General features: G+C 34.6%; 7 protein-coding genes and 1 long non-coding RNA gene across 12 annotated transcripts; 5 read left to right on the top strand and 3 right to left on the bottom strand.

The window, feature by feature from the left end:
• The first annotated feature begins 5589 nt into the window (after positions 1-5589).
• LOC122007351 (hydroxyproline O-galactosyltransferase GALT2-like) lies at positions 5590-10366 on the top strand. Its single transcript, XM_042563208.1, has 7 exons — positions 5590-7011; positions 8372-8604; positions 8692-8982; positions 9099-9227; positions 9318-9491; positions 9722-9829; positions 9913-10366. The coding sequence occupies exons 1-7, from the start codon at positions 6126-6128 to the stop codon at positions 10117-10119; spliced, it is 2028 nt and encodes a 675-aa protein (XP_042419142.1). The 5' UTR covers positions 5590-6125; the 3' UTR covers positions 10120-10366.
• A 501-nt stretch (positions 10367-10867) lies between these two features.
• Positions 10868-17038, top strand: LOC122007352 (nucleolin 1-like). 3 transcript variants are annotated; one of them, XM_042563210.1, is made up of 20 exons: positions 10869-10985; positions 11487-11550; positions 11627-11672; positions 11767-11954; positions 12498-12626; positions 12816-12938; positions 13125-13247; positions 13644-13748; positions 14243-14293; positions 14359-14490; positions 14658-14792; positions 14957-15049; positions 15312-15389; positions 15514-15581; positions 15665-15782; positions 15942-16030; positions 16133-16217; positions 16287-16378; positions 16461-16759; positions 16838-17038. In XM_042563210.1, the coding sequence occupies exons 2-20, from the start codon at positions 11518-11520 to the stop codon at positions 16864-16866; spliced, it is 2016 nt and encodes a 671-aa protein (XP_042419144.1). In that variant the 5' UTR covers positions 10869-10985; positions 11487-11517; the 3' UTR covers positions 16867-17038. The 3 variants fall into 3 exon arrangements, with proteins under 3 accessions (XP_042419145.1, XP_042419144.1, XP_042419143.1); XM_042563209.1 differs by having other exon boundaries at positions 10869-11047; XM_042563211.1 differs by lacking the exons at positions 13644-13748; positions 14243-14293; positions 14359-14490 and having other exon boundaries at positions 10868-11047; positions 14724-14792.
• Positions 17039-19042: 2004 nt separating this feature from the next.
• Positions 19043-21857, bottom strand: LOC122004785 (zinc finger MYM-type protein 1-like). The gene is made up of 5 exons (XM_042559619.1): positions 21838-21857; positions 20402-20777; positions 19845-20235; positions 19567-19652; positions 19043-19465 (listed from the first exon to the last, which is right to left on the bottom strand). The coding sequence occupies exons 1-5, from the start codon at positions 21855-21857 to the stop codon at positions 19043-19045; spliced, it is 1296 nt and encodes a 431-aa protein (XP_042415553.1).
• Positions 21858-31374: 9517 nt separating this feature from the next.
• Positions 31375-32346, top strand: LOC122004784 (subtilisin-like protease 3). Its single transcript, XM_042559618.1, has one exon. The coding sequence runs from the start codon at positions 31375-31377 to the stop codon at positions 32344-32346; it is 972 nt and encodes a 323-aa protein (XP_042415552.1).
• Positions 32347-50256: 17910 nt separating this feature from the next.
• On the bottom strand, positions 50257-50788 carry LOC122004783 (ATP synthase subunit alpha, chloroplastic-like). Its single transcript, XM_042559617.1, has 2 exons — positions 50406-50788; positions 50257-50260 (listed from the first exon to the last, which is right to left on the bottom strand). Exons 1-2 carry the CDS (start codon positions 50786-50788, stop codon positions 50257-50259), a joined length of 387 nt encoding a protein of 128 aa, XP_042415551.1.
• Positions 50789-66219: 15431 nt separating this feature from the next.
• On the top strand, positions 66220-67199 carry LOC122004781. The gene is made up of 2 exons (XM_042559616.1): positions 66220-66571; positions 66838-67199. The coding sequence occupies exons 1-2, from the start codon at positions 66220-66222 to the stop codon at positions 67197-67199; spliced, it is 714 nt and encodes a 237-aa protein (XP_042415550.1).
• Positions 67200-74546: 7347 nt separating this feature from the next.
• Positions 74547-79378, top strand: LOC122004780. Its single transcript, XM_042559615.1, has 8 exons — positions 74547-74617; positions 75778-75865; positions 76833-77066; positions 77534-77707; positions 77788-77894; positions 78401-78744; positions 78827-78930; positions 79112-79378. The coding sequence occupies exons 1-8, from the start codon at positions 74547-74549 to the stop codon at positions 79376-79378; spliced, it is 1389 nt and encodes a 462-aa protein (XP_042415549.1).
• A 1908-nt stretch (positions 79379-81286) lies between these two features.
• On the bottom strand, positions 81287-83848 carry LOC122007349. 3 transcript variants are annotated; one of them, XR_006118921.1, is made up of 4 exons: positions 82850-83848; positions 82538-82723; positions 82278-82456; positions 81287-81658 (listed from the first exon to the last, which is right to left on the bottom strand). It is a non-coding gene; the product is annotated as an uncharacterized LOC122007349 (long non-coding RNA). The 3 variants fall into 3 exon arrangements; XR_006118920.1 differs by having other exon boundaries at positions 83547-83848; XR_006118919.1 differs by having other exon boundaries at positions 82538-83848.
• Positions 83849-121896: the final 38048 nt, after the last annotated feature.

Below are 121896 nucleotides of genomic sequence, written 5' to 3'. Positions count from 1 at the left end.
TTAATTATATTTTAAAAATACATAAGTTTATTTTAAATTTAAAAATTATAAATTAATTATATATATTTATTATATATATATATTATCAACTTATTAATTAATATTATTAACTAAATTTATTCTTAAAAGTTAATCAAATATCAAATTAAAATAAGAGGTAATATAGTAAATGTTAAATTAGGTTATATAATTATTTAGGATTGAATCAAACAACATTTAGTTATGTTATATTCTTTATAACTTTGATTATATAATTACATATATATAATAACTTGAACCAAACATATTCTAAAGATTAAATACTCTTTCACCTAGGAGGTTGCTTAGTATCATGATTTATCTCCCTTTATCTTGCTATGGACCGACTATGAGAGACATTTGGAGTGAGCAAAATTATCTTATGCTTCATTGAGATGAGATAAGAGGACCCTTAAGATCGTCGCCATACATCATTCCCTACCACTTAGAACAATCATCATCTTTTTCGAACTATACAACATACCATACAAGGTGTAGAAGAGGACCCTTAACATCGATAAAGTTATTGTCGTATGACTATAGATCAACTTGCAGTAGGGTGGACGGGATGGGCCAATCCATTATCTTGATGGATTAATTAGTTTTCAACCTAACTCAAGGCAGATTACAGATTAGACGAAAATATATATCAACATATTAAAAATTCCCTAAAACGTCAAAGAGCACGATGATGATAGAACCCAATTTTATCCTGTGTAGAATGCTTTTATTTTCGAGTTATAGAAACTCATACTAGTTCTTGAATTTTGAAATCTACTCTCTGGATTTTGAGTTTCTAAAGTGTTTGCTAAAAATTTGAATAATATTACTGTTTTTATAAAATAAATATTGCTATTAACTTCCACCTTCACCAATCTTTCGCTTGGTCATTAGTAGACAAATATATTATTGTATCAACGAGACGAGAAAATGAGTCATTTAAATATTCCATATGTTCCTTGGTTTACTAGAACTGATGGGACAATTAGTAGATCAAAATGGTGTTTGATTTATTAGTTTTTATTGTAAAAAATAACCTTACCTCAAATTTATAATGTGCTCATGTATCTCCTTGTGAAAATCAACCTTGATATAGTCAAAACTTACGGAAACACCATTATTTTCGAAAGTTAAGATTTGAATGAGATTGAGTTGTCTGAGAAAAGAGGGTCGAGCAACTGCTAGTTAACAAAAAAGAGGGACAATGATACATAGACAACTCCGGCGTGCTAAGAATGGATGATGATTGCATAGCAAAGCACATGCAAGTGATGATGACCACATAATAAACCCCCAAACACCTAAATCCCAATAAAGATGATATAATACAACAAAATAGGATGATAATGCATGTACAAGAGTTAAATCCTAGTGACTACTCCAGTACGGTAAAAAAAAATATTTCATTTTAGTTTTAAGTTCAAGGGATTTTTTTTCCTCGCACAGGCCAATTCAAGCTCGTCGTGAGTTGATCCATGTGGGCCGTGGGTCGGCCCACATGGGTCACAAGCCCAAGCAGGTCAATTTGTTTGGACTCATTTTTAAATAAATTGATAAAATTTTAATCCAACCTATTTAACTTATTTGAAATTAAATTCTTTAAATTTTTTTACTCTTCCGCTGTTATAACTAAAGCATGTACGTAAGTAGTATAAAGAACGTAGCGCCGCCTTTGGTTGGGTAAGAAGGGCGGGCGTTACAGATGGTATCAGAGCGAGGTTTTGCCAGCTCACTACACACACATCAAGCTCCTTCCTGCCGCTCCAAGTAAGTACAGTTGCATAATTTATTTGTATGCAAAATGGTATGATACTCTAGGATGCATGAATGGTAGCCTAGGAAGGATACCTTAAGTTATACCCTAGAAAATGGTGCATGATGATAAGTAGGTGATATTCTAGGATGCATGAATGGTAGCCTAGATACAAGAACCTTAGGCTATAACATAAGAGGAATAATGAATCTTTAGAAATGGACTATATCCCATTCGAATACGATCCCGAGGATGTAGAATATTTTGGCGAATACCTCGAGTTCGCGGATGAACCCGATATGCTGGAATACTTCGACAACTATGTGAGCGACTCGGAATCTCCGGAACACGGCGAGTTCGGAGAGGAAGATCTCGAGGAAATCAAGGAAGGGAATTCGGACGATAATGAAGAGCAGAAATTGTTATTCTAAGTTCGGGGACGAACTTTCAATAAGTAGGGGAGTTTGTAGCACCCCTAGAAAGCCTAGATAAAGTAAGGGCAATGAGAGTACTAATGTAATAAAAAGAATGTGTAGATAGTCTACGTTGAATGTTACGATGGGAAGGATTTAGATGATTATGAAAGAAAATAAAGTTGAGAATATAAATCATCTATGCATGATTTATAATGTATGGAATTAATGTACTTACTTGGAGCGGCAGGAAGGAGCTTGATGTGTGTGTAGTGAGCTGGCAAAACCTCGCTCTGATACCATCTGTAACGCCCGCCCTTCTTACCCAACCAAAGGCGGCGCTACGTTCTTTATACTACTTACGTACATGCTTTAGTTATAACAGCGGAAGAGTAAAAAAATTTAAACTATTCATTTTATTTAAATAAGCATGATATCACAGATTAAATATGTATATATTGATTCTATAACTAATCATATTAATCTGTCCGAATCGTTCTTTGCCGAGCCACCACCACACACATCATTATCCGCTCCTCCTGTTGCTCCTCTAGTTCATCCAGTTCTTTTATCTGCGGTACAAGGAAAGTAAGCTGTGAGCACTCATGGCTCAGTAAGTTCCTTTCCTACTCACTAAACCGAAAATCATCGTATATTAACATCATGCGTAATATCATAAGCATACAACGTACAAAGGTATCGTATTCATATCATCATGGCATCATATCAAATCATTAGCTAATTCAAGCACATATGCAAGCAATGCATCATGAATTTGAAAACTTATACTTGTAAGTACTTGAAATTAATATCATCATCATTGGGGATCCCGGTTTGTACCACATACATCATACGTAGGTCCAAGGTAGCAAGTCTTGAACCCTACCATACATACATACTAGGCCCGAGTCTTACTCCATCGACCTAGGGCATCAGAAGCCCATTACTGACGAGGCCCGAGTCTTATTCCATCGACCCCGGGGCGTTTACGGAGCCCACCCTTGGTACAAACCATACAAAGTAATTTATCATGCATAACTATCATATCATATCCCTAACAATCTTTCATGCATTTCATTTTTCATTCTTCTCATTATGTATAGCATTTCATACGCTATCACATATCATGGCATTCACATAATTTCATTCTTCTCATTATGTATAGCATTTCATATGCTATCACATATCATGGCATTTACATATATTTCATTCTTCTCATTATGTATAGCATTTCATATGCTATCACATATCATGGCATTTACATATATTTCATTCTTCTCATTATGTATAGCATTTCATATGCTATCACATATCATGGCATTTACATAAATTTCATTCTTCTTATTATGTATAGCATTTCATATGCTATCACATATCATGGCATTTACATAAATTTCATTGCATAACATTTCCTAGGTTTCTTTCTTTCCCTTTTTTTTTCTTTTATTTCTTTCACATGGCCGAAACCTACCATTCTTTAGCTAGGTTCTTAAGTAGTCTAAAGCATGAAAACCTAAGTGAGTTTTATGGTAAAATTTACTAAGAAATAAACATATAAATTTAGTTCATGAACAACTTGGCCGAAACATACAAATCTTTTAACATCTTTGTATCCTACCTCATGAGCATGTTTATTTAAATTTAAGGGTATTCCTAACCCTAAACCCCTTCTTGGCCGAAACATATGGGTGGGTTTCCTTTTAGTTCAAACATCTTCTAAGCAAGAAAACTAATTACATGGTCCCTAACATTTCATAGGAAGAACCTTGTACTAGTTGAGTAAAACAATGAATTTCTCTAGCCTCTTAAAAATATTTTTGGCCGAAATTCTAGGGTTAAGTGCTCCTCTTATCAAGCATCATATAGGTATAAAAACATGAAGAAGAATCCTTTTCCATGGCATAGAAAATCTATCATTTAGTGAAGACTAGTTAAACATCCCTAGATTTCGAAAGCTCTTCTTAACCGAATTTTCTCATACTTGTTTCTAGGTTTTAAAATCCTCATAAAATCATAAAAACATGTAAAAAGCCTTGTACCACAGGTGAGGGGAAGCTTACCTTCTTCGCTTAAGTTTCCTAGAATTGAGAACTTGCTTGGACCTTTCTTCTTGCTTGCTAGGTTCGGCACCAATGGAGGGAAAGGAGTGGCTAGGTCTTTTGGTGGAGAGGGGAGGAAGAAGAAGCTTCTTCCTCTTGTGTTGCTCGGCAACAACAAGGAAGAAAGAAGAGGGAGGGAGTGAGGAGGAAGAGGAGCTTCCTTCCTCTTGTGTTGCTTGGCAACAAGAAGAAGAGGAGAGGAAGAGGGGGTCTCGGCACAAGAGGGAGGAGGAGAGGGAGAGGAGTGGAGGATGAATTTGAAGTCACCCCTCCATGCCTATTTATACTAAAATGAGGGGAGGAAATTTGACTTGATTCATCCTCCCCATTTATTCCTCTTCTTTATGATAGGAATATTCTAGAGATATGCCTTGTGAGTTCTCTCTTAATCTCTCTCTTTTCTCTCCTTTAATAAAATTTTCTATCTCTCCTCTTACAATATCCTCTCTTATCCCACTTGGTTAATACATGCATGCATCCACAAGAGAACCAAGGTTCAAAACTTGGTTATGTATATTTTTATTTCTTTTTACTTCCTTTTTCTTTTAAGTAAAAAGAATCCTTTCTTATTCTTAACTACTTAATCCTTTCTCTCCTTATCAATAATTCTCCTATCCCCTTTGGTATCTTATATATGTTCCTTACAAGAGGTCCAGGGTTCAATCTCTCTTCTAACATTTTTATTTTCTTTTGTACATAATAATTCGTATATTTCCCTATTATGCATTATGCATAAATATTTCATACATGTATTCATATTTCTTCCTTTTGTCTACATTAATTCCATACATTATAAATCATGCATAGATGATTTATATTCTCAACTTTATTTTCTTTCATAATCATCTAAATCCTTCCCATCGTAACATTCAACGTAGACTATCTACACATTCTTTTTATTACATTAGTACTCTCATTGCCCTTACTTTATCTAGGCTTTCCGACAGTTCCAACCTAAATTGACCATTGTATCTATAACTTCAAAGTCACGAATTCAAATCACAAGCAAATCCAACCTATTTATTGAGCTCTCTCTAATTTTCTCAAGGTGATTCAGTGACTAGTGCTTTTAAGGTGCTGTAAATTTGGTTAATCTTCATCCAGTCTCTTATTATCACCTCCTAAATTGCAAGATGTAGACATAAAATTCTTACTGCATTAATTTGTAAAAGTGAATTTATTTGAATGTTTATGTAAAAAATAAGGACCATCCACGTCCATGGCAAGGCAAATTCTCAATTGTTTTATTTTATGAGGGTCAAGACGCAAATATCCCATGATCACCTCGCCTCCTCTTGTTTTTTTCTTCAGACCACCCTTCAACGAAAATACCATCCCACATCCTTCGATTCATCCGGTCAAGTGGTCCTGGCGCCGCTCCACCGTTGGATCAAAAATCGACGGTCGAGTCACCGGATCCCCTTCCCTCACAGCTCTCTTCCTCCTCCGTAGCACCGCAGTTGCCACCGATCTCCACCGCCACCTCGTATCCACTGGAGATCGACGTGTCGGAGACAGAAATCTGAGGTTCGGTTACTCCGATCCCTGCGCCAAAGGATCATTCTTGTCGCTGCTTTGGGGTTTGTTTTCCCGACTGGATCTGCGGCACCTCGTTCACATCGTCAAAATATCGTAGCAGAAATGTTAGATTAGTTGCTTTCTTCTGTTCGTCAATCAAGTCCTTACCTTCCTGGGCGTTTACTTTACGTCAAACGGGATCATTTTTAGGAGAAATTTTCAGGTTCCTTTGCTAATAAAGTGTTGATAAATTCTAGTTTGTTAGGGTTTTGTTGATGGGAATCGGATTTTTCTTTCTCATTTTAATTTGGGAGTGAACGGACGATGAGGGGAAGAAGCGTCGATTCCTCTGGGACGAGAAAGTGGAAGCTTTCTCATGCTCTGTTGGCGATTGGATCAATCTACTTGATCTTCATCTCGTTCAAGTTCCACCATTTTCTGGAGATTGCTAATGCGTTGAGTGGGGACGATAGCTTCTCTGGGCTCGACCGGCCGGTCAATGACCTTACCTACGCCCATCTACAGCTTGTTGGACACAGAAACCCCGTTTTGCTCCACCATGATACCTTCCACCGGAAACTGGAGGACAGCAGGAATCTCCCTCCCGGCCAAGAAAAGGAGCAGTCTTCCCATCGATCTGCAATGATAACGCTGCTCCGGTCTCGGTTTGGCTACAAATACAAATCATCCGGCAACCTGACGCAGTTGGAGGAGATGGTCAATGAGGCATGGGTGCTAGGCGAGAAGGCTTGGGATGACGTGGAGAGTTATGATCCCAAAAGCAGCATGGATCGATTGCCTGTTGGGGAAGAAAAACCTGAGTCTTGCCCATCTTCACTGTCAAAGAGTTCAGCTGAGATGGACATTGATAGTGATGGGGACCTCCTGGTCTTTCTTCCCTGTGGTTTAGCTGTAGGTTCTTCGATCACAGTTGTAGGCAAGCCTAATGAAGCACATAAGGAATATGTCCCTCAATTGGCAAGGATGAGGCAGGGGGATGGTATTGTCTGGGTCTCGCAGTTTATGGTGGAACTGCAGGGACTGAGGGTGGTGGATGGTGAGGACCCGCCGAAGATCCTTCATTTGAATCCCAGAGTCATGGGCGATTGGAGCAAGAAGCCTATTCTCGAGCTCAACTCGTGTTATCGGATGCAATGGGGTACATCAATCAGGTGCGATGGTTTACCTTCACGGGATGAAGATGACACAGGTATCATATTGTTATGTATTCTAGCTGCAATTGCTTGGACCCTTACTCTGCTTTTTATTATCTGTTTGTTCCTCCTGCTGCATGCTGTGGATTGCATTACTCTACCAAATGTGATACTTCAAACTAGTTCTCCTATGAATTCCTCAGAAATTATACATTGTGTATCAGAAAACCTACGTTCTTGTGCTGCACTTCAATAAACCCTGCTACCAGCCAATAAATAATAAATTATCTAAGTTCATCAATTGTTCAACAGTCACAATTAAGGAATTAGGCATCTGAAAAGATGTTCATATCCTTTTTTATTCGCCTCAAAACATAGGCATTCAGTTTTGAGTTTTCTTGAGATTTTAGATACAAGCAGGACTTTTTGAAGGCAATGTAAGACAGTTTTTTGAGTTAATGCGGCAATTATTTCATCACTTCTTTGATGCTTTACTTGTGGATTAGGTGCTATTAGGATGTTAGAAATGCAAATAGAGGTTGTTAGAATTGCAAATAGATATGCATAATTGCATATAATAATGCATCATTTTTTATTCACTTACATTGATGCCCTTTGCTGAATAGTTTTTACAAAAAATCAACTGCTGTACTACTTGATCCACTATTGTCGAGGAGCAAAATGTAATATCGTCAAACGAGCTAATTGAGAATTTCATCAAGTTCTCAAATTGATACTATTGTTATAGAGGTCATTTCTGTGGATGCCTCCTTTTAGAAGGCATATGTATTTAACTGGTTTGTTCATGCTTGGATGTGACTTTGCTATTTGTGCTGTTTAAGATGACCAATAGATCAACGTAGGACTAATCCTCCTGAATTCTTCTTCAACAATGAACTAGAATATTTATGAAATGTAAATGCTTCTTAGATGCCCTTTTTTGAACCCTCATTTAATGCAAGGGAGAATATCTCCATCCTAAATCTTTTGCAAGGGAGAATTACTTCTTTTGACTTTATAACAGATTTTAAACTCCTTTCACCTAATTCTCATAAGTTATAACTTTTAAACTTCTCTCTTAAAATGTTTGGATTAGAATTCAGGCATTTTTTAGATTGGTGTGAGAATGTAAAGAGAAAAATATATGGATGGCACTTAGAGAACTTACCATTTTAAGGTTCTTATTGCAGTAGCTATGTTAATCGGTATCTGGTCTTCATTAATCTTGTTTTGTGAAAATAATGTCATATTTTTTTAATAAATGATAATGTTGAATAACTGTGACTTGGTCTAAGTCATAGCACCTTATTTTACCAATATGAGGACAAGGATTTACAATTGGCAATGTATTCCTTTGAAACTCATATGATCATGTATGACTAACATGTACAAAATCAACCGTTTCTTTTTGAACAGTTGATGGATTCAGAAAATGTGAAAAGTGGGCTCGGAGTGATATGATAGATTCTAAAGAATCACGAAGTACTTCTTGGCTTAGTAGGTTTATAGGCCGTGCGAAGAAGCCAGAAATGACATGGTCTTTTCCTTTTGTTGAAGGCCGGCTGTTTGTCTTAACTATACAAGCTGGTGTTGAAGGATATCATGTTTATGTCGGGGGAAGACATATAGCTTCATTCTCATATCGACCGGTAAACAAGTTGTTAAGCTTGAGTCATCCATGTTCAATATGGTTTGTAACACAATATTTGTCATATAATAGCTTGTTCGTTCTGCAGGGCTTCACTCTTGAAGATGCAACTGGCTTAGCAATAAAAGGAGATGTTAATGTACACTCTGTATATGTCACTTCGCTTCCACCATCTCATCCTAGTTTTTCACCTGATCGTGTTCTTGAAATGTCAGAGAATTGGAGATCCCCTCCTTTGCCCGATAGGTCAATAGATCTTTTTGTTGGAATTATTTCTGCTTCAAATCATTTTGCTGAACGCATGGCAGTTAGAAAAACTTGGTTCCAATCACCTCAAATAAAATCATCTAGTGTGGTGGCTCGCTTCTTTGTTGCTCTGGTAAATTTCTTGTTTGCTCTGCACAATGAACAACGATATATTCTAAGTGCACACAGAGAGTAGATTGTGGCAATGTAATTTTGAATCTGACATTTGCTGTTTGAATGCATTTTTAGAACCCGAGGAAGGAGGTTAATGCCATGCTGAAGAAAGAAGCAGAATTTTTTGGGGATATTGTAATCTTGCCATTTATGGATCATTATGAATTGGTGGTTCTCAAGACATTGGCGATATGTGATTATGGTGTACGTTAACAACTTCATCTTTTGTATTAACCATTGGTTGTGTCATCTTGCATCTCCATGTCTGGTGTTTAGTGATCTCTTATTCTCCAGGTTCATAATGTGACGACTCCATTCATTATGAAGTGCGATGATGACTCTTTTGTACGGCTAGATACTGTCTTAAATGAAATTAAGAGGCTCGATACCAAAGGACCATTGTACATGGGGAACCTAAATCTCTTGCATAGACCACTCAGGAATGGGAAGTGGGCTGTGACATTCGAGGTATGTTAACCAAAATCTTTAGCTATTCGATGGATCGTTTTCTGTTGCCTAATTCTGAGCATGCCATTTGTTTATTGCAACTCATTCCAGTGTCTTACGTGCTATCGCACTTATGAAATTGATGTAGCGGATCTCAAATAGTTTAGTTGAACAATTTGATGACTACGTTTCTGAACAAAAACTAATTTCTGAAACTCTTCGCTTTGATTTGTTTTGTGGCTTTGATATAGGAATGGCCCGAGTTTATATACCCCCCATATGCAAATGGACCTGGTTATATAATTTCGAGAGATATAGCAAGCTTCGTTAATTCTCACCACGCCAATCAAAGTCTAAGGGTGAGAAACACATGCCTCGAGCGACTGTGAAACAATAATAAAACTCGATGTCATCTAATAGAATCTTGTTTATCTTCTTGCAGCTATTCAAGATGGAAGATGTAAGCATGGGAATGTGGGTCGAACAGTTCAATGCCTCGAGCACGGTACATTACTCCCATAGTTGGAAGTTTTGTCAATATGGATGCATAGAGAACTACTATACCGCACACTATCAATCTCCGAGACAAATGCTTTGCCTTTGGGACAAGCTGGCGAGCGGGCGAGCCCAGTGTTGTAATTTTAGATGACAATTTTGGCAAGTTGTTTCTACTGTTCCCTCCAAAATTTTTCCGCACTCTTTGTGATCAACTAAGCAAAGTTGGATTACTAGTTAGAGCATCATTATCATCTAGTTCCCCCTTCTTTCGAGGGATTTGTTATGTGAATGTATATGTTTCCTTTTTAATTCTATTTTACTTTGTCCAACATCAATAACTTGGCAATTTTAAGATGCAAAAGATGTTGAATAATGGTTAGTTGTGATGATTTTGGTGAGTTGTTTGAAGGCTTTGAGGTATTTTGGTTGATATTTTTATATGTCTTGTAATTTATCTATTTGTATTTTATTCTGAGATCAATGATACTAGACCGGTCTTTTTTTACCTTGAGGTCAATAAGATACTTTAATGGTTTAAAATTATTAATTTGTTTTTTAATAAAAAATATATTTAATTTTAATGGTAGTTTAGTTTAGTTTTGTTTGAATAAAATTATAAAGGGAAAATAATCTAGAAAATATCGTCAATTTAAGGATCATTAATTAAAAAATGCAATTATTAACAAATATAATAGAAGTATAAATCCGCAACTAATTTTATTGATGAATTATTCATAAACTTGTAAATAATATTATCAATATATGCATGTATCTAATTTTTCTATACGTAAATAAAAATAAATAAATAAAACGTCCAAAATATCTAAACCCATGACCCAGCGAATCACGCGCACGTGACTCGCATGATCTGCTAATTCAAGCTTTGCCCTATATAAGACCCTCGATCACGCTTCCTCCAAGCGTTCACCAAAACCCTAGCGCTGTAGGTTAGGGTTTATATACTCCACCGCCACCGTTTGCGGCTCTGCTTCCCAATTTGTTGTCTTCTTCTTCAAGGTGGGCGATTTACTCCAATCGTTGTCTTGTGTTCTTCGTGCCCTCTGATTCGCTTCGCTTTGGTAATGAATCTTATATCAGATTATCAATCAAGTTAACTCTGTTTATTTTCTGTTCTCAAGTTGAACGCTGTTATTTTTTTCCTGTTCGCCTCGATCGTTTTCTGCGGCTTTTATTAAGGTACTTGTTTTATGCGAAAGGCGCTATTTTTTATGTCGCACTTGATTGCTCCAGCGGTGCCAGTTGTTTTGCCTGCAAATTTCAGTCATTGATTATGACCTCATATGGGTGATAGATACTGATCCCTAGCCATAAATCTTTTATGGACTACAGCTCGCTGCAATATAAATTCTAAGTAGAGTTCTAACATATATCCTCGATTTATAGAAGAAGTTGTTGTGGCTCACTTTTTGTAATAATTTTAATCGCCGGATGACGTGGAAGTTGTACTATAACAAGTTCTTGAATTGTGATGTTTGATGACCATTTCTTCTTGTTCAGCATATAGACTCGACTTTTCTGAGCACCAGAAATGGGCAAGTCAAGCAAAAAAACCAATGTTGAGGTAATGTTAAAGTTCTTTCTTAGAAATGTAATAAATTCTTTACTGGACATATTAATTTAGCACTGATATCCCGCAGGTTGCACCGGTTGTTCCTGCAGTGCCTGCGAAGCCTGTTAAAAAAGGTGAAACCTTTTTTTTATTCGCTGGGGTGCAAAATGCCTTTTCATTTTTTAGTTTTATTTTTAAGTGGTTTTGATTGATTCTTTCGCTCTCCAGGCAAGAGGGATGCTGAAGTGGCATTAGAGAAAGAAGTAAGTGCAAAGAGGCAGAAGAAAGATATTGAGAAGGTTGTCCTAAAGGAGGATACCAAGAACCTTAAGAAGGCTTTGAAGGATGTTCCACCAAAAAAGAAACCAGAAACAAGCAGTTCAGAGGATGATTCCTCATCTGACTCTGAAGAAGAGGTGTGTAACTTTTTTTTCTCTTTATTTTTGTTTGTTTTTTTTCATTGCCAATCGGAAAAGCTGCCTGTCATTGTATCAATAAGCGTTTTTTCAGCCACTGACTGGCCATTTCATTGACGACAATATTAGATCCATATAAAAAAATTTCAAGAAGCTTTATCCTTTGAATATTGGAAAATAAACTTGCTGTTACATCTTTATTGAAACGATGTATGACTACCACTGCATGATTCCATTTTCATGTACACCATTCACAGTAATAATTAAGATAATTATTACTGATTAACAATAACCAAATGTGCAATAAACTTCACAATATCTGATGCCATTTTCATTGTCATGAGTCCAAGGTTATATTTTATACAGTCATGTTAACTAGTTGTAATTTTTTCCTTTCTAATCTCTATGAATAAGTTCTCTTTCCAACACACATTGTCATTGTTGAATGTTGAATTAAACTGGCAAAGGCTTCAAAGAAAGAGTCAAGTAGTAGTGAGGAATCTTCTTCAGAATGATCTTAAATGATTATTGAAATTTGTGCAGGAACCTGCTAAAACCGTTCCTGCTTCAGATAAAAAAGTTTTAGTTGCTGCTAAGAATGGTTCTGCTGCAGCTGTTACAAAAAAAGGAAAAGAAAGCAGCAGTTCTGAAAGTGATTCTGATGAGGATGAAGTGAGTCCTCTATGATGGCATAATTATAACTCGTTTGACAGATCACCTTTAAGCAGTGCCTTGACCATTCTTTGGAAAAAATTATGAGAACTATAATTTGTAGTGAATCATTGTCCTTATTATACCTATCAAATAATCATACTATAATCTGTATTCATATTTTAATTTTTAAATGCTATGTATTTTCAGAAGCCTGCTAAAGCTGCCCCTCAGTCTAAAAAGACTGCTAGTTCTAAAAATGGTACACCTGCTGCTGCTGCTAAAAAGGAAGAATCAAGCGATAGTGATAGTGATTCTGATGACTCAGATGAAGTAAGCATGGCATTATTGCATTTTCTATTTTCATTAAGTTTCGCTTTGATGCATCTTTAGTTGATTTTGTTAAGTTTTAGTTGTAGGATTTTGTTTTTGTTAATGGTTGAATTTTATTTGCTATTTGTGTATGTTTTATATATTTAACATATCTGTTGAACTCGAGCAATGCTACCTGACTTGTAGGAAGATGCACCTAAAGCAGCCAAAGTTGTTCCTGCAGCAAAGAAGCAAGCAACAACTGTTACTAACGCGAAAAAGAAAGATGAATCAGAAAGTGATTCTGATATGGATGATGATGATGATGATGTAAGGCCAAAGTTTGTTTATATTTTGTTGATGTGTGAAATTATATTTTCTTTTCATTTTTTTATATTTTGTAAAAGTAACTTTTTTTATGCCATGGTTATTTCAATCAGTTAATGAAGTTCAGGTTGATGTTGTGATTTTTAATCTATTAGAACTGTGTAGTTTGATGCTTGTGTTTATAATCTATTTATGAGATGGCTTTGACTTTGATAGTGATTCTGATAATTAGATGAAGTAAGCACAGCATTGTTTTATTTTTCATTGTCATTTAGTTTCACTTCCACTGTCTGTTGATTTTTCTATGCTGTTATTTGAAGGAAGAACACTATTTGTATTCAAATATGAAATTTCTTTTAACATATCTATTTGTCTGGATTAATACTGCCTAATTTGCAGGAAGATGCACCTAAAGCAGCTCCTGCAGCAAAGAAGCAAGCAACAACTGTTGCTAATCTTAAAAAATCAAATGATTCATCAGAAACTGATTCTGATGAGACTGACGTAAGTCCATATTATGCTTTTTAATATTCTGTTTAAATGTGACATTGCTTATGTTTGAGTTTTGTCAAAATAACTCTGTTTGCTAGATGAAGTTCATGAATACCTTTATACTTTTTTTTTTTAAGTTGTGCTATATTTTTAATTTACTCATAGGGCCTTTTCCATCGTATGATTAATTTTGGCTTTCAAGATAGCAATGCATGAGAAAAAGGAAAAAATATTTCATAGTTCTCTGAATGTAGCCCAGGTAAAATAATTTAGTTCTCTACAACAATTTTATTGGCATACAGCTTGATTGGTGTTTATAGATGTAGCTACCAAGAGGAACTCGTAAATTCTTAGTTAAGTAACAGGAAGGTTTGTTTAGTTGGTATTTGATATTTTGTGGGATCCTTTCTCATCTAGTGGTAACATTATAAATTAATCTTCTAGTATTTGTAAGCTTTCTATTTTTAGTCCTTATGATCACACAATTGAATTTTTCAATTTTGAAGGACTCTGATGAGAGTGATGATGAGCCACAACTGAAGAAGTCAAAAGTTACTGTAAGTGAGCATTTTGCACATCAAATCTCTGCCTGTTATTTTGTAATCTTATACAGATCATGCAGGATTCTTTGCCTTCAAAGAAGAGCAATGCCAATGCCAAAACTGTTGAGGAAAGTGACAGCAGTGATGAGGATGATGATAGCTCTGAAGAAGATTCTGAGGATGAACCTTCCAATACTAAAAACCTGAAAAAGGTAGTCATTTTCTAGTTGCATGAAATTATGGTTTTATTAATACTGCCATTACCTTGCAGCATCTGTAAGATATTTATATATGACATTGTTCAGTTGAATATTGCTTTTTGTGTTATTTTGGATTATCACAAAGACGTTTCATATTTCATAAATTTATTCTCATTTAGGATTCTGTCCCGTCGTCGAAGACCAAACCTGTTGCTAAGGCTGTCAAAAAAGAGAGCAGCAGTGAGGATGATGAGGATGAAGATTCTGATGAAAGTTCAGATGATGAGCCTTCAAAACAGAACCAGGCTAAAAAGGTAACTTTGTATATCCTATTTTCCCAATCATGTATGTTGAGACCAAGCCAAGAAATAAATTTTGTTTTCCTACGTTTTTAAATCATTTATGTATCTTATTATTTACAAATTATCTAGTTGGCTTTCACATGGTTGGTAATATACTGTTTCATTCACATTGCTAGTCAACTGAAGCACCCAAAAAGAGCTCAGACTCATCTGAGGAATCTTCTGATGAGGAAAGTGAAGATGAGAAGCCACTTAAGACTCCAAAGAAGGTATTTTTTTGTCTTACTGAGTAGCATGTCTACCTATTTGATGGTTTACATTGGGGAGTTGTTCAACATGTGTAAGAAAAATGCCCAAATGATCAGTACTGTTTAACCATATTGGTCGTCTACTTACACATTGCCATAATTGCATTAGAATTGCATTGCATGCATGATTTAAAGCTACTGAACTTTTCTTATAATTGCATGCATGCATATTGCTCTTCTGATTTGGCTAGTTGTTTTCTATGTGATGTCATTGCTAATGCAGGATTTGGATGTGAAGATGAAGGATGCTAATGCTGTTAGTGCTGAGAAACTAACTGCCACGAAGTCTGAAAATAAAACGGTATCAACCACAATTTTGGTTTGTTTGATTTCTGGATAGTTTGAGGTGGTTTATTCTGTCATATAGCTAGAGCTAATTTTTGTTTCTTTGTTTTTTTTTTGTGAATGTAATTCTTACAATTCAGAATCAGACGCCTGGATCTAGGACATTATTTGTTGGAAATTTGTCCTTTAATGTTGGACAGGATGATGTGTAAGTATAATTTAATATGAAATTAATCATGATAGTTATGTGATGGAAATTGTCATTTATGTTAAGATCATTCTGTCTTTCAGGGTTGAATTCTTCAAGGAGGCAGGTGAAGTTGTTGAAGTGCGTCTGTCCGCAGCAGAGGATGGCACCTTCAAGGGATTTGGTCATGTTGAATTTGCTACTGAGGAAGTTGCCAAGAAGGTTTATCATCTTATTATTTAACTGCTTCAGTTGTCGGTTTCCTTTTTGAATCTTCTGCATATTAAAATTGACTATCAGAATGTTATTTTCGGTTTCTACATACTACTCAGTGATTTGAGTGTTCCATAGAGTTCATTTGCCTTTTCCTACCTTCTGTAGGCGCTTGAATTGAATGGCCAGGAATTATATGGCCGCGCTGTTAGACTTGACCTGGCCCGGGAAAGAGGTTCCTATACCCCTCAGAGTGGGTAAGCTTCTCAACTAAAGTTGGTTAAGGCCTTTAGGGGAAAGACTCTTAATTTGAATGATTTTATCATTGTCATTGGATTTTTATTTCAAACATTTTGCAGAAAGGATAGTTACCAAAGGGGCAACAGAGGTCAGAGTCAAACCATATTTGTTAAAGGCTTCGATAGATCACTTGCTGAGGATGAGGTATATTGTCGGATTAAAATGCAACATGCTTTCTCCTCTCAACTACTGTTAACAGTGACACTCCTACAGATTAGGAGCTCCCTTGAGGAGCATTTTGGGTCATGCGGAGAGATTACTCGAATTTCCATTCCAAAGGATTATGAAACTGGCGCTTCAAAAGGGTCAGTCTCTTGTAATCCATTCTCTCATATTGAAATGCAACTCGAGTTTTATTTTCTTGGTGTTTTTGTGTTTTGCTCACAGGATTGCATACATAGACTTCCCAAATCAGGATGCCTTTAACAAGGCATTCGAGCTCAATGGTTCTGATCTCGGAGGATACTCACTAACTGTGGACGAGGCAAGGCCAAAAGCTGACAATCGCGATGGTGGCTTTAGCGGTGGCAGGGACGGAGGTAGAAGCGGTGGGAGATTTGGAGGGAGAAGTGGTGGACGTGGTGGAAGGGGCGACCGTGGCCGAGGACGAGGACGTGACTTTGGCGGCAGAGGCCGTGGTCGTGGTGGCACGCCTTTTAGGCAAAGCGCTGGCACAGCCAGTACAGGTTTGTGAACGCGCTTTCTGGATATCCCATACAAATTGTTCTCTAGATTTTTTTTATGATGAAATGTTCATTTCACAGGGAAGAAGACCACCTTCAGCGATGATTAGCTGTGGTCAAATTTCGGAGTTTTGGCTGAAGGATGTTTGTCTGTGTTTGCACAACAGCCAATTTTTGCTATCATGGATTAATCATCAACTTTTTTTCTGCGTTTAAGTTTCATTGTAGTTCGTTATCTATCAACTTGGTTTCGTTTCAATATTATAAGACCATTCTAAATTAGTTAATCAGGATAAGCAACGTTTGTTGCCAACCCTCTTATTGCATTGGTAGTTTATACAATTCATAGTCGGTGCTTATTAAATAAGTTATTTTTAATTTAAATATGTGATATTTTAAATTCCGACACTTTGCTGCCGTGGCTAAGGCACAGCTCCGTGCCACAGACCTTTTTGCTGCCGCCGCCGCCTCCTCCCATTTGAATAGATTAGTAGAAGAAGATGAGTATTGTAATGTTGCTCTTTGTAGCCGAAGATTAGAAGGTGGGTGGCACGAAGAACACGAGCTGCATGTTTGATTTTGCCATGTGATTTAATTGTTCACATTAAAGTTATCTTCACTGTTTTTTTTTTTTTTCATTTCTTTTCCTTTTCTTTTGGGTTGATGGAACTGAATTTTGTTTGTAGACTTAAGTTTTAAGTTTAGGGTTGCTTATATATATACACACACAAATTGTCTTAAGAAAGTTTATGCACATGGTTCGTTTGTATTAGGTTCTAGATTTGTGGAGGTGGCATGCATGGCATGAAAACTCTTCACCGTAACTAAAGCCCTAGCTAGTTAGTTTCATGCAATCGCAGCTCCTGAACGTTCACGTACCAAGATCATTCGAAGAATCAAAGCTTGAGCCGCAGCAAAGCAAAGAGATTTGATGCTTGCTCATGCTACCAGTAACGTATATATATATGCTGCCAGTGCACTACAGGCCATTAAATTTGATGCTATTGTATTCATTTGTTTAAAAATTAAATTTGAGGGGGTGCTTGGTTGGAGGGAATGATAGTGGGGAATGGGAAAGGGATTGAAAGTGGATGTTTGGTTAGGAGAATTAGTGGTGGGTCCCATGGATTCATTACCCCAAACATGGGAATGAACCATTCCCTAGCAAAAGGAGGGGAATGGGAAACCCCCCATTCCCATTCCCCACTTCCATCAATCCCATTCTCATTCACATTCCCTTATGTGAACCAAGCATCCCCTGATTCTTCTTCATTTGTGGAACACATCTATTTTTTGACGGATTCATTTATCGATTTAATAAGCATAACTAAATTTTAGAGTTACTTGTATATATCTAATTATTGGTTAGTAATATATGTATAATGGATGTTAGTTAATAGAGCTCAAGTTACTTGACGACTGATTTTTCGAAAGTTGTAGACCCTGTCATTTCAAAATCATACACGGTGGTAGAAAATGGAGATTACAGAGATTTATTCACTTCAGCACCACCGTCAGTCCATCCCCAGGCCAACTTAAAAAATGTAAATCATGGATGATTATTAGCCTTGGATAGTTGAATAGCACAGGGAGAGGACAGACATCCTGTTAGTAGTCGGATTTGACCCCTAAACGTCATAGTGATAATATCATCATATACTAGTCAACTGAGGAGGGGCCTGGAGATGACCTCGGCAAGAGCCTTGGTGCACCTCCTGCAGAATGTACTCAATGCATTCTGCTCCGACACATTTGAGGAGGGGCATGGAGAAAGCTCTCTTGTAAAGCTAATCCCTTACCAAGGTGAACCATCCGACTCTCTTCTTCCGCAAGCGAGCTTCCCCCGGATCGGCAAGTGTAGCTCCGGACGGTAGGAACTCTATTAGGACCGTCCTCCAGTCGTTCGGGAAGGTTATTCCTTCCATTCGGTCGATGTGCGCCACGAGCGAGACTTGTTCGATCCGCTAGCTGTCCTATGATGATCACAGTGGTGGATCCAGGAATTTAATCATGGAGGGCCAGCCGCGATTTGAGCGCGACGAATTTTTTTTGATTAGTTAATAACTTCTATGTAATTTTAAAATATTTTTAAATAACTTGGCATACAGGAGAAAAAGGTACAATATTATGAAAAAAACTCGTACAATAATATTAAAATATTACAGCAATCTACTAACGAATATGTGACAATTGCATTCTTCGAGACTCCATGTTCTGAAACGCTGTAAAATTGGCTCATTGTCGACAGTATTAAAAACATTTTTCTCGATATAGACTACCAAACTATCATTCATCTCCATTCCTGTTTCGCAAATCTGTTTTGACAATATTCATTGCCGAAAACACTCTTTCAACGATTGCAGTAGCAACTGGAAGAAGTAAGGCTAGCTCAATCATCCGATAAACCAAAGGAAACACACGGTTCTTCATTGTTTCAATCATTTTCTTTGCAAGAGCTCCCAAATCTGAAATGGCTTCAAACCGTTCATCTGATCTGATGTCATCAATATATGTTTCAAGCTCTTGTTCAACCAACATAAGCTCACTCCAAGAAAAATCATCCTCATAAAAATGAGCCAGACGCACTAATTTCTGTACATCAAATCTAGAGAACGAGTTCCTAGGATCAAGGCATGACATATAAATCAACAAATCTGTAGTTGTTTCAGAGAAATGACTATCCATCTCCTGTAGAATAATATCGATAACCTACAATTTAAAAATCAAACAACAAAAGTAAAAATTAATAAATATGTTACTGTTTAAAAGAATTTAATTGATGGCAAACAAAAAAAGAATTATGAAGTTACCTCACAAAAGATTTCAACAGGGTAGTAGTGATAAAAATTAACATTTTTTCCATCTCTCTTCAAACGACTACGACTATTGATGTTATCTGTCATATTAATTATTTCAATGGAATGAGTGTTACAAAACTTCTTCACATCCTCAAGTAAAATATCCTATCCAGAATTTCTCAATTTTTGGAATTTGCATTTCACATTATTGATCAAATGCATCACATTCACAATATTTTGATCTTTCTCTTGTAGAACGGTTGACAAATGATTTGTGATTGCCAATATACGTTTCATCAATAGTAGAATAAACACAAATTCATAACTCTCCATTCTTTCAACCAAAGTTCTACTTAAATCCTTAGAAGAATGATCACCATCATCAATCAAATTTTGAAGAACCTCTATAACAGATGGCCACATTTGTTCAATACTACATAAAGTTGAATGATGAAACCCCCATCGTGTATCTCCAGGTCTAGCTAGACTAGTTTCTTGGTTTAGTTCTTTACCAGAACTAATCTCTCCTCTTTCAAGAAGTTTAACTTTTCTGTCATGTTCAAGTTGTCGAAGTTTGTCGGCCCTTTTGCAAGATGATGCAGATGTGTTCACAATCGAACCAACAATCCATATGAAATCACAAACATATTGATTTGCTTGAGCAACAACTACAACCACTAGCTAGAGTTGATGAGCAAAACAATGAACATACAATGCATACAAATTTTCTTTCATTATTAGTGACTTTAAGCCATTAAATTCTCCAGACATATTTGAAGCACCATCATATCCTTGACCCCTCAATCTCACAACTGACAAATCATACTTAGCAAATAAAAAGTCGTGCCTCCTTAAAACAAGCAGCTGTAGTTGTTGCAACATGAACTACAACCATAAATCGTTTAATCATCTCTCCATGTTTGTTCACATATCTAATAACAACTGCCATTTTCTCTTTCACTGAACAGTCACGAGCCTCATCAAGTAGTAAAGTGAACCACCTATCTCCAAGATCAGCTAGAATATCATTTGTGGTCTCAACTGCACAAGCATTCACCAATTGCTTTTGAATTTTTGGGGCAATCATTTGATTATTTCCAGGTGCATTCATTCCAACAACTGCCGCAACTTCTGGACACTTTGAGCTATACCATTTGAGCAATTCTAAAAAATTTCCTCTATTGGATGATGTCGAAGACTCATCATGTCCCCAAAAAGGCAATCTTTGTAACAACAAAAATCGAATTACTTTTAAAATGGAAGTCAAGCGTTTGCGATAAGCAACTTCAAGCTCATGTTTCCCCGATGAAAATGAATACTTCACACTTTGTCTTTGATTCTTGAAAGCCTCAAACTATATTCTTGCCTCATTGTGCGCACTACCAACTCCACCTACATGCTCATTGAATTTTTCAATTATTTTTTTTCCAATTTATGAAACCAGATCTCGTAAACACATCATCTCCTCCAAACCCTATATTACTAGGTCTAAAAAGATAATGCCAGAAACAAAAGTTTGCATCCTTTGAAACACTATACTCCAACCAATCATGGTCATTAAACCAAACCTCTCTGAAACATCTATTGTCTTTACCCATTTTTTTTCTTGGAAAATTATGGCCTCAAGGTTGACAAGGGCCCATAGCAACATATTCTTTTCGAATACGATCTCTAGCACCAACATCATACTCTTCATTCAATTTTCGTAAACCAGGATCAGCAACAATTTCTACTTCATTACTCAGATTTTCAATATTTTCAAATAAAATTTGCGGATGAGGAGGTGGTGGTGGTTGTGGTGCAGTGGTAGACTCTTCATCCAGAACACTAGACAATTCAATTGAACTCCTAGGTCTCTTTGCAAAATATTTCAACATTTTCTACAAATTATAATGTATGGGAAAAAATTATCAACATAAAGTAATGTGAACAATTTAACCATAACACAAATAAATTATTTAACATCATTCATCAACAATTCTTTTAAAAAAATAAAATTAATTTAGCATAAATTATCAATATTCACAAATTACAATTAACTAACAGCTAATAAAAAAAACTAATTACATATTCAGAGTTTATACAAAAACTAAATTACAAATTATCCAACCATTAAATATGCAAAATCTAAATTTTCAATTACCAACAATCGAATATAAAAAGCAACTAAACATTTAAACTATCAAAAATTTAAATTATTAATTGTATCATACATTATAATTAAGAAACAATCAAACAATTATTAAAAAAATAAAATAAAATAAAATTCAGTAATCCACTTACCTGAAGGCTGAAGGCTTCATCTTTGGGCGTTGGCGATTTGCCGCTTTGATCGGCACTCGGCAGAGAGAAAAAAAAACCTTTGGGAGCAAGACTTTGCCGCTTTGGTCGGCGCTCGACAGAGAGAAAAAACAAAGGGCAAGTTTGTGAGCGGCGGAAACCAAAAAACGGAGGAGGGCAAGGAAATTGGTTCACAATTAAAAAAACAATTGGACACGTGGTTCACAATTAAATTGAATAAAGCAATTGGAAAAATATAAAAAGTAAATCTTTATTTGGAAACGTGCCATTGTGTCAACGTGGACACGTGGTTCACAATTAAAAACATGAATGGGTCTTCGTCTCTTCGAGACTTCGACTCTTCGTTTTCTCCGCGACTCCGCCAACCGTGTTTTTTCTCCGACTGCTGGCTGCTGCGAGTGAAGAACGAAGATAGTCAACTTGTAGCAATGGAAATCAGAATTATCCACAACAAGGTTGTCTTAAGTAAAGAGGAAGGAGAATTATCCCTGATTTTTTTTTTTGGTTCCGCCGGCAAGTGGGGGCGACGGTCGATACCGCCCCCCGGTACATCCGCCCCTGGACGATTGGCAATAACGAACTGGCTATTTTTGCCAACTCGTTTGTCGCCTGGTTCTCCGATGGGGGGGGGGGGATCTCTTGTATGATGACATCCTGGAAGTTCGTCTTCAGCTTCTCGAAGGCCTGAGTCAGGGTTTGCTTATCTCGAACATCCCGGATAGCTGTTGAGCGGCCAACTGAGAGTTCGAGTAGATGAGGACTTTCACGGCTCCCACATGCCGAGCTGCCTGCAGGCCGATTATCAGTGCCTCATACTCTGCTTCGTTATTAGTGGCTCTATAATCCAGCCGAACAGAAAGCTGCATCCGGTCTTCCAGTGGTGAGATAAGTAGTATGCTAATTCGACTGCCTTGCCGAGTGGACGAGCCGTCAACGTATATCTTCCATGTTGCCTCTGGCTCGCCACTTTGGACCTCTATGACGAAATCTGCCAAGGCCTGAGCCTTAATCGCCGCTCGAGGCTGCTATTGAATGCCGAATTCGCTTAGCTCGGTCATCCATTTGATTAGCCTTCCTGATGCTTCGGGGTTGAGGAGGACTCATCCCAAGGCACTGTTAGTTAGCACGATGATTATGTGTGTTAGGAAGTACGGACAAAGTCTCTAGCGGCGAGAATCAAAGCATACACTAATTTTTCAAGACCGGTGAGCGAGACTCTACATCCTTCAATATATGACTCAAAAAATATACATGCTGCTGATCTTGGCTGTTCTGCCTAACCAGACCCGATCCTGTTCATTGGATGACAGATAAATCCAAAGTGGCTCACCCACAACCAACTTGGCCAATACAGGCAAGGAGTTCAGATATTGCTTCAACTCTTCCAATGCTCGATCGCACTTGGCGTCCTACTGGAATTTTGTGACTTGGCGAAGCACCATGAAGAACGGCAGGCTCCGGTCGGACGATTTGGATATGAATCTGGACAGCGCTGTAAGACCGGTCAACCGTTGAGCTTCCTTCGAGTTCCAAGGCGGTGACATGTCTTGAAAAGCTTTGACCTTGTCTGGATTGGCTTCAATGCCCCGCTCGGTGATGATGTAGCCCAGGAAGCGGTCACTCTTCACGCCGAACAGACACTTACTCGAGTTCAACTTTATTCCATAGGTCCTCAGCGTTCGACAGGTCTCGTTGATATATGTACAGAGGTCAACAGCTCAGAGAGATTTAATTAATATGTCGTCAATGTATACCTGCATATTACAGCCGATCTACCATCGGAATACCTTGTTCATCAGCCTCTGGTAAATGGCTCTGGGTTCTTGAGTCTGAATGACATGACGTTGCACAGTCCCGTCGGTAATATAAAATAAAACATAGATAGAGCATATATATTTATGCATGGGTTTGCCATTTTAATATATATATATATAGTAGCTATTCTTATTTTATGAAGTTTTAATTTTGTTTTATCTAGTCCAAAGTATATGAATTTTAATAATACCTAACCGTTCACATGCCTTTGCATCTTCCGTTCCTCAAATCTCCACTATAAACTCTCTTCTTTTTTTTTTTTTATACCAATCTTCAACTTCATGTTCAGGTTCAATGACTCTCGTTGATGGCATGGTTATAATGGTTATCGCCGCCTCCTGCGCTGCCAGACAATCGCCAAAGATTTTGGGGCCAATGATTCCGCTGTCCCTGCCTTCCCCACCCCGGCGATCCTACTCCGCGAGGAGGTGTTGAAGGCCCCAAGTGCCTCCGCTAAGTTGCCCAGGATTAATCCGATTCCACTGCCATTGCCACCTCCACCCCCTACGATCACCGCCTCCCGACGAGGTGTCAAAGGCCCCCAAGCACCTCCCCAAGTTTTTGCTGCCGCCACTAATCGGATCGTAGCTTCCACCACCAGTGTTTTCATATCCACCACCGCTCTGTGATAGTTAGGGGTGAGTAATCAGTTTAAATCGAACAGATCGAACCGATTAAATTGAAAATTGAACTGATCGATGTTTTTTTTTTTTTTCCAAATTGACCGAACTTTTAAAAAAAACTGAACTGACCTAACCGATAAAATATCGGTTAATTCGATTTTAGACCGAAATAACTAAATGTTTTAGTTTGGTTTGGTTCTGATTTAATTTGGTTTAGTTTGGTTTGATTACATTTGGTTTAGTTCAATTCATAATATTAGTTTGGTTCTAGTTTGGTTTGGCTTAGTTCTGATTTAGTTCAGTTCAATCCATAATATCGATTTAATCGGTTTAACTAAAGTTTGATTTTTAAAACCAAAATTGAACCCATTAAATTGATTAAATTAATATTTTTAAAAATACTTTATGCTAATGATGATATCCTACATTCTTTTAAATTTATGATCTTTATCAAATCTTTCCTAAGATTTTGATTGAATCCTAATAGTTTAGGATGAATGACTCAATTAGTAACTATAATGTGATTTTAGCTATATTTACCCAATGTGGTATTAAATAATTAATATTATGATTTCTTATTCATTTTTAGATCACCAAAACATACATTAAATGGATTTGGAATTTTTATTTAGAGTTTTCAAGATGAATTATTATTTATTAAATAAAATAATAGGAAAGGTAAATACACTATTGTTCTGTTGTTGTTATTTGGTTTCCATTTGATAAGAATAATGGACATCCATATTTCATATTTCAGTTTATATCCATTAATGATTAATTAAGCTTATATGGAACATAATAATAGAGATCCTTATTTTGGTTGGGTCGCAAGGTTACAAGTAATTCTAGATTTTCTTGATTTGTCAGGCTTTAATATTTGTATAGAGTGTGTCAAAGGAATTCATACTAATCAAAATTGAGTTTTGGAAATACTAAATGTTCCATTTCCAAGTGAATAAAAAACAGTACATTAGGGATAGGAAGCATTTAGCTTGGATAAGACACATCCATCTTACCTCACCTAATTAAGTAGAATTGATGAAGCTAATTAATTCAACCTAAACAAGTTACATCAAGATTTTTCAATAAATTGAGTATGTAATTTCCAAAAAAGGTTTTGTCTAACGATGTGATCGTTGATCTGATTAAGAAGACTCCTATATTTCGTCGTGACCTGAAAACTAATTTTAAAAATGTTTATTCAATTGATTCGGTTAAATTTGAATTTAACTCAAGGTCAAACAACCTTCCTAAATTTAAAATTAAAATTAATTAGATAAAATTGCAAAAACATCTCATAGAACTAATAAGGTCAACATGTATTGTCTGAACCAAGACATAGAACGAGTGAGATGATAAACACAATTAAACTAAAATTATTTTTGAAAAAGGTTTTAAAAATCTATAAATTATAGAAATATTTTCTTGAAATTATTTAAGACTTAGAGTCTAGATCCTTTGGTCAATGTTAAACTCCTAGTCCCCTAAGACACATAGATATATCTTTCTTATGGTCAATAAGGATGTCCTAAAGGAACGTCGAATTAAAAAGAGACACTAATTGAATGAAAATTCAAAAGGAGTTTTAAAAATATTTTTATACTTAAAAACTCCTTTATAAAAATAGTTTGAAATTTTTTGAAAATCCATTCACTTGCAAAGTTTTTGAAAAACATTTAGAATTTTTTTGAAAATATTTTAAAAATCACATGAAATGTTTTTTAAAAAATACTTCGAAGTATTTTAAAGTCTTTGAAAAATGTTTTAATTTTTTTTAAAACTTCTTATTCGTTTGAAATATTTTGTAAAAGTTATTTGAAATTTACTTGAAAATTTCAAAATTAAAACTTTGAAAACTAACATTACAAAAGATCTTTAAAAATCATGCACCTAAAAATTCTTATAAAATTTTAACTGTTAAAGAATTTTTTTTCAAAGTGTTAAAAGTTAATATTTTCACAGAAAAAACAATGGCCTTTCAAAGGTATAGTTGGAAATTTTGATTAAGGAAAAATATTGTTGACGCAAAATCTAAGAAGGACCTTAGGTAATTGCTTTTTTTTTTTTCCTTTTTCTGCGTGCAAGGATAAGAGGAATGTTTAAGTTAGAAAAATTAATATCCTCTTAATTTGGCAAATATCAATAAAGGAAGAGATGGTAGGTGCTATCAATCTCCAAAGTTTCAATTTATGTTTGATCAAGGGTGACTAAAGGTTGATCCAAATATGATAAGATATGAGTAGTCTAGTCAAGTCAAAGGTTAATTGGATGACTAGCAAAGGTAAAATGTAGTCAGATTGACCAAATAACTAACAAATGACAAGTTCAGATAGGTTAAGATTGACTGGATATGTGGCAAGTGAAAAGTCTAAGCAGATCAAAAGTGACTGGATGCTTGGCAAGAGAAAGTTCTACCAGGTTAAGAGAACTGAATATTAGGTAAAGAAACAATTCAAGCAAATCAAGGGTAATTGGATGCCTGACAAACGAAAATATCCTAAGAGAGTGAACCCTAAATAGCTTAAAAAAGTCTTGGAGGAGTGACATCTAAGCAAGAACTATGTAAACCAATCTAGTCAGGTAGACTACAAGATTAGGCTTGTGTGTTTGGTTGCTTGTATGCTTGTCTTGTAGAAATTTGGAGCAGGAAGCAAGACAAAATGCAGTCGCACATAATCAAACGTTGCCAAATCAAGTCCAGAGTGAAGCTGACTTGACCCTGGTCGAACTTGACCTAAATCGGTTTGGTTGATCGAAAAATGATATGGTCGACTAGTTGGGCTGATTGACCGGATGTGAGTCCGAACTTGGTTCTGTAAGTATCATGGGTAAGTTTTGATGTGATCAATTGGGTTAAGTTAGGTTATGCATTTTTTATGTCTTGTGTCTAAGTGTGCAGGGACTTATGAACAAAAGAAGTTGAGTGAAAGATGCGACAAACAAGAAGGATTGCACGGAAAGCGAATCGACAGGCTTAGTGCATCCGAGGGATGAGAGGTTGTCGAAGAGTACGCCGGTGGAGCGAGAAGGACGTGCACGACGCTTTCGATGGACGACAAACCAGAGTGGAAGATTGTCCGAAGAGACAATGCTAGAATTGGGTTCGGGTGAGCTCGACTCTAGATGGCTGGAGAAATCACCCAAAGCGATCGGAGTAGAAGTCGGACAAGTCAACACAAAAGTTGACTTGTCCAAGCACCTAGGCAAGTCCAAGCACCTGAACTCTAGGTGCCTGAACCACTCTAGTTCCGATCAGGTGGCTCGCCGAGCTGTTGCAGCGTGGATAAGGCTTGGGTCCACTTCAGCGACACTCCATGCGCCCGGACCAGTCTAGGTGCCCGAGAAGGGATAAAATTTTATTCTCAAGCTGTTGCAAAGCAGATAGACTTGCACCGCTGGGGCCACATAAATTGGGTCAAGATGCCCGAGAGTGCCACGTCATCAAAATGGTTATTTTGACCAGTTGACTATAAATAGAGTGTTGATCACCTTCATTTGATATAACACACTTGCTTTAACTTTTGTAATCTTTGTTTTTAATTGTTTGTGGTTTCAATGGTGCAAGGGGCTTCTCCATCTCCAAGAAAGGAGACTTTTAGTGAGCACAATTCTGCCTTGGATTATCAACCACCCTGGTTGCAAACCAAGTAAATTCTGTGTCCCTTACTTTCTTTTTTATACTTTTATTACTTGTTTAACTAACGCCGCTGAAAAGTAATAGAAGTTTTTAAAATTCTAACTTGCACGCAATTCACCCCCTCTCTTCCTTTTTTGTCGACCGCACTGGGACCAATAGGTTCAGTAATGTGGATTGGTTTAATTGACCAAAAGGTTTTCAGTTGATCGATAAACATGATAACAACGAGATGGCGTGGCTCAGTCTAGATCACAAAGGGCTCAGTTGTGAGTATCAGGTTTGACCAGGTTCAATCGACAGGATAAGGTTTTCAGTCGATCAAATATGGATTGATTCAACTCTTTAAAAGGGGGACGAAGGCAGAAGACTACTCACCTTCTTCCTCTTTGTTCATAAAGAGTTTTTAAGTTTGGCTCGTGTGGCCAGGTAAGCGTTAGGAGGAGTGAGAGATATTCAAGACTTTGACACTGTTCATGGTGAGTTTGTTTGTATTTATTTATACGTGCTTTATTTATCTTAATACTTTTTCTTGTGTAATCAAACTTTTAAGAAGGCTTCTCTGCCTCTAGAAGTCATCCAAAAAAGGGAACACTAGTGAATATGCATATCTTGTGCATATGCCTTAGACTAACAACCTTGGAGGTTGTGAACCAAGTAAATCCGGTGTGCACTCTTATCTTTATTATTTAAGTTATTTTATTTCCTCTGCAACTAATTTTGTAGAAAGAACAAACACAACACGAAAAACAAAAAAGTGCGATCGATATTCACCTTCCTCTATCAATTCCCAATGGTTCAACAGGTCATGGTTGATCAAATGTTTGATAATAAAGAAACATAACTAGGCCACAATTAATTGAATATTTGGCGATTGAAAGTCCAACATAGAGTTATCATAAGAACTGAAGTTTAAGTAAGTCATGGAGAATTAAACACTTAACATCAGACGCGTAGTCTAAGTGAGTTCAGATTGATCGAATACTTGATAATGAGAAAAGTTCAAATAGATCAAGGAGAATCAAATAATTTGCAATAGAGAAGTTCTGCCAAATCAAAATTCATTGAATGTAGACATAAAATGAGAAGTTATAACAGATCAAGGTTTACTCTATGCTAGGTAATGGTAACCTTCTCACAAGTCAAGGTTGATCGGATACTAAGTAAAGGAAGTTCTGACAAGTCAATTAGTTCCTTTTAGTTGTAGTAGACTACTTCTCAAAATGGGTGGAGGCTAAGCCCTTGTCCCAAATTATAGAAAAGGTGCTTCTAAAGTCCTTGTGGCAGAACATAGTCTGTCGGTTTGGTATCCCTCGTAAACTTCTATCAGATAATGACAGGCAATTTCAAAGCTAAGAGTTGAAGAACTGGTGTCAAAACGTTGGCATTCAACAAGCTTTTGCCTCCATTTATTATCCTTAAAGTAATGGTCAAACAAAGGTGGTCAATCCAAAATTGATCTAAGTACTAAAAACCAAATTGGATTTATATCATAGGCAGTTGGGTAGAAGAACTCACAAGCATCCTCTGGGCTTATAGAACAACCCCTTGCGATAGCACAAAAATGACTCATTTTCATTTAGTTTACGGAGAAAAGGCAGTAGTCCCTATCAAGATTGGCATTACATCTACTCGCATACAAGATTATGAAGATGAAGCAAAAAATGCAGATAAAAGATTCATGGAGTTGGATTTTGTTACTAAAACCAGAGAAAAAGCAAAGACACGTCTTAAAGCTTATCGATAACACATGCGCTAGGCATACAACAAGAAAGCCATCCCGTGCTCTTTTCAGGTGGGAGACTTCATATGGAAGAAGGTACAACCCATGGGAGATGTTAATAAACTAGAACCAAAATGAAAAAGTGTAAGTACCCTGTGATAGTTTTGATGTGATCAACATAGTTAATTTAGACCATGTATATTTGATGTCTTTTGTATGAGTGTATAGGGACTTAAGAACACAATAAGTCGATCGAAGACATAGAGAGCAAGAAGAATGACATGAGAAGCGAGTCGATGGACTCGATGCATTCAAGGGACTAGGAGCTACGGAAGAGTGCATCGGTGGAGCGAGAAGGATGCACGCAGAGTGTTCGTGGGATGAAAAGCTGGGAGGAAGTATGCTTAAGGAGAAGGCCGGAGTTGTGTTCAGATGAGCTAAACTTTGGACGGTTGGAGCATCATCTAAGCGAGTGTGAGGAAAATAATAGTCAATGCTGAGATTGACCATTTAGATGAATAGTGTTCGAAACATCTCAGATTAGATTGGAGGAGCCTCAGATGTCTAACAAAGGAACGACTATAAAAGGGAACAGAGGCGTCTCAGTCGACTGGAGGCACCTCGGATGAACAATAGTCAAGGCGTCTTCAGATGATCTGAGGCGCCTCCATTGAACATTAATTGTTATACTGTTGTTGCATTAAGGATAAAGTTTTATCCAACTGGAGGCGTGCCTCCAAGTGATCTGAGGTGGCTCCAATGTCACGTCAGTAACAATAACTTTTTTTTCTTAGAATGCTATAAATAGCACTCTAGAAGTAGAAGTTTGAGGAAGAGTTCGCGCTTTATATATATATATATGTGTGTGGAAGAGTATGGTCATTGAGGCGTCTCCCAATCCGTTAGGCAGATGCATCAAGAAATATATGATGTAATTATTTTTTTAATCTTTTCTTAATTTTTTTTGAAAATAATTCTAATAATTAAGAAAGGGGGTTTATTATTATGTTACTTGATTTTTTATTCCTTAACTGGGCAATAACCAATAAAAATTACTAGCTACTTACTAAACAACAATAGAAAAATTAAATCGTTAATTTATTACAAATATCTTAAATCCACCTTCAATAATTCATTTTATTTTAATTTTAATGTGAATCTATTGTAGCCAAGTGATATATATATATGGCTGGACCGCGTGGTTTTGTTTTTAATAGAAACTCGCTCTCTGCCTTTTAATTTTGAATGTTACACGCGTGGTTTTATTTCTCCAAATGCAGCAAGCCAGCAAGAGAGTTTTAGAATCGACGCACCAAATGTGAATGTAATTATGATATATATTATATAATAATCATATAAATACGATATATATATTTAGTAGATTTTACAACGGACCAACTATTGTATTTGAATGACATATGTTTTCCATATTTGGTAGCGTACGGCCTTCTATATATATAGCTAGTACGGATGATCTTTCTCGGAAGATATAGCAATTTAGATTTTCTACATGGATCTTATGCCATGGCTGATCTTTCTTCTCCTCGCCTTATTCTCGAATCCCTTCCTTGTCTATTCTTCTTCTTCTTCTTCTGCAAGCCGTTACATTATTCAAGTCGAGGAGCCCATTGAGCCGCAGCTTACGGAAGCGAGTACGGGCATGGGACCTGCACATCCTCCACTGTCGCAGGTAACTTCGTCCGCAATGCGAGCTACTTCGGCTTATGGCCAATGGCACGGCCGCTGGGATGGCCCCTCGGGCTCACCTCGCCATCTACCAGGTTTGCCATAGAGACGGCTGCAATGTCAGCGACATCCTCGCGGGATTGGACGCAGGTATCAAGGACGGCGTCGACATCTTCTCTATCTCGATTGGCGGCGGCTCGGCACTGGACCAAGATCTCATCGCCATCGGTTCGTTCGCCGCGGCCAGGAAGGGGATCTTCGTCAGCTGCGGTGCAGGCAACGATGGACCTGACAACTTCACCCTCTCCAATGAGGCACCGTGGGTCCTCACCGTTGCGGCCAGCAGCATCGACCGAAGCTTTAGGGCCTCCGTGAAGCTTCCCAACGGGAAGGTGATTCTCGGAGTGTCTCTCGACCAGCCCTGCAACTTCACTAAAAACTCTCTTCCCCTCTACTACTCTACCGAGTCAAGGGCTTGCGACATGGATCCACCCGATGATAGTCACAGGGGTAGCATCTGGGTCTGTGAGGCCGACGGCGAATTTCCAAAAGATGTGGCGGCATTCATCAAGTCACATGGCGCCAGGGCATTAATCTTCATTTCCCCTAAAGTCGAGGCCACCACCATTCTGATGACGGAGCTGAACTTCCTTGGAATATGGCTCACCTCCCAAGATGGCTCCGACCTCATATTGTATTTAATCTCAGCTTCCAACCACTCTGCGTCGATCATCTTTAACGGAACGACGAATCTGGGCATATCCCCCTCCCCCGTCGTGGCTTTCTTCTCCTCCCGGGGGTTGTCTCGAACAACGTCGAGAATCCTCAAGCCAGACATCTCCGGCCCTGGCCTTGACATCGTGACGGCTTGGATTCCTTCCAGTGACACTCCGGAGTATGCTATCAAATCTGGCACATCCACATCGATGCCTCACCTCAGTGGTGTTGCTGCGCTCTTAAAGCCACACACCCTACTTAGTCACCGGCAGCTATCAAGTCGGCGATCCTAGCTCACTACGGCAGATGCTAACATGTTTGACGAGTTACTAGAACCGGCACTCTATTTCACCAAGGGCGCATGACACGTCAACCCTAACAAAGTTGCTAATCCTGGACTTATTTATGACATCACCGACGAAGACTACATCTCCTACATCTGCGGTAAATTCGGGAAAAAAAGAGTTAGAATTATAGCGCACGGAGTCGTGGACTGCTCGAAGAGAATGAGGGAAGAAGAGCTCAACTACCCATCGATTATGCTGGCCCCAAAAACCAAGGCGACGACCAAGGTAAGCCGGACGGTCCCGAACGTGGGACCGGCGAGATTGAGGTACACGGTATCGGTGACCATATCAAAGACTTTCGTGTTGGCTACTGTCACCCCCAAGACGTTGACGTTCACTGAGCTGAACGAGTAGAAGTCGTTCACCGTGAGCGCGGAATGGGGCTCTGGCGGACCTCCCACTTCCGATATTAAATTTGTGGAGTGAATGTTGACTTGGATTTCCGATGATTGTAAACATGTGGTGACGAGCCCATTGATCATCTATGCTCCGAATTGATTGATGAAGCGCTAGCTCGAGCTTACAATTGTCTGCTCCCTTTCAAATATTATTTATTGTTCATGATTATTAAGAATGTATGAATGAATTAATAGGGTGGGAACTCGTATAAATAATGCTTTTCCTTTCAATATCATAAACTAATATTTTTATAAGTTTTTTTTTAAAAAAAAACCCACAATACCCTCAGGGCATCTTCAATCCATCACTAAAACACCAAATTTGGTGTCAATTTAACACTAAATTGTTACAACCCATACACCAAAACCCACACCAAATATGGTGATGTGAATAGTGCAACACCACATAACCATATTTGGTGATGGAGAGAATTTTTTTTATTATATTATTATAAGATGAAATGTAATTAATTAATAATAATTCTTTTCTTTATCTTTATTTATAGTATAATTAAATGTAATTATTATTTATTATAAATTTAAATTAAGTGTATTTAATAGCATATTTAAATTTTATTATGTATATTTGTAAATATTTAATTTATTAAAATTATTATTTTAATTTTATTTAATATATTTTAATTATAATTACATTTATAAATTATTACTAATTTCATAAACATAATACAATAAAATATTAAAATTTTTGATATGCATAAATATACAATACATTACTCATTACATTGACATACAAAATAAAAAAGTAATGACATTAAATTAAAATATTACTAATACAAACTTAAAAACATAATTAACTAAGCTTAACAAACAAGTACATGGTACAAACGATACTAATAAGCCACACATAAACTTAAAATTATTTTAATAATATTATAACATTTTGAGTAAATCTTGCTGGCCAGAATCTGGCCAGCTAGAAATCTCTATCTCCCAATTAAAATGCATGCATGGACATGCATATAATTAATGTGGTCATATGAAATTACTAAAATACCCATGCATATATTCTAGCTGGCCAGATTCTGGCCATTTAGTAATACCCTAACATTTTATCCTAATTGTGTGTGATTTTATAATATTTTTAAAATATATTTATGCATGAGTAATTATATAATAAAATTAAAAATAAAAATTATATATATATATAAATTAGTTGGATACTGAATTTTAAAAATTTTAAAATATCAAATATTAAGAAGTATTAATTTTAAATATAATAATTATCATATAAAAAAATTAATAAGAATAATAGAATATTCTAAAGAATATTCCTTTTTTGTGTGATATGGTGATAATGGGTTGGAGTTAAAATAATGTTTGGTGTTGAAATTACACTATTTTAGTGTGAAAATTACATCAAATTTGATGATGTAAGTTAGAGACGGTCTTAGGACTCTAAAGAGTTTGACATTGACCAAAGGATCCACGACACCAAAGTGGTACTTTAAAAAAGAGAGGACAGAATTGTTATACATAGATAAAAGAAATTAAAAAAATAAATTTAAGCTATATTAGATATCCATGTTAGATGCCACCTACTACCGCATATATATGTATGAAGGTGTGCAAACTCGGTTCATATGAAGGTATGCTAACTATTATTCTTTGTATGCCTATATATATATATCAAATAGAGATGGTTAATCAATCATTAGCTTAATAGTGTTTTAAAATATGTATTTATACCATTAGTTAACCATTCACTTTAGTCCATATTAATTTATTAGTCTCCAATGGATGGACGTTAACTTATTTTTGTCAAATCTTTTCCTTTTTATATAAAAATAAGAATTTCTCCGTACTATAATTAATTGACATCAATGTCTTTTCATATCCAACCAAATTATTTTCTCCACAAGTTACTTTTGCATCCACATCCACAACTCCCATCAACCATACGGGCTACCCAATTAACTAGAAGAGGATAAATTTATTATAATAAAGTAGAGAATTGATTTTTAACGAATACTTATCTCTGGAAAAAAAACTTTCATCCCATAAGCACTTCGCACTAAAAAACCCAATCATTTAAGGTCGAAAACTTGACGAGTTTTGTAAAAAAAACATAAATTGTTACTACTTAGTAACTAATTTAGCAACGTAAATATCTCATGGCTAATCAGCAACAAAAATATTTTATGGCTAATCAACAATGAAAAATATTTCATTACTAAATTTGTTGCAATTCAACGATAAAAATAAATATTTGTTGTAAAATCAGGGATGAATAAATCATTGGTTGTAATTTTTTCATCGATTTTGCAATGAACACGGAATTCGTCGTAGATTTTGCAATGAATCTAAAATTCGTCGCAAATTTTGCAACGAATCTAGAATTCATCGTAGATTTTACAACAATATTGAATTCATTGCAAATATTGTTATATGATTTATTATTAAGTAGTTGCGATGAAACAGGGATTCATCACGAATTTGCAACGAATAAACAGATTCATTGCAAATTTGCGACGAATCTCAGGATCATTGCAAATTTGCGATGAATCTCGGATTCATTGCAAAGTTTTAATTTTAAGAAAAATAGCCTGAAGTCGGTTAATTGATCGAGAGAGCTTGGAATGAGGGAGTGTAATGGGGTTTGTGGGGTGTGACAAGCAACTACTCTGCAATTGCAACTGCCACAACCCACTACTAACTGTTGGGGTTGTAAGGTTGTAAATATAGTCTTCCATTAAAAATACATAGAAAATATGATAGGTTTTTAATCATAAAATATTGCGCGTATCGATTTTTTTAAATAATGTTAAATCAAAGTTCAATTTTGGATGAATTATGTATCATGGATAAAATTATAATATATAGACAAGTATTAAGTGCTCTTTTTATTATTTTACTTGTTAATTATGTTCAACGCAAAGTTTTTTATATAAAAATTAAAAGGGCATTTCAAATTAAGAGACGTCATATTAACGTATATTTTTCTAAAAAAAAAAAGTCAAATGCCCTAATCCCAAAATACCTCTACATTTAGTTCTCTTATAAAAATTACCCTTTAACTTCTACTATCAATTATATTTGCATGATTTTATTCATTTAAAATACAATGAATGTTATATAGTCTGCTCGTTAAAATATTATTTAATTAGGTTAAAATCATGATTGATCAAATAATATGTTATATAAGTTAGTTATTAGGTTTTTCGCATAATGACGCCAACTTGTACACAGAATAATGATATTTTTTTATGGTAATTATATTTACATTATCAATTAAATATCCCACTTCTTAAATATCTCAAATTCTATAATTAAATATCTTATAAATTAAATATTGGCTTAACCACTTATTAAATATCTCAAATTCCATATAAATCTAAAGTTTTTTTTTTTTTTTAGAACAGAGATACATTCAAATCTCCTCTATAATATTTCATTCCAATAGGATATTTAAAATTGGAAAATATTTTAAAAAATATATCATTCCAAAAAGAATATTTGAAATTAGGAAATATTTAAAAGAAATTCCTTTTCTACCGAGATATTTAAAATTAGGAAATATTTAGAAAGAAATATATCTCTCCCAAATATCTCTGCCAATGTATATGCCACGTGGGAAGAACTTACTAAATTCGGTCAAAAATATTCCCTATTAAAGAATCCCTTCGACGTCTTCTGTGAAATTGTTCCACCTTCCTCGCGAACAAATCCCTCCACGTCTGCTTCTGTGAAATACCTCTACGCTATCGAAGCGTAAAAACTGCGGAGAAGCAGCGGAACTGGGCGTTCTAAGGTTCCTACTTTGGATATCTTCCGGCGGAATGGATTGGTCTTCGGTTTCCAGCAAGCGCCGAGCTGATTCCACCTCGCACTCGGCTCCACCTCCTCCGGCGGGGAAGTTAGAAGTGGAGGAGCCCTTGTATGAGAAGCGCGTACGTCTCAACAAGAGGGCCAGGGACACGAGCACTTCTAGTGAGCAAGTAGATCCCTCACTTTCTCTTCTCATTATGTTTTGTCTCGTTGAGCGATCAATTTGATTAGGTTCTCATGATCTCGTGCAAAAGGACCGATCTTTTTCTTTCCTTCCCCATCTTGGTAGAGACGGATTTACCTTAGGCTCGTCCTGGGCTATAGCCTAGCCTATTTTTTTTTTTTACATGTTTAATCATCTATTTCAAATCACAAAAAGTGCCATAGAAAATAAAAACAAAAATCTTGCTTTCATTTATCCCGATCAAATCTTGCATGAAAAAGATTTTGCATTAATTATTCCTACCTCATATCTTATTTAAATTTAATCGAGTATTTTTATTATTATTATTTTAAATTTAAAACGTTACTAAAAAGGATTTTTTATAATTATATATTTTTATTATATTAATGAAAAAATTTCTTTTAAAAAATCCTAATATATAAATAAATCAATCCTATATTATTTATAATCCGTTTAATCTCAATTAAATTTATCAAAAATAATTTTTAAAGAATATGAAATATAGGTAAAAAATATGAGTAGAATATAAAAGAATAAATAAGAAAAAATTATTAATTCAAATTAATTATATATATTAAAATAAATAAATCTCATTAGGTGTGAAATAATATATATATATATTGAAAAAAAATATTCTACTCATTTTAGCGCAAAGATAGGATTGTCCTATACTCTAATCCAATTCAAAAAATAAACTATATTTTATAATCTATAATTCGACATAAAAAATTATTTTTTTTTAATTGTATTTGATACTTAATTCATTTTTCGACACTCAAAGTTTAGCGTTGTCCTTCTCTTATTTCTAGATCTGTCCTTGCATCTTGGTACACTTTCTAAGTATGGATCTGTGTCATTTGAAAAGAGGTAATACCAGCTCCTGATACTACCTTGTTGCAGGCTGTGTACAACAATTTGCTTGGGGAACCTGAACCGTTGGATCTTCGCCTCAGGAAGAGTCCGTCGATTCATATGATGCTTTCTCAGTCAAAGGCAGGTAAAAATTTATGCGTCACTAGCTCGAAGGGCTCGAAAGTTGGTGTAAAATCAAACTCAGCTTCTTCGAGCTCATTGAGCAAGATCAAAGCTTCACATTTTAATGCCTCATTATTGAGGATTGGGACATGGGAGGTGAGGATTTTATAAGGAAAAATTTGATGGTTTACGTAAATGATACGTCTCTCTTTGCTGTTATTATTTGTATGTTCTTGTGGAAGTTTTTGTCTATGCATTATTCTGGTTTTATATTATTGTATTTGCAATCTATTCAATCTTTCTGTTTTTAGCAGAATTTTTCTTCTCAACCTTTTCCTCCTATTTGTGTTTGTAACTTTCTGTGATACGGTCCACCAAAAAGAAAAATGATGAGCAATTTTACTTGCCTTTATTTCTGAGTTTCACTTACAATTATCAACTAGGGATCTGCCATTGGAACATAGTTTATTTCGAGTCATTATCTTTTTTTTCCTTGAAGGTGCATTTCATGAATTCTTTATGGGTGATCTAGTGCATTCTAATTTTCATATGTTTTTGTCAAGTAATCCTTTACCAAATTGGTTAACTTTGTGGAGAAGTTCACTATGTTCTATTGGCAAACAGTTTGTGACTAGATATGAAGGAGATTTAATGGCAAAATGTTACTTCGCCAAACGTAAACTTCTATGGGAATTTCTCGAAGGTGGCGTGAAGAGCAAGATTGAGTTTCATTGGTCCGACATTACTGCAATTAAGGCAGTATTTTTTGACAGTGGCTATGGGGCTTTGGATATTGTGGTAAGATTTATTTTTTCTCAATTTGTGTTGGTATATATTGGTCATTTCTTACTGGTAACATGTTGGCAATTGTTTATTAGTTGGCAAGACCACCTCTTTTCTTCCGAGAGATTGATCCTCAACCAAGGAAGCATATACAGTGGCAAGCAACTCAGGATTTTACCAATGGCCAAGCACATATACACAGGTAGATGTAAATTATATTTTCCCGCATCTTATGAAATTCACCTCTTTTGTTGCAAGCTGACACAAAATCTAAGCTTTCGGAGTGATATTATCATTTAATCTGTGGTTTCTTGTTATTGGTATTTCAATAAAAAATAATCAGATTTTATTTTCAGTATATATTTTTTTGGAGTCTATTGTAAGCCTTTGCCTTTTGAATATTGTAGTTGCTTCCTTCTTGTCAATTGTTTAAATTTGATTAAATTAGTTAAACTATACCTTTTTATGAATATTATTAATTATATTAAGTTTTATATGATGATCTACAATGTAAAGCATATCCTTTGTGATAACCTGACTGCATGTTACCTTGACCTATTTAAACTAAGCTTGATGTGATATAACAAATTTTGCTAGAAGATATATATGTTTGTTGCCTATCTCAAATTGTTTGAAACATAGATAAATCAAAATTTTACATATTCGGTTGTGTCTATATTGTAACTTTCACCAAATGTATGTTGCAGGAGGCATCTACTTCAATGTCCCCAGACCTCGTTGAGCAAGAATTTTGAGAAACTTATCAATTGTGATCCTCATTTGAAGCTACTTAGTCAGCAACCTGATATTATATTAGAATCACCTTACTTTGATCCACTACTTAATCAGCAACCTGATATTATATTAGAATCGCCTTATTTTGATCCGCTACTTAGTCAACAACCTGATATTATATTAGAATCGCCTTACTTTGATCCGCTACTTAGTCAGCAACCTGATATTATATTAGAATCGCCTTACTTTGATCCGCTATTTAGTCAGCAACCTGATATTATATTAGAATCACCTTACTTTGATCCTCAGTACTTGGATATTTTATTAGCATCGCCTTACTTTGATCCTCAGTACTCAGTTTTGGATGGTCAAAGTGATTTTAAAAGTCATATCAATGATGTTATTAAGGATGATACTAAAACCACTTTCTCCGGCTTTTACGAACCTGGTCCCCCTTGTGCAACATCATCAATCTCCAATAAGACGGAAACACAAAATTCTTTCTGGAGGACACCTGCTTTTGATTCACAATGCACTCCTTCACCATGCTTAGGTAATAATATTAGCTCCAACTGTATCACCTTTCAATAATTCATCCATCCAGAAACTGTTGGGACTAAACTTTATCTACGACTAAAGTTGAGGAGCTGGCTTCAGGAAACACATCATTGCCTTGCGACGCTCTATTCGACGAGAACTTTATATCACAACTCCTTGACTTTGATTTCCAGCCTCCTTCTGCTGCTTCTGATGAACAATCCAACATCCCGAAGGTCAATTCCCGTTGCTGCCTGCTCCAGCAAGATACAGTGGTCGGTATGACGATAAATGCCCAACTGAATGATCAGGATGGCAGTGCTGACGATGCACAAGCTGGTGCTGGATCCTACAATGAATCTTATTCAACACCAGAGCCCGAACAATCATTCTTGGAATTTATGAAGATTCCTCGAATAGCCTCGTTTCCACGAGTTCTTTCTCTATCCTATTTGTCGTAGAAAAAAAAATCAGATAAATCTCCTGCCCGTTATTTCTTGTACATATTTTAAGGAAAATTATTGTTTTGCTTTCTTTAGACTACGTGAGCTTCAACTTTTTATGATTGAATATATATATATATCATTGTGCTACTTTTTATGATTGAATATATATATATATCATTGTCCTATTAGATGCTCTGGCAACTCCTGCTCAATGGCCGCAAGGCCAAGCTCTCCTTTGGAACCGCTGTGAGCTCTATTGCACGCTGTTTTAATTGGTCGAATAATATTTGTTTTTATATATATGCATGCATGTAATGAAGTTGTTTTTGACTCAGTTTGACAAGTCTTATTCTCAACCATAAATCCCCCAATTCACAAGTGTTACGATTACGTTTCGTTTTTCAAAAATAAAAAAACAAAAAAACTAATACTTATCTCTGGAAAAAAACTTTCATCCCATAGGCACTTCGCACTAAAAAACCCAATCATTTAAGGCCGACGAGTTTTGTAATAAAAACATAAATTGTTACTACTTAGTAACTAATTTAGCAACGTAAATATTTCATGGCCAATCAGCAACAAAAATATTTTGTGGCAAATCAACAATGGAAAATATTTCATTACTAAATTTGTTGCAATTCAAAATAAATATTTGTTGCAAAATCAGGGATGAATAAATCATTCGTTGTAATTTTTTCATCGATTTTGCAATGAACACGGAATTCGTCGCAGATTTTACAATGAATCTAAAATTCGTCGTAAATTTTACAACGAATCTAGAATTTATCGTAGATTTTACAACAATATTGAATTCGAGGCAAATATTATTACATGAATTATTATTAAGAAGTTACGATGAAACATGGATTCATCATGAATTTGCAACGAATAAATAGATTCATTGCAAAGTTTTAATTTTAAGAAAAATAGCTTGAAGTAGGTTAATTGATCGAGAGAGTTTGGAATGAGGTTAAACCAATTCCTATATATTTATATATTTCTCCTTATTATATCTATCCGTTCAAACAAAGATTTGACTCAATATATTTTGATTTGTGATTTTTTTAAATATGAATTATATTTTTCAGATACATTAGTATTGAAAAAATCACTGAAAAAAATATATTAGGTCAATTTTTTTTTTGAAGATATCTATACAATCGGGATAATGATATGAATATATCAGAACTGATTTCATCTCATTTCGAACTCTTTAGGTCAATTAATTGACTTCGGATAATTTTTGAGTTTTTTTTTTTAAAGTAGCCCATTTGCAACGAATCTAAAGCGAGAATCCAATGCAAATTTGCTATTTTTTAAAAAATAAAATTTAAAATAAAAATTATCCGAAGCCGGTTAATGGACCTAGAGAGTTCGGAATGAGATGAAATTAATTCCTATGTGTTCATCTATTTCTCTTGATTATGTAGATATCCGAAAAAAAATGTTGAGCCAATATATTTTTTTATCGATTAGATAAATTTAAAGTATAAGTTAGAGCATGTTATAAGAGTCCAATAGATGATGTCAGCATCTCCATTAAATGCCTTCTTTGTACCGCTCTTAATACCAATTACTCTCCTTATTTATTCATTCTTACGGCAGGTGAAAAAATTTTATGGGACCGAATCAATCATCCAGACTCAATGTTACCCAGCTTGATTAATCATCTTAATACCAATAGCTCTATTGAATATGTCATATTAGTCAACTATTTGCGGGCCGACCGTCCATGTGAACGGTTAGCTCATGTTGAAATTCATATATTTTGGACTAGTTAAAACAAAATTAAAACTTGATAAAAAAATAATTATAAATTGTATTTTTATTAATTGTGTTTTAATTTGAGTCATATTAATAATAGATACTACTTATTTGAAAGTGTTGTCCCATGCCTTGTTGCATGTTTTAATGACTAATTGTCACTCATGATTTATCTTTTCCGTATTGATTTAGGGACGAATTAGAGGAGGTGTTGAGGACGAGTGAATCGCTTTTTATGCCATATGAGTTCGAGATGGAATCCAATGGGTTATTGGACGGATTCATTGAGAATTTATATATATGGCATTGGCCACATTTGTTTGAATAGAGAATTATGGGTAGGTAATCAATATAATTATTTGTAATATAGTTTGTATCATGACACACCATTTTTTTTTTTTTATATTAATTTTTAATTTTTATATTTGTTAAAAAAAAAAAAAGAACAGACCAATATGAGATAAGAAATATATATAATATTAAAATATTTTTTAATTAATATTTTTTTAAAATTTAATTATATAAATGGTGAAATATGAAGAAAAGATAAGAAATATATTATCCTGTCCGAGAGTCGAGGTTATGGATGCTTGGGGACGTTGCGCTCCTGTTGATTGTTGGTGGGCTCCGAGTCAGAGAGACCTGCAACCATAGCAACGTCAGTGCCAAGTCAGGGAGGGGTTCCCCAGCGATGGCCCTCCGATATTCAAGTCAGTCTCCGGCGGTGTATAAGCGAGGAAGCAGAGAAGAAGAGTAACAGTAGCTACAGTAAAAAATGTGCATACCTTCCTCGAAACTTGGGGTCCTTTATATAGGGCTCCGAAGGCTCATGTGCACGCTCCTCGAGGCGTGCACGCACCTCGAGGCGCGCACGGTCCTCGAGACGTGCACGCTCCTCGAGGCGCGCACGCTTCTCAAAGCTTACCCTGAAAAGACATGTCAGGAAAGTGTCTCTGACACCATACTTCAATGACCCAAGCATATCTCTGACATTACAGTAGAAGCTTCTGCCGTACGATTCTCTGCCCGTCCATACCGTCAACCATGTCGTTTGTTGGTGGCACGAATTCCTACGAGGATGTCGACTGATCCTCCTTTTGTCTATTAGTGGGCGGATCGAGACAACCGCTCGGCCAGCCCTTAGCCGTTCGGGTGGTCTAGCCCTTTGGCCGAGCGGAGTGGTCGCTCGACCAATCATTCCACTGTCCGAGTTTCATTGTGTTGCGATCCCTTTTCACCGGTTCCAGGGTTAAATGTAAGTCGGAGCGAGCTGACCGCTCGGCGTATGTCTTGTTTTGAGCATCGAAAGCTCGGTGTCTAGCCGAGCTATGGTGATATTTGATCGGTACTTCTTTATACCGGTCGAGCGAGTGAGTTGTCCAACCGACCAGCGACACATGGACGTTGACCGCCTAGACCTTGACTTCCACCATGGCCATGACCCTCTGAGGGGTAGACCCTTATCACCGGATCATATATATAATGAAAAGTGTGAAATTTATGAAAAAAAATTGTTGAAAGGGTTTTTGATAATTGAGAGATGTATGATTTTTTTTTTTTTTTACTTTTAACGTGAAACAGATGTCCTAATGAAAAAACTCTCCTAAAATTTCAATTACTATGGATGCTCTTATAAACACTTTGTTTGAAAAATTGTAAATATTTTATTTAATTAGGATCCTTATTAGCTAGGATTTTTTTTTTTGTTATAGGGATGTCTAATTGGCTTGAGAATGATAGTGTGTCATAATATGATAAAAGATCAATTCTCGATCAACATATATATTCTCATGGAAAAAAAAATTCCTTCCTTCCTCTAGATATTTAGCAATCGGATATAAGTTAACTCTGTAATTTATCTCTCTCTAATCACTCGGTTGTCGACTATAAATTAACCGTGATGTGATGAGACTTAATTGTTTACATTTAAGTTTTCTTCACTGTTTTTTTTGCTTCTTGTTTTTTTCCTTTTCTTTTGGGTTGATGTAGAAGAGTTGTCTTGCTTGAGTAGTGTGTATGTTCAAAATGTTTAATGGTAACTTCTTCCCGGCCCGTTGATCGGTTGACCATCGCATTCACTAGCTAAGAGTAAAGTACTCTCTTTTACAGTCTATAGTGACTAAAAAGACTCCGCCCCCTTAATTTGTTAGTCCGCAACCCTTCCCGACCCCCCTTAGAAATTCATTATGGCTGTTCGGTTGAACATAGACGATTCCATTGGCTAAATTCTAAATCGAAAATCAATACACGGAACAAATCAAACTTAACGAGGAGGGTAACTAAGATTTACCTCTTATGTTGCGCTAGTCTGGCTCCCTCGTGAGGTTCAAATGAAACTTGACTCGTGCGATTGAACTAAACCACACACACATCATATATACAGGGGCGGATCCAGAACCCCTAGTATTATGAAATTTTACTAGTGGAGATAGAGGATAATGTCCTTTATTCCGTGTAAAAATCGTCCCTCCATACTTGAATTTCTAGATTCACCACTATATATATATATATATAGTTCTTGATTATGATGTTTCGAACGGAGTTAGATCCCACTCATATTATTGTATATCGACATAGTAGATCAAGGAATGTTCGAGTACACGGACCAAATCAAACTTAACGAGGAGGGTAACTAAGATTTACCTCTTATGTTGCGCTAGTCTGGCTCCCTCGTGAGGTTCAAATGAAACTTGACTCGTGCGATTGAACTAAACCACACACACATCATATATACAGGGGCGGATCCAAGATCAAGGAATGTTCACATTTCCTTATATAAATTTCTAATATATTAATATATCCCCTTAACATATTACAATACTCAATAAATACTTAAATTAATTTTATTTTAATATTTTTTTTAAACCAAACACTATAACCTAATTGGAAAGCCTAAACCCTATAGGTAAAATCTAAAAAAAAAAAAAAGCTTTAATACTACAACCAGAGCCTGAACCCTAGAAATAAAATCATAAAAAAATTTTTTAATTATTTTTTAATTTAAAAACTAATAAAAAAATTAAAAAACGCCGATTGATATGCTGCGCGCGCACAGTCGCGCAGCATATCAATCCTGTATATATATATATATGAGAGATCTTGTTCGATAATTTATTACTACAATGAATTTGGAATAGCTAATGCAATCAATGAGATCTAGTTAGTTCATTAGGTGTCTTAATTCAAGTTACGAGTTCAGTTTTTTTTATTGTTGGAATTAGGTATTTAGTTTACATCGATTAATTTTAGAGATGATCAATCTGATCTATAAAAAATCTGATAGATCATTAAGATAAATCGGGAAATATTTGTAGCAGATGACCGATCAACCTAACGTTCTTATATCAATTGTTTTTTAAGAAAAACTCATCCGTTAATTTATCGAAGTTAGGAATCGATCTTTATATATCTGAAAAAAATGAGTTTATTTTCAATTCAACCCTTGATGCATCGTTTCTAAATCAAGGCTATGATGGTTATAAGAATCATATAAAAATACAAGATTAATCAAGTTAGGTATCGTTGACCTGAGGTGTTTGATTAGATCCTACCAAAATTTCTTATTGGCCGTCAAAATAAATCAAAAAATACCTATAGTGAATAATCTAGAAGTCCAATATTCCTTAAATGTATGTAAAAAAAAATTATAAATATATTATAATTAAAAAATAAATTATAAATATCGGACCCACAGGCTATAAGAATCTAAGTACGTAGCCTAATTGATTTAATAATAATTCTTATTTGTGCCTAATAATATTTGTCCACGTGACAAAAGTAGGGGAGGGGGAATTTATTGGCCATTTGGTAGATTTAGCGGGTCCCACTCCGTTGGCCAAATCAAATAATTCTCACGTGGATAGAGTTTGGGGTTCTTTGGCAACAAGTGAAGGAGCTATAGATGTGCAAATGCAATTTAATTTCTAATTTAAGGCCGAGTCAATTTTTTAATAGATTTTGATTGGACATCAATAAATTCATTAAATCTTCAAGGTTTCATAAGATATTTTGGTTGGAAAATATCAAGATATAAAACACACGTTGGGAAATTTTTTTTTTTTTGTCAAAGATATCATTTAAACTTTCAAATGGGCATCTAGAAAAAAAAATCATGAAATACGATAAATAACTCATTCAAAATTGCCTTTGACATGCTGGTACCACGGTAAAATTATTACAGTGTGATTTTAATATCACGGATTCAAATCATGAAACCAGTTTTTTACAATATAAGCAAAATTGCATATAATAAACTCTTATATGAAATTCCTAATTGACAAGAACTTCCTAAATAAGACTATCCTTTATCTAAATCACCCTTTAGTTTCTTTTACTATATTTCAATAAAAGGTATGTTAAGGGTTGCATTATACTTTGTTACTTGGAGATCCATAGTAGAAGATACTTCCCAATTCGCTTAACAACTTATGAAACATTATTCTCAGTAGTCGTATTATGATGAACCAATTGTTTTCATGCAGATGAATAGGCATAGAGAAGTTCTTGAGGCAAAGATCTTTTGGCTTTGGTAGAGAGTTCACTCTTGTGTCTTCCTATAGGTGAAGGTATTTTACTTACCAACATGTGCTACAAACACAGACTATAGATCAAAGTCATCACACTGATACAAAGAACCAATCAATGAACATACTGTGGTGTTTTATGTTCCAAGTAAAGCCTCATACATATTGCAAAGCACCAGGGAAGAAGAAACTTCTGATCGCATGTGGAATATGTTCAAAAACATGTATAATATTAGACACAATTTTAAATAACATTAAACAACTTGATCAATCTGAAACACGATTAATAAAAATAAACACGACTCCTAGATCTAATCTTAGGTATGGCAAGATGTTAGCAAAGGTTGTTTACATCATCATGCAACTATCATCAAGTTTCACCATATATGAGCTACTATAATTTGATCTTAAACATTATGAACTAACACAAGCTAAGCTTTAATTTCATACAATGATATAATTTGTGGGAATTTTTTTGAGCATTTCTGTTTGGAAATAAATTTTTGAACATATCCAGAAGAATCTCAAAATAGGAAAAGTTTATCAGAAGTTGCTTCAGCTAAAAATCAGACAGTAATTGTTTGACTTGTACAGCAGAGAGATTAATGTGGAAACACAATGAAAACAACTTGCAAAGACCATAAAAAAATGAATGATTGTATGTATCTTACCTAATCAGATAAGTTGGATAAATTGACATTGACATGATGAAGAATCAATAACTAGGCCAATTAGCAATATATCAACAGAGCACAAAACCTTGCACTGAGTTAATATTTGAGTTGTTAACTGCAAAAACATAAACTAAATTTAACTACTGCAAATATTGATACCAAGGAACCGACTACACGCATGATTGTATTGGGAGCATTGAATAGACACTTAAAAGGGATATATTATTGTGGAGAAGCGTAGTAATGTATTGTCTAATCAATTAGAGTATAGTTAACTTACAATTCATTTAGGATGGTTAAGTGCAAGGAATAAGATAAAGAAAAATTAGCAAATTTGCACAAATCAAATAAGGAGACTAGTGCTCTTTTTAGGAATATGATATTGATAATCAATGAACTGATAAATCTAATGTTACACTTATGACTAATGCTTACCCATTTACTTCTACTCACACTTTGATGGCCATCGGCTGCAAAGTCATTGACAAATAATTGAACTTAAGAATTGAAACAAACAAGTAGACATGTGGGACAGGTTGGAATTAGGAATGAATTTTGAAATTTATTTTACATAAAAGAGCAATGATCCTTTGCTAACATATCAGCACAAAGAACATAACAAATGAATAGAGATAGCCTTGTAACAAATAAGCACAATTGACAATTTTGAAACCGAAGGCCTCAAGAAACTAGAGACCTACACTGCTTAAACAAAATGGTAGGAACAAACAATCATAAGATCCTAAATTCATGATCAATCTTACTAGCAACATGATTGATGATGACAGGCAGGCAGGTAGACTAGAAATTGATGGATTTTTTTTTAAAGACAAGTAGCAACCGTCTAAAAATCACAAGGATCTTAATTTCAACTTAGATAAATCTTGTAAAAGTCATTTTATAGCAAGAGTAAATTTGTTCATGACCAATGAACTCCATGCTATAAATAAGACATCTAAGTGCACAACAATTATCATTAGCCTGAAGCAGATGAACAATTAACAAATACAACCAGGATCTCATTTTCAACAACTTAGAGAGATCTTGCAAGGCCATTGTATGGTAAAAGAGTAAAATTAGTGATGATAATGAACCTCATGCCATAAATAAGACATTAAAGTACACATGATTATCATGAACTTGAAACAGATGGACAATCAATAATTATTAAAACGTTGACAGTAATTGCCAAAATTGTAGCATATCTAAAGCATGATATACATAATTCAAAGCCAGTAAAAACTTACAATGATCCCCCGAAATGATCTACTGAAGACGAAGAACAATCTTTGTGTTTGTCATCTATAAGAAAATCACAATGAACCTCCTTGAAATATCCATAAACCAAATCCCTAATTTTGAACTTGAATGTTCTTCTGCCAAAATGATGCACTCTTCTTCATGCATGAACAGAGTTTTCCCCCTCACTTTAAGCAACCCTCTTTTCACTTGGACGAATGCCCTTTATGGAAAGGGAGTGTAATGGGGTTTGTGGGGTGTGGCAAGCAACTACTCTGCAATTGCAACTGTCACAACCCTCCTCACTACTAACTGTTGGGAAGTGTACACATAGAAAATATCATAAGTTTATAATCATAAAATAATACACGTATCGATTTTTTTAAAATAATATTAAATCAAAGTTCAATTTTGGATGAATTATGTATCATGGATAAAATTATAGTATATAGACAAGTATTAAGTGCTCTTTTTATTATTTTACTTGTTAATTATGATCAACGCAGAGTTTTTTTATATAAAAATTAAAAGGGCATTTCAAATTAGGAGACATCATATTAACGTATACTTTTCTAAAAAAAAAAAAAAAAAAAAAAAGTCAAATGCCCTTATCCCAAAATACCTCTACTTCTCTTATAAAAATTACCCTTTAACTTCTACTATCAACTATTTCCTACACGTTGTAATTAAAAACTATATACTAATTTATACACGCATGATTTTATTCATTTAAAATACAATGAATGTTATATAGTCTGCTCGTTAAAATTTTATTTAATTAGGTTAAAATCATGATTGATCAGATAATATATTATATAAGTTGGTTATTAGGTTTTTAGCATAATGACACCAACTTTTACACGGTGTAGAATAATGATACTTTATTTATGGTAATTATATTTACATTATCAATTAAATATCCCACTTCTTAAATATCTCAAATTCTATAATTAAATATCTCATAAATTAAATATTGACTTAACCACTTATTAAATATCCCAAATTCCATAGAAATATAAAGTTTTTTATTTATTATTTTTTAAAAACAGAGATACATTCAAATCTCCTCATATTTCTTTCCAATTGGATATTTAAAATTGGGAAATATTTTAAAAAATATATCCTTCCAAAAAGAATATTTGAGATTAGGAAATATTTAAAAGAAATCCCTTTTCCACCGAGATATTTAAAATTACAAAATATTTAGAAAGAAATATATCACTCCCAAATATCTCTGCGGCTAAGCAATGTATATGCCAAGTGGGCAAAACTTATTAAATTCGGTCAAAATTATTCCCTATTAAAGAATCCCTTCGTCGTCTTCTGTGAAATTGTTCCACCTTCCTCGCAAACAGATCCCTCCACCTCTACTTCTACAAAGTACATATACGCTATCGAAGCGTAAAAGCTGCGGAGAAACAACAGAACTGGGCGTTCTAAGGTTCCTACTTTGGATATCTTCCGGCGGAATGATTTGGTCTTCGGTTTCCGGCAAGCGCCGAGCTGATTCCACCCCACACTCTGCTCCACTTCCTCCAGCGGGGAAGTTGGAAATGGAGGAGCCCTTGTACAAGAAGCGCGTACGTCTCCACAAGAGGGCCAGGGACACGAGCACTTCAAGTGAGCAGGTAGATCCCTTACTTTCTCTTCTCATTATGTTTGTCTCGTTGAGCGATCGTTTTGATTGGGTTCTCATGATCTCGTGCAAAAGGACCGATCTTTTTCTTTCCTTCCCATCTTGGCAGAGACGGATTTACCTTAGGCCCGTCCTGGGCTATAGCCTAACCTAAAAATTTTCTTTTACATGTTTAATCATCTATTTCAAATCAGAAAAAGTGTCATAGAAAACAAAAACAAAAATCTTGCTTTCATTTATCCCGATCAAATCATGCATGAGAAAGATTTTGCATTAATTATCCCTATCTCATATCTTATTTAAATTTAATGGAGATTCAATTAACCGAGATTCAGAAGCTGAAATTTCACCTCTCCCATCAATAGGTTTAGCCAGAGCATTTATAACACGACCCAAGTAACCCTCACTCACGGGTATCTGAGCAATTCGTCCTGTTGCTTTTACGGAACTTCCCTCTTGTATCATCAAACCATCACCCATTAATACAACGCCAACATTATTTGATTCCAAATTCCGAGCAATGCCTATTGTACCCTCTTCAAACTCTACTAATTCACCTGCCATTACTTCATCAAGACCATGAATATGAGCAATCTCGTCGCCTACATCAAGTACGGTACCGGTATTCACAATCTTTACTTCTCTAGTATATTGTTCAATACGTTCACGGATAATATTACTAATTTCGTCAGCTCTAAGGGTTATCATTAGCGTTTCTTTATTCTTTTTAGGAAGGAAAAAAATAATGCCTAAATTAGAAACTAAGGCTAATCCGTTATTTTTTGCATGGCTCCGAGAATGCGAATATTAGCACGGATCATACGGAAATGTAACTCACTATTCAAGCAACTGTTCAAAGCCTAGAGCTCCCTGTAAGGCTTGTTGGAAAACTCGTTGTCGGACCTGATTAATCGCTTTTTCTTGTTCAAAATGAAGCGTTTCATTTTTGTAATTTTCTAATTGTTCCAAACTATCACTAGTGGCATTAATCAAATTTACTTTTTCTCGTTCTATTTCAGAGTATCCATTCATTCGATACTCATCTGCTTCTATTTCCACTTTACGTAAGCAAGTCCGGGCTCTTTCGAGCTGCTCAACGGCCCCTTTACGTAATTCTTCCGAATTTTGAATAGTACTTAAAATCCTCTGTTTTCGATTATCTAATAAATCATTTAATGAAAGTAGATTATCTTACCATTAATTTAACAACTTCCATGATTTCTTCCCGAACCAAACATGAATCTTTCGATTCATTTGGCTCTCACGCTCAATTATTTATTTATGGTATGAGTATTCCCATAGCTTTTTAAATGTAATGAGCCTATCTTCTCTTTTCTGTTTGTAGTTAAACATATCAAAACTTATAAAAAGTATTTTTATTATTATTATTTTAAATTTAAAACGTTACTAAAAAGGATTTTTTATAATTATATATTTTTATTATATTAATGAAAAAATTTCTTTTCAAAAATCCTAATATATAAATAAATCAATCCTATATTATTTATAATCTGATCAATCTCAATTAAATTTATCAAAAATAATTTTTAATAAATATGAAATATAGGTAAAAAAATATGAGTAGAATATAAAAGAATAAAGAAGAAAAAATTATTAAGTCAAATTAATTATATATATTAAAATAAATAAATCTCATTAGGTGTGAAATAAAATATATATATATCTGTATATTGAAAAAAAATATTCTAACTCATTTTAGCGCAAAGATAGGATTGTCCTGTACACTAATCCTATTCAAAAAAATAAACTATATTTCATAATCTATATTTTGACAAAAAAATAAACTAATCCTATTTATGATTGAATATATATATATATATATATAGCATTGTTCTATTAGATTCTGTCGCAACTCGAAAGATATTTTTATAGCTTTCTATCCATACGATGATCAACTTGAAAGAATCAAAATTGATTGTAATAAACAGGTTACAAGATGGTCGTTTCCATAATCTTTAGTGTGTGTTCTAAAGAACTGTTATTGCCGATCGAAATGTAGTGGTTGATGTCTCCCCGTTTGCATAATTAAAATGAAAAAAAAAAATTAATGATTCCGGGACGGATGCTGCTCAGAAAGGGCCAAACTTTACTTCAAACAAGAAGTTTGAAGCAATCAATGCTGCGGCTGGCAGACCCAGACACCAGTGCAGGCTGGGTAAAAAGTCGGAGTGCATCCTTCCTTTCATGGCGCCCTTCCTCTGCCGGAGCTCCTCCAGCAGATCGTATGCCACCTCCGACCGCCCCTCCCTGCACATCTCCTCAAGCAAGGTCCGGTAGGTCAGAATGTCCGGCGCCTTGCGGTTCTCCAGCATGTCGAATACCACCTCGACCGCCACCTCTAGCCGCCGCTCCAGCGACAGGCTGCAGATCACCGCCATGTATATAGTCGCCGTGGGCACTAGTGCCTTCGACCTCTTCTCCATCCACCCCTTCTGGCAAAGCCCCTGCACGATGTAACCGTAGGAGCATGGCGAGATTAGAGTCCGATTGCGCACGAATGGCTTCGGCTACGTCATTGGAGGTGAACCCCGGCCGGAGACGGTCGATGCATGAGTCAAATTGCTTCTCGAGGGGAGTACGCGACCGAGCATCGGAGCTAGGGCTAGAATTAGGTGTGAGTGAAGAGGCATCGCAGAAATGGCGAGAGAGGGGGAGCAGGAGGAGGCCAACGGCGGCAGAATTAGGGTTTCGGTAGAGGAGGCGGAGGACCAGGATCGCCATCGACGATGGAAGCAAGCAGCAATTGACGGTTCGATAGAAGACCAGATAAATTAATGGGCCAAGTTAATGGGCTGAGAAAAGATAGCCCACTGAACTTCGTCCATTCTTGTAGAAATGTGCTTGTAATTTTGATATTTGTCAAAATGCCCCCAATAGTTGATTAATTAGTCACCTATGATGACAGAAGACATTAGCCGATTCTTAATAAAAGTATGAAATTACATGACTAATATTTAAAGACCAACTCTAACATATGGTCTTTAAAGACCAGAGCTAGCACGTTGGAGCTGATCTTTAAAGACCAGCTTTAATGTTTGTGCTAGTTTGTACAAACTGACACTTGATTTGTAAACCAACAACAATTGGTGTTAGTTTGTAAGTTTGTAGAAATTAGCACCAAGAAAGATGGGTAATGCTAGTTTGGTGGTAACAACACCAAAGTGGTACTTTAAAGAAGAGAGAAGGGAATTATTATACGTAGATAAAAGAAACAAAAAATAAATAAATTTAAGCTACATTAGATCATCAATGTTAGATGCCACCTACTACCGCTCATATGAAGGTGTGCAAACTCGGCTCATATGAAGGTGTGCTAACTATTATTCTTTGTGTGCCTCTATATATATATATATATATATATATATCAAATAGAGATGGTTAATCAATCATTAGCTTAATAGTGTTTTATAATATGTATTTATACCATTAGTTAACCATTCACTTTAGTCCATATTAATTTATTAGTCTCCAATGGATGGACGTTAACTTATTTTTGTCAATCATACATACATACGAAAGTTTCTTCGATCATTGATTACATACATACATACATACGATCTTATGGCAATTCCGATTATCATACATACATACATACGATCTTATGGCAATTCCGGTTATCGACTTCTCAAAATTGGAGGGAGAGGAGAGGGCCAAGGCCTTGGCTCAGATAGCCAATGGATGCGAAGAATGGGGCTTCTTTCAGGTCTATAATACTACCATCTTTTCTTTTCCTTTTTTTATACGATATACGATATACGATTTGGAGGCTCTGTTCGATCTAGAACCGATAATGAACTATCGAATTGCAGCTCGTGATCCATGGGATTCCGGTGGAGCTACTGGAACGCGTGAAGAAGGTGTGCAATGAGTGCTACAAGAACAGGGCCGAGGGCTTCAAGGCCTCTCGGCCTGTTCAGCTCCTCGACCGACTTGTTCAAGAAGAAGAAGAAAAAGAAGAAGAAGTCGAAAAGAAGAAGTTGGAAAATGTCGATTGGGAAGATCGATTGGGAAGATGTCTTTGTTCTCGAAGACGACAACCAATGGCCTTCTCACCCTCCGCAATTCAAGTAAAAGAATGAATGAATTTGAATTTCGATGATAATTGTTCTTGAATTATTGACAAATTGTTTGATGGATGATCGATCAGGGAGACGATGAAGGAGTACAGAGCAGAGGTGAAGAAGCTGGCCGAGAAACTGATGGAGATCATGGACGAGAACTTGGGCCTCGAGAAGGGAACCATCAGGAGCAGGTTCACCGACGGCGGCCACCTCCGGCCCTTCTTCGGCACCAAGGTGAGCCATTACCCGCCGTGCCCGCGGCTGGACCTGGTGGAGCTCGGCCTCCGGCCGCACACGGACGCCAGCGGTGTCATTATCCTCTTCCAGGACGACCACGTCGGCGGGCTGCAGGTCCTCAAGGGCGGCGAGTGGGTCGACGTGCAGCCACTCGCTGACGCCATCGTCATCAACACCGGCGACCAGATAGAGGTGCTCAGCAACGAGCTACCCAATTAACTAGAAGAAGATAAATTTATTATAATAAAGTAGAGAATTGATTTTTAACGAATACTTATCTCTGGAAAAAAAACTTTCATCCCATAAGCACTTCGCACTAAAAAACCCAATCATTTAAGGTCGAAAACTTGACGAGTTTTGTAAAAAAAACATAAATTGCTACTACTTAGTAACTAATTTAGCAACGTAAATATCTCATGGCTAATCAGCAACAAAATATTTTATGGCTAATCAACAATGAAAAATATTTCATTACTAAATTTGTTGCAATTCAACGATAAAAATAAATATTTGTTGTAAAATCAGAGATGAATAAATCATTAGTTGTAACTTTTTCATCGATTTTGCAATGAACACGGAATTCGTCATAGATTTTGCAATGAATCTAAAATTCGTCGCAAATTTTACAACGAATCTAGAATTCATCGTAGATTTTACAACAATATTGAATTCATTGCAAATATTGTTATATAATTTATTATTAAGTAGTTGCGATGAAACAGGGATTCATCACGAATTTGCAACGAATAAACAGATTCATTGCAAATTTGCGACGAATCTCAGGATCATTGCAAATTTGCGATGAATCTCGGATTCATTGTAAAGTTTTAATTTTAATAAAAATAGCCTGAAGTCGGTTAATTGATCGAGAGAGCTTGGAATGAGAGAGTGTAATGGGGTTTGTGGGGTGTGACAAGTAACTACTCTGCAATTGCAACTGCCACAATCCAATATTAATTGTTGGGTTGTAAGGTTGTAAATATAGTCTCGCATTAAAAACACATAGAAAATATCATAAGTTTTTAATCATAAAATATTACGCGTATCAATTTTTTTAAATAATGTTAAATCAAAGTTCAATTTTGGATGAATTATGTATCATGGATAAAATTATAATATATAGACAAGTATTAAGTGCTCTTTTTATTATTTTACTTGTTAAATATGTTCAATGCAAAGCTTTTTATATAAAAATTAAAAGGGCATTTCAAATTAAGAGACGTCATATTAACGTATATTTTTCTAAAAAAAAAAAAGTCAAATGCCCTAATCCCAAAATACCTCTACATTTAGTTCTCTTATAAAAATTACCCTTTAACTTCTACTATCAATTATATTTGCATGATTTTATTCATTTAAAATACAATGAATGTTATATAGTCTGCTCGTTAAAATATTATTTAATTAGGTTAAAATCATGATTGATCAAATAATATGTTATATGAGTTAGTTATTAGATTTTTCGCATAATGACACCAACTTGTACACGGTATAGAATAATGATATTTTATTTATGGTAATTATATTTACATTATCAATTAAATATCCCACTTCTTATATATCTCAAATTCTATAATTAAATATCTTATAAATTAAATATTGGCTTAACCTCTTATTAAATATCTCAAATTCCATATAAATATAAAGTTTTTTAGTATTTTAAGAACAGAGATACATTCAAATCTCCTCTATAATATTTCTTTCCAATTGGATATTTAAAACTGAAAAATATTTTAAAAAATATATCCTTCCAAAAAGAATATCTGAGATTTGGAAATATTTAAAAGAAATCCCTTTTCTGCTGAGATATTTAAAATTAGTAAATATTTAGAAAGAAATATATCACTCCCAAATATCTCTGCCAATGTTTATGCCATGTGGGAAGAACTTACTAAATTCGGTCAAAATTATTCCCTATTAAAGAATCCCTTAGACGTCCTCTGTGAAATTGTTCCACCTTCCTCGCGAACAAATCCCTCCACGTCTGCTTCTGCGAAATACCTCTACGCTATTGAAACGTAACAACTGCGGAGAAACACCGGAACTGGGCATTCTAAGGTTCCTACTTTGGATATCTTCCGGAGGAATGGATTGGTCTTCGGTTTTCAGCAAGCGCCGAGCTGATTCCACCCCGCATTCGCCTCCACCTCCTCCGGCGGGGAAGTTGGAAGTGGAGAAGCCCTTGTACGAGAAGCGCGTACGTCTCCACAAGAGGGCTAGGGACACGAGCACTTCTAGTGAGCAGGTAGATCCCTCACTTTCTCTTCTCATTATGTTTTGTCTTGTTGAGCGATCATTTTGATTAGGTTCTCATGATCTCGTGCAAAAGGACCGATCTTTTTCTTTCCTTCCCCATCTTGGCAGAGACGGATTTACCTTAGGCTCGTCTTGGGCTATAGCCTAGCCTAATTTTTTTTTTACATGTTTAATCATTTATTTCAAATCACAAAAAGTGCCATAGAAAATAAAAACAAAAATCTTGCTTTCATTTATCCCGATCAAATCTTGCATGAAAAAGATTTTGCATTAATTATTCCTACCTCATATCTTATTTAAATTTAATCGGGTATTTTTATTATTATTATTTTAAATTTAAAACGTTACTAAAAAGGATTTTTTATAATTATATATTTTTATTATATTAATGAAAAAATTTCTTTTAAAAAATCCTAATATATAAATAAATCAATCCTTTATTATTTATAATCCGATCAATCTCAATTAAATTTATCAAAAATAATTTTTAAAGAATATGAAATATAGGTAAAAAATATGAGTAGAATATAAAAGAATAAATAAGAAAAAATTATTAAGTCAAATTAATTATATATATTAAAATAAATAAATCTCGTTAGGTGTGAAATAAAATATATATATATATATATATATATTGAAAAAAAAATATTCTACTCATTTTAGTGCAAAGATAGGATTGTCCTGTACTCTAATCCAATTCAAAAAATAAACTATATTGGCTTAATCACTTATTAAATATCTCAAATTCCATATAAATATAAAGTTTTTTATTTTTAAAGAACAGAGATACATTCAAATCTCCTCTATAATATTTCTTTGATATTTAAAATTGAAAAATATTTTAAAAAATATATCCTTCCAAAAAGAATATTTGGGATTAGGAAATATTTAAAAGAAATCCCTTTTCTGCCGAGATATTTAAAATTAGGAAATATTTCGAAAGAAATATATCTCTCCCAAATATCTCTGCCAATGTATATGCCACATGGGAAAAACTTACTAAATTCGGTCAAAATTATTCCCTATTAAAGAATCCCTTCGACGTCTTCTGTGAAATTATTCCACCTTCCTCGCGAACAAATACCTCCACGTCTGCTTCTGCGAAATACCTCTACGCTATCGAAGCGTAAAAGCTGCGGAGAAGCAGCGGAACTGGGCGTTCTAAAGTTCCTACTTTGGATATCTTTCGGTGGAATGGATTGGTCTTCGGTTTCCAGCAAGCGTCGAGCTGATTCAACCCCGCACTCGGCTCCACCTCCTCCGGCGGGGAAGTTGGAAGTGGAGGAGCCCTTGTACGAGAAGCGCGTACGTCTTCACAAGAGGGCCAGGGACACGAGCACTTCTAGTGAGCAGGTAGATCCCTCACTTTCTCTTCTCATTATGTTTTGTCTCGTTGAACGATCATTTTAATTAGGTTCTCATGATCTCGTGCAAAAGGACCGATCTTTTTCTTTCCTTCCCCATCTTGGCAGAGACAGATTTACCTTAGGCCTGTCCTGGGCTATAGCCGAGCCTAAATTTTTTTTTTTTTTACATGTTTAATCATCTATTTTAAATCACAAAAAGTGCCATAGAAAATAAAAACAAAAATCTTGCTTTCATTTATCCCGATCAAATCTTGCATGAAAAAGATTTTGCATTAATTATCCATACCTCATATCTTATTTAAATTTAATTTTAAATTTAAAACGTTACTAAAAAGGATTTTTTATAATTATATATTTTTATTATATTAATGAAAAAATTTCTTTTCAAAAATCCTAATATATAAATAAATCAATCCTATATTATTTATAGTCCGATCAATCTCAATTAAATTTATCAAAAATAATTTTTAATGAATTTGAAATATAGGTAAAAAATATGAGTAGAATATAAAAGAATAAATAAGAAAAAATTATTAAGTCAAATTAATTATATATATTAAAATAAATAAATCTCGTTACGTGTGAAATAAAATATATATATATTTATATTGAAAAAAAAATATTCTACTCATTTTAGCGCAAAGATAGGATTGTCCTGTACTCTAATCCAATTCAAAAAATAAACTATATTTTATAATCTATAATTTGACATAAAAAATTATTATTTTTTAATTGTATTTGATACTTAATTCATTTTTCGACACTCAAAGTTTAGCGTTGTCCTTCTCTTATTTCTAGATATGTCCTTGCATCTTGGTACACTTTCTAAGTAAGGATCTGTGTCGTTTGAAAAGAGGTAATACCAGCTCCTGATACTACCTTGTTGCAGGTTGTGTACAACAATTTGTTTGGGGAACCTGAACCGTTGGGTCTTCGCCTCCGGAAGAGTCCGTCGATTCATATGACGCTTTCTCAGTAAAAGGCAGGTAAAAATTTATGCGTCACTAGCTCGAAGGGCTCGAAAGTTGGTGTAAAATCAAACTCAGCTTCTTCGAGCTCATTGAGCAAGATCAAAGCTTCGCATTTTCATGCGTCATTATTGAGGATTGGGACATGGGAGGTGAGGATTTTATAAGGAAAAATTTGATGGTTTACGTAAATGATACGTCTCTCTTTCCTGTTATTATTTGTATGTTCTTGTGGAAGTTTTTGTCTATGCATTATTCTGGTTTTATATTCTTGTATTTGCAATCTATTCAATCTTTCTGTTTTTAGCAGAATTTTTCTGGTCAACCTTTTCCTCCTATTTGTGTTTGTAACTTTCTGTGATACGGTCCACCAAAAAGAAAAATGATGAGCAATTTTACTTGCCTTTATTTCTGGGTTTCACTTACAATTATCAACTAGGGATCTGCCATTGGAACATAGTTTATTTCGAGTCATTGTCTTTTTTTCCTTGAAGGTGCATTTCATGAATTCTTTATGGGTGATCTAGTGCATTCTAATTCTCATATGTTTTTGTCAAGTAATCCTTTACCAAATTGGTTAACTTTGTGGAGAAGTTCACTATGTTCTATTGGCAAACAGTTTGTGACTAGATATGAAGGAGATTTAATGGCAAAATGTTACTTCGCCAAACGTAAACTTCTATGGGAATTTCTCGAAGGTGGCGTGAAGAACAAGATTGAGTTTCATTGGTCCGGCATTACTGCAATTAAGGCAGTATTTTTTGACGGTGGCCATGGGGCTTTGGATATTGTGGTAAGATTTATTTTTTCTCAATTTGTGTTGGTATATATTGGTCATTTCTTACTGGTAACATGTTGGCAATTGTTTATTAGTTGGCAAGACCACCTCTTTTCTTCCGAGAGATTGATCCTCAACCAAGGAAGCATATACAGTGGCAAGCAACTCAGGATTTTACCAATGGACAAGCACATATACACAGGTAGATGTAAATTATATTTTCCCACATCTTATGAAATTCACCTCTTTTGTTGCAAGCTGACACAAAATCTAAGCTTTCGGAGTGATATTATCATTTAATCTGTGGTTTCTTGTTATTGGCATTTCAATAAAAAATAATTAGATTTTATTTTCAGTATATATTTTTTTGAAGTCTATTGTAAGCCTTTGCCTTTTGAATATTGTAGTTGCTTCCTTCTTGTCAATTGTTTAAATTTGATTAAATTAGTTAAACTATACCTTTTTATGAATATTATTAATATTAAGTTTTATATGATGATCTACAATGTAAAGCATATCCTTTTTGATAACCTGACTGCATGTTACCTTGACCTATTTTAACTAAGCTTTATGTGATATAACAAATTTTGCAGTATGGTATATATATGTTTGTTGCCTATCTCAAATTGTTTGAAACATAGATAAATCAAAATTTTACATATTCGGTTTTGTCTATATTGTAACTTTCACCAAATGTATGTTGCAGGAGGCATCTACTTCAATGTCCCCAGACCTCGTTGAGCAAGAATTTTGAGAAACTTATCAATTGTGATCCTCATTTGAAGCTACTTAGTCAGCAACCTGATATTATATTAGAATCACCTTACTTTGATCCACTACTTAATCAACAACCTGATATTATATTAGAATCGCCTTATTTTGATCCGCTACTTTGTCAACAACCTGATATTATATTAGAATCGCCTTACTTTGATCCGCTACTTAGTCAGCAACCTGATATTATATTAGAATCGCCTTACTTTGATCCGCTATTTAGTCAGCAACCTGATATTATATTAAAATCACCTTACTTGGATCCTCAGTACTCGGATATTTTATTAGCATCGCCTTACTTTGATCCTCAGTACTCAGTTTTGGATGGTCAAAGTGATTTTAAAAGTCATATCAATGATGTTATTAAGGATGATTCTAAAACCACTTTCTCCGGCTTTTACGAACCTGGTCCCCCTTGTGCAACATCATCAATCTCCAATAAGACGGAAACACAAGATTCTTTCTGGAGGACACCTGCTTTTGATTCACAATGCACTCCTTCACCATGCTCAGGTAATAATATTAGCTCCAACTGTATCACCTTTCAATAATTCATCTATCCAGAAACTGTTGGGAGTACTAAACTTTATCTACGACTAAAGCTGAGGAGCTGGCTTCCGGAAACACATCATTGCTTTGCGACGCTCTATTCGACGAGGACTTTATATCAAAACTCCTTGACTTTGATTTCCAGCCTCCTTCTGCTGCTTCTGATGAACAATCCAACATCCCGAAGGTCAATTCCCGTTGCTGCCTGCTCCAGCAAGATACAGTGGCCGGTATGACGGTAAATGCCCAACTGAATGATCAGGATTGCAGTGCTGACGATGCACAAGCTGGTGCTGGATCCTACGATGAATCGTATTCAACACCAGAGGCCGAACAATCATTATTGGAATTTATGAAGATTCCTCGAATAGCCTCGTTTCCACGAGTTCTTTCTCAATCCTACTTGACGTAGAAAAAAAAATCAGATAAATCTCCTGCTCGTTATTTCTTGTACATATTTTAAGGAAAATTATTGTTTTGCTTTCTTTAGACTACGTGAGCTTCAACTTTTTATGATTGAATATATATATATATATATCATTGTGCTACTTTTTATGATTGAATATATATATATCATTGTCCTATTAGATGCTCTGGCAACTCCTGCTCAATGGCCGCAAGGCCAAGCTCTCCTTTGGAACCGCTGTGAGCTCTATTATATTGCAAGCTGTTTTAATTGGTCGAATAATATTTGTTTTTATATATATGCATGCATGTAATGAAGTTGTTTTTGACTCAGTTTGACAAGTCTTATTCTCAACCATAAATCCCCCAATTCACAAGTGTTACGATTACGTTTCGTTTTTCAAAAATAAAAAAACAAAAAAACTAATACTTATCTCTGGAAAAAAACTTTCATCCCATAGCCACTTCGCACTAAAAAACCCAATCATTTAAGGCCGACGAGTTTTGTAATAAAAACATATATAAATTGTTACTACTTAGTAACTAATAAATATTTCATGGTCAATCAGCAACAAAAATATTTTGTGGCAAATCAACAATGGAAAATATTTCATTACTAAATTTGTTGCAATTCAAAATAAATATTTCTTGTAAAATCAGGGATGAATAAATCATTCGTTGTAATTTTTTCATCGATTTTGCAATGAACACGGAATTCATCACAGATTTTGCAATGAATCTAAAATTAGTCGTAAATTTTGCAACGAATCTAGAATTTATCGTAGATTTTACAACAATATAGAATTCGTGGCAAATATTATTACATGAATTATTATTAAGAAGTTACGATGAAATAGGGATTCATCATGAATTTGCAACGAATAAATAGATTCATTGCAAAGTTTTAATTTTAAGAAAAATAGCTTGAAGTCGGTTAATTGATCGAGAGAGCTTGGAATGAGGTTAAACCAATTCCTATATATTTATATATTTCTCCTTATTATATCTATCCGTTCAAACATAAATTTGACTCAATATATTTTTGTTTGGTGATTTTTTTAAATATGAATTATATTTTTCAGATACATTAGTATTGAAAAAATCAATAAAAAAAATATATTAGGTCAAAATTTTTTTTGAAGATATCTATACAATCGGGATAATGATATGAATATATCAGAACTGATTTCATCTCATTCCGAACTCTTTAGGTCAATTAATTGACTTCGGAGAATTTTTGAGTTTTTTTTTAAAAGTAGCCCATTTGCAACGAATCTAAAGCGAGGATCCAATGCAAATTTGCTATTTTTTAAAAAATTAAATTTAAAATAAAAATTATCCGAAGCCGGTTAATGAACCTAGAGAGTTCAGAATGAGATGAAATTAATTCCCATGTGTTCATCTATTTCTCTTGATTACGTAGATATCCGAAAAAAAAATGTTGAGCCAATATATTTTTTTCATACCTAAATCGATTAGATAAATTTAAAGTATAAGTTAGAGCATATTATAAGAGTCCAATAGATGATGTCAGCATCTCCAATAAATGCCTTCTTTGTACCGCTCTTAATACCAATTACTCTCCTTATTTATTCATTCTTACGGCAGGTGAAAAAATTTTATGGTACCGAATCAATCATCCAGACTCAATGTTACTCAACTTGATTAATCATCTTAATACCAATAGCTCTATTGAATATGTCATATTAGTCAACTATTTGCGGGCCGACCGTCCATGTGAACGGTTAGCTCATGTTGAAATTCATATATTTTGGACTAGTTAAAACAAAATTAAAACTTGATAAAAAAATAATAATTTTATATTTTTATTAATCGTGTTTTAATTTGAGTCATATTAATAATAGATACTAGCTAATGGACTTATTTGAAAGTGTTGTCCCATGCCTTGTTGTCTGTTTTAATGGCTAATAGTCACTCATGATTTATCTTTTCCGTATTGATTTAGGGACGAATTAGAGGAGGTGTTGAGGACGAGTGAATCGCTTTTTATGCCATATGAGTTCGAGATGGAATCCAATGGGTTATTGGAAGGATTCATTGAGAATTTATATATATGGCATAGGCCACATTTGTATGAATAGAGATTATGGGTAGGTAATCAATATAATTATTTGTAATATCGTTTGTATCATGACACACCATTTTTTTTATTTTTATATTAATTTTTAATTTTTATATTTGTTAAAAAAAAAAAGAACAGACCAATATGAGATAAGAAATATATATAATATTAAAATATTTTGTAATTAATATTTTTTAAAAATTTAATTATATAAATGGTTAAATATGAAGAAAAGATAAGAAATATATTCATCCTTTCCGAGAGTCGAGGCTATGGATGCTGGTGGACGTAGCGCTCCTGTTGATTGTTGGTGGGCTCCGAGTCAGAGAGACCTGCAACGACAACAACGTCAGTGCCAAGTCAGGGAGGGATTCCCCAGCGATGGCTCTCTGACACTCAAGTCAGTCTCCGGCGGTGTATAAGCGAGGAAGCACAGTAACAGTAGCTACAGTAAAAAATGTGCATACCTCCGTTGAAACTTGGGGTCCTTTATATAGGGCTCCGAAGGCTCATGTGCACGCTCCTCGAGGTGCGCATGCTTCTCAAAACTTACCCTGAAAAGACATGTCAGGAAAGCGTCTCTGACACCATATTTCAATGACCCAAGCATATCTCTGACATGACAGTAGAAGCTTCTGTCGTACGATCCTCTGCCCGTCCATACCGTCAACCATGTCATTTGTTGGTGGCACGAATTCCTACGAGGATGTCGACTGATCCTCCTTTTGTCTATTAGTAGACCGATAGGGACAACCGCTCGGCCAGCCCTTAGCCGTTCGGGTGGTCTAGCATTTTGGCCGAGCGGAGTGGCCACTCGACCAATCATTCCACTGTCCGAGTTTCATTGTATGTTGCGATCCCTTTTCACCAGTCCCAGGGTTAAATGTAAGTCCGAGCGAGCTGACCGCTCGACGTATGTCTTGTTTTGAGCATCGGAAGCTCGGTGTCTAGCCGAGCTATGGTGATATCTGATCGGTACTTCTTTATCCCGGTCGAGCGAGTGAGTTGTCCAACCGACCAGCGACACATGGACGTTGACCGCCTAGACCTTGACTTCCACGATGGTCAAGACCCTCTGAGGGGTGGACCCTTATCACCGGATCATATATATAATGAAAAGAGTGAAATTTATAAAAAAAAATTGTTGAAAGGGTTTTTGATAATTGAGAGATGTATGATTTTTTTTTTTAACTTTTAACGTGAAACAGATGTGCTAATGAAAAAACTCTCCTAAAATATCAATTACTATGGATGCTCTTATAAACACTTTTTTTGAAAAATTGTAAATATTTTATTTAATTAGGATCCTTATTAGCTAGGATTTTTTTTTTTTTTGCTTATAAGGATGTTTAGTTGGCTTGAGAATGATAGTGTGTCATAATATGATAAAAGATCAATTCTCGACGAGTATATATATTCTCATGGGAAAAAAATTCCTTCCATCCTCTAGATATTTAGCAGTCGGATATAAGTTAACTCCATAATTTATCTCTCTCTAATCACTCGGTTGTCGACTATAAATTAACCGTGATGTGACTTAATTGTTTACATTTAAGTTTTCTTCACTGTTTTTTGCTTCTTGTTTTTTTCCTTTTCTTTTGGGTTGATGTAGAAGAGTTGTCTTGCTTGAGTAGTGTGTATGTTCAAAATGTTTAATGGTAACTTCTTCCCGGCCCGTTGATCGGTTGACCATCGCATTCACAAGCTAAGAGTAAAGTACTCTCTTTTACGGTCTATAGTGACTAAAAAGACTCCGCCACCTTAATTTGTTAGTCCGTTTGTGACTAGATATGAAGGTGATTTAGTGGCAAAATGTTACTTCGCCAAACGTAAACTTCTATGAGAATTTCTCGAAGGTGGCTTGAAGAGCAAGATTGAGTTTCATTGGTTCGACATTACTGCAATTAAGGCAGTATTTTTTGAAGGTGGCCATGGGGCTTTGGATATTGTGGTAAGATTTATTTTTTCTCAATTTGTGTTGGTATATATTGTCCATTTCTTACTGGTAACATGTTGGCAATTGTTTATTAGTTGGCAAGACCACCTCTTTTCTTCCGAAGGATTGATCCTCAACCAAGGAAGCATATACAATTGCAAGCAACTCAAGATTTTACCAATGGCCAAGCATAAATACACAGTTAGATGTAAATTATATTTTCCCGCATCTTATGAAATTCACCTCTTTTGTTGCAAGCTGGCACAAAATCTAAGCTTTGGGAGTGATATTATCATTTAATCTGTGGTTCTTGTTATTGGTATTTCAATAAAAAATAATCAGATTTTATTTTCAGTATATATTTTTTTGGAGTCTATTATTGTAAGCCTTTGCCTTTTGAATATTGTAGTTGCTTCCTTCTTGTCAATTGTTTAAATTTGATTAAATTAGTTAAACTATATCTTTTTATGAATATTATTAATATTAAGTATTATATGATGATCTACAATGTAAAGCATATCCTTTGTGATAACCTGACTGCATGTTACCTTGACCTATTTAAACTAAGCTTGATGTGATATAACAAATTTTGCCAGAAGATATATATGTTTGTTGCTTATCTCAAATTGTTTGAAACATAGATCAATCAAAATTTTCCATATTCGGTTGTGTCTATATTGTAACTTTCACCAAATGTATGCTGCATGAGGCATCTACTTCAATGTCCTCAAACCTCGTTGAGCAAGAATTTTGAGAAACTTATCAACTGTGATCCTCATTTGAAGCTACTTAGTCAGCAACCTGATATTATATTAGAATCACCTTACTTTGATCCGCTACTTAATCATCAACCTGATATTATATTAGAATCGCCTTATTTTGATCCGCTACTTAGTCAGCAACCTGATATTATATTAGAATCGCCTTACTTTGATCCGCTACTTAGTCAGCAACCTGATATTATATTAGAATCGCCTTACTTTGATCCTCAGTACTCTGATATTATATTAGCATCGCCTTACTTTGATCCTCAGTACTCAATTTTGGAAGGTCAAAGTGATTTTAAAAGTCATATCTATGATGTTATTAAGGATGATTCGAGAACCACTTTCTCCGACTTTTACGAACCTGGTCCCCCTTGTGCAACATAATCAATCTCCAATAAGACGGAAACACAAGATTCTTTCTGGAGGACACCTGCTTTTGATTCACAATACACTCCTTCACTATGCTCAAGTAATAATATTAGCTCCAACTGCATCATCTTTCAAGAATTCATCTATCCAGAAACTGTTGAGACTAAACTTTATCTACGACTAAAGTTGAGGAGCTGGCTTCAAAAAACACACCATTGCCTTGTGACGCTCTATTCAACAAAGAGGACTTTATATTACAATTCCTTGACATTGATTCTCAGTCTCCTTCTGCTGCTTCTGATGAACAATCTATCATCCCAAAGGTCAATTCCCGTTGCTGCCCGCTCCCGCAAGATACAGTGGCCAGTATGACGATAAATGCCCAACTGAATGATCAGGACGGCAGTGCTGACGATGCACAAGCTGGTGCTAGATCCTACGATGAATCTTATTCAACACGAGAGGTCGAACAATCATTCTTGGAATTTATGAGGATTCCTCGAATAGCCTCATTTCCACGAGTTCTTTCTGAATCTTACTTGACGTAGAAAAAAAAAATCAGATAAATCTCCTGCCGGTTATTTCTTGTACATATATTAAGGAACATTATTGTTTTGCTTTCTTTAGACTACGTGAGCTTCAAGTTTTTATGATTGAATATATATATATCATTGTCCTATTAGATGCTCTGGCAACTCGAAAGATATTTTTATATCTTTCTACCCATAGGATGATCAAATTTGAAAGAATCAAAATAACTCCTCTCGATGACTTAAAATTGTGATTGTAATAAACTGGCTACAAGATGATCAATTCCATAATCTTTAGTGTGGATTCTAAAGAACTGTTATTGCCGATCGAATGCAGCGGTTGATGTCTCCCCGTTTGCATAATTAAAATAAAAAAATATATATATTTTTTAATGATTTCGGAACAGATGCTGCTCAGAAAGGGCCAAACAAGAAGAGGCAATCAATGCTGCGGCTGGCAGACCCAGTGCAGGCTGGTCAACAAGTCGGAGTGCATCGCCCTTCCTCTGCCGGAGCTCCTCCAGCATATCGTATGCCACCTCCGACCGCCCCTCCCTGCACATCTCCTCCAGCAAGGTCCGGTAGGTCAGAATGTCTGGTTCTCCAGCATGTCGAATACCACCTCGACCGTCGCCTCTAGCCGCCGCTCCAGCGACAGGCTGCAGATCACCGCCATGTATTTAGTCGCTGTGGGCACTAGTGCCTTCAACCTCTTCTCCATCCACCCCTTCTGGCAAAGCCCCTGCACGATGTAACCGTAGGAGCATGGCGAGATCAGAGTCCGATTGCGCACGAATGGCTTCGGCTACGTCATTGGAGGTGAACCCCGGCCGGAGGCGGTCGATCCATGAGTCAAATTGCTTCTCGAGGGGAGTACGCGACCGAGCATCGAAGCTAGGGCTAGAATTAGGTGTGAGTGAAGAGGCATCGTAGAAATGGCGAGAGAGGGGGAGTAGGAGTGTAACACCCCACCCTCCTCACTACTAGTCTGCGAGGGCGGAGCGCTACTGGACTACTAACTTTACTAAACTATCCTTGTTCACATATTGATAGTAATTCCTAATACTCTCGGAGAACTCAAAACATACAATTAACTAGCAGCGGAAGACTAAATGACTCATCTAATACATTCTTAATAAATGACAATCTTAATAAATTCTTATACTAGGTCCCAAGGCTTCTATAGTCCAGGAATCACACATCCATCCGCATCTCCTTGTCGTCTTCCTTTGCTATAACTTTTCCTTTCCTGTATCTGCAGTAAGAGGAAATGCAATCTATAAGCAAAATGCTTAGTAAGCACTATCTAACTCACAAAAACTCGATATGCATGTACATATATCTATAACATGGACTAACTGAATGCTTACTAAAGACCACTTATGTTCATCCAATAGTAAAGGAAACAAACATACTGAAATGCTAAACATGTAAAGCTACTCATGCTCTTCTAAGAGAAAAGAACAGTAAGCTAGTCTAAATAACATGCTAGAATAAAAGAAAACTCAACTTGCTGATTTTAAAACAAAGTGAAGCTTAATTCATTTGTTCTAAACTTATTCTTTTATCTCACTTGTTTAAAACTTATCCTTTAATACTTTTATACTTATGTAAAAACTACTTGTTCAAAAGCTTATACTTATAATACTTCAAAATAGTAATCAACTTCTCTTGGGCCCAGGCATAGTACCATCTTATGCGCGTTCCCTAATAGGTTGGGGTAGCGAGCCACCAATCCTAAAAGAGCAGACCTCGGTCTACCAGGGCCAAGACCTCGGAATTGGACACCTAGATTTGTTTAACGACAACCTCGGAAGTCGGGTACTAGCCTCTTCAAAGTAAAATATCTTATTATCTTAATTACTTCTTCTTTAAATGCCTTGGCATTTTAACGAGCACCTTGTGTGCCAAAATTCCTAAAGTCTTGACTTTGGGATCTACTTAAGGCCTTGGCCTTTTTCTTTCTTTTCTTTATCTTTCTTATACTTGTTAATACCTCTAATAAAAGAATGCTTCTTTAAAAACTGAAATGTTTAAACAAATTCTAACTTTGAAATGCATAAACAAAAAATCTGCATACTATGCTAATCAAAATTCTGCATACTATACTAATCAAGATTCTGCATTCTATGCTACACTATTTCTACATACTATGCAAACATAAATTCTGCACTATAATACTTAACCAAACTGCACTATAATCTTTTTTGTTAAAAACTGCACTATAAGTTCCACCAAAAATCTGTACTACAAGTTCCACCAAAAATCTGCACTATAAATTTCACCCAAAATCTGCACTACAAGTTCCACCAAAAATCTGCACTATAAACTTTAAAGAAATCTGCACTACAAGCTCTAAAGAAATCTGCTCTAAAGAAATCTGCATTTTAAGCTCTAAGAAATATGCACTACAAACTTAATTAAAATCTGCACTATAAGCTTACATAAAAATCTGAACTGTAAGCTTAATTAAAATCTGCACTATAGGCTTAATTAAAAATCTGCACTATAAGCTTAAATAAAAATCTGCTCTATAAGCTTAATTAAAAATCTGCACTATAAGCTTAATTAAAATCTGCACTATAGGCTTAATTAAAATCTGCACTATAAGTCTATATAAAAATCTGCACTATAAGCTTAATTAAAATCTGCACAATAGGCTTAATTAAAAATCTGCACTATAGGCTTAATTAAAATCTGCACTATAGGCTTAATTAAAATCTGCACTATAAACTTAATTAAAATCTGCACTATAAGCTTAATTAAAATCTGCACTATAAGCTTAAATAAAAATCTGCACTACAAGCTTAATTAAAATCTGCAAGCAAAACTTATATAAATCTGCATACCATACAAGCTTAAACTAAATCTAAAACTTGTTGGAATTAAAACCTATACTGCATGCTTCGAATTAAGAGAACTAAACTAACTGACTCTAAACTTATTTGAAGCTCGCTGGAATAAATGGTAGAAAGGAAAGCATATCTAAACCTCATGCTAGCATAAAGAACCTCAAATCTATATACTTGAATGGAAGTAGCATATCTAAACCTCAAGCTCAGATTTAACAGAAGCAAATTATCTAAATCTCATGCTCAGATTTAACAGAAGCAAATTATCTAAGCCTCATTAATCTTAAACCATAATTGTACAGTAAGCTCCAAAGCACACTAAACTTCTGGAATTTACGTACCTATGTAGATCTTGTTTTTATTGATTCTAAGCTTATACTTTTATTTTCTTCCTTTGTAATTCACGGTAGCAAGTTTAAAGAAACAATCCTCAACTTCTCACAAATGTGTGACCTAATTAAATCCATAATTCTTTACATATAAAGGGAATATGGAAATCTGCCAATACGTAAGACTTCATCAAATTCAAGCTATGAATTCCCAGAAATCCAAATCTACATGCTAAAATTAAACCATTTAGTGTTCATTGCCTAGCAACGAAAATCCAAAACCTGTAAAACTCCATATGAACTCAATCATGCTCCTTAAGATCCCAAATAGAAGGTTCTAAATCAGAATCTGAATTACAAATTACAAAACCTGAACTGCCCAAAAGCAACAGGAGCAATCAAAACTAAAAACTAAATCCAAAAAGATGAACAAGGGACTAACAGCTAACAATAAGCTTCCTAAGGCTGATCATCTTCATTACTTAACACAAGACCAACCAAATTAGGCTTGCTGGAAACTTAAAACATAAACCTCTACAAAACTGATTCACAACTTGAACTTTTATAATCAAACCTATGTAGAACTCATCCACAGCTTATGTTTTAATGAAACTACAAAATTCGAAGACTTTAAAACTCTACCTTGATCTAACCATGCTTCAAAACTACATCCCAAAACCACAATCCGTTCCCCTGTTCAGAACCACGGCAGAAAACATAAGCAACTTCACAGCCGAACAATCTTCCCAACAAAAATTCTAAAGCAAGAAGAAACTAAATCCCTAGATATTCCGAAATCCTTACAACAAATCCGAAAGCTTAAAAAGGGAAGAACAATCTTCTTTATAAAACACACGGCATCAAGCTTCCTTGTCAACAATTCCTCACGGCACATTCACAAAACAAGAGAAACTCTAAATCAAAGGCTCGAAACTATCTTACCGCATGTGAGTAAGCGCTTACCTTTGCGTTCTTGGGCTTACAACCGGAAAGAAAACTTCTAGGGGTTGCGGGAATTGCAAGCTTCGACCGCTCCTTCGTGCTCACGGTTTCCCCTTGACGAGAGGATCACAACCATGTGAAGATCTCGCGGAAATCTCCCTTGGCCGACCGTCGGAGAGGAACCCTAGATCCCCCCTTTTTTTCGGTTGCCCAAACAGGAGACGCTATGTCGTCGGGAGAGAAAAGGAGAGGAGAGGTTTAGGTTTTGGGAAATAATCCCTAAGTTCTCCCTTTTTATAACTTAATATTTCTATTAACTATCTTAAATAAATTCGCTACCTTTTCTAATAGACAAATCCAACATCAACTTTTCCCTTTTATAATCCAATATTCTGTTAACTCCTTAAATAAATTTGTCTAACTTTTCTAAACAGACAAATCCAACATCAACTTATCCCTTTTATAATCCAATATTCTGTTAACTATCTTAAATAAATTCGCTACCTTTTCTAAATAGAAAAATTTTTTGCACACCTGGTTAGTCGGGTTTTGACTGAGTCAAAGGTTGTGGGTTCAATTCTCGACTTGGATATTTTTTTGTCGAAACTTTCTTCGTTTAGTAAAAATACCAAACGACCTCCAAAAATTACATAAAAATACTCTAAAAATTTCTAAAAATCCCTAGAATATTTCTATAGCATTTTTAAATATTTTTAAATTACTTTTAGGACTCTAATTGAGGAAATTTGGGGCGTTACAAGGAGGAGGCTAACGGCGGCAGAATTAGGGTTTCGGTAGAGGAGGCGGAGGACCAGGATCGCCATCGACGATGGAAGCAAGCAGCAACTGACGGTTCGATAGAAGACCAGATAAATTAATGGGCCAAGTTAAAGGGCTGAGAAAAGATACCCAACTGAACTTCGTCCATTCTTGTAGAAATGTGCTTGTAATTTTGATATTTGTCAAAATGCCCCCAATACTTGATTAATTAGTCACATAAGATGACAGAAGACATTAGCCGATTCTTAATAAAATTATGAAATTACATGACTAAGAGAATTATTTGAGAAATATATATCGAAGTTTTATATGTTGTGGGTCGGGCCATACAGACATATATATATATATATATATATATATATATATATATATATATATATATATATATATATATATATATATATATATATATATATATACAACTTTGATATGTTATGGATCTAGTTTTTATGTTTGTATTGTGGACCTGAGTGAACCGGAGTGCTTACTTTCGAGCAGCCTAAGTGAGCCGAAGCTATATATCTTGATATCTGATACACCCATCGTTGGCAACTCTCACAAGCGGAGGTGCCTGAATCACTTCCGGGCACCTTGATCCTGTGAGGATAAATATATATATTTATATAAAACACTAGATGTCACGCGACCGTCGTGCATGACTGTGGGAAAATGTTAGTCAACTTTTTTAGCATCGACCACGTGGCAAATGGCCATAGTCGTGCATGTGAGGTGTGCACATGGGGCGTACAACCTCTCTCTTTATATAATGATATCTTGTACACCTTTATGTGAGCTCTTGTAGGTAACGCCTGATGTGGGCATCTAACACCGCTAAAATAAAATATTTTTAATCTATTTATAGTCTGCATGCAATAATTCTCTTTTTTCTCCTTTGATCACATGTAAGGTAGTGTTGGTTTGTAAAAACCTAAGGTGATGTTGACACCACCAAATCAGTACTATCTACCTTGGTTTTGGTTTGTGCAAACTAGTATCAAAGTGGTATTATTTGTAAAAATCAACATCAAGGTGATGCTGACAACACCAAACTAGCATGATCCACCTACGAATCAACACCAAGTAATACTAATATTTAAAGACCAACTCTAACATATGGTCTTTAAAGACCAGAGCTAGTACGTTGGAGCTGATCTTTAAAAACCAACTCCAATGTTGGTGCTAGTTTGTACAAACTGACACTTGATTTGTAAACCAGCAACACTTGGTGTTAGTTTATAAGTTTGTAGAAATTAGCACCAAGAAAGATGGGTAATGCTAGTTTGGTGGTAACAACACCAAAGTGGTACTTTAAAGAAGAGAGAAGGGAATTATTATACGTAGATATAAGAAATTAAAAAATAAATAAATTTAAGCTACATTAGATCATCAATGTTAGATGCCACCTACTACCGCTCATACGAAGGTGTGCAAACTCGGCTCATATGAAGGTGTGCTAACTATTATTCTTTGTGTGCGTGTGTGTATATATATATATATATATTTATATATATATATATATATCAAATAGAGATGGTTAATCAATCATTAACTTAATAGTGTTTTATAATATGTATTTATACCATTAGTTAACCATTCACTTTAGTCGATATTAATTTATTACTCTCCAATGGATGGACGTTAACTTATTTTTGTCAAATTTTTTCCTTTTTATATAAAAATAAGAATTTCTCCGTACTATAATTAATTGACATCAATGTCTTTTCATATCCAACCAAATTATTTTCTCCACAAGTTACTTTCGCATCCACATCCACAACTCCCATCAACCATACGGGATAAATTTATTATAATAAAGTAGAGAATTGATTTTTAACGAATACTTATCTCTGGAAAAAAAACTTTCCTCCCATAGCCACTTCGCACTAAAAACCCCAATCATTTAAGTCCGAAAACTTGACGTGTTTTGTAAAAAAAAACATAAATTGTTACTATTTAGTAACTGATTTAGCAACGTAAATATTTCATGGCTAATCAGCAACAAAAATATGTTATGGCTAATCAACAATGAAAAATATTTCATTACTAAATTTGTTGCAATTCAACGATAAAAACAAATATTTGTTGTTAAATCAGGAATGAATATATCATTGGTTGTAATTTTTTCATCGATTTTGTAATCAACACGGAACTCGTCGTAGATTTTACAATGAATCTAAACTTCGTCGCAAATTTTACAACTACTCTACAATTCATCGTAGATTTTACAACAATATTGAATTCATTGCAAATATTGTTATATGATTTATTATTAAGTAGTTGCGATGAAACAGGGATTCATCATGAATTTCCAACGAATAAACAGATTCATTGCAAATTTACGACGAATCTCAGGATCATTGCAAATTTGCGATGAATCTCGGATTCATTGCAAAGTTTTAATTTTAAGAAAAATAGCATAAAGTCGGTTAATTGATCGAGAGAGATTGGAATGAGGGAGTGTAATGGGGTTTGTGGGGTGTGACAAGCAACTACTCTGCAATTGCAATTGCCACAGCCCACTACTAACTGTTGGGTTTGTAAGGTTGTAAATATAGTCTCATATTAAAAACACATAGAAAATACGATAGATTTTTAATCATAAAATGTTGTGCGTATCGATTTTTTTAAATAATGTTAAATCAAAGTTCAATTTTGGATGAATTATGTATCATGGATAAAATTATAATATATAGACAAGTATTAAGTGCTCTTTTTATTATTTTACTTGTTAATTATGTTCAACGCAAAGTTTTTTATATAAAAATTTAAAGGGCATTTCAAATTAAGAGACGTCATATTAACGTATATTTTTCTAAAAAATAAAAAATCAAATACCCTAATCCCAAAATACCTCTACATTTAGTTCTCTTATAAAAATTACCCTTTAACTTCTACTATCAATTATATTTGCATGATTTTATTCATTTAAAATACAATGAATGTTACATAGTCTGATCGTTAAAATATTATTTAATTAGATTAAAATCATGATTGATCAAATAATATGTTATATAAGTTAGTTATTAGGTTTTTAGCATAATGATGCCAACTTGTACACGGTATAGAATAATGATATTTTATTTATGGTAATAATATTTACATTATCAATTAAATATCCCACTTCTTAAATATATCAAATTCTATAATTAAATATCTCATAAATTAAATATTGGCTTAACCACTTATTAAATATCTCAAATTCCATATATATATATAAAGTTTTTTATTTTTTAAGAACAGAGATACATTCAAATCTCCTCTATAATATTTCTTTCCAATTGGATATTTAAAATTGGAAAATATTTTAAAAAATATATCCTTCCAAAAAGAATATTTGAGATTAGGAAATATTTAAAAGAAATCCCTTTTCTGCCGAGATATTTAAAATTAGGAAATATTTAAAAATAAATATATCACTCCCAAATATCTCTGCCAATGTATATGCCATGTGGGAAGAACTTACTAAATTCGGTCAAAATTATTCCCTATTAAAGAATCCCTTAGACGTCCTTTATAAAATTGTTCCACCTTCCTCGCGAACAAATCCCTCCACGTCTGCTTCTGCGAAATACCTCTGCTCCGAGCTGCGGTATTAAGGAAATATCGAAGCGTAAAAGCTGCGGAGAAGCAGGGTGTTCTAAGGTTCCTACTTTGGATATCTTCCGGCGGAATGGAATAGTCTTCGATTTCCAGCAAGCGCCGAGCTGATTCCACCCCGCACTCGACTCCACCTCCTCCGGCGGGGAAGTTGGAAGTGGAGGAGCCCTTGTACGAGAAGCGCGTACGTCTCCATTAGAGGGCCAGGGACACGAGCACTTCTAGTGAGCAGGTAGATCCCACACTTTCTCTTCTCATTATGTTTTGTCTCGTTGAGCGATCATTTTGATTAGGTTCTCATGATCTCGTGCAAAAGGACCGATCTTTTTCTTTCCTTCCCCATCTTGGCAGAGACAGATTTACCTTAGGCTCGTCTTATAGCCTAGCCTTTTTTTTTTTTTACATGTTTAATCATCTATTTCAAATCACAAAAAGTGCCATAGAAAATAAAAACCAAAATCTAGCTTTCATTTATCCCGATCAAATCTGGCATGAAAAATATTTTGCATTAATTATCCCTACCTCATATCTTATTTAAATTTAATCGAGTATTTTTAGTATTATTATTTTAAATTTAGAACGTTACTAAAAAGGATTTTTTATAATTATATATTTTTATTATATTAATGAAAATATTTCTTTTCAAAAATCCTAATATATAAATAAATCAATCCTATATTATTTATAATCCGATCAATCTCAATTAAATTTATCAAAAATAATTTTTAATGAATATGAAATATAGGTAAAAAATATGAGTAGAATATAAAAGAATAAATAAGAAAAAATTATTAAGTCAAATTAATTATATATATTAAAATAAATAAATCTCATTAGGTGTGAAATAAATTATATATATATCTGTATATTGAAAAAAAAATATTCAACTCATTTTAGCGCAAAGATAGGATTGTCCTGTACTCTAATCCTATTCAAAAAAAAAAAACTATATTTTATAATCAATAATTTGACATAAAAAATTATTAGTTTTTAATTGTATTTGATACTTAATTCATTTTTCGACACGCAAAGTTTAGTCCAGTCCTTCTCTTATTTCTGGATCTGTCCTTGCATCTTGGTACACTTTCTATGTATGGATCTGTGTCGTTTGAAAAGAGGTAATACCAGCTCCTGATACTACCTTGTTGTAGGCTGTGTACAATAATGTGCTTGGGGAACCTGAACCGTTGGGTCTTCGCCTCAGGAAGACTCCGTCGATTCAGATGATGCTTTCTCAATCAAAGGCAGGTAAAAATTTATGCGTCACTAGCTCGAAGGGCTCGAAAGTTGGTGTAAAATCAAACTTCTTAGCTTCTTCGAGCTCATTGAGCAAGATTAAAGCTTCGCTTTTTCATGCGTCATTATTGAGGGTTGGGACATGGAAGGTGAGGATTTTATAAGGAAAAATTTGGTGATTTACTTAAATGATACATCTCTCTTTCATGTTATTATTTGTATGTCCTTGTGGAAGTTTTTGTCTATGCATTATTCTGGTATTATATTCTTGTATTTGCAATCTATTCAATCTTTCTGTTTTGAGCAGAATTTTTCTGCTCATCCTTTTCCTCCTATTTGTGTTTGTAACTTTCTGTGATACGGTCCACCAAAAAGAAAAATGATGAGCAATTTTACTTGCCTTTATTTCTGGGTTTCACTTACAATTATCAACTAGGGATCTGCCATTGGAACATAGTTTATTTCGAGTCATTGTCTTTTTTTCCTTGAAAGTGCATTTCATGAATTATTTATGGGTGATCTAGTGCATTCTAATTCTCATATGTTTTTGTCAAGTAATCCTTTACCAGATTGGTTAAGTTTGTGGAGAAGTTCACTATGTTCTATTGGCAAACAGTTTGTGACTAGATATGAAGGTGATTTAGTGGCAAAATGTTACTTCGCCAAATGTAAACTTCTATGGGAATTTCTCGAGAGTGGCTTGAAGAGCAAGATTGAGTTTCATTGGTCCGACATTACTGCAATTAAGGCAGTATTTTTTGACGGTGGCCATGGGGCTTTGGATATTGTGGTAAGATTTATTTTTTCTCAATTTGTGTTGGTATATATTGGTTATTTCTTACTGGTAACATGTTGGCAATTGTTTATTAGTTGGCAAGACCACCTCTTTTCTTCCGAGAGATTGATCCTCAACCAAGGAAGCATATACAGTGGCAAGCAACTCAGGATTTTACCAATGGCCAAGCACATATACACAGGTAGATGTAAATTATATTTTCCCGCATCTTATGAAATTCACCTCTTTTGTTGCAAGCTGACACAAAATCTAAGCTTTCGGAGTGATATTATCATTTAATCTGTGGTTTCTTGTTATTGGTATTTCAATAAAAAATAATCAGATTTTATTTTCAGTATATATTTTTTTGGAGTCTATTGTAAGCCTTTGCCTTTTGAATATTGTAGTTGCTTCCTTCTTGTCAATTGTTTAAATTTGATTAAATTAGTTAAACTATACCTTTTTATGAATATTATTAATATTAAGTTTTATATGATAATGTACAATGTAAAGCATATCCTTTGTAGTAACCTGACTGCATGTTACCTTCCTTGACCTATTTAAACTAAGCTTGATGTGATATAACAAATTTTGCCAGAAGATATATAAGTTTGTTGCCTATCTCAAATTGTTTGAAACGTAGATAAATCAAAATTTTAGATATTCGGTTGTGTCTATATTGTAACTTTTACCAAATGTATGTTGCAGGGGGCATATACTTCAATGTCCCCAGACCTCGTTGAGCAAGAATTTTGAGAAACTTATCAACTGTGATCCTCATTTGAAGCTATTTAGTCAGCAACCTGATATTATATTAGAATCACCTTACTTTGATCCGCTACTTAATCAGCAACCTGATATTATATTAGAATCGCCTTATTTTGCTCCGCTACTTAGTCAGCAACCTGATATTATATTAGAATCGCCTTACTTTGATCCGCTACTTAGTCAACAACCTGATATTATATTAGAATCGCCTTACTTTGATCCTCAGTACTCTGATATTATATTAGCATCGCCTTACATTGATCCTCAATACTCAGTTTTGGAAGGTCAAAGTGATTTTAAAAGTCATATCTATGATGTTATTAAGGATGATTCTAGAACCACTTTCTCCGACTTTTACGAACCTAGTCTCCCTTGTGCAACATCATCAATCTCCAATAAGACGGAAACACAAGATTCTTTCTGGAGGACACTTGCTTTTGATTCAGAATACACTCCTTCACCGTGCTCAGGTAATAATATTAGCTCCAACTGCATCACCTTTCAATAATTCATCTATCCAGAAACTGTTGGGACTAAACTTTATCTACGACTAAAGTTGAGGAGCTGGCTTCTAAAAACACATCATTGCCTTGCGACGCTCTATTCGACGAATAGAACTTTATATCACAATTCCTTGACATTGATTCCCAGCCTCCTTCTGCTGCTTCTGATGATCAATCCATCATCCCGAAGGTCAATTCCCTTTGCTACCTACTCCAGCAAGATACAGTTGCCAGTACGATGGTAAATGCCCAAGTGAATGATCAAGATGGCAGTGTTGACGATGCAGAAGCTGGTATTGGATCCTACGATGAACCTTATTCAACACAGGAGGTCGAGCTATCGTTCTTGGAATTGATGATGATTCCTCGAATAGCATCGTTTCCACGAATTCTTTCTCAATCCTACTTGACGTAGAAAAAAAAATCAGATAAATCTCTTGCTCGTAATTTCTTGTACATATTTTAAGGAAAACTATTGTTTTGCTTTCTTTAGGCTATGTGAGCAACTTTTTATCATTGAATATATATATATATATATATATATATATATATATCATTGTTCTATTAGATTCTGTCACAACTCGAAAGATATTTTTATAGCTTTCTATCCATACGATGATCAACTTGAAAGAATCAAAATAACACCTCTCCATGTGTCTGAAAATTGTGATTGTAATAAACAGGCTACAAGATGGTCATTTCCATAATCTTTAGTGTGCATTCTAAAGAATTGTTATTGCTGATCGAATGCAGCGGTTGATGTCTCCTCGTTTGCATAATTAAAAAAAAACAATTTTTAATGATTCCGGAAAGGATGATGCTCAGAAAGAGGGCCAAACTTTCCTTCAAACAAGAAGAAGCAATCAATGCTGCGGCTGGCAGACCCAGTGTAGGCTGGCCAACAAGTCGGAGTGCATCCTTCCTTTCATGGCGCCCTTCCTCTGCCGAAGCTCCTCCAGCAGATCGTATGCCACCTCCGACTGCCCCTCCCTGCACATCTCCTCCAGCAAGGTCCGGTAGGTCAGAATCTCCGGCGCCTTGCGGTTCTCCAGCATGTCGAATACCACCTCGACCGCCGCCTCTAGCCGCCGCTCCAGCGACAAGCTGCAGATCACCGCCATGTATATAGTCACCGTGGGCACTAGTGCCTTCGACCTCATCTCCTTGAAGTAGTTCATTGCCTTCTCCAACCACCCCTTCTGGCAAAGCCCCTGCACGATGTAACCGTAGGAGCATGGTGAGATCAGAGTCGGATTGCGCTCGAATGGCTTCGGCTATGTCATTGGAGGTGAACCCCGGCCGAAGGCGGTCGATCCATGAGTCAAATTGCTTCTCGAGGGGAGTACGCGACCGAGCATCGGAGCTAGGGCTAGAATTAGGAGTGAGTGAAGAGGCATCGCAGAAATGGCGAGAGAGAGGGAGCAGGAGGAGGCCAATGGAGGCAGAATTAGGGTTTCGGTAGAGGAGGCGGAGGAGATGCTTGGGGCGGACCAGGATCGCCATCGACGATGGAAGCAAGCAGCAACCGATGGTTCGATAGAAGACCAGATAAAGTACGGCCTCATAAATTTACTACACGGGCTGAGAAAAGATAGCCCACTGAACTTCGTCCATTCTTGTAGAAATGTGCTTGTAATTTTGATATTTGTCAAAATGGCCCCAATAGTTGATTAATTAGTCACATATGATGACGAAGACATTAGCCGATTCTTAATAAAATTATTAAATTACATGACTAAGAGAATTATTTGAGAAATATATATAGACGTTTTATATGCTGTGGGTAGGGTCATACGGATATATATATATATATATATATATATACTACAAGAAAATAAGGCTTCAGAGATGAAAAATTCTATCTTTGAAAGTCATTTTTCCGTCCCTAAAGAATGTTTGAGACGAAATATTCCGTCTCAAGAATTGTTTAGTGAAAGCCCCGTAGCTAATTTTGAGACGAAAATATTCCGTCTCTAATTTCAAAAATAGATTGAAAAATTGTTTATGAATCTGTTTTTAATTTGATCAAATGAAATTAATTTTAAATATAAATTTTGTTTCTAATTTTGTTTTAAATTCGTCATTAATCTGTCTCAAATTTTATAACAAATATAATTTTAATATATTGATAAATCCATTTATAATTCTGTTTATAAATTTATATATAAATTAACTTTTAAATTTATCACTAAATTTATATTATATTATATTTTTATATTTCTCATCTACGTAGTACTTTACCAAAAATAATCACACATTTCAAACCGATTACAAATATTTAAAACAATCAATTTCCATACAATTAACATTGAAATAAATATAATTAATTTCTAATCCAAAAGTATCATACAATTTAACATCCAAAGTATCATACAATATAATTCGTATTTCCATTAACCACACACGGGTTTCAAAAGTGGATGCACCCTTTCAATACAACTTCTAACTGAATTTCCCACACTCACCATATCGTACACTTGGATAGCTATGGACAGGTTAGTATTCACACTCATGTTTGCCATGCATTAGTCAAGCACTATCCTTTGAAGCTAGTTTCGGGTAACAATTATCCCGAAAACTTCAAGTGAGTCCCTTCTAGATGTTCTATTTGGATTGCTCTCTTCTGGATTTTCAGGTGACTCCCCACCTTTCCCACATCTTAAGGAGCATGCATATTGCTTAATTGAATGAGTTCCTGCAAAATTTACTAGACTATTAACAATCATCCTCATCAGGAAAATGGAAGGGTGAAGCATGCAAAACTTAAAAGAATGTATCAAAATCAGATAAACATAGTTTAAAAAAAGGTTTTGTGGAAACTTCCCATCTAAATATACAATAAAAAAATAGTAAATGTTTATTGTTCTCTAATCTGACTCCATGGGTGAATGAATGGTACTAGATAGAATTAATCATTTTTTATGTTTGACTTTACTGAACGTGCACATCTAACTTGGCAACTCTACTGCAATAAAAAATTGTGATTAATTGTAATCAAACTATATTTAGTCAAGCACCTCATAGAAAATATCTAAGCACAACTTGACATGATGAGATCAGTCAAATGAAATATGCTCATTAATAAATGACAAGGAAAATGCAAATTAATGCAAATTTGTCATTATTTCTAACCAAGAACATCTACTTTATTCATGAAATAAATTGATCATTGTTATGCAAGACAGTCACAAAAGATTTAACATCTGATCTGGTTGCCAAATGTCAACAATTATGATGCCGGCATGTACGTACCAGTTGTCAAACACAACTAAAATTTTCTATGATTACCTGTGCAAAAACATATAACATATTACCTAATCACCGGCCCTTTTCTCTCATAATAAAAAAGAATAGGGTGACATCTCTTATCCTCGTTCATCAAGCTTGAGTTCTGCAAATGGTCAACAAATGTTGTTCTGCCTTGGATTCAGGCATATGCTAGAGAATCAACCTTCTCACTGTTGAACTTCTCCAATTTATTCCCATTGAATGCCTGTATAAGTAAATAACTTTCAAATGCCTATATTGCCAAATGCAACATGCTTGGTAACATAGATTGCCAGAGTAGAATGACCTCCTTTTTTTTGGTCCTTCCCAATTGGTGCAATCTTAGCAGAAGTTGATAAAATTAGGGAAAGTACAGATGCTAATCCAACCACATGGTTATTTCCAGCAGGACTCATTGCACCCCCACGAGGAGACTTACTAAAAATTTGTAGTGGACTGCTATTATTTCAACTACTGAATTGTGCCCATGGACCTGTCATACAAGAGGCATCCAGTTCAAACTGTAGTACCAATTAAATATGCAATATTGTTAGCAGTATAAGTAAAACACAGAGATAAAAACTGATAAAAAGGAACTTAGACCCATATTTGTCTCTACCTGGAGGCAAATTAATAATAGGTGAACGAAACTTCTGATTCATCTTTGTTCCAAATCATGAGTTACATGTTGCATTAAACAGTGTGGAGAAATGAAATACTATCACTTAACTGAACAAGAGCTCACCATTACATTTTACTAAAGTAACATGAAATGCAAAATAGGAGATCATCAAATAGTATAAATATAAGGAATCAAAATCATCATTTGAGAATTAAACTGACATTCTCTACTTTAGAGTTTGCACTACAAAGTTCAGAAGCTTTAATTATTCTCAGAAAATGACATATTTTTTTCTGGGCTCTTAAAATGATAATGAAGATGATGTCATCCAATTGTTTAAAAATAGAAATATTTTCAACATGCTGAGATATAACAAGGGATCAAAGTGATTATCATGTTCACACAGGCAAAGGATAATAGTGATTTTCCAAAACCATTTCCTTTCAGAACACCATACCCATGTAATTAAATTGGCTAATGGAAAGAGCAGAAGATAAAATTAGTGGGAAAAGCAGTTTCATCTAGACAAGGTAATCAATGAAACCGAGAGAACCTAAATATTAACAATATACGATGAAAATTCCTATTCAACAATAACAATAAAACATCGCAATAATACTATCATACTGAAAAAAAATAATTTTATTGATAAAACAATAAATATTTATAAAAAACAGGGCATATCTCTTCATACGGGCAGCCAAAGAACCACATAGTGCCAGACATGACCAAAGCGGCGATGGCCGTGAAAGTGGCCAAGACGGCTGAGGCTGCGGTGGCCGCGTCAACAACAACGCGACAGCCACCGCGTGATTAGGTCCCAGCGAACGATGTCGTGTACAATAGCCACCGCGCGATTAGGACGCAACTGGTGTCGTGCGTTGCAAGATGGAGAAGAAGGATGGTGGAGAAGATTAGGATTACATGAGCTTCTGTGGATTGCCGTGCCTTGTAAAAAGATACCAAAGAACCCAAAATTCTTGGAGTCGGCGTGTCTTGAGTGAAGATACACAGTTCTAGGGTTTTAAATAATGAATTAAAATAAAATATATTTATAATTATTTAATAAATTTTTATCTAAATTCTATATATCACAAACGGATTATTTATTGTTTATAAATTTTTTAAACAGATTTGGGGACAAATAAAATTTAGTATCAAATTTCGTTAGTATTCCGTATTTATTTTTGTTTATAAAAATTTATTTATAAATTCTATTTTTAATTCATCTTAAATTCCATCTCAAAATTTTTTATATATATTATATTTTATTTAAGTGAAACGGATTAGTAATTCTGTATCAAATTTGTTTCTAAATTATTAAAATTTGAAACAAATTTTAGTTCCGTTTTAAAAATCAGTCTCTGAAACCCTGATTTCTTGTAGTGATATATATATATATATAACTTTGATATGTTATGGATCTAGATTTTATGTTTGTATTGTGGACCTGAGTGAGCCGGGGTGCTTACTTTCGAGCAGCCTAAGTGAGTCGAAGTTAGGGCACTCGGATCATTTCCAGACACTATATATATATCTTGATATCTGGTACACCCATCGTTGGCAACTCTCACAAGGCGAGGTGCCTGAATTACTTCCGGGCACCCCGATCCTGTGAGGATCACTATAGATATTTATATAAAACACTAGATGTCACGCGACTGTCGTGCATAACTGTGGGAAAATGTTAGTCAACTTTTTTAGCATCGACCACATGGCAAATGGCCATAGTACGTGCATGTGAGGTGTGCACATGGGGCGTACAACTTCTCTCTTTATATAATGATATCTTGTTCACCTTTATGTTAGCTCTTGTAGGTAACGCCTGATGTGGGCATCTAACACAACTAAAATAAAATATTTTTAATCTATTTATAGTCTGCATGCAATAATTCTCTTTTTTCTCCTTTGATCACATGTAAGGTAGTGTTGGTTTGTAAAAACCAGCACTAAGGTGATGTTGACACCACCAAACTAGTATTATCTACCTTGGTATTGGTTCGTGCAAACTAGTACCAAGGTGGTATTATTTGTAAAAATCAGCATCAAGGTGATGCTTACAACACCAAACTAGCATGATCCACCTACGAATCAACACCAAGTAATACTAATATTTAAAGACCAACTCTAACATATGGTCTTTAAAGACCAGAGCTAGCACGTTGGAGCTGATCTTTAAAGACCAACTCCAATGTTGGTGCTAGTTTGTACAAATTGACACTTGGTTTGTAAACCAGCAACACTTGGTGTTAGTTTGTAAGTTTGTAGAAATTAGCACCAAGAAAGATGGGTAATGCTAGTTTGGTGGTAACAACATCAAAGTGGTACTTTAAAGAAGGGAGAAAGGAATTATTATACGTAGATAAAAGAAATTAAAAAATAAATAAATTTAAGCTACATTAGATCATCAATGTTAGATGCCACCTACTACCGCTCATATGAAGGTGTGCAAACTCGGCTCATATGAAGGTGTGCAAACTATTATTCTTTGTGTGCCTATATATATATATCAAATAGAGATGGTTAATTAATCATTAGCTTAATAGTGTTTTAAAATATGTATTTATACCATTAGTTAACCATTCACTTTAGTCCATATTAATTTATTAGTCTCCAATGGATGGACGTTAACTTATTTTTGTCAAATCTTTTCCTTTTTATATAAAAATAAGAATTTCTCCGTACTATAATTAATTGACATCAATGTCTTTTCATATCCAACCAAATTATTTTCTCCACAAGTTACATTTGCATCCACATCCACAACTCCCATCAACCATACGGGCTACCCAATTAACTAAAAGAGGATAAATTTATTATAATAAAGTAGAGAATTGATTTTTAACGAATACTTATCTCTCGAAAAAAACATTCATCCCATAGGCACTTCGCACTAAAAAAATCCAATCATTTAAGGCCGAAAATTTGACGAGTTTTGTAATAAAAACATAAATTGTTACTACCTAGTAACTAGTTTAGCAACGTAAATATTTCATGGCTTTTTTTGTGGCTAATCAACAATGAAAAATATTTCATTACTAAATCTGTTGCAATTCAACGATAAAAATAAATATTTGTTGTAAAATCAGGGATGAATAAATCATTAGTTGTAACTTTTTCATCGATTTTGCAATGAACACGGAATTCGTCATAGATTTTGCAATGAATCTAAAATTCGTCGCAAATTTTACAACGAATCTAGAATTCATCGTAGATTTTACAACAATATTGAATTCATTGCAAATATTGTTATATAATTTATTATTAAGTAGTTGCGATGAAACAGGGATTCATCACGAATTTGCAACGAATAAACAGATTCATTGCAAATTTGCGACGAATCTCAGGATCATTGCAAATTTGCGATGAATCTCGGATTCATTGCAAAGTTTTAATTTTAAGAAAAATAGCCTGAAGTCGGTTAATTGATCGAGAGAGCTTGGAATGAGGGAGTGTAATGGGGTTTGTGGGGTGTGACAATCAACTACTCTGCAATTGCAATTGCCACAATCCACTGTTGAGGTTGTAAGGTTGTAAATATAGTCTCACATTAAAAACACATATAAAATATGATAGGTTTTTAATCATAAAATATTGCACGTATCGATTTTTTTAAATAATGTTAAATCGAAGTTCAATTTTGGATGAATTATGTATCATGGATAAAATTATAATATATAGACAAGTATTAAGTGCTCTTTTTAATATTTTACTTGTTAATTATGTTCAACGCAAAGTTTTTTATATAAAAATTAAAAGGGCATTTCAAATTAAGAGACGTCATATTAACGTATATTTTTCTAAAAAAAAAAGAAGTCAAATGCCCTAATCCCAAAATACCTCTACATTTAGTTCTCTTATAAAAATTACCCTTTACTTCTACTATCAATTATATTTGCATGATTTTATTCATTTAAAATACAATGAATGTTATATAGTCTGTTCGTTAAAATATTATTTAATTAGGTTAAAATCATGATTGATCAAATAATATGTTATATAAGTTAGTTATTAGGTTTTTAGCATAATGACGCCAACTTGTACACAGTATAGAATAATGATATTTTATTTATGGTAATTATATTTACATTATCAATTAAATATCCCACTTCTTAAATATCTCAAATTCAATAATTAAATATCTCATAAATTAAATATTGGCTTAACCACTTATTAAATATCTCAAATTTCATATAAATATAAAGTTTTTTATTTTTTTAAGAACAGAGATACATTCCAATCTCCTCTATAATATTTCTTTCCAATTGGATTTTAAAATTGGAAAATATTTTAAATATTATATCCTTCCAAAAAGAATATTTTGAGAATAGGAAATATTTAAAAGAAATCCCTTTTCTGCCGAAATATTTAAAATTAGGAAATATTTAGAAAGAAATATATCCCTCCCAAATATCTCTGCCAATGTATATGCCACATGGGAAGAACTTACTAAATTCGGTCAAAATTATTCCCTATTAAAGAATCCCTTCGACGTCTTCTGTGAAATTGTTCCACCTTCCTCGCGAACAAATCCCTCCACGTCTGCTTCTGCGAAATACCTCTACGCTATCGAAGCGTAAAAGCTGCGGAGAAGCAGCGGAACTGGGCGTTCTAAGGTTCCTACTTTGGATATCTTTCGGCGGAATGGATTGGTCTTCGGTTTCCAGCAAGCGCCAAGCTGATTCCACCCCGCACTCGGCTCCACCTCCTCCGGCGGGGAAGTTGGAAGTGGAGGAGCCCTTGTACGAGAAGCGCGTACGTCTTCACAAGAGGGCCAGGGACACGAGCACTTCTAGTGAGCAGGTAGATCCCTCACTTTCTCTTCTCATTATGTTTTGTCTCGTTGAGCGATCATTTTGATTAGGTTCTCATGATCTCGTGCAAAAGGACCGATCTTTTTCTTTCCTTCCCCATCTTGGTAGAGACGGATTTACCTTAGGCTCGTCCTGGGCTATAGCCTAGCCTATTTTTTTTTTTACATGTTTAATCATCTATTTCAAATCACAAAAAGTGCCATAGAAAATAAAAACAAAAATCTTGCTTTCATTTATCCCGATCAAATCTTGCATGAAAAAGATTTTGCATTAATTATTCCTACCTCATATCTTATTTAAATTTAATCGGGTATTTTTATTATTATTATTTTAAATTTAAAACGTTACTAAAAAGGATTTTTTATAATTATATATTTTTATTATATTAATGAAAAAATTTCTTTTAAAAAATCCTAATATATAAATAAATCAATCCTATATTATTTATAATCCGATCAATCTCAATTAAATTTATCAAAAATAATTTTTAAAGAATATGAAATATAGGTAAAAAATATGAGTAGAATATAAAAGAATAAATAAGAAAAAATTATTAAGTCAGATTAATTATATATATTAAAATAAATAAATCTCATTAGGTGTGAAATAATATATATATATATATATATATATTGAAAAAAAATATTCTACTCATTTTAGCGCAAAGATAGGATTGTCCTATACTCTAATCCAATTCAAAAAATAAACTATATTGGCTTAATCACTTATTAAATATCTCAAATTCCATATAAATATAAAGATATAATATTTCTTTCCAATTGGGTATTTAAAATTGAAAAATATTTTAAAAAATATATCCTTCCAAAAAGAATATTTGGGATTAGGAAATATTTAAAAGAAATCCCTTTTCTGCCGAGATATTTAAAATTAGGAAATATTTAGAAAGAAATATATCTCTCCCAAATATCTCTGCCACGTGGGAATAACTTACTAAATTCGGTCAAAATTATTCCCTATTAAAGAATCCCTTCGACGTCTTCTGTGAAATTATTCCACCTTCCTCGCGAACAAATACCTCCACGTCTGCTTCTGCGAAATACCTCTACGCTATCGAAGCGTAAAAGCTGCGAAGAAGCAGCTGAACTGGGCGTTCTAAGGTTCCTACTTTGGGTATCTTTTGGCGGAATGGATTGGTCTTCGGTTTCCAGCAAGCACCGAGCTGATTCCACCCCGCACTCGGCTCCACCTCCTCCGACGGGGAAGTTGGAAGTGGAGGAGCCCTTGTACGAGAAGCGCGTACGTCTTCACAAGAGGGCCAGAGACACGAGCACTTCTAGTGAGCAGGTAGATCCCTCACTTTCTCTTCTCATTATGTTTTGTCTCGTTGAGCGATCATTTTGATTAGGTTCTCATGATCTCGTGCAAAAGGACCGATCTTTTTCTTTCCTTCCCCATCTTGGCATAGACGGATTTACCTTAGGCTGGCTATAGCCTAGCCTAATTTTTTTTTTTACATGTTTAATCATCTATTTCAAATCACAAAAAGTGCCATAAAAAATAAAAACAATAATCTTGCTTTCATTTATCCCGATCAAATCTTGCATGAAAAAGATTTTGCATTAATTATTCCTACCTCATATCTTATTTAAATTTAATCGGGTATTTTTATTATTATTATTTTAAATTTAAAACGTTACTAAAAAGGATTTTTTATAATTATATATTTTTATTATATTAATGAAAAAATTTCTTTTAAAAAATCCTAATATATAAATAAATCAATCCTATATTATTTATAATCCGATCAATCTCAATTAAATTTATCAAAAAATAATTTTTAAAGAATATGAAATATAGGTAAAAAATATGAGTAGAATATAAAAGAATAAATAAGAAAAAATTATTAAGTCAAATTAATTATATATATTAAAATAAATAAATCTCGTTAGGTGTGAAATAAAATATATATATATATATATATATATATATTGAAAAAAAAATATTCTACTCATTTTAGCGCAAAGATAGGATTGTCCTGTACTCTAATCCAATTCAAAAAATAAACTATATTTTATAATCTATAATTTGACATAAAAAAATTATTATTTTTTAATTGTATTTGATACTTAATTCATTTTTCGACACTCAAAGTTTAGCGTTGTCCTTCTCTTATTTCTGGATCTGTCCTTGCATCTTGGTACACTTTCTAAGTATGGATTTGTGTCATTTGAAAAGAGGTAATACCAGCTCCTGATACTACCTTGTTGCAGGCTGTGTACAACAATTTGCTTGGGAAACCTGAACCATTGGGTCTTCGCCTCAAGAAGAGTCCGTCGATTCATATGATGCTTTCTCAGTCAAAGGCAGGTAAAAATTTATGCGTCACTAGCTTGAAGGGCTCGAAAGTTGGTGTAAAATCAAACTCAGCTTCTTCGAGCTCATTGAGCAAGATCAAAGCTTCGCATTTTCATGCGTCATTATTGAGGATTGGGACATGGGAGGTGAGGATTTTATTTGGAAAATTTTGATGGTTTACGTAAATGATACGTCTCTCTTTCGTGTTATTATTTGTATGTTCTTGTGGAAGTTTTTGTCTATGCATTATTCTGGTATTATATTCTTGTATCTGTAATCTATTCAATCTTTTTGTTTTGAGCAGAATTTTTCTGCTCATCCTTTTCCATCTATTTGTGTTTGTAACTTTCTGTGATACGGTCCACCAAAAAGAAAAATGATGAGCAATTTTACTTGCCTTTATTTCTGAGTTTCACTTACAATTATCAACTAGGGATCTGCCATTGGAACATAGTTTATTTAGAGTCATTGTCTTTTTTTCCTTGAAGGTGCATTTCATGAATTCTTTATGGGTGATCTAGTGCATTCTAATTCTCATATGTTTTTGTCAAGTAATCCTTTACCAAATTGGTTAACTTTGTGGAGAAGTTCACTATGTTCTATTGGCAAACAGTTTGTGACTAGATATGAAGGAGATTTAATGGCAAAATGTTACTTCGCCAAGATTGAGTTTCATTGGTCCGACATTACTGCAATTAAGGCAGTATTTTTTGACGGTGGCCATGGGGCTTTGGATATTGTGGTAAGATTTATTTTTTCTCGATTTGTGTTGGTATATATTGGTCAGTTCTTACTGGTAACATGTTGGCAATTGTTTATTAGTTGGCAAGACCACCTCTTTTCTTCCGAGAGATTGATCCTCAACCAAGGAAGCATATACAGTGGCAAACAACTCAGGATTTTACCAATGGCCAAGCACATATACACAGGTAGATGTAAATTATATTTTCCCGCATCTTATGAAATTCACCTCTTTTGTTGCAAGCTGACACAAAATCTAAGCTTTTGAAGTGATATTATCATTTAATCTGTGGTTTCTTGTTATGGTATTTCAATAAAAAATAATTCGATTTTATTTTCAGTATATATTTTTTTGGAGTCTATTGTAAGCCTTTGCCTTTTGAATATTGTAGTTGCTTCCTTCTTGTCAATTGTTTAAATTTGATTAAATTAGTTAAACTATACCTTTTTATGAATATTATTAATTATATTAAGTTTTATATGATGATCTACAATGTAAAGCATATCCTTTGTGATAACCTGACTGCATGTTACCTTGACCTATTTAAACTAAGCTTGATGTGATATAACAAATTTTGCTAGAAGATATATATGTTTGTTGCCTATCTCAAATTGTTTGAAACATAGATAAATCAAAATTTTACATATTCGGTTGTGTCTATATTGTAACTTTCACCAAATGTATGTTGCAGGAGGCATCTACTTCAATGTCCCCAGACCTCGTTGAGCAAGAATTTTGAGAAACTTATCAATTGTGATCCTCATTTGAAGCTACTTAGTCAGCAACCTGATATTATATTAGAATCACCTTACTTTGATCCACTACTTAATCAGCAACCTGATATTATATTAGAATCGCCTTATTTTGATCCGCTACTTAGTCAGCAACCTGATATTATATTAGAATCGCCTTACTTTGATCCGCTACTTAGTCAGCAACCTGATATTATATTAGAATCGCCTTACTTTGATCCGCTACTTAGTCAGCAACCTGATATTATATTAGAATCGCCTTACTTTGATCCTCAGTATTCGGATATTTTATTAGCATCGCCTTACTTTGATCCTCAGTACTCAGTTTTGGATGGTCAAAGTGATTTTAAAAGTCATATCAATGATGTTATTAAGGATGATTCTAAAACCACTTTCTCCGGCTTTTACGAACCTGGTCCCCCTTGTGCAACATCATCAATCTCCAATAAGACGGAAACACAAGATTCTTTCTGGAGGACACCTGCTTTTGATTCACAATGCACTCCTTCACCATGCTCAGGTAATAATATTAGCTCCAACTGTATCACCTTTCAATAATTCATCTATCCAGAAACTGTTGGGACTAAACTTTATCTACGACTAAAGTTGAGGAGCTGGCTTCAGGAAACACATCATTGCCTTGCGACGCTCTATTCGACGAGGACTTTATATCACAACTCCTTGACTTTGATTTCCAGCCTCCTTCTGCTGCTTCTGATGAACAATCCAACATCCCGAAGGTCAATTCCCGTTGCTGCCTGCTCCAGCAAGATACAGTGGCCGGTATGACGATAAATGCCCAACTGAATGATCAGGATGGCAGTGCTGACGATGCACAAGCTGGTGCTGGATCCTACGATGAATCTTATTCAACACCAGAGCCCGAACAATCATTCTTGGAATTTATGAAGATTCCTCGAATAGCCTCGTTTCCACGAGTTCTTTCTCAATCCTACTTGTCGTAGAAAAAAAAAATCAGATAAATCTCCTGCCCGTTATTTCTTGTACATATTTTAAGGAAAATTATTGTTTTGCTTTCTTTAGACTACGTGAGCTTCAACTTTTTATGATTGAATATATATATATATATCATTGTGCTACTTTTTATGATTGAATATATATATATCATTGTCCTATTAGATGCTCTGGCAACTCCTGCTCAATGGCCGCAAGGCCAAGCTCTCCTTTGGAACCGCTGTGAGCTCTATTATATTGCAAGCTGTTTTAATTGGTCGAATAATATTTGTTTTTATATATATGCATGCATGTAATGAAGTTGTTTTTGACTCAGTTTGACAAGTCTTATTCTCAACCATAAATCCCCCAATTCACAAGTGTTACGATTACGTTTCGTTTTTCAAAAATAAAAAAACAAAAAAACTAATACTTATCTCTGGAAAAAAACTTTCATCCCATAGCCACTTCGCACTAAAAAACCCAATCATTTAAGGCCGACGAGTTTTGTAATAAAAACATATATAAATTGTTACTACTTAGTAACTAATAAATATTTCATGGCCAATCAGCAACAAAAATATTTTGTGGCAAATCAACAATGGAAAATATTTCATTACTAAATTTGTTGCAATTCAAAATAAATATTTGTTGCAAAATCAGGGATAAATAAATCATTCGTTGTAATTTTTTCATCGATTTTGCAATGAACACGGAATTCATCGCAGATTTTGCAATGAATCTAAAATTAGTCGTAAATTTTGCAACGAATCTAGAATTTATAGTAGATTTTACAACAATATTGAATTCGTGGCAAATATTATTACATGAATTATTATTAAGAAGTTACGATGAAATAGGGATTCATCATGAATTTGCAATGAATAAATAGATTCATTGCAAAGTTTTAATTTTAAGAAAAATAGCTTGAAGTCGGTTAATTGATCGAGAGAGCTTGGAATGAGGTTAAACCAATTCCTATATATTTATATATTTCTCCTTATTATATCTATCCGTTCAAACATAAATTTGACTCAATATATTTTGATTGGTGATTTTTTTAAATATGAATTATATTTTTCAAATACATTAGTATTGAAAAAATCAATAAAAAAAATATATTAGGTCAAATTTTTTTTTGAAGATATCTATACAATCGGGATAATGATATGAATATATCAGAACTGATTTCATCTCATTCCGAACTCTTTAGGTCAATTAATTGACTTCGGAGAATTTTTGAGTTTTTTTTTTAAAGTAGCCCATTTGCAACGAATCTAAAGCGAGGATCCAATGCAAATTTGCTATTTTTTAAAAAATAAAATTTAAAATAAAAATTATCCGAAGCCGGTTAATGGACCTAGAGAGTTCAGAATGAGATGAAATTAATTCCCATGTGTTCATCTATTTCTCTTGATTATGTAGATATCCGAAAAAAAAATGTTGAGCCAATATATTTTTTTCATACCTAAATCGATTAGATAAATTTAAAGTATAAGTTAGAGCATGTTATAAGAGTCCAATAGATGATGTCAGCATCTCCAATAAATGCCTTCTTTGTACTGCTCTTAATACCAATTACTCTCCTTATTTATTCATTCTTACGGCAGGTGAAAAAATTTTATGGTACCAAATCAATCATCCAGACTCAATGTTACTCAACTTGATTAATCATCTTAATACCAATAGCTCTATTGAATATGTCATATTAGTTAACTATTTGCGGGCCGACCATCCATGTGAACGGTTAGCTCATGTTGAAATTCATATATTTTGGACTAGTTAAAACAAAATTAAAACTTGATAAAAAAATAATAATTTTATATTTTTATTAATCGTGTTTTAATTTGAGTCATATTAATAATAGATACTAGCTAATGGACTTATTTGAAAGTGTTGTCTCATGCCTTGTTGTCTGTTTTAATGGCTAATAGTCACTCATGATTTATCTTTTCCGTATTGATTTAGGGACGAATTAGAGGAGGTGTTGAGGACGAGTGAATCGCTTTTTATGCCATATGAGTTCGAGATGGAATCCAATGGGTTATTGGACGGATTCATTGAGAATTTATATATATGGCATAGGCCACATTTGTATGAATAGAGATTATGGGTAGGTAATCAATATAATTATTTGTAATATAGTTTGTATCATGACACACCATTTTTTTTATTTTTATATTAATTTTTAATTTTTATATTTGTTAAAAAAAAAAGAAAAGAACAGACCAATATGAGATAAGAAATATATATAATATTAAAATATTTTGTAATTAATATTTTTTAAAAATTTAATTATATAAATGGTTAAATATGAAGAAAAGATAAGAAATATATTCATCCTTTCCGAGAGTCGAGGCTATGGATGCTGGGGGACGTAGCGCTCCTGTTGATTGTTGGTGGGCTCCGAGTCAGAGAGACCTGCAACCACAGCATCGTCAGTGCCAAGTCAGGGAGAGGTTCCCCAGCGATGGCTCTCTGACACTCAAGTCTGTCTCCGGTGGTGTATAAGCGAGGAAGCAGAGTAACAGTAGCTACAGTAAAAAATGTGCATACCTCCTTTGAAACTTGGGGTCCTTTATATAGGGCTCCGAAGGCTCATGTGCACGCTCCTCGAGGTGCGCACGCTTCTCAAACTTACCCTGAAAAGACATGTCAGGAAAGCGTCTCTGACACCATATTTTAATGACCCAAGCATATCTCTGACATGACAGTAGAAGTTTCTGTCGTACGATCCTCTGCCCGTCCATACCGTCAACCATGTCATTTGTTGGTGGCACGAATTCCTACGAGGATGTCGACTGATCCTCCTTTTGTCTATTAGTAGACCGATAGGGACAACCGCTCGGCCAGCCCTTAGCCGTTCGGGTGGTCTAGCATTTTGGCCGAGCGGAGTGGCCACTCGACCAATCATTCCACTGTCCGAGTTTCATTGTATGTTGCGATCCCTTTTCACCAGTCCCAGGGTTAAATGTAAGTCCGAGCGAGCTGACCGCTCGACGTATGTCTTTTTTTGAGCATCGAAAGCTCGGTGTCTAGCCGAGCTATGGTGATATCTGATCGGTACTTCTTTATCCCGGTCGAGCGAGTGAGTTGTCCAACCGACCAGCGACACATGGACGTTGACCGCCTAGACCTTGACTTCCACCATGGCCATGACCCTCTGAGGGGTGGACCCTTATCACCGGATCATATATATAATGAAAAGAGTGAAATTTATAAAAAAAAAATTGTTGAAAGGGTTTTTGATAATTGAGAGATGTATGATTTTTTTTTTTTAACTTTTAACGTGAAACAGATGTGCTAATGAAAAAACTCTCCTAAAATATCAATTACTATGGATGCTCTTATAAACACTTTGTTTGAAAAATTGTAAATATTTTATTTAATTAGGATCCTTATTAGCTAGGATTTTTTTTTTTTTTTTTTTTGCTTATAAGGATGTTTAGTTTGCTTGAGAATGATAGTGTGTCATAATATGATAAAAGATCAATTCTCGACGAATATATATATTCTCATGGGAAAAAAATTCCTTCCATCCTCTAGATATTTAGCAGTCGGATATAAGTTAACTCCGTAATTTATCTCTCTCTAATCACTCGGTTGTCGACTATAAATTAACCGTGATGTGACTTAATTGTTTACATTTAAGTTTTCTTCACTGTTTTTTGCTTCTTGTTTTTTTCCTTTTCTTTTGGGTTGATGTAGAAGAGTTGTCTTGCTTGAGTAGTGTGTATGTTCAAAATGTTTAATGGTAACTTCTTCCCGGCCCGTTGATCGGTTGACCATCGCATTCACAAGCTAAGAGTAAAGTACTCTCTTTTACGGTCTATAGTGACTAAAAAGACTCCGCCACCTTAATTTGTTAGTCCGTTTGTGACTAGATATGAAGGTGATTTAGTGGCAAAATGTTACTTCGCCAAACGTAAACTTCTATGGGAATTTCTCGAAGGTGGCGTGAAGAGCAAGATTGAGTTTCATTGGTCCGACATTACTGCAATTAAGGCAGTATTTTTTGACGGTGGCCATGGGGCTTTGGATATTGTGGTAAGATTTATTTTTTCTCAATTTGTGTTGGTATATATTGGTCATTTCTTACTGGTAACATGTTGGCAATTGTTTATTAGTTGGCAAGACCACCTCTTTTCTTCCGAGAGATTGATCCTCAACCAAGGAAGCATATACAATGGCAAGCAACTCAAGATTTTACCAATGGCCAAGCATGCATACACAGGTAGATGTAAATTATATTTTCCCGCATCTTATGAAATTCACCTCTTTTGTTGCAAGCTGGCACAAAATCTAAGCTTTGGGAGTGATATTATCATTTAATCTGTGGTTCTTGTTATTGGTATTTCAATAAAAAATAATCAGATTTTATTTTCAGTATATATTTTTTTGGAGTCTATTATTGTAAGCCTTTGCCTTTTGAATATTGTAGTTGCTTCCTTCTTGTCAATTGTTTAAATTTGATTAAATTAGTTAAACTATATCTTTTTATGAATATTATTAATATTAAGTTTTATATGATGATCTACAATGTAAAGCATATCCTTTGTGATAACCTGACTGCATGTTACCTTGACCTATTTAAACTAAGCTTGAAGTGATATAACAAATTTTGCCAGAAGATATATACGTTTGTTGCTTATCTCAAATTGTTTGAAACATAGATCAATCAAAATTTTACATATTCGGTTGTGTCTATATTGTAACTTTCACCAAATGTATGCTGCATGAGGCATCTAGTTCAATGTCCTCAAACCTCGTTGAGCAAGAATTTTGAGAAACTTATCAACTGTGATCCTCATTTGAAGCTACTTAGTCAGCAACCTGATATTATATTAGAATCACCTTACTTTGATCCGCTACTTAATCATCAACCTGATATTATATTAGAATCGCCTTATTTTGATCCGCTACTTAGTCAGCAACCTGATATTATATTAGAATCGCCTTACTTTGATCCGCTACTTAGTCAGCAACCTGATATTATATTAGAATCGCCTTACTTTGATCCTCAGTACTCTGATATTATATTAGCATCGCCTTACTTTGATCCTCAGTACTCAATTTTGGAAGGTCAAAGTGATTTTAAAAGTCATATCTATGATGTTATTAAGGATGATTCGAGAACCACTTTCTCCGACTTTTACGAACCTGGTCCCCCTTGTGCAACATAATCAATCTCCAATAAGACGGAAACACAAGATTCTTTCTGGAGGACACCTGCTTTTGATTCACAATACACTCCTTCACTATGCTCAGGTAATAATATTAGCTCCAACTGCATCATCTTTCAAGAATTCATCTATCCAGAAACTGTTGAGACTAAACTTTATCTACGACTAAAGTTGAGGAGCTGGCTTCAAAAAACACACCATTGCCTTGTGACGCTCTATTCAACAAAGAGGACTTTATATTACAATTCCTTGACATTGATTCCCAGTCTCCTTCTGCTGCTTCTGATGAACAATCTATCATCCCAAAGGTCAATTCCCGTTGCTGCCTGCTCCAGCAAGATACAGTGGCCAGTATGACGATAAATGCCCAACTGAATGATCAGGACGGCAGTGCTGACGATGCACAAGCTGGTGCTGGATCCTACGATGAATCTTATTCAACACCAGAGGTCGAACAATCATTCTTGGAATTTATGAAGATTCCTCGAATAGCCTCATTTCCACGAGTTCTTTCTGAATCCTACTTGACGTAGAAAAAAAAAATCAGATAAATCTCCTGCCGATTATTTCTTGTACATATATTAAGGAACATTATTGTTTTGCTTTCTTTAGACTACGTGAGCTTCAACTTTTTATGATTGAATATATATATATCATTGTCCTATTAGATGCTCTGGCAACTCGAAAGATATTTTTATATCTTTCTACCCATAGGATGATCAAATTTGAAAGAATCAAAATAACTCCTCTCGATGACTGAAAATTGTGATTGTAATAAACTGGCTACAAGATGATCAATTCCATAATCTTTAGTGTGGATTCTAAAGAACTGTTATTGCCGATCGAATGCAGCGGTTGATGTCTCCCCGTTTGCATAATTAAAATAAAAAAATATATATATTTTTTAATGATTTCGGAACAGATGCTGCTTCAAACAAGAAGAGGCAATCAATGCTGCGGCTGGCAGACCCAGTGCAGGCTGGTCAACAAGTCGGAGTGCATCGCCCTTCCTTTGCCGGAGCTCCTCCAGCAGATCGTATGCCACCTCCGACCGCCCCTCCCTGCACATCTCCTCCAGCAAGGTCCGGTAGGTCAGAATGTCTGGTTCTCCAGCATGTCGAATACCACCTCGACCGCCGCCTCAAGCTGCCGCTCCAGCGACAGGCTGTAGATCACCGCCATGTATTTAGTCGCTGTGGGCACTAGTGCCTTCAACCTCTTCTCCATCCACCCCTTCTGGCAAAGCCCCTGCACGATGTAACCGTAGGAGCATGGCGAGATCAGAGTCCGATTGCGCACGAATGGCTTCAGCTACGTCATTGGAGGTGAACCCCGGCCGGAGGCGGTCGATCCATGAGTCAAATTGCTTCTCGAGGGAGTACGCGACCGAGCATCGAAGCTAGGGCTAGAATTAGGTGTGAGTGAAGAGGCATCGTAGAAATGGCGAGAGAGGGGGAGTAGGAGTGTAACACCCCACCCTCCTCACTACTAGTCTGCGAGGGCGGAGAGCTACTGGACTACTAACTTTACTAAACTATCCTTGTTCACATATTGATAGTAATTCCTAAAACTCTCGGAGAACTCAAAACATACAATTAACTAGCAGCGGAAGACTAAATGACTCATCTAATACATTCTTAATAAATGACAATCTTAATAAATTCTTATACTAGCTCCCAAGGCTTCTATAGTCCAGGAATCACACATCCATCCGCACCTCCTTGTCGTCTTCCTTTGCTATAACTTTTCCTTTCCTGTATCTGCAGTAAGAGGAAATGCAATCTATAAGCAAAATGCTTAGTAAGCGCTATCTAACTCACAAAAACTCGATATGCATGTACATATATCTATATGTAAAGCTTACTAAAGACCACTTATGTTCATCCAATAGTAAAGGAAACAAACATACTGAAATGCTAAACATGTAAAGCTACTCATGCTCTTCTAAGAGCAAAGAATAGTAAGCTAGTCTAAATAACATGCTAGAATAAAAGAAAACTCAACTTGCTGATTTTAAAACAAAGTGAAGCTTAATTCATTTGTTCTAAACTTATTCTTTTATCTCACTTGTTTAAAACTTATCTTTTAATACTTTTATACTTATGTAAAAATTTGTTTTACTTGTTCAAAAGCTTATGCTTATAATACTTCAAAATAGTAATCAACTTCTCTTAGGCCCAGGCATAGTACCATCTTAGGGGCGTTCCCTAATAGGTTGGGGTAGCGAGCCAACAATCCTAAAAGAGCATACCTCAGTCTACCAGGGCCAAGACCTCGGAATTGGACACCTGGATTTGTTTAACGACAACCTCGGAAGTCGGGTACTAGCCTCTTCAAAGTAAAATATCTTATTATCTTAATTACTTCTTCTTTAAATGCCTTGGCATTTTAACGAGCACCTTGTGTGCCAAAATCCCTAAAGTCTTGACTTTGGGACCTACTTAAGGCCTTGGCCTTTTTCTTTCTTTTCTTTATCTTTCTTATACTTGTTAATACCTCTAATAAAAGAATGCTTCTTTAAAAACTGAAATGTTTAAACAAATTCTAACTTTGAAATGCATAAACAAAAAATCTGCATACTATGCTAATCAAAATTCTGCATACTATACTAATCAAGATTCTGCATTCTATGCTACACTATTTCTACATACTATGCAAACATAAATTCTGCACTATAATACTTAACCAAACTGCACTATAATCTTTTTCGTTAAAAACTGCACTATAAGTTCCACCAAAAATCTGTACTACAAGTTCCACCAAAAATCTGCACTATAAATTCCACCCAAAATCTGCACTACAAGTTCCACCAAAAATCTGCACTATAAACTTTAAAGAAATCTGCACTACAAGCTCTAAAGAAATCTGCTCTAAAGAAATCTGCATTTTAAGCTCTAAGAAATCTGCACTACAAGCTTAATTAAAATCTGCACTATAAGCTTACATAAAAATCTGAACTGTAAGCTTAATTAAAATTTGCACTATAGGCTTAATTAAAAATCTGCACTATAAGCTTAAATAAAAATCTGCTCTATAAGCTTAATTAAAAATCTGCACTATAAGCTTAATTAAAATCTGCACTATAGGCTTAATTAAAATCTGCACTATAAGTCTATATAAAAATCTGCACTATAAGCTTAATTAAAATCTGCACAATAGGCTTAATTAAAAATCTGCACTATAGGCTTAATTAAAATTTGCACTATAAGCCTAATTAAAATCTGCACTATAGGCTTAATTAAAATCTGCACTATAAACTTAATTAAAATCTGCACTATAGGCTTAATTAAAATCTGCACTATAAGCTTAAATAAAAATCTGCAAGCAAAACTTATATAAATCTGCATACCATACAAGCTTAAACTAAATCTAAAACTTGTTGGAATTAAAACCTATACTGCATGCTTCGAATTAAGAGAACTAAACTAACTGACTCTAAACTTATTTGAAGCTTGCTGGAATAAATGGTAGAAAGGAAAGCATATCTAAACCTCATGCTAGCATAAAGAACCTCAAATCTATATACTTGAATGGAAGTAGCATATCTAAACCTCAAGCTCAGATTTAACAGAAGCAAATTATCTAAACCTCATGCTCAGATTTAACAGAAGCAAATTATCTAAACCTCATTAATCTTAAACCATAACTGTACAGTAAGCTCCAAAGCACACTAAACTTTCTGGAATTTACGTACCTATGTAGATCTTGTTTTTATTGATTCTAAGCTTATACTTTTATTTTCTTCCTTTGTAATTCACGGTAGCAAGTTTAAAGAAACAATCCTCAACTTCTCACAAATGTGTGACCTAATTAAATCCATAATTCTTTACATATAAAGGGAATATGGAAATCTGCCAATACGTAAGACTTCATCAAATTCAAGCTATGAATTCCCAGAAATCCAAATCTACATGCTAAAATTAAACCATTTAGTGTTAATTGCCTAGCAACGAAAATCCAAAACCTGTAAAACTCCATCTGAACTCAATCATGCTCCTTAAGATCCCAAATAAAAGGTTCTAAATCAGAATCTGAATTACAAATTACAAAACCTGAACTGCCCAAAAGCAACAGGAGCAATCAAAACTAAAAACTAAATCCAAAAAGATGAACAAGGGACTAACAGCTAACAATAAGCTTCCTAAGGCTGATCATCTTCATTACTTAACACAAGACCAACCAAATTAGGCTTGCTGGAAACTCAAAACATAAACCTCTACAAAACTGATTCACAACTTGAACTTTTATAATCAAACCTATGTAGAACTCATCCACAGCTTATGTTTTAATGAAACTACAAAATTCGAAGACTTTAAAACTCTACCTTGATCTAAGCATGCTTCAAAACTATATCCCAAAACCACAATCCGTTCCCCTGTTCAGAAACACGGCAGAAAACATAAGCAACTTCACAGCCGAACAATCTTCCCAACAAAAATTCTAAAGCAAGAAGAAACTAAATCCCTAGATATTCCGAAATCCTTACAACAAATCCGAAAGCTTAAAAAGGGAAGAACAATCTTCTTTATAAAACAGACGGCATCAAGCTTCCTTGTCAACAATTCCTCACGGCACATTCACAAAACAAGAGAAACTCTAAATCCAAGGCTCGAAACTATCTTACCGCAGGTGAGTAAGCGCTTACCTTTGCGTTCTTGGGCTTACAACCGGAAAGAAAACTTCTAGGGGTTGCGGGAATTGCAAGCTTCGACCCCTCCTTCGTGCTCACGGTTTCCCCTTGACGAGAGGATCACAACCATGTGAAGATCTCGCGGTAAATCTCCCTTGGCTGACCGCCGGAGAGGAACCCTAGATCCCCCCTTTTTTTTCCTTTGCCCAAACAGGAGACGCTGTGTCGTCGGGAGAGAAAAGGAGAGGAGAGGTTTAGGTTTTGGAAAATAATCCCTAAGTTCTCTCTTTTTATAACTTAATATTTCTATTAACTATCTTAAATAAATTCACTACCTTTTCTAACAGACAAATCCAACATCAACTTATCCCTTTTATAATCCAATATTCTGTTAACTCCTTAAATAAATTTTTCTAACTTTTCTAAACAGACAAATCCAACATCAACTTATCCCTTTTATAATCCAATATTCTGTTAACTATTTTAAATAAATTCGCTATCTTTTCTAAATAGAAAAATTTGTTTGCACACCTGGTTAGTCGGGTTTTGACTGAGTCAAAGGTTGTGGGTTCAATTCTCGACTTGGATATTTTTTTGTCGAAACTTTCTTCGTTTAGTAAAAATACCAAACGACCTCCAAAAATTACATAAAAATACTCTAAAAATTTATAAAAAAACCCTAGAATATTTCTATAGCATTTTTAAATATTTTTAAATTACTTTTAGAACTCTAATTGAGGAAATTTGGGGCGTTACAAGGAGGAGGCTAACGGCGGCAAAATTAGGGTTTCGGTAGAGGAGGCGGAGGACTAGGATCGCCATCGACGATGGAAGCAAGCAGCAACTGACGGTTCGATAGAAGACCAGATAAATTAATGGGCCAAGTTAAAGGGCTGAGAAAAGATACCCCACTGAACTTCGTCCATTCTTGTAGAAATGTGCTTGTAATTTTGATATTTGTGAAAATGGCCCCAATACTTGATTAATTAGTCACATAAGATGACAGAAGACATTAGCCGATTCTTAATAAAATTATGAAATTACATGACTAAGAGAATTATTTGAGAAATATATATCGAAGTTTTATATGTTGTGGGTCAGGCCATACAGACATATATATATATATATATATATATATATATATATATATATATATATATATATATATATATATATATATATATATATATATATATACAACTTTGATATGTTATGGATCTAGTTTTTATGTTTGTATTGTGGACCTGAGTGAGCCGGGGTGCTTACTTTCGAGCAGCCTAAGTGAGCCGAAGCTATATATCTTGATATCTGATACACCCATCGTTGGCAACTCTCACAAGGGGAGGTGCCCGAATCACTTCCGGGCACCTTGATCCTGTGAGGATAAATATATATATTTATATAAAACACTAGATGTCACGCGACCGTCGTGCATGACTGTGGGAAAATGTTAGTCAACTTTTTTAGCATCGACCACGTGGCAAATGGGCATAGTCGTGCATGTGAGGTGTGCACATGGGGCGTACAACCTCTCTCTTTATATAATGATATCTTGTACACCTTTATGTGAGCTCTTGTAGGTAACGACTGATGTGGGCATTAACACCCCTAAAATAAAATATTTTTAATCTATTTATAGTCTACATGCAATAATTCTCTTTTTTCTCCTTTGATCACATGTAAGGTAGTGTTGGTTTGTAAAAACCAGCACTAAGGTGATGTTGACACCACCAAATCAGTACTATCTACCTTGGTATTGGTTTGTGCAAACTAGTATCAAGGTGGTATTATTTGTAAAAATCAACATCAAAGTGATGCTGACAACACCAAACTAGCATGATCCACCTACGAATCAACACCAAGTAATACTAATATTTAAAGACCAACTCTAACATATGGTCTTTAAAGACCAGAGCTAGCACGTTGGAGCTGATCTTTAAAGACCAGCTCCAATGTTGGTGCTAGTTTGTACAAATTGACACTTGATTTGTAAACCAGCAACACTTGGTGTTAGTTTATAAGTTTGTAGAAATTAGCACCAAGAAAGATGGGTAATGCTAGTTTGGTGGTAACAACACCAAAGTGGTACTTTAAAGAAGAGAGAAGGGAATTATTATACGTAGATATAAGAAATTAAAAAATAAATAAATTTAAGCTACATTAGATCATCAATGTTAGATGCCACCTACTACCGCTCATATGAAGGTGTGCAAACTCGGCTCATATGAAGGTGTGCTAACTATTATTCTTTGTGTGCCTATATATATATATATATATATATATATATATATCAAATAGAGATGGTTAATCAATCATTAGCTTAATAGTGTTTTATAATATGCATTTATACCATTAGTTAACCATTCACTTTAGTCCATATTAATTTATTAATCTCCAATGGATGGACGTTAACTTATTTTTGTCAAATCTTTTCCTTTTTATATAAAAATAAGAATTTCTCCGTACTATAATTAATTGACATCAATGTCTTTTCATATCCAACCAAATTATTTTCTCCACAAGTTACTTTCGCATCCACATCCACAACTCCCATCAACCATACGGGATAAATTTATTATAATAAAGTAGAGAATTGATTTTTAACGAATACTTAATTATCTCTGGAAAAAAAACTTTCATCCCATAAGCACTTCGCACTAAAAACCCCAATCATTTAAGGCCGAAAACTTGACGTGTTTTGTAAAAAAAAACATAAATTGTTACTATTTAGTAACTGATTTAGCAACGTAAATATTTCATGGCTAATCAGCAACAAAAATATGTTATGGCTAATCAACAAAACAATATTTCATTACTAAATTTGTTGCAATTCAACGATAAAAACAAATATTTGTTGTTAAATCAGGGATGAATATATCATTGGTTGTAATTTTTTCATCGATTTTGTAATGAACACGGAATTCGTTGTAGATTTTACAATGAACCTAAAATTCGTCGCAAATTTGCAACGAATCTAGAATTCATCGTAGATTTTACAACAATATTGAATTCATTGCAAATATTGTTATATGATATATTATTAAGTAGTTGCGATGAAACAAGGATTCATCACGAATTTGCAACGAATAAACAGATTCATTGCAAATTTGCGACGAATCTCAGGATCATTGCAAATTTGCGATGAATCTCGGATTCATTGCAAAGTTTTAATTTTAAGAAAAATAGCCTGAAGTCGGTTAATTGATCGAGAGAGCTTGGAATGAGGGAGTGTAATGGGGTTTGTGGGGTGTGACAAGCAACTACTCTGCAATTGCAACTGCCACAATCCACTGTTGCGGTTGTAAGGTTGTAAATATACTCTCACATTAAAAACACATATAAAATATTGCGTGTATCGATTTTTTTAAATAATGTTAAATCAAAGTTCAATTTTGGATGAATTATGTATCATGAATAAAATTATATTATATAGACAAATATTAAGTGCTCTTTTTATTATTTTACTTGTTAATTATGTTCAACGCAAAGTTTTTTATATAAAAATTTAAAGGGCATTTCAAATTAAGAGACGTCATATTAACGTATATTTTTCTAAAAAATAAAAAGTCAAATACCCTAATCCCAAAATACCTCTACATTTAGTTCTCTTATAAAAATTACCCTTTAACTTCTACTATCAATTATATTTGCATGATTTTATTCATTTAAAATACAATGAATGTTATATAGTCTGCTCGTTAAAATATTATTTAATTAGGTTAAAATCATGATTGATCAAATAATATGTTATATAAGTTAGTTATTAGGTTTTTAGCATAATGACGCCAACTTGTACACGGTATAGAATAATGATATTTTATTTATGGTAATTATATTTACATTATCAATTAAATATCCCACTTCTTAAATATCTCAAATTCTATAATTAAATATCTTATAAATTAAATATTGGCTTAACCACTTATTAAATATCTCAAATTCCATATAAATATAAAGTTTTTTATTTTTTAAGAACAGAGATACATTCCAATCTCCTCTATAATATTTCTTTCCAATTGGATTTTAAAATTGGAAAATATTTTAAATATTATATCCTTCCAAAAAGAATATTTTGATATTAGGAAATATTTAAAAGAAATCCCTTTTCTGCCGAAATATTTAAAATTAGGAAATATTTAGAAAGAAATATATCCCTCCCAAATATCTCTGCCAATGTATATGCCACGTGGGAAGAACTTACTAAATTCGGTCAAAATTATTCCCTATTAAAGAATCCCTTCGACGTCTTCTGTGAAATTGTTCCACCTTCCTCGCGAACAAATCCCTCCACGTCTGCTTCTGCGAAATACCTCTGCGCTATCGAAGCGTAAAAGCTGCGGAGAAGCAGGGCGTTCTAAGGTTCCTACTTTGGATATCTTCCGGGGGAATGAATTGGTCTTCGATTTCCAGCAAGCGCCGAGCTGATTCCACCCCGCACTCGGCTCCACCTCCTCCGGCGGAGAAGTTGGAAGTGGAGGAGCCCTTGTACGAGAAGCGCGTACGTCTCCACAAGAGGGCCATTGACACGAGCACTTCTAGTGAGCAGGTAGATCCCTCACTTTCTCTTCTCATTATGTTTTGTCTCGTTGAGCGATCATTTTGATTAGGTTCTCATGATCTCGTTCAAAAGGATCGATCTTTTTCTTTCCTTCCCTATCTTGGCAGAGACGGATTTACCTTAGGCCCATCCTGGGCTATTGCCTAGCCTAAAATTTTTTTTTACATGTTTAATCATCCATTTCAAATCACAAAAAGTGCCATAGAAAATAAAAACAAAAATCTTGCTTTTATCTATCCCGATCAAATCTTGCATGAAAAAGATTTTGCATTAATTATCCCTACCTCATATCTTATTTAAATTTAATCGAGTATTTTTATTATTATTATTTTAAATTTAAAACGTTACTAAAAAGGATTTTTTATAATTATATATTTTTATTATATTAATGAAAAAATTTCTTTTCAAAAATCCTAATATATAAATAAATCAATCCTATATTATTTATAATCCGATCAATCTCAATTAAATTTATCAAAAATAATTTTTAATGAATATGATATATAGGTAAAAAATATGAGTAGAATATAACAGAATAAATAAGAAAAAATTATTAATTCAAATTAATTATATATATTAAAATAAATAAATCTCATTAGGTGTGAAATAAAATATATATATATATCTGTATATTGAAAAAAAATATTCAACTCATTTTAGCGCAAAGATAGGATTGTCCTGTTCTCTAATCCAATTCAAAAAATAAACTATATTTTATAATCTATAATTTGACATAAAAAATTATTATTTTTTAATTGTATTTGATACTTAATTCATTTTTCGACACTAAAAGTTTAGCCGAGTCCTCTTATTTCAGGATCTGTCCTTACATCTTGGTACACTTTCTAAGTATGGATCTGTGTCGTTTGAAAAGAGGTAATACCAGCTCCTGATTCTACCTTATTGCAGGCTGTGTACAACAATTTGCTTGGGGAACCTGAACCGTTGGGTCTTCGCCTCAGGAAGAGTCCGTCGATTCAGATGATGCTTTCTCAATCAAAGGCAGGTAAAAATTTATGCGTCACTAGCTCGAAGGGCTCGAAAGTTGGTGTAAAATCAAACTCCTCAGCTTCTTCGAGCTCATTGAGCAAGATCAAAGCTTCGCATTTTCATGCGTCATTATTGAGGATTGGGACATGGGAGGTGAGGATTTTAAAAGGAAAATTTTGATGGTTTACGTAAACGATACATCTCTCTTTCCTGTTATTATTTGTATGTTCTTGTGGAAGTTTTTGTCTATGCATTATTCTGGTATTATATTCTTGTATTTGCAATCTATTCAATCTTTCTGTTTTGAGCAGAATTTTTCTACTCATCCTTTTCCTCCTATTTGTGTTTGTAACTTTCTGTGATACGATCCACCAAAAAGAAAAATGATGAGCAATTTTACTTGCCTTTATTTCTGGGTTTCACTTACAATTATCAACTAGGGATCTGCCATTGGAACATAGTTTATTTCGAGTCATTGTCTTTTTTTCCTTGAAGGTGCATTTCATGAATTCTTTATGGGTGATCTAGTGCATTCTAATTCTCATATGTTTTTGTCAAGTAATCCTTTACCATATTGGTTTAGTTTGTGGAGAAGTTCACTATGTTCTATTGGCAAACAGTTTGTGACTAGATTTGAAGGTGATTTAGTGGCAAAATGTTACTTCGCCAAACGTAAACTTCTATGGGAATTTCTCGAAGGTGGCTTGAAGAGCAAGATTGAGTTTCATTGGTCCGACATTACTGCAATTAAGGCAATATTTTTTGAAGGTGGCCATGGGGCTTTGGATATTGTGGTAAGATTTATTTTTTCTCAATTTGTGTTGGTATATATTGTCCATTTCTTACTGGTAACATGTTGGCAATTGTTTATTAGTTGGCAAGACCACCTCTTTTCTTCCGAGAGATTGATCCTCAACCAAGGAAGCATATACAGTGGCAAGCAACTCAAGATTTTACCAATGGCCAAGCATGCATACACAGGTAGATGTAAATTATATTTTCCCGCATCTTATGAAATTCACCTCTTTTGTTGCAAGCTGGCACAAAATCTAAGCTTTGGGAGTGATATTATCATTTAATCTGTGGTTCTTGTTATTGGTATTTCAATAAAAAATAATCAGGTTTTATTTTCAGTATATATTTTTTTGGAGTTTATTGTAAGGCTTTGCCTTTTGAATATTGTAGTTGCTTCCTTCTTGTCAATTGTTTAAATTTGATTAAATTAGTTAAACTATACCTTTTTATGAATATTATTAATATTAAGTTTTATACGATGATCTACAATGTAAAGCATATACTTTGTGGTAACCTGCGTGCATGTTACCTTCCTTGACCTATTTAAACTAAGCTTGATGTGATTTAACAAATTTTGCCAGAAGATATATATGTTTGTTGCCAATCTCAAATTGTTTGAAACATAGATAAATCAAAATTTTACATATTCGGTTGTCTATATTGTAACTTTCACCAAATGTATGTTGCAGGAGGCATCTACTTCAATGTCCCCAGACCTCGTTGAGAAAGAATTTTGAGAAACTTATCAACTGTGATCCTCATTTGAAGCTACTTAGTCAGCAACCTGATCTTATATTAGAATCACCTTACTTTGATCCGCTACTTAATCAGCAACCTGATATTATATTAGAATCGCCTTACTTTAATCTGCTACTTAGTCAGCAACCTGATATTATATTAGAATCGCCTTACTTTGATCCGCTACATAGTCACCAACCTGATATTATATTAGAATCGCCTTACTTTGATCCTCTCTGATATTATATTAGCATCGCTTTACTTTGATCCTCAGTACTCAGTTTTGGAAGGTCAAAGTGATTTTAAAAGTCATATCTATGATGTTATTAAGGATGATTCTAGAACCACTTTCTCCGACTTTTACGAACCTGGTCCCCCTTGTGCAACATCATCAATCTCCAATAAGACGGAAACACAAGATTCTTTCTGGAGGACACCTGCTTTTGATTCACAATACAGTCCTTCACCATGCTCAGGTAATAATATTAGCTCCAACTGCATCATCTTTCAATAATTCATCTATCCAGAAATTGTTGGGACTAAACTTTATCTACGACTAAAGTTGAGGAGCTGGCTTCAGGAAACACACCATTGCCTTGCGACGCTCTATTCGACGAAGAGGACTTTATATCACAACTCCTTGACTTTGATTTCCAGCTCCTTCTGCTGCTTCTGATTAACAATCCATCATCTCGATGGACAATTCCCTTTGCTGCCTGCTCTAGCAAGATACTGTGGCCAGTCAGATGTCAAATGCCCAAGTGAATGATCAGGATGACAGTGCTGACGATGCACAAGCTGGTGCTGGATCCGATGTTGAACCTTATTCAACACTAGAGGCCGAACTATCATTCTTGGAATTTATGAAGATTCCTCGAATAGCCTCGTTTCCACGAGTTCTTTCTCAATCCTACTTGTGTAGAAAAAAAATCAGATAAATCCCTTAATTTCTTGTACATATTTTAAGGAAAATTATTGTTTTGCTTTCTTTAAGGCTATGTGAGCAACTTTTATCATTGAATATATATATATATATATATATATATATATATATTCTATTGTCACAACTCGAAAGATATTTTTATAGCTTTCTATCCATACGATGATCAACTTGAAAGAATCAAAATAACACCTCTCCATGTGTCTGAAAATTGTGATTGTAATAAACAGGCTACAAGATGGTCATTTCCATAATCTTTAGTGTGCATTCTAAAGAATTGTTATTGCTGATCGAATGCAGCGGTTGATGTCTCCTCGTTTGCATAATTAAAAAACAATTTTAATGATTCCGGAAAGGATGATGAAAGGGCCAAACTTTCCTTCAAACAAGAAGAAGCAATCAATGCTGCGGCTGGCAGACACCAGTTCAGGCTGGCCAACAAGTCGGAGTGCATCCTTCCTTTCATGGCGCCCTTCCTCTGCTGGAGCTCCTCCAGCAGATCGTATGCCACCTCCGACCGCCCCTCCCAGCACATCTCCTCCAACAAGGTCCGGTAGGTCAGAATGTCCGGTTCTCCAGCATGTCGAATACCACCTCGACCGCCGCCTCTAGTCGCCGCTCCAGCGATAGGTTGCAGATTACCGCCATGTATATAGTCGCCGTGGGCACTAGTGCCTTCGACCTCTTCTCCATCCACCCCTTCTGGCAAAAGCCCCTGCACGATGTAACAGTAGGAGCATGGCGAGATCAGAGTCCGATTGCGCACGAATGGCTTCGGCTACGTCATTGGAGGTGAACCCCGGCCAGAGGCGGTCGATCCTAGAGTCAAATTACTTCTCGAGGGGAGTACGCGACCGAGCATCGGAGCTAGGGCTAGAATTAGGTGTGAGTGAAGAGGCATCGCAGAAATGGCGAGAGAGGGGGAGCAGGAGGAGGCCTACGACGACAGAATTAGGGTTTCAGTAGAGGAGGCGGAGGACCAGGATCGCCATCGACGATGGAAGCAAGCAGCAACTAACGGTTCGATAGAAGACCAGATAATTTAATGGGCCAAGTTACGGCCTCATAAATTTACTACACGGGCTAGAAAAGATAGCCCACTGAACTTCGTCCATTCTTGTAGAAATGTGCTTGTAATTTTGATATTTGTCAAAATGCCCCCAATAGTGGATTAATTAGTCACATATGATGACAGAAGACATTAGCCGATTCTTAATAAAATTATGAAATTACGTGACTAAGAGAATTATTTGAGAAATATATATAACTTTGATATGTTATGGACAGGGGCTGATATATATATATATATATATATATACTACAAGAAAATAAGGCTTCAGAGATGAAAAATTCTATCTTTGAAAGTCATTTTTCCGTCCTAAAGAATGTTTGAGACGAAATATTCCGTCTCAAGAATTGTTAGTGAAAGCCCGTAGCTAATTTTGAGACGAAAATATTCCGTCTCTAATTTCAAAAATAGATTGAAAAATTGTTTATGAATCTGTTTTTAATTTGATCAAATGAAATTAATTTTAAATATAAATTTTGTTTCTAATTTTGTTTTAAATTCGTCATTAATCTGTCTCAAATTTTATAACAAATATAATTTTAATATATTGATAAATCCATTTATAATTCTGTTTATAAATTTATATATAAATTAACTTTTAAATTTATCACTAAATTTATATTATATTATATTTTTATATTTCTCATCTACGTAGTACTTTACCAAAAATAATCACACATTTCAAACCGATTACAAATATTTAAAACAATCAATTTCCATACAATTAACATTGAAATAAATATAATTAATTTCTAATCCAAAAGTATCATACAATTTAACATCCAAAGTATCATACAATATAATTCGTATTTCCATTAACCACACACGGGTTTCAAAAGTGGATGCACCCTTTCAATACAACTTCTAACTGAATTTCCCACACTCACCATATCGTACACTTGGATAGCTATGGACAGGTTAGTATTCACACTCATGTTTGCCATGCATTAGTCAAGCACTATCCTTTGAAGCTAGTTTCGGGTAACAATTATCCCGAAAACTTCAAGTGAGTCCCTTCTAGATGTTCTATTTGGATTGCTCTCTTCTGGATTTTCAGGTGACTCCCACCTTTCCCACATCTTAAGGAGCATGCATATTGCTTAATTGAATGAGTTCCTGCAAAATTTACTAGACTATTAACAATCATCCTCATCAGGAAAATGGAAGGGTGAAGCATGCAAAACTTAAAAGAATGTATCAAAATCAGATAAACATAGTTTAAAAAAAGGTTTTGTGGAAACTTCCCATCTAAATATACAATAAAAAAATAGTAAATGTTTATTGTTCTCTAATCTGACTCCATGGGTGAATGAATGGTACTAGATAGAATTAATCATTTTTATGTTTGACTTTACTGAACGTGCACATCTAACTTGGCAACTCTACTGCAATAAAAATTGTGATTAATTGTAATCAAACTATATTTAGTCAAGCACCTCATAGAAAATATCTAAGCACAACTTGACATGATGAGATCAGTCAAATGAAATATGCTCATTAATAAATGACAAGGAAAATGAAAATTAATGCAAATTTGTCATTATTTCTAACCAAGAACATCTACTTTATTCATGAAATAAATTGATCATTGTTATGCAAGACAGTCACAAAAGATTTAACATCTGATCTGGTTGCCAAATGTCAACCATTATGATGCCAGCATGTACGTACCAGTTGTCAAACACAACTAAAATTTGCTATGATTACCTGTGCAAAAACATATAACATATTACCTGATCACCGGCCCTTTTCTCTCATAATAAAAAAGAATAGGGTGACATCTCTTATCCTCGTTCATCAAGCTTGAGTTCTGCAAATGGTCAACAAATGTTGTTCTGCCTTGGATTCAGGCATATGCTAGAGAATCAACCTTCTCACTGTTGAACTTCTCCAATTTATTCCCATTGAATGCCTGTATAAGTAAATAACTTTCAAATGCCTATATTGCCAAATGCAACATGCTTGGTAACATAGATTGCCAGAGTAGAATGACCTCCTTTTTTCTGGTCCTTCCCAATTGGTGCAATCTTAGCAGAAGTTGATAAAATTAGGGAAAGTACAGATGCTAATCCAACCACATGGTTATTTCCAGCAGGACTCATTGCACCCCCACGAGGAGACTTACTAAAAATTTGTAGTGGACTGCTATTATTTCAACTACTGAATTGTGCCCATGGACCTGTCATACAAGAGGCATCCAGTTCAAACTGTAGTACCAATTAAATATGCAATATTGTTAGCAGTATAAGTAAAACACAGAGATAAAAACTGATAAAAAGGAACTTAGACCCATATTTGTCTCTACCTGGAGGCAAATTAATAATAGGTGAACGAAACTTCTGATTCATCTTTGTTCCAAATCATGAGTTACATGTTGCATTAAACAGTGTGGAGAAATGAAATACTATCACTTAACTGAACAAGAGCTCACCATTACATTTTACTAAAGTAACATGAAATGCAAAATAGGAGATCATCAAATAGTATAAATATAAGGAATCAAAATCATCATTTGAGAATTAAACTGACATTCTCTACTTTAGAGTTTGCACTACAAAGTTCAGAAGCTTTAATTATTCTCAGAAAATGACATATTTTTTTCTGGGCTCTTAAAATGATAATGAAGATGATGTCATCCAATTGTTTAAAAATAGAAATATTTTCAACATGCTGAGATATAACAAGGGATCAAAGTGATTATCATGTTCACACAGGCAAAGGATAATAGTGATTTTCCAAAACCATTTCCTTTCAGAACACCATACCCATGTAATTAAATTGGCTAATGGAAAGAGCAGAAGATAAAATTAGTGGGAAAAGCAGTTTCATCTAGACAAGGTAATCAATGAAACCGAGAGAACCTAAATATTAACAATATACGATGAAAATTCCTATTCAACAATAACAATAAAACATCGCAATAATACTATCATACTGAAAAAATAATTTTATTGATAAAACAATAAATATTTATAAAAAACAGGGCATATCTCTTCATACGGGCAGCCAAAGAACCACATAGTGCCAGACATGACCAAAGCGGCGATGGCCGTGAAAGTGGCCAAGACGGCTGAGGCTGCGGTGGCCGCGTCAACAACAACGCGACAGCCACCGCGTGATTAGGTCCCAGCGAACGATGTCGTGTACAATAGCCACCGCGCGATTAGGACGCAACTGGTGTCGTGCGTTGCAAGATGGAGAAGAAGGATGGTGGAGAAGATTAGGATTACATGAGCTTCTGTGGATTGCCGTGCCTTGTAAAAGATACCAAAGAACCCAAAATTCTTGGAGTCGGCGTGTCTTGAGTGAAGATACACAGTTCTAGGGTTTTAAATAATGAATTAAAATAAAATATATTTATAATTATTTAATAAATTTTTATCTAAATTCTATATATCACAAACGGATTATTTATTGTTTATAAATTTTTTAAACAGATTTGGGGACAAATAAAATTTAGTATCAAATTTCGTTAGTATTCCGTATTTATTTTTGTTTATAAAATTTATTTATAAATTCTATTTTAATTCATCTTAAATTCCATCTCAAAATTTTTTATATATATTATATTTTATTTAAGTGAAACGGATTAGTAATTCGTATCAAATTTGTTTCTAAATTATTAAAATTTGAAACAAATTTTAGTTCCGTTTTAAAAATCAGTCTCTGAAACCCTGATTTCTTGTATATATATATATATATATAATTTTGATATGTTATGGATCCAGTTTTTATGTTTGTATTGTGGACCTGAGTGAGCCGGGGTGCTTACTTTCGAGCAGCCTAAGTGAGTCGAAGTTATATATCTTGATATCTAATACACCCATCGTTGGCAACTCTCAAAAGGCGAGGTGCCCGAATCACTTTCGGGCACCCTGATCCTAGATCACTATATATATTTATATAAAACACTAGATGTCACGCGACCGTCGTGCATGGCTGTGGGAAAATGTTAGTCAACTTTTTTAGCATCGACCACGTGGCAAATGGCCATAGTCGTGCATGTGAGGTGTGCACATGGGGCGTACAACCTCTCTCTTTATATAATGATATCTTGTACACCTTTTTGTGAGTTCTTGTAGGTAACGCCTGATGTGGTAATCTAACACAGCTAAAATAAAATATTTTTAATCTATTTATAGTCTGCATGCAATAATTCTCTTTTTTCTCCTTTGATCACATGTAAAGTAGTGTTGGTTTGTAAAAACCAGCACTAAGGTGATGTTGACACCACCAAACCAGTACTATCTACCTTGGTATTGGTTTGTGCAAACTAGTACCAAGGTGGTATTATATGTAAAAATCAGCATCAAGGTGATGCTGACAACACCAAACTAGCATGATCCACCTACAAATCAACACCAAGTAATACTAATATTTAAAGACCAACTCTAACAAATGGTCTTTAAAGACCAGAGCTATCACATTGGAGCTGATCTTTAAAGACCAGCTCCAATGTTGGTGCTAGTTTGTACAAACTGAGACTTGGTTTGTAAACCAACAACACTTGGTGTTAGTTTGTAAGTTTGTAGAAATTAGCACCAAGAAAGATGGGTAATGCTAGTTTGGTGGTAACAACACCAAAGTGGTACTTTAAAGAAGAGAGAAGGGAATTATTATACGTAGATAAAAGAAATTAAAAAATAAATAAATTTAAGCTACATTAGATCATCAATGTTAGATGCCACCTACTACCGCTCATATGAAGGTGTGCAAACTCGGCTCATATGAAGGTGTGCTAACTATTATTCTTTGTGTGCCTATATATATATATCAAATAGAGATGGTTAATCAATCATTAGCTTAATAGTGTTTTATAATATGTATTTATACCATTAGTTAACCATTCACTTTAGTCCATATTAATTTATTAGTCTCCAATGGATGGACGTTAACTTATTTTTGTCAAATCTTTTCCTTTTTATATAAAAATAAGAATTTCTCCGTACTATAATTAATTGACATCAATGTCTTTTCATATCCAACCAAATTATTTTCTCCACCAGTTACTTTTGCATCCACATCCACAACTCCCATCAACCATACGGGCTACCCAATTAACTAGAAGAGGATAAATTTATTATAATAAAGTAGAGAATTGATTTTTAACGAATACTTATCTCTGGAAAAAACTTTCATCCCATAAGCACTTCGCACTAAAAAACCCAATCATTTAAGGTCGAAAACTTGACGAGTTTTGTAAAAAAAACATAAATTGTTACTACTTAGTAACTAATTTAGCAACGTAAATATCTCATGGCTAATCAGCAACAAAAATATTTTATGGCTAATGAACAATGAAAAATATTTCATTACTAAATTTGTTGTAATTCAACGATAAAAATAAATATTTGTTGTAAAATCAGGGATGAATAAATCATTAGTTGTAGCTTTTTCATCGATTTTGCAATGAACACAGAATTCTTCATAGATTTTGCAATGAATCTAAAATTCGTCGCAAATTTTACAACGAATCTAGAATTCATCGTAGATTTTACAACAATATTGAATTCATTGCAAATATTGTTATATAATTTATTATTAAGTAGTTGCGATGAAACAGGGATTCATCACGAATTTGCAACGAATAAACAGATTCATTGCAAATTTGCGACGAATCTCAGGATCATTGCAAATTTGCGATGAATCTCGGATTCATTGCAAAGTTTTAATTTTAAGAAAAATAGCCTGAAGTCGGTTAATTGATCGAGAGAGCTTGGAATGAGAGAGTGTAATGGGGTTTGTGGGGTGTGACAAGTAACTACTCTGCAATTGCAACTGCCAAACCCAATATTAACTGTTGGGTTGTAAGGTTGTAAATATAATCTCACATTAAAAACACATAGAAAATATCATAGGTTTTTAATCATAAAATATTACGCGTATCGATTTTTTTAAATAATGTTAAATCAAAGTTCAATTTTGGATGAATTATGTATCATGGATAAAATTATAATATATAGACAAGTATTAAGTGCTCTTTTTATTATTTTACTTGTTAAATATGTTCAATGCAAAGCTTTTTATATAAAAATTAAAAGGGCATTTCAAATTAAGAGACGTCATATTAACGTATATTTTTCTAAAAAAAAAAAAAGTCAAATGCCCTAATCCCAAAATACCTCTACATTTAGTTCTCTTATAAAAATTACCCTTTAACTTCTACTATCAATTATATTTGCATGATTTTATTCATTTAAAATACAATGAATGTTATATAGTCTGCTCGTTAAAATATTATTTAATTAGGTTAAAATCATGATTGATCAAATAATATGTTATATAAGTTAGTTATTAGGTTTTTCGCATAATGACACCAACTTGTACACTGTATAGAATAATGATATTTTATTTATGGTAATTATATTTACATTATCAATTAAATATCCCACTTCTTAAATATCACAAATTCTATAATTAAATATCTTATAAATTAAATATTGGCTTAACCACTTATTAAATATCTCAAATTCCATATAAATATAAAGTTTTTTATTTTTTAAGAACAGAGATACATTCAAATCTCCTCTATAATATTTCTTTCCAATTGGATATTTAAAACTGAAAAATATTTTAAAAAATATATCCTTCCAAAAAGAATATTTGAGATTAGGAAATATTTAAAAGAAATCTCTTTTCTGCCGATATATTTAAAATTAGGAAATATTTAGAAAGAAATATATCTCTCCCAAATATCTCTGCCAATGTATATGCCACATGGGAAGAACTTACTAAATTCGGTCAAAATTATTCTCTATTAAAGAATCCCTTCGACGTCTTCAGTGAAATTGTTCCACCTTCCTCGCGAACAAATCCCTCCACGTCTGCTTCTGCAAAATACCTCTACGCTATCGAAGCGTAAAAGCTGCGGAGAAGCAGCGGAACTGGGCGTTCTAAGGTTCCTACTTTGGATATCTTTCGGCAGAATGGATTGGTCTTCGGTTTCCAGCAAGCGCCGAGTTGATTCCACCCCGCACTCGGCTCCACCTCCTCCGGCGAGGAAGATGGAAGTGGAGGAGCCCTTGTACGAGAAGCACGTACGTCTTCACAAGAGGGCCAGGGACACGAGCACTTCTAGTGAGCAGGTAGATCCCTCACTTTCTCTTCTCATTATGTTTTGTCTCGTTGAGCGATCATTTTGATTAGGTTCTCATGATCTCATGCAAAAGGACCGATCTTTTTCTTTCCTTCCCCATCTTGGCAGAGACGGATTTACCTTAGGCTGGCTATAGCTTAGCCTAATTTTTTTTTTTACATGTTTAATCATCTATTTCAAATCACAAAAAGTGCCATAAAAAATAAAAACAAAAATCTTGCTTTCATTTATCCCGATCAAATCTTGCCTGAAAAAGATTTTGCATTAATTATTCCTACCTCATATCTTATTTAAATTTAATCGGGTATTTTTATTATTATTATTTTAAATTTAAAACGTTACTAAAAAGGATTTTTTATAATTATATATTTTTATTATATTAATGAAAAAATTTCTTTTAAAAAATCCTAATATATAAATAAATCAATCCTATATTATTTATAATCCGATCAATCTCAATTAAATTTATCAAAAATAATTTTTAAAGAATATGAAATATAGGTAAAAAATATGAGTAGAATATAAAAGAATAAATAAGAAAAAATTATTAAGTCAAATTAATTATATATATTAAAATAAATAAATCTCGTTAGGTGTGAAATAATATATATATATATATATATATATATATATATATATATATATATCTGTATATTGAAAAAAATTATTCAACTCATTTTAGCGCAAAGATAGGATTGTCCTGTACTCTAATCCAATTCAAAAAATAAACTATATTTTATAATCTATAATTTGACATAAAAAATTATTATTTTTTAATTGTATTTGATACTTAATTCATTTTTCGACACTCAAAGTTTAGCGTTGTCCTTCTCTTATTTCTAGATCTGTCCTTGCATCTTGGTACACTTTCTAAGTATGGATCTGTGTCGTTTGAAAAGAGGTAATACCAGCTCCTGATACTACCTTGTTGCAGGCTGTGTACAACAATTTGCTTGGGGAACCTGAACCGTTGGGTCTTCGCCTCAGGAAGAGTCCGTCGATTCATATGATGCTTTCTCAGTCAAAGGCAGGTAAAAATTTATGCGTCACTAGCTCGAAGGGCTCGAAAGTTGGTGTAAAATCAAACTCAGCTTCTTCGAGCTCATTGAGCAAGATCAAAGCTTCGCATTTTCATGCGTCATTATTGAGGATTGGGACATGGGAGGTGAGGATTTTATAAGGAAAAATTTGATGGTTTACGTAAATGATACGTCTCTCTTTCCTGTTATTATTTGTATGTTCTTGTGGAAGTTTTTGTCTATGCATTATTCTGGTTTTATATTCTTGTATTTGCAATCTATTCAATCTTTCTGTTTTTAGCAGAATTTTTCTGGTCAACCTTTTCCTCCTATTTGTGTTTGTAACTTTCTGTGATATGGTCCACCAAAAAGAAAAATGATGAGCAATTTTACTTGCCTTTATTTCTGGGTTTCACTTACAATTATCAACTAGGGATCTGCCATTGGAACATAGTTTATTTCGAGTCATTGTCTTTTTTTCCTTGAAGGTGCATTTCATGAATTCTTTATGGGTGATCTAGTGCATTCTAATTCTCATATGTTTTTGTCAAGTAATCCTTTACCAAATTGGTTAACTTTGTGGAGAAGTTCACTATGTTCTATTGGCAAACAGTTTGTGACTAGATATGAAGGAGATTTAATGGCAAAATGTTACTTCGCCAAACGTAAACTTCTATGGGAATTTCTCGAAGGTGGCGTGAAGAGCAAGATTGAGTTTCATTGGTCCGACATTACTGCAATTAAGGCAGTATTTTTTGACGGTGGCCATGGGGCTTTGGATATTGTGGTAAGATTTATTTTTTCTCAATTTGTGTTGGTATATATTGGTCATTTCTTACTGGTAACATGTTGGCAATTGTTTATTAGTTGGCAAGACCACCTCTTTTCTTCCGAGAGATTGATCCTCAACCAAGGAAGCATATACAATGGCAAGCAACTCAGGATTTTACCAATGGCCAAGCACATATACACAGGTAGATGTAAATTATATTTTCCCGCATCTTATGAAATTCACCTCTTTTGTTGCAAGCTGACACAAAATCTAAGCTTTCGGAGTGATATTATCATTTAATCTGTGGTTTCTTGTTATTGGTATTTCAATAAAAAATAATCAGATTTTATTTTCAGTATATATTTTTTTGGAGTCTATTGTAAGCCTTTGCCTTTTGAATATTGTAGTTGCTTCCTTCTTGTCAATTGTTTAAATTTGATTAAATTAGTTAAACTATACCTTTTTATGAATATTATTAATTATATTAAGTTTTATATGATGATCTACACTGTAAAGCATATCCTTTGTGATAACCTACTGCATGTTACCTTGACCTATTTAAACTAAGCTTGATGTGATATAACAAATTTTGCTAGAAGATATATATGTTTGTTGCCTATCTCAAATTGTTTGAAACATAGATAAATCAAAATTTTACATATTCGGTTGTGTCTATATTGTAACTTTCACCAAATGTATGTTGCAGGAGGCATCTACTTCAATGTCCCCAGACCTCGTTGAGCAAGAATTTTGAGAAACTTATCAATTGTGATCCTCATTTGAAGCTACTTAGTCAGCAACCTGATATTATATTAGAATCACCTTACTTTGATCCACTACTTAATCAGCAACCTGATATTATGTTAGAATCGCCTTATTTTGATCCGCAACTTAGTCAACAACCTGATATTATATTAGAATCGCCTTACTTTGATCCGCTACTTAGTCAGCAACCTGATATTATATTAGAATCGCCTTACTTTGATCCGCTATTTAGTCAGCAACCTGATATTATATTAGAATCACCTTACTTTGATCCTCAGTACTCGGATATTTTATTAGCATCGCCTTACTTTGATCCTCAGTACTCAGTTTTGGATGGTCAAAGTGATTTTAAAAGTCATATCAATGATGTTATTAAGGATGATTCTAAAACCACTTTCTCCGGCTTTTACGAACCTGGTCCCCCTTGTGCAACATCATCAATCTCCAATAAGACGGAAACACAAGATTCTTTCTGGAGGACACCTGCTTTTGATTCACAATGCACTCCTTCACCATGCTCAGGTAATAATATTAGCTCCAACTGTATCACCTTTCAATAATTCATCTATCCAGAAACTGTTGGGACTAAACTTTATCTACGACTAAAGTTGAGGAGCTGGCTTCAGGAAACACATCATTGCCTTGCGACGCTCTATTCGACGAGGACTTTATATCACAACTCCTTGACTTTGATTTCCAGCCTCCTTCTGCTGCTTCTGATGAACAATCCAACATCCCGAAGGTCAATTCCCGTTGCTGCCTGCTCCAGCAAGATACAGTGGCCGGTATGACGATAAATGCCCAACTGAATGATCAGGATGGCAGTGCTGACGATGCACAAGCTGGTGCTGGATCCTACGATGAATCTTATTCAACACCAGAGGCCGAACAATCATTCTTGGAATTTATGA

The sequence above is a fragment of the Zingiber officinale genome, chromosome 7B (genome assembly GCF_018446385.1).
Source record: "Zingiber officinale cultivar Zhangliang chromosome 7B, Zo_v1.1, whole genome shotgun sequence".
NCBI lineage: Eukaryota > Viridiplantae > Streptophyta > Magnoliopsida > Zingiberales > Zingiberaceae > Zingiber > Zingiber officinale.
This window is presented reverse-complemented; position numbering and strand designations above follow the sequence as displayed.

Bases quoted from the DNA above. Each gene is read 5' to 3' on its own strand.
- LOC122004781 (XM_042559616.1), top strand. From the start codon at position 66,220: ATGAGGCATCTACTTCAATGTCCTCAAACCTCGTTGAGCAAGAATTTT. The intron at 66,572-66,837 runs GTGATTTTAAAA...CTACGACTAAAG, and splicing joins CTCAATTTTGGAAGGTCAAA to TTGAGGAGCTGGCTTCAAAA.
- LOC122004780 (XM_042559615.1), top strand. From the start codon at position 74,547: ATGGGGTTTGTGGGGTGTGACAAGCAACTACTCTGCAATTGCAATTGC. The intron at 74,618-75,777 runs GTTTGTAAGGTT...TTCGATTTCCAG, and splicing joins AGCCCACTACTAACTGTTGG to CAAGCGCCGAGCTGATTCCA. The intron at 78,931-79,111 runs GTAATAATATTA...ATTGATTCCCAG, and splicing joins CACTCCTTCACCGTGCTCAG to CCTCCTTCTGCTGCTTCTGA.
- LOC122004783 (XM_042559617.1), bottom strand. From the start codon at position 50,788: ATGATAACCCTTAGAGCTGACGAAATTAGTAATATTATCCGTGAACGT.
- LOC122004784 (XM_042559618.1), top strand. From the start codon at position 31,375: ATGGCCAATGGCACGGCCGCTGGGATGGCCCCTCGGGCTCACCTCGCC.
- LOC122007351 (XM_042563208.1), top strand. From the start codon at position 6,126: ATGAGGGGAAGAAGCGTCGATTCCTCTGGGACGAGAAAGTGGAAGCTT. The intron at 8,983-9,098 runs GTAAATTTCTTG...ATGCATTTTTAG, and splicing joins CTCGCTTCTTTGTTGCTCTG to AACCCGAGGAAGGAGGTTAA. The intron at 9,492-9,721 runs GTATGTTAACCA...GCTTTGATATAG, and splicing joins AGTGGGCTGTGACATTCGAG to GAATGGCCCGAGTTTATATA.
- LOC122007352 (XM_042563210.1), top strand. From the start codon at position 11,518: ATGGGCAAGTCAAGCAAAAAAACCAATGTTGAG. The intron at 11,955-12,497 runs GTGTGTAACTTT...AAATTTGTGCAG, and splicing joins CATCTGACTCTGAAGAAGAG to GAACCTGCTAAAACCGTTCC. The intron at 16,379-16,460 runs GTCAGTCTCTTG...TTTTGCTCACAG, and splicing joins GAAACTGGCGCTTCAAAAGG to GATTGCATACATAGACTTCC.
- LOC122004785 (XM_042559619.1), bottom strand. From the start codon at position 21,857: ATGAAGCCTTCAGCCTTCAG. The intron at 20,236-20,401 runs GCACGACTTTTT...CATCAACTCTAG, and splicing joins CAGCTGCTTGTTTTAAGGAG to CTAGTGGTTGTAGTTGTTGC. The intron at 19,466-19,566 runs GTAACTTCATAA...TTTAAATTGTAG, and splicing joins CTGTTGAAATCTTTTGTGAG to GTTATCGATATTATTCTACA.